General features: G+C 57.9%; 7 protein-coding genes across 28 annotated transcripts in view; 3 read left to right on the top strand and 4 right to left on the bottom strand.

Moving 5' to 3' along the window:
* LOC115484229 (protocadherin gamma-C5-like) overlaps positions 1-7,084 on the top strand; it is a 208,813-nt gene extending 201,729 nt beyond the window's left edge. For 14 of the 15 annotated variants that reach the window (XM_050979636.1, XM_050979635.1, XM_050979640.1 and 11 more), the window contains one exon: positions 4,654-7,084. In XM_050979636.1, coding sequence (XP_050835593.1) covers positions 4,654-4,880 — 227 coding nt within the window. In that variant the 3' untranslated portion in view covers positions 4,881-7,084. The remainder of the gene's footprint in view (positions 1-4,653) is intronic. The other variant, XM_050979628.1, reaches the window with a different exon arrangement.
* A 46,892-nt stretch (positions 7,085-53,976) lies between these two features.
* On the bottom strand, positions 53,977-65,956 carry HDAC3 (histone deacetylase 3). The gene is made up of 15 exons (XM_050979836.1): positions 65,830-65,956; positions 65,498-65,580; positions 63,059-63,201; positions 59,835-59,916; positions 59,611-59,667; positions 59,467-59,522; positions 58,072-58,205; positions 57,746-57,826; positions 57,582-57,655; positions 57,374-57,438; positions 56,541-56,630; positions 56,380-56,438; positions 55,858-55,937; positions 55,423-55,580; positions 53,977-55,147 (listed from the first exon to the last, which is right to left on the bottom strand). Exons 1-15 carry the CDS (start codon positions 65,882-65,884, stop codon positions 55,078-55,080), a joined length of 1,287 nt encoding a protein of 428 aa, XP_050835793.1. The 5' UTR covers positions 65,885-65,956; the 3' UTR covers positions 53,977-55,077.
* A 2,470-nt stretch (positions 65,957-68,426) lies between these two features.
* On the top strand, positions 68,427-82,362 carry RELL2 (RELT like 2). Of its 2 annotated transcripts, none has more exons than XM_030229091.2 (8): positions 68,427-68,973; positions 72,572-72,785; positions 74,439-74,501; positions 74,598-74,664; positions 74,916-75,104; positions 79,453-80,056; positions 81,586-81,619; positions 81,853-82,362. In XM_030229091.2, exons 1-7 carry the CDS (start codon positions 68,935-68,937, stop codon positions 81,616-81,618), a joined length of 1,209 nt encoding a protein of 402 aa, XP_030084951.2. In that variant the 5' UTR covers positions 68,427-68,934; the 3' UTR covers position 81,619; positions 81,853-82,362. The 2 variants fall into 2 exon arrangements, with proteins under 2 accessions (XP_030084951.2, XP_050835794.1); XM_050979837.1 differs by lacking the exon at positions 68,427-68,973 and adding an exon at positions 71,319-71,849.
* A 130-nt stretch (positions 82,363-82,492) lies between these two features.
* Positions 82,493-88,471, bottom strand: FCHSD1 (FCH and double SH3 domains 1). 4 transcript variants are annotated; one of them, XM_050979833.1, is made up of 19 exons: positions 88,345-88,471; positions 88,000-88,097; positions 87,351-87,396; positions 86,442-86,515; positions 86,051-86,195; positions 85,840-85,976; positions 85,703-85,766; positions 85,492-85,620; positions 85,191-85,313; positions 85,015-85,110; positions 84,832-84,939; positions 84,625-84,729; positions 84,197-84,427; positions 84,027-84,110; positions 83,763-83,919; positions 83,476-83,681; positions 83,276-83,372; positions 83,127-83,194; positions 82,493-82,964 (listed from the first exon to the last, which is right to left on the bottom strand). In XM_050979833.1, the coding sequence occupies exons 1-19, from the start codon at positions 88,363-88,365 to the stop codon at positions 82,899-82,901; spliced, it is 2,055 nt and encodes a 684-aa protein (XP_050835790.1). In that variant the 5' UTR covers positions 88,366-88,471; the 3' UTR covers positions 82,493-82,898. The 4 variants fall into 4 exon arrangements, with proteins under 4 accessions (XP_050835790.1, XP_050835787.1, XP_050835791.1 ...); XM_050979830.1 differs by having other exon boundaries at positions 84,832-85,110; XM_050979834.1 differs by having other exon boundaries at positions 84,832-85,110; positions 86,141-86,195.
* Positions 88,472-89,885: 1,414 nt separating this feature from the next.
* Positions 89,886-92,354, top strand: LOC103817416 (proteinase-activated receptor 3-like). Its single transcript, XM_018915291.3, has 2 exons — positions 89,886-90,180; positions 91,046-92,354. Exons 1-2 carry the CDS (start codon positions 90,084-90,086, stop codon positions 92,110-92,112), a joined length of 1,164 nt encoding a protein of 387 aa, XP_018770836.1. The 5' UTR covers positions 89,886-90,083; the 3' UTR covers positions 92,113-92,354.
* ARAP3 (ArfGAP with RhoGAP domain, ankyrin repeat and PH domain 3) lies at positions 92,328-114,604 on the bottom strand. 4 transcript variants are annotated; one of them, XM_050979820.1, is made up of 34 exons: positions 114,453-114,604; positions 111,805-112,902; positions 111,154-111,212; positions 110,816-110,889; positions 110,342-110,412; positions 105,758-106,018; positions 104,911-104,980; positions 104,370-104,490; positions 103,992-104,179; positions 102,402-102,508; positions 102,100-102,299; positions 101,862-101,947; positions 101,082-101,264; positions 100,708-100,870; positions 100,269-100,400; positions 100,040-100,196; positions 99,810-99,912; positions 99,407-99,605; positions 99,255-99,318; positions 98,293-98,456; positions 97,938-98,150; positions 97,689-97,794; positions 97,067-97,214; positions 96,841-96,909; positions 96,491-96,565; positions 96,268-96,382; positions 95,982-96,110; positions 95,679-95,812; positions 95,456-95,538; positions 95,213-95,248; positions 94,714-94,777; positions 94,483-94,620; positions 94,166-94,204; positions 92,328-93,529 (listed from the first exon to the last, which is right to left on the bottom strand). In XM_050979820.1, exons 2-34 carry the CDS (start codon positions 112,860-112,862, stop codon positions 92,963-92,965), a joined length of 5,376 nt encoding a protein of 1,791 aa, XP_050835777.1. In that variant the 5' UTR covers positions 112,863-112,902; positions 114,453-114,604; the 3' UTR covers positions 92,328-92,962. The 4 variants fall into 4 exon arrangements, with proteins under 4 accessions (XP_050835777.1, XP_050835779.1, XP_050835778.1 ...); XM_050979822.1 differs by having other exon boundaries at positions 111,811-112,902; XM_050979821.1 differs by lacking the exon at positions 114,453-114,604 and adding an exon at positions 113,053-113,188.
* Positions 114,605-120,788: 6,184 nt separating this feature from the next.
* Positions 120,789-125,450, bottom strand: LOC103817211 (START domain-containing protein 10-like). The gene is made up of 6 exons (XM_009091313.4): positions 125,286-125,450; positions 122,130-122,277; positions 121,936-122,039; positions 121,728-121,845; positions 121,481-121,533; positions 120,789-121,001 (listed from the first exon to the last, which is right to left on the bottom strand). The coding sequence occupies exons 1-6, from the start codon at positions 125,448-125,450 to the stop codon at positions 120,789-120,791; spliced, it is 801 nt and encodes a 266-aa protein (XP_009089561.2).
* Positions 125,451-135,524: the final 10,074 nt, after the last annotated feature.

Raw genomic sequence — 135,524 nt, 5'->3', positions numbered from 1 at the left:
CCTGACTCCTGCTCTGGGGGCACCTCGGGGTCATGCTGAGAGAGAAGATGCTCTGGGATTGATTTATCTGGGTTAGGGTGCAAAGGTTCTGCTGCAACAGATCCCAGAGCTGGTGGAAAAGCCCTGCTGTCCCTGCAGAGAGAGGGGTCAGGAGGGATCCAGGGGGAAAAGCCCTGCTGTCCCTGCAGGGAGAGGGGTCAGGAGGGATCCAGGGGGAAAAGCCCTGCTGTCCCTGCAGAGAGAGGGGTCAGGAGGGATCCAGGGGGAAAAGCCCTGCTGTCCCTGCAGGGAGAGGGGTCAGGAGGGATCCAGGGGGAAAAGCCCTGCTGTCCCTGCAGGGAGAGGGGTCAGGAGGGATCCAGGGGGAAAAGCCCTGCTGTCCCTGCAGAGAGAGGGGTCAGGAGGGATCCAAGCAGAGGAGATACCTGGTTCCTTTACACAGGGACACTTCTTCCACCCAAACTCTTTGCTTTGCACTGAAGCAACACCGCCTGGCTGTTCTGTGGTTGTGTTACATGGGAGAGCCAGTCTGGAGATGATGTTTTATGGACTACTTGGTTCCAGAGATTCACAGTAAATTAAACTTGCTGTGAGGTGAGGAGAAAGGAAGGCTGGAAGTTGTGTGTGGCTGGAGGCTGGACCAAGGAAAACAGGGAATGCCTGATTCAGCATTCCCAACCAACCTTGTGTGCAGAGGAGCTCCCCAAGCCCCTCTGCTGAGCCATGGGCTCACCAAGGTTTCCTCCCCTGGCTGCTGCTGCCTCCTTGCAGTTGTATTGACAGGAGGGTGGTTTGGGGTCGTTTTGGGTTGGTTTGTTCTGGTTTATAGCTGTGCAGAAGCCTTGGGCAGGGAGGGATGTTCCCACGCAGCCACAGTCTCCATGGCTTTGTGTAAAACAAGGACAATTACCATTCTGTGCAGCACTATGGATAAAGAGCCTGGTTTTCATAGAGCCTTTATTTATAAATACCTTCAAGTCTCTATTTAAAAAATAGAAACACAGCCATAAAACCCTGTGTAAAAGGCTTAGGATGTTTCCTTTGAGCTGCTGGGAGGGAAGGAATCTGAGGGAGGAGGAATGGCTTTGGTGTTGCTTTCTTGGAAAGCTGCTGCAGCTGAGTTTTGCTGCTCTGCAGACACCAGGAGACAGCTGCCGTGGCTGGGGAGGGGGACAAGGTCTGGGGCAAGGGGGTTGTTTACACTCAAGAGAAAGAAACAATGTGAAAATGTGTCTTTGCTCTGAAAAACCACGATGGAAAAACAGCCCTTGGGGTTGCATGTGGTTATCATCACCCAGTGTCTCCAGATCCGGTTTCCTCGCTGGTAAATAAAGCTGTTTTTCTGGCTGCCGCTCCAGCAATCCCCAGGATCAGAGCTAAGCGGGTCCCTTCCAGGTTAAGCACCGACTTTCGTGGAGCCCCGGGCCCTGTTGCAGCAAATCTCCCCGATCCACAGTCCCAGCCTCTCCCTCGGCTCGGGTCCGCCCCGGGGGCTGATGTAAATCAAATCCCTCCTGCAGATAATGCCTGTCCCTTCTCCATCCCGATCGGCCCTTTCTGTGCTGGATGTGTGGATGGAGACCCAGCAGCAGTTCTTCCCTCCAGCACAGCCTTTTCGTGTCACCCTTGCTCTCTGTCCCCCTTTCTGCTCTCCCTTGAAGCCAACAGTGTTGATTGGAGCAGGCTTTGATTAGGGGCAGCGCTAATTGCCCATTATTAAGCTTTGTGCTGCCCATCCCTGGGTGTGATTTCCTGGCCATTTAAATAATCCTTATGTTCACTGTCACCCACTGAGCTCAGTCTGAGCTCCGGGGTGACAGGGGGGTCAGAGCGATACCTTGGATGCATTCTTACCCTGACCCAGGGGTTTTCCTTGGCTTCAGCAGGAGGCAGCGCCGGCCATGCCAGGCCAAGCCCGCACCATCCAGTCCTTTGAGGATTAAATCCCTTCCCCAGTGGTTAAATTACCATCACAGAGTCTCTGGGGACCTGATTTTCCCCCCAGGGCTGTGACCTTGCTGTAGGGTTCTGTCTTCCTTCCCAGCCATCCTTCCTCTGGATCTTCCTGCCTTGCAGCTGAGAGCAACATGAAAAACCAGTGTTTGGAGGGATCTGGATGGGCAGAGGCAGCTGCTGGGACAGCCCAAGGAGCACAGATGCTCCAGGACCCCAGACTCTCAAGGACAGACATCCTGTCCTTAAAATACTCTGGCTCCAGGGAGAATTTAGAGAGGTGCCGTGGGATGGTGGGAGAGCAGACAGAAAGGGCAGGTCCTTGTGCCCCCAGGCAGGGACAGACACGCTATATTGGGTCTCCTGAAAGCCCCCCCAGCAGCTGCAGCAGCACCTGCTCTGGGGCTGCCCGGCCTCCTCTCTGCCCCGGGGGGATGGAGCTGGTTATTTTTGCCAGAGCCCAAATTCTTGTTTTCCTCCTCAGGACAGTTTGGGATAATGACAGGCTGCTGGTAGAGGCTGAGCATGACCTTTCTAGCAACAAGAGCTCAAGTGCTTTGCTTGGCAAGAGCACCTCGGTGCCCATTTATAACCCTCTATTGTTCCTGTTCTCTCTTCTTTTCAACCTTAATGTCAGTGTTACCTAGAAACAGCCAGTCGCCCTTACCCGGGCCCGATGGCAGGCTGGCAACTTCACCAGTGCCTTTGTGTCCCTGCTGAAAGCTGTGCTGAGACTGCAAATTAATTCATGGGGGCTTGGGTGGTGCTGGCACCCCCAGCCCTTCACTGCTCAGAGCCCTGGGGTGGCCCCGGAGGGACACGGGGCAGCAACACCCGGGGAGGAGAAGGGGCAGAGTGCATCCAGCCTCTCACTGGGCTGGCTGCAGCTGGGACAGCCCAGAAAAAACAGCTCTCCTGTGGCTGGAGGCTGTAGTCTGTCATAGCTGAGATGCAGACAATACAAAGCAACACCATTTACAGAAGGCTTCAAAACCTTTTTTTAATAGCATGCATGCTTTTTATACATTCTCACAAAACTCCTAAATTTACTCATTGGTCACAGAGACAAAGTGCTCATTGGAACAGGTAGTTGCAGGTTTCTCTTATTTCTCCTTCTTTCTTTCTTGGTTTTTGTGTCAATGACCTTAGTAGAAAATTCTTTCAGGGGTAAACATGGATCCTCTTCTCAAACTTCTCTCTGGCCCACAGAAGTCACTGTAAAACTTCTTCACAGCAGTCCACCTGTGATCCCTGCACATCTCCAGTCATCCCATCCCATGGGGGTCATTTCTAACACCTCCAGGGGTGTGGGCTGGAGTTGGTTGCTAATGAAATATTCTGCTGCTCAGGCGAGTGAGGGTTGGCAATAAATATCATTAATTACACACACATCTCCCCAGCACGAGGTCCTGCAAGCCCTGTTGGGTCTGGAACCCATCTCATGGGGACTGTGGAGGAATTCTCCTTTGGGGAATGCTTCCAGAGCAGGAAGTGAAAGGCATTTATTTCCCTGTGTGCACCCCACAGCCCTGCCCCAGTGCACAATGTCACTCCTGTTTTCAGCCTCGCTGTTGTTCCTCCCCGCCTGCTCCAACAGAGCAGCTGCAACTTCTCCAACTGCAGTTGCTTCATCCTTCCGACCCCTGCAAAGGGAATGTGTACACAGCCATATTTCAGAGGATGGTGGGATGTGCTCCAGCTTTTTGTCCAGCTTTCTGGCTGGCTTAGCCACCTCCATCTGCTTAGGGGAAAGCAGAGGCTGCACAGAGCTGGTCTGGAGTGAGGAGAAACACGAGAGGACCAGCCCACCACCTCTGCTCGTGGTTTTTCTTTGTTCCCACAGTCTCTCTGCCTCTGGAAAGAGGGAGCAGCATCCCTGGGCTCTGCCTTAGGCCCTCGGGGTGCCCTGGCTGGGTGTCCCCACCCTTCAGGAGAGCCTGGCCCCAGCCATGAGCATGAGGCACTCAAAGGCTGAGATGGGAGCCCCAGTCTCTCAGACAAAGGCTGAATTTCAGCAAACCATTTCAGGAGGATCCCACCCTGAGCCGTGCACAGGCAGCTGCACTGGAGCAGATCGTGCAGCAGCTCATGGCAACAGCATCACTCGGCCCTGCCATCCGCCCGTGCTCGTTCCCCCCCTGCCCCCGTGCATCCCCCTGTCTCCATCTGGTCTCCAGCATGCAGCAGAGCCCCAGCATCCCGGGGGGCCCTGTGCCCCTCCCCACCGCTCGCTCCGTGCTGGAGCTTTGCATAGCGACAGGAATGAATTTGCCTTCCCCTCCCCCTGCTCCCAGCTCTGGACCATCAGACACGCTCTGGCATTGATTTCCTTCGTGCTCGGCTTCCTAGAGCCATTTTGTGGTATTGCAGGGGAGGGGTTCTCTTTCTCCTCTCCCGTGTCCTGCTCCCTGAATAAACCTGGCTGCAGAAAAGTACCGCGGGCAGAGTTTTAAATGCGGCGGAAAAATAAATAAATATCGGATTTCCTTTAATGCATCACTAATGGTGTGACTGCACAATATCTTTGCGATGGGAAATTTCGGGGGGGTTCTGTGCTAGGCTGCCTCGTGGGGAGCTGAAGGGTGATGTTGGTTTGGGTTTGACACCCTGTGGGGCTGCTGGGGTTTGGGGTGGGGGCGTCTCCAGCTGGCTTTAACATCCTGCCCTTCTCTTTCCCCCCTTGCCCGGCGTTCCCCACAGAAGCTGCTGACGGTAACTCGACCCTGGGCGGCGGCAATGGCACGATGGGGCTGAGCGCCCGCTACGGCCCGCAGTTCACCCTGCAGCACGTCCCCGACTACCGGCAGAACGTGTACATCCCGGGCAGCAACGCCACCCTCACCAACGCCGCCGGCAAGCGCGACGCCAAGAACGCCGCCCCCGCCGGAGGCAACAAGAAGAAATCCGGGAAGAAGGAGAAGAAGTAGTGAAGAAGTAAAAGGAGACCTTAGAGCTACAGGGCAGCCGGCTCCAGCACTCCCCCAAAACCACAGCCCAGGCCGGAGGACGAATGTGAATTTTTTTGTGGTGCAAAAGTAGGAAATGCTGCGAATGTATCTCGTCATCATCAGAGCTGAGAGCAGGGGCTCGCTGCTCTCAGGTCTCATGATGAAAACCAATCCGGAATCTAAACCCAACACAAACAAGTGCCCTGTGAATAATGTTTTATACAGTCCCTCGGGTATTAGAATATGCAAGGGCGGAAGGTCTTTTGCCATGTCTTTGGATCCAGTTTGCTCCCAGGTAGTCCAAGAAAGGCACGAGGCTTGTGCTCGGCTTTGCCCAGTGTAAATAATTTTAATGTGGATCTTTTAATTTATAGCCCTTCAGCTATTTTTTGGAAAGGAAAAAGAAGTTCTTAGCTTAGAGCCCACGCTCCAGTTCTTTGCTGTTAAATTCTCCATTTGTAAAATTCACCCCCAGTCAATGATAGCGATGGATTTTGGAATCTGGAAGTTGGTAGGGAGTGCTTCAGTTCCTGTTTACCTGTCATCTGAAAAAAAAAAAAAAAAAAAAGTGTTTATATTGCATGAGTCAAAGGGAATATGGCAAAGCTGCATCCTAAGCATTTTTTAATTTTTTTTTTTAAGTGTAACCACTAATGGCCTGAAATATGATAAGGAAAAAGCCCTCCAGCTGTGTGAGAGTCAGGGAATTCCATGAGGAGCATGCCGAGGTGTGCGGCAGCTGCCCCGGCGGTTCTAGGGGTCTCCGAAGAGCAGACACATCTCAAACCTTCTTTGCAGTAAATATTTATATGTACAGTCGATGTTCTTATGGAATTAAGGCTAAGAGAGCCTCGCTCCCCCGCGGCCAGGCCTGGCCAGGTCCCTGCCCAGGGGACACGGGGACGACGCCTCACTGTCTGCACACGGTGTCTGCATGCACGTCCCTCTCCTCACACCTGCACTAGCGCCGTAGCTCCACGGACCCGCACAGTCCTCGCATGCCCACGTGGTGTGAACGCGCCGGCAGCCGCCCGGGCTGCCCTGGGGAAAGGGTGGGAGGGGGTGGGATGGCTCAGGCGGGGTGGGGAAACTCAATATTGCTTCTAGTTCGGGCCCCAAAGGTTCTTTGGGGTGGCTGGGCGGTTCCCGGGGTCTCGCCCGAGGGGCGGGACCCGCGGAGCTGCCGGTGCATGGCTTTGGTGCAGAGTTGGTGGCTGAGTAAGTGATGGTTGTTTTGGTGGCGTTTGGGGACCACATCCAGACAAGGGACCCAAGAGCAGGGGGTGACGCTGCAAAATGGGGGGCAGTGACTGGGGGAGTGACACACGGGACCGTGTGGGGCCAGCCCGGAGGAGGAGGAGGAGGAGGTGATGCTCCCGCTGGCTTTGGGCTTCGTACCCTGCGGGGAGAATGGAAGGATGAGCATTAGGGTTTCTCCATGTGCCCATCACCAAAGCACCAGGCCAGCTTCCCATAGCAAAGCAGCTCTGAGCCCCCGGAGAGGCAGATGGAGGCTGTGTGCAGCCAGAGCCAGGAGAGGAGCTGTGGGGTGGCCCGGAAGGGGCCACACCGAGTTTCCCAGGGGGGTTTGTGTTGTTTTTTTCCTTTTTTAATCACTAACACGTAACTCACCCCAGCAGATCCAGCCCTTTCAGCCAGGCTCTCCCCACCCCTGCCCCCTCCCCAAACCAGGGCAGCAGGAGCATCCTCCGTGTTTCATCCAGATCCAGCCACCTCCAGCGCTGGCTGCACTGGGAGCTGTTCCCACCCTGTCCCCTGCAGCTGCCACCTGCCCCCCCCCCCCCCTAGAAATGCTGTAGCTGAATCGTAGTCTTTATATTTTCTTTTTAATCTGCAATCTGAGGTAGCGTAGCGAGTGTCGTGTATTTAGTGGCGTGTTATTTTTAATTGCAGTAACTAACTTGTGGACATCAGTATTTTAAATTTTCTCTGTATCTTCTTTCCATGTGGTCTGTGCTCCGAGTGTGCGTGAAATGAAACACGTTTGCCCTTTCAATGTGTCTAATATTGAATTATACTTATATATTATATATATGCTTATATCCTTCTTATACCCATATAGACCAATGTCGATGTGTTACACGCAAGTTTTATACTCTAATATTTATATTGCTTTTTTTCTTTGGGAAAAAAAAATAATAAAATGGTTTCTTCTGAACAAATGGTGTTTATTCTGGTGGGAAAAAGGAGGCACAGGTGGGGTCTGGCCATCCCGGTGCTGCTGACAGGGGGTGGTTCAGCCCCTGCCTGCCTCCAGCTGTGGGGATGCTCTAGGGGCTCCCCAAGTCTTGTGCCCTCAGGCCTGCTCTGGTGACCATCCTGTGGTCACCACGCCTTTGAGAGGAGGGTGACCTGGCTGTGGATCATGACTGAGGACATGATGGGGTTGGAAGCTGTAGCCCCAAGAGGCCCCAGCTGCCCCTCTCCATCACTGCAGGGATCTGGCACTGTTGCCCAGTCCTGGAGGATCTGGAGAACCAGACCCAGCTGGGATTCCATCACCAGCAGGAATCCACTCTCCTTTCTCCAGCCCTGGTCTGATTTGCTTTCCTGATCTCCCCTCTCTGCACTTGGGGACAGTGGGTGGGAGGGCATTCAGATATCGTCACCAGAGCTCCCTGGCCAAGACAATCCTCCCACCCTCCCCCTGCGGGTCCAACACAGGCTCAGGAAAAACATCCCGTGGCTCAGGATGTCGCAACCCTGGAGGAAAAAATAAGCTGCTGCTGGCCAGATGTGAGGGGGAGGGTGGAGGAGGCAGGGGGCAGAGCAGTCCCAGGAGACAGACAGACAGACAGAGCCCGGGATTGTGGGTTGGAGCTGCTCCCCTCTGTTAGCAGAGCACAGGAGGCTCCAGGTGCGCAGGGCACAGTCCCCACCCCTGTATTCCCATCCGTCCCCACCCAGTGTTTCTGTGCCCTCCACACTCTGGCCCCCAAACCCCCCAATTCTGCCCTTGCACACAGCGAGCACCCCCTGAGCCCCCCTTGCAGACTGACAGACCCTCCCCAAATCCCCCAGTGCCCCATAGAGACACCAACCCCCCTCCAGCTGCACAGACCCCTGAGAATCCCCATGCACCTCACAGAGGGACATCCTTCTCCCCAAATTCCCTTGCACCCCACAGACCCAGCTCTCCTGTCTCTCCTGCCTCCCCTGTGCCCTCGGGGACAGCCCTGGTCTCACACACACACACACACGTGAGGGGTGTCCTCCTTTGGGACAGGCGGTCCCAGACCACAGGGGAGGCCACGGGGGTCAGGGCAGGGATTTGCTGCTCTGGGGCCCCTGTGACACCGTGTCCTCTGCCCCCAGCCCAAGCTGCTGTCCCTCCCGTGCTGGGTCACCTGGGCTGCATCAGGGACAGCTCCAGGATCAATCCCATCGACCCGCAGCTAATGGGGAGCAGGGCTGAGCACTTCCAGGTGCCACCCACGGGCTGTCCCCAGCCCCTGTCCTAGCTGGGTGGCTTCATCCCGGGGCACCGGGCATCACTGCCCGCTTGGCTGGTGATGCCACTGGGTGCTGCAGCTGAGTACCGAGGGCTGGCGGTGCAGGAACCAGGGATGGTCAAACGAGAGGGTCCCCAGGCGGGTGGCAGCCACCACTGCAAAGGTCCAGGGCTGGGTTTGGCTTGAGGAGCCTCCCCGGTGCCCTGAGCCCCGCGGTGTCCCCGAGTCCCAGCTGCGGGTGTCGGTGTCAGGGTGTGCACACTGAGAGGGGGCACCTCGAGTTCCATTTCACTTCTCTCGCTGAAATTACCGCAGGGCACGGCGAGAGCCAGGAAGGAGAAGCCGCGAACACAGACCTGGCCAATTAGCACTGATGAAGGAAACTCGGTCAGCCGCGCTAATTACCAGGGACAGGCGGGAGCGGGAACGTGCCCAGCGCAGCGTGGCGAGCTGGGGGAATTCCCGATCTCGGGCGGTGACACGGGAGAGGCAACAGGAACAGAGCCGGAGTCACAGCCCTGACAGAAGGGACAGAGAGAGAGGCAGGACAGAGCCCCCGGAGGCGCTCGGGACGAGGGACATGGCGGGGGTGGTGGCATTGCTCGGACATTGGGGGGGTGGCGGCGGCACTGCTCCCGGGAACGGCGACTTGGCCTGGGGAAGGAGCTCCTGGATTCAGGAGGTGTTTCACTGCAGCCATGCTGGGGACCGAGGGGCTCTGCTGGGTGGAGCTGGGGGTCCCAGCCTCTGTGCCCGCTGCTGGCTGTGGGGGACAGTGGCTGTGTCCCCTCAGACCAGGGGGGTTCACCAGCACACTGTGAGGTGCCCAGCCAGTTCCAGATGGGTCCTGTGCCTGGGTCAGGGCATCCATGCTGGGCTGCTCTGAGCATCCTTCAGCAGCCAGGAGGGGCTTGGATCTTCTTCCACCCTGGTGGAGGCACCTCACCTCCACCTTCCTTCCAGCCCTCCTGCTGCTGCTTCTCCCTCTTCTCCATCTCCTTTCCCCACCACTGGGATCAGCTCAGCACTCTCCCTCCCCTCCCTGCCATTGTCCCGGGTACAGCCTGGGTACAGGTTCCCTGGTTCCCTGTGGGGCCAGGGAGCCTCCACACCCCGCAGGCAGCAGGGCTGGAAGCTCTCCGTGGTACAGGAACAGGTCACACAGTGGTGGAGACCCCTTTGTCCCCCTCTGGGGATTGTCCCCAGCTCACTCCCTGCTGGAGCATCCAGATGCCACAGGTAGTGCTGGTCCCACGTCACCACTGGTGGAGCCCCTGTTTGCAGCAGTTTTGGTTTTTTTTTGTGGGTTTTTTTCCGACTGACCTTGAAACTGAAACACAACAGAAAATAAAAAATTAAAAAAAAAAAGAAAATAATTGAGCCAAGCCAGCTTTCCATTGGATCTGAGCTGAGCTGACCTGTCACTCGGCCCCAGGGAGGGCTGGGTGGGAAGCTGCAATCTCCATCAGGCTGTGGTCATGGGCTGAGCCCCATCAGCAGCTCCTCCAGTCATGACTTCACCCAGTAAAGCAGGGGGGTGGAAATCACCAAAAAAGCTGAGTTTTCATGCAGGTCTCCCTCACCCCTTCCTTTGGGGTCCCCAAAGGCACTGAGGAGGTCACCCTGGGTGTGACACAGACACTGGGAGCTGGAGCCTGCTCAGAGCAGAAGACACCCCTGGAGCTGGTGGCAGCAGGGGCTTCTCCTCCCATAAACACCTCAGAAGGGAGTGCAGGCAATGCCATCCAAAAGCACTTGGAAATCCGGGTATTTGGGATAAAAATATCCAGAAGGGATCTACAGGGGCAGTGGGTTCAAAAGGCCAGGTGAGGAGAGGGGATATCCATAGCAGGGATGTGGTGGGAAAGCCCCCCAGCCCCCCACAACATCCCCCGGGCTTTTATTTCCCCTGACACAGCTGGCTCCTCTCACACCTCACATCCCCCCCTGGGGGGAAGCGGGAGGTGTTTCACCATCCTGCACATCCCTTCCTGCTCCCTAAATCCACTTCCCGCCGCTGGGATTTATTATTATTTATAACAATAATAAAGCGTGCGTAAATGGAATAAAATTTTCCTTTTGCTGACTGGAGCCTTGTGACCGCGGGGAAGGAGAGGGCGGGGGGAGGGCCCTGCTGGCCCTTGGCCGCCCCCTCCGGGACTCGGGGCTGCCAAAGGCTCGTCCATCACGTGGAGGGGCAGGAGCAGCCCTCAGCCCCTCTCCGGAGAAAATAGCATGTGGTGGGATTTTGCCTTTTGCAGCCTGTGTGACATGGTGGTGGCCTCTCCATGGGCTGCTGGGAGAACACTCTGTCTGTCTGTCTGTCCTCCCTGTGGGACAGAGCCCTTGTCCCAGCCGTGCTGGTGGCCGGCTGCCCGAGGAGATCAGTCCCAGGGAAGCAGCCAGAGCCTGAGGTCATGGGGCTGGCGGAGGGGAGGGCAGGGAGGCAGTGCCAGGAGGCATGAGGGCAGACCAGACAAGGATTCTGGGCACTGCTGTTGGGACACAGAGCGGCTGGCAGGGCTCAGCTCCAAGGGGATGCCCCTGGGTGTGTCCCCTCTCCCGAGCTCCCCCCTCCACCCTGCTGGAACTCGCTGTGGCCCCTGCAGGGCTGCGGGTGGCACTTGCCAGGGTCAATGTCACCGAGCTGCTGGTGGCAGAGCCAGCCCTTGTGCCTGGTCCCAGAGTCTGCTGCTGCCCCTGCAGGCAGGAACATCCCTCTGCTCCCCCGGAGCCCAGGGCTGGCCCTGCAGACCATCCCTGGAAGCACCAGGCCGTGTGAATCCCCCCAGGCATTCCTGCAGCCCCCATTGACCACAGGGAGCTGGGGCAAAGGCAGAGCTTTGCAAAACTCCGCCCCAAAAAAGGCCAAGAAAAGCCCAAATGCTCCTCTGGCAAGGTGCAGCCTGTGCCCAGGGCTGCCTGCCTGCCCCTCTCCCTTGGGCACATGACAAAAGCAGCCAGGCCCAGTTTGGGGAGGGGGTTTTGGGCCCCTCTCCCCATGAACGGGCAGCAATGCTGAGCCAAACCACCCCAAGCTCTCCTGGGGTCTCTGGCAGCAGGAAGGGGAGCAGATCCAGCTGTGCTGGGGTGTGCTCCTCCCGCGGGGACAGGGAGGTGGGTGACACAGAGCCCAGCACCTCCTGCTGGCCGAGCTTTGGGAGGCACTGCCAGTTTTGGGCTGGGAAGCAGAGACACGTCCTGGCACCACAAAGGGCTCAGACAGTGGGGCTGGATTTGGGATTTGGGATTTGACAGGAGCCCTCCTGGTGAGCTCCAGCCTGGCTGCCACAGGGGAGGGAGAGCAGCCACTGAAGCCAAGGGCTGCAGGAGGAAAAGAGCCCCCCAAGGCACCGCAGATGCAGGGGGCTTTGGAGAGCAGTGCCCACCCTCAGTCAGTGCCCACCCTCGGTCAGTGCCACCTGCACCCCTGGCCCAGCCTGTGAGTGCTGCCAGGGCTGGGTGTGGGGACCCTGCCATCTGCCATCCTCCCCAGCACCCTGAGAGCTGCCAGGGACAATGGGGGGCTGGGACCCTCCCCCAGATAAAGGGAGGAGGAGGAGGAGGAGGAGGAGGGTACTTGTGCTGCAGGGTGAGGTGGGACGGATGCCAGGGAGGGACAGCGGCCAGGGGTAGCAGAGGGACAGGAAGAGGGAGACAAAGCTGCTTTGTGCAGAGACAGAGGGGAATGGGGAAGGGGCTCCTGGGTGCCAGGGAGGGCCCAGACAACCCCACCGTCCCCACAGAGATAATCCACAGGGTGCAAGAAGAAAATGTGTTTTGTACCATTAATAACTTCAAAAATATTTAAAACCAGTCTTTTTTCATCTCTCCCCCATCCTTTTTACCTCGTGTTTCAGCTTTAAAGTGTGCTTGTTAGCCCAGCAGTACGTGTAGGGAATTTATAAATCAAGGAATATATTGAGGGGGGTGTGGAATAAAAAGATGTGGAGCCTGGAGCTCTACTGGGTGCTGGAGGGGGCTGATGTTGTGAGAGACCAGAGTCCTCCCCCTGCTGCAGCACCCCGGGGTGATGGGCAGTGTCCCTGCTGAAGCTCTCCCAGCCCCTGCAGAGATTTGGGGTGTCCCCACGCCCTGACTGAGCAGCAGCACCCCTGTGGTCTCTCTGAGGCCACCCCAGCCTGGCTCCCCTCCATCCCCCTGGTCCCAGCAGTCAGGCCCAGTGCCAGGTTTAAGCAGCTTTTTTTTTATCCTGGCTTTTTTTCTCCCCCAGGACGCTGTGGGCCTCCCACTCCTCAATTAGCAACTTGTCATTGACAAGCTCATCAAAAGGCTGCTAAAAAAAACCCAAACTGAGATTTTATGCAAACTAGGGCAATAATCAGGTCTCTGCCCTGGATTTTAAATGATCCCAGCAGTCCCTGTGTGTCCATGCCTGTGGGGACCTGCTCCTGAAAGCCTGGTGGAGCCAGTGCTGTCAGCTGGCTCCACCCCACACCTCTGCAGCAGGGGGGTGGCAAAGGGGGCTGGGGAGCAGGCAGGGACACTTTGGGACACCCAGGAAATTCCTCAGACTGCCCTGGAGGGCTCGAGCCCCTGCCCAGGGGGTTCAGAGACCTTGGCACAGAGCCCAAGACCCCCATGCCTTTGATCTTCACCCATGGAAAAAATCACTAACCTTATATGAAGAATTACAAGTCAAGAGAGTTTAAGTAGAATAATAGTTAGTTTGTCACAGGGTGCAAAATAGATTTTTGAGGGTTTTAGAGTGGAGGCTCGGGGTCCCAGGATGGAGGAATCTGGGCATGTCCATCCTTTCTCCTTCTTCTTCTTGGCCACCATCAGGTGGCCACGCTGGTGGCAGGGAAGGGGGACAGGGCTGCTCCCCACCTCAGGCAGGGGGTAAAGGAGCCCTGCCTGGGTGGGAGGGGTTGGGGTTGTGTTGGTTTTCTTCCTTGTGATATTACACATTTCTAATCAAACTCCACTCCCACAATCCCAGTGCCGTTAATCCATTTTGGAAGCCTTCTCCACGGCCTCGGGTCAAATGCAGTGTTCTCTTGGGGCTCAGAGTCTGTCAGCACAGAAAGTCTGAAACTCTCAGCATCCAGAGCTCCAACAGGGTTGGCCACAAGGAGGGACTGGGCAGCCCTTGGAGCACCAGGAGGTGCCAGCAGGGCTTGGGCAGCAGTGCAGCTGCTGCAGGGAGCCCTGGGCCCCAGGGCAGGACACAGCCCGGGCTGGGGTGTCCCTGTGCTGCCCTGGGCTCAGTCCCAAGGACAAACCCCCCTGTGCCACCAAGCCAGGGCCACGTGGATGAGCATTTGTCCTGCCAAAGTGGCCATCTGGGAGAAGGTGTCCTTGATCCCAGCAGGGCAGCAGGGAGCTGCAGCCTGGCCTAGTTCTGGCTACTTTGACCTCTAAACTCAGCTGATGGCTGGGCTGGGGCTCCTCGTGTCACTGCAAGGGCAAGGGGGACTCTCTGTGGGAGGGACACTGCTGTCACAGAGCTGTCACACCGGTGTGCACACCCTGGGGGACAAACAGGCTCCAGTGGAGTGACCAGGGCTCTGCTGCTGCTTTGTCCCTGGGGAGATCCGTTGTGACAAGTGGCTGGACAGGGAGGGTGGCTCCTGTCCTCCCCACTTCCCACCCACCTGGCCTTCAGCCCTGGGGACATTTGGGCAGGGGGGAAACCTCCATCCCCCAGAGCCTGTGTCTGGGCTCTGAGACACCACACCTGCTGTGCCAAGGCTGGTTTTTGGGGCAGGGAAGAGGATTTCCAGCATTCTCTGGGGATGTGGTGGCACTGCCCACACCACAGCTGTGATGCTGCTCCAGCTCCTCAGCTGCCCCCTCCAGCCTGGATGAGCTCCCTGCAGTTCAGTGCCACAGGGCTCTGGCTTCAGCTCTGCACCAGCAAAGTCAGGATGTGGAGACAAAAATCACATTTTTGTACCAAAAATCATGTTTATTTCTCCATTTTTTATACAGAAAAGCTGTCATGACAACACCGTGCTCTCAGAGCATCTCTTTCCCACAGCTGCAAAGCCATGGAGAGAAGGGGGCTGGTACAGGGAAATGCCAACTCCCAGGCAGGGCTCCAGGCTGGCCCGGATTCAGCTCACATGCCCCAATTTCTCTCTCATTTTGAAGTTTTCCAGGGCATTTGGCAGCTCCTGGCTGCCCTGGCCAGCACTGGCACCCTGACAGGAGGGTGGCACAGCTCTTGGCCCCACAAGGAGCCCTCTCACAGCCCAGGTGCTGGGAAGGCAGAGGGACTGCTGAATTAAGCTCTTTTTTGATTTAGAGATGGAACAATTGAGAGGCATTTAAAAACTTTTACTCTGCTTTTAGTCTCATGTGAAGGGTGAAACAATATAGATGTTATAATTCATGCCATTGCAATCAGAAGTTATCTATTTCCTAATTACAATATATTAAATGCTTTTCTTGGTCTGTCAGCCTTAGCTATACCATATTGTAAATGCCTTACAGCTAATTTTCTAAAATTACCCCTCGTGAGTCCTAGTACAATGTATCTTTCATAGTTCTGTTACTCTAAAATATCGAGTCTTATTTGCAAGGCCACCTTTTGAAATTTGTTTCTAGCTCCATTTTTCTCTCAAGCAGCGTCTGTCCCATTCCAGGGCATTTCCAAGTCAGCATTTCTTATCTCAAGGTTTGCACACATACACCAAGGTTTGCATACAGATACACCAAGGTTTGCATACAGATACACACTGTGTGAGCCTTCTGTCAAACTTTGAGAATTTTCTACAAATTCATTTCCCACACTTCCCCCTCTCTCTTGTACAGAGAAAAACTTCTTTGGTGGCTTTGTTCATCGATTGTTGAGTGCAGTGAAGTACACAAAGCACTATCACTAGCATTGTTATTGTAACAATCCATGCACATAAACTTTCTGTCAAGCTTTGAGAATTTTCTACAAATTCATTTCCTTTACCAGTGCCTTAATTGTCCTGCCCGCCCTTCTTGACTCCCTCACCCTTTCCCGAAGGGATGGGCAGGGCTCAAACCGTGTGTCCAATGCTCCATCCCACAGCCCTGCAGCACCAGGGGAGCTGTGCTTCACCCAGCTTTGAGCAGGAACCCCCTGGGCTGTGGCCAGAGGCTGAACCAGAGCAAATCCTGCCCTCCAAACCCAGCATTTCTCTTCCTTTCCCCTTTCCAGCACAGAGCTCCTGTGCAGGAATGATCCCATCTCCTCCCGAGGGCCTATCCTCCTTCAGGCTCTGCTGGATCTGCAGCTCCTGGTGTTGATACAACATTATTATTATTATTATTATTATTATTATTATTATTATTATTATTATTATTATTATTATTATTATTATTATTATTATTATTATTATTATTATTATATTATATATATGTAGATACATGCGATTGGCTTTTTGCAAATATGAAAATGGATTTTATATGTGTGGTGTTAAAGTAACTTTGTGATAAATATATAGTTTATATTTCTGTTCATTAAGCCCAGTGCCATAGCTGGTATCAGTGTGCTTGTGTTAAATGCCTGCTGGGATGGGGTAACACCAATGCACACAGGATGAGCACACCTGTGCAGATCTCCAGCCAGCAGCACTCACTGGCTGAAGGCAGCGTGGGCCAGGGCCCAGAAATGGAGGTGATCAGAATGGACTAAAGGCACAGCCAAGGAATCTGCATGCTCTAAAAGGCAGATCCAAGGAGGAGAAATGCTAAACAATTCTTGGAGCATGTAAACTGGTTTGGGGAAAATTTTACTGTGCATGAGGGTCTATGAATATGCAGAGGGCTGATGTAAAGGAAAAAGTGTTTAAGGGATATCCCAGAGGGTAACAGGGGTGCTCTTGGCTGAGTGCCAGGATGCACCTGGCTGTGATAACCTCTGCTCTGTGCTCCTTTCTCCCACTGTCCTTTATTAAACTGTTCACATTTTCACGGAAGAGTGGCCGTGTTTCTCACACTGGGGTGCAGAGGGACCGCTGTGCCCGGCACAAAGAGCGGCCCCGAGCGCTGCCCTGCCGGGAGGGGACCGCGAGGGACCGGGAGGGGACCGGGAGGGGACGGGGAAGGGACCGCTGGCCCGGCCACGTGCCGGGAGGGGCCGCGGGGCTGAGCTGGCGCGGGGGACACGCTGTCCTCGGCTCATTCGGCTTTTTGTTAGAGCTTCCGACCAGCGGTGTGATAGTGAGCCCCAGGAATGCCCCCAGTGCTATGAAAAACAGAATTATTATTGCTGTTGAGCTCTTACTCAAGCTTGGAGCAATCTGCTCCAGTGGAAGTGTCCCTGCTCATGGTGGGGGGTTGGGACAAGGGGAGCTGTAAGGTCCCCCCCAACCCAAATCTTTCTGTGATTCTATGAAAAGTGCATTAAAATTAAAGCTTCAAAGGTTCTGTGTGACCCCAGGAGGGACCCAGCAGCGCTCTGGTGTGCAGAGGTTCCTGCAGGAAATGGTGACCCCAGCCATGTCCCCAGACCCTGCTGCCACACCTGTGCTGGCTCAGCCCCCTGGGGGGCTCTCCCAGACCAGAGGGTGCCAATGCCTTCTCCCCACGGGCATTCCAGTCACCCTCTTTCCTTCTCCACCTTCCCAAGACCCCAGCTTTTACCCGGGCTGGGATCAGCCTGCCCCCTCCTGCAGGGAAGTGAGAGCAGCCAGGCTCTGTGCCAGCCCCAGGTGATGCTGGGCTGTTATGGATCCCTCCATTACCTCAATGTTATAAATGTGTTAAATTAGAACAAGAAAGGAACTGAAAACATGGAAGGCACAAGCTGGGGCAGAGCTGTTCCCACGGATAACTCCACCAGGAGCCAGAGCCCTGCAGGACCAGACCTGGGGTCCCTGGCTGTGACCCCAGCACGGAGTGATGTGGAGGGATGGCTGTGGCTTTACTCTGTCCCTGCCTTTGTGCCCAGCCTGCTCCACCACCAGCACCTCAGATGATGTTCCTCCCCTTGGCTGAAGCCTTTGACTCTTCAGCTGTTGGCAGGGACAGACACAAATGGGACAGGAGAGCTAAAACAGCACAAACCCTGCCTCAAACAGCCCCAAGAGCCAGAGGGAGAATTAACTACCCTTCACAACCATGCCCAGGCCCCAGAGTGAAACTTTATTTTACTTACTGAAGGCTCATTTGGGTCCAAGAGCTTTCTGCCTTTTTCCAGGATCAGTGTCCAGCTGGAGCAGCTGGTGGGCTCGGGGATGGTCTGTTTCTTGTCACCTCACTGGCTTTGCTGGCTCTGAAAACAAGGTGATGGTAAAAACAGGAGGAGAGCTCAGCCAGGCCAGCTCTGGCACAGACCTTCCCCAGGGGCCACTGGGCCTGGGGACAGGGCAGAGTCCAGACATTGCCCCTGGGGTGGGTCAGTGCCCCAGGTGCCCCACGTTCAGGGCTCAGGCATCCCCTGTCTCACCTGTCCTGGGCTGAATTTATGATGCTCACACCCCCATTGGTCTGTTTAGCCCAGAAATACGTTTTGCACCTTTAAGGCTGGTCTGAGAGCAAAGCAGGGAGAGAAGAAGCTCAGTTTGTTATCAGACACTGCACTCCCTCCTCCACATTCCTGCTCCTGGTCTGTGCTGTCTGTGGATGGACAGACAGCAGGACAGAGCTCTCCTTTGCTTTCAGTTAGTTTTAGCTGGGGCAGAGGATTTCCCTGAACTGTGTTTTTTATTTTTCTTGAAACTGTTTAAACCTGCTCTGGACTGAACACCTGTGGAAACCCAGGGCACTGGGAATATTCCTCTGTCTGCTTTGGGGTGTCCTGACCGCCAGGGGAGCGCTGACTTTGCCCCTCATTCATGGAGAAAGTTTCCCAGACTTTAAGACAGACTGGAATCCACAAAAGTGTGAAATAGATTATAGAGAGCAGTGTGGGTGTGTCACTGGGTGAGAAATTGAGGGTTTGGGATTTTTAGTCTGTTGTGGATGGACCAAGATGGAGGGCACAGGGTGTCATCCTGGGCTTCTTCTTCACCTTCTTCTTCCTCCTTCTCCATGGGTTTGGGTGGCATTTTGTAATTGGGCAGAAAAGTCCCCATTGCAGCTCTGTGGGATCAATTATTGGGTTAAAAGGGAAAATAATCCAGGTGTCAGTTCTTAATGGGATGGTTTAGTCTTAAAAGCCCTTGGAACAAGAGACTGTTGCCATTTTGTGCCTTCTAATGAAAAGCTGCAGAACTCACAGTAGTGAGACTGTTTTACTGATAAAAATAATAAACACTGAGTCTGAACATGAACTGCTGTCTCAAGTGCCTTCAATCCAGACCCAGAAAAACTGATAAACATCCAGAAGGACACTGACAGCTCCACCTGTGGCCCACCAGGCCAGGCCTGGCCCAGAGGAACTGATAAGAGACTGATAAGAGACTGGTAAGAGACTGAGTGAGCCGAGCTGCAACGCACAAAAATAAACTTTCTGAGTTTGTCATCCCTTTTGGAATGGCAAGAGGTTTTATTGTTTATTTTGTTCATTTTTTTTGTGCTGATGAATGCTTTGCCTGTTAAATAAACAGGGTTTTTTTCCACTTTTCTCCAAGGAAGTATTTTTCTGAACCGGTTTGGGGGGAGGCCACTTGAATCTGCTTTCCAGAGGAACCCCTTTGGAGGTTCTCTCCCAAATTCGCCCTAAACCAGGACACACCTCAATGCCAGAGAACCCCAGAGCTCTTGATGGGCAGCACTGTGACCCAAATGGGACTGCAGAGCTCCAGACACAACCTCCTCAGCAGGCCGTGCCTCCCGTGCATCCCCTGCATCTCCTGTGCATCCCCTGTGCATCCCTCACATCTCCTGTGCATCCCATGCATTCCCTGTGCACCCTATTAATTTCCTGTGCCTCTCGTGCATCCCTTGTGCATCCCATGAATTTTCTGTGCCTCCCGTGCATTTCCTGTGCACCCCCTGTGCATCCTGTGTTCCCTGTGCACCCTGTACATTCCCTGTGCATCCCATGCATTTTCTGTGCACCCCATGCATCCCCTGTGCATCCTGCGTTCCCTGTGCATCCTGTGCATCCTGTGTTCCCTGTGCACCCTGTACATTCCCTGTGCATCCCATGCATTTTCTGTGCACCCCATGCATCCCCTGTGCCTCCTGTGCATCCCCTGTGCATCCTGTGTTCCCTGTGCACCCCACGCATCCCCTGTGCATCCCCTGTGCACCCTATTAATTCCCTGTGCCTCCCACGCATTCCTCATGCATCCCCTGTGCATCCCATGCATTTTCTGTGACTCCTGTGCATTCTCCGTGCCTCCCATTCATTCCCTGTGCACCCCGAGCATCCCCCGTGCATCCCATGCATGTTCTGTGCCCCCCTGTTCATCCTGTGCATTCCCCATGCATCCCCTGCCCATCCCCCGTGCCTCCCCGGTTCAGGCGGGCGCTGTGATGGAGATTTTTGTCCCAGGCTCTCCCGGGCCGTGCCAGCAGAGGATCAGAGCCCCCGGCCCCCCCGCTCCACTCCGCGGCCTTATCCCGCTAAGCCCAGCCCCGGTGCCCCAATAACCGGAGCCAGACAGGGGTTTCTCCCCTTAAGAAGCCTTTACAGCTTAAAGCCTGAGCTCATCCAGCTCATGACGCCACGCCCGCGGCAGGAACCCCGAATTAGAGCAGCTGCCGGTGCCAGCCGGGTGGCCGAGGGCACGGGGTGAGAGTGGCACCGGCCCGGCCGCGGAGCTGGCACCGGCACCGCCGCTCCTGCCCGCGGTGCCCCGGGAGAGGCGTTTTTACCATCGGGAGGAGGCGGCAGAAGGGAGGGGACCTGCTCAGGGATAGCAGCGGCTGAGTTACTGCCCAGGCGTTGCAGGCGGGAGGATTTAACTCTTCCAGGGGTGAAAATCTTCCCGTGCTGTCCCCCCCAGCTCCTGAGGGATCTCGTCCTCCACAGGCAGGCACGTGAGACTGGGCAGGAGGAAGCTGTAGGATTTTAAATCCTTTTAAGAGACTGCTAAATAACAGCCACAAACTGAGCACCCCTCTCTCACCATCTCCATGCCCTGGGGATGCCTCAGGTTTAGCTTTTATATTTTTCAGGTTCTGTGCTGCTTTAGTGTGGGGTCTGGGCTTCACATTATGGGATGGTGAGCTCTGTGCACAGAGCAGGGAGACAAAACAATTCCTTCTTTAGCTGGGCACCAAGGACAAATGATCCAAATCTAAGCCCAAGAGCACAAACAACGTGGGTTGGAGAGAGGAAAAAGAAGAAAGATGGGACTGGATGGGCTGGAGCTGGAATTGGACAATGAACTCCAAGATGAAAATGGAGCAGAGCTGATCCCAGGGAGAGACTCCGTGCCCGGCCATGCATTTTGTGCCCATTTTGGTTCACCTTGGGTGCAGCCCTGGCTGGGCTCTTGTGCTGCCCAAGGTGGATCCATTGAGGCCTCCTAATAAATCCCTGCTTTATTCTTCAGCTCTGCCTGGTCTCTGTTCTAGGCTAGCCTGCACAAGGCAGCACTGGAGCATCCCTAACAATCCCCCCCATCCCTCCTTGGTGCATTTCCCTCCTCTGCAAACAGAGGAAGATGGAACTGTGACACAGTGGGCAGGAGATGCCACCTCTGGGTCTGTGCTCAGCCCTAAAACACGAACCCGTGGGGTATGCACGGCGGGGCTCAGGCAGGACTGAGCTGTGCAGGGCGGGGCTGTCACACACAGAGCCCGCCTGGGAGGGGACCCCCAGCCCCCCCCTTCCAAGCTGTCCCCCCTAGCCGTGGGTATTATCTGGGCTCTGTGTGGGTGCTGCTGCTGGGTCACAGCCCCTGGGCTCCGGCAGCAGCCGGGCTGGAGCATTCGGTGAGCGCAGACAACACAGGGAGCATTCAGAGCTGCCAGGCTTTGTGCCTGAGCCCCTGGGGCTGCAGGAAGGGGGGTGCGGGTGTCCCCCCAGCAGCCAGATGGGCTGGCAGAGCTGGACGGGGCTGAAAGGAAGCCGGAGCCGGCTCTCAATGCGCCGCTTGTGCTCCTGCCCTGCAAACCCCGCTCTGAGCCGGCAGCCCCTGCTCCCCCCGGGCCCTGCTCTCCCACGCTCCCAGTCCCTCTCCTGAGCCCGACATTTCAGCGACAGCTTCTTGCTCCTCCGGGCAGAGCCATCCTCCTCCCACAGCCCGTCTCTCCCCCAGGCTAACCTCCTTCCCACCACAGCATGAACCCGGCAGACTGCTCCTTCCCTCCTTCCCTCCTTCCCTCCTCCCCTCCTCCCTTCCCTCCGCTCCCTGCAGCTCCCTGCAGCTCCCTCACGCCCCCACCGACGCTCTCATCTTTCTCAAACAGTGAATTTTCTCACATCCTCCCACCTTTTTATTCCATAAATGTATCCCATTGCTTTTTTTAACCCGGACAAACCGTAAGGATCTGCGACATCCTGTGCAGGGGAGGGCTGGGAAGTGACAGCTTGGCATTTAAAGCTGCCCCTCCCAGCTTCATTCAGCTCTTCCTTACAATCGGGACACAAACACCTCCGGTTTATCATTTCATATGCCTCCTCCATGCCCCTTTCCTGAATTAAGCAGCTCCAGGGCTATCCCACTCCCTTTGCTGCCTCCCTCTGTGCCTGATCTGGCTCATGAGGTCCCTCCTCAGGCAGCAGAGCCAGAGCTGCAGGCAGCACAGCTAAATTAAAACAAAGGAGGGGGGAAAAAGCCACTGCTGTCGTTGCTTTTCATCCCTCTCCTTCCTTTCCCAGGGATTTCTTGATCTCAGAGGGGGCTTTGAGGTTTTAACTACTGCAGACATGATATGGACACCCCACTCGTCCATGTTTTGCTCCAACTGGAAATTGTTGGCTTGGAGCATCCCTCTGTTCATGGAGTTAGATGGGAAAAGCAGCCAGGGCAGGAAAATCCTTCTGAGATCATAAAATCACAGAATGTTGAAAGGGACCTTAACAATCTCTGTTTGTATGAAAAGTCACACAGAGTCACGGAGTAGTTTGGGCTGGAAGGGGCCTTAAAGCCCATCCCATCCCACCCCTGCCATGGCAGGGACACCTTCCACCATCCCAGGCTGCTCCAAGCCCTGTCCAGCCTGGCCTTGGGCACTGCCAGGGATCCAGGGGCAGCCCCAGCTGCTCTGGGCACCCTGTGCCAGGGCCTGCCCACCCTCACAGGGAACAATTCCTAATTCCCAGTATCCCATCCACCCCTGCCCCCTGGCAGTGGGAGCCATTCCCTGTGTCCTGTCACTCCATGCCTTGTCCCCAGTTCCTGTCCAGCTCCCCTGGAGCCCCTTTAGGCACTGTCAGAATCTCTAAAATCTCCCTGGACCCCTCCCTTCCCCAGCACTCCCAGCCCCCACAGCATTGTTGTGGCCCTCTGAGCCACCAAACATCCAGGTGAGGTCCCTGTGCATCCCTTCACAGTCAGTCTTTTGTTTGTTCCCTACTGGAACATTGTCAGAAATATTCCTGCTACTGCCAGCCTGCCTGCTGTGATTTGTTTCCTGCCTTTTAGCCAGCTCAATACCTGGCTGAAGCCATGTAGGAACCTCACCTCTCCTCCCACAGGAGCTCAGCTTCAAGAGACCCCTTTGGAAATTCAGGTGGGCTTTATCAGCCTGCCATCAGCAGCAGGACAGGAAAACCCCAGAGTTTTGAGCATTATTAGCATTTTGGGCAATGAGTATTTATGGCTTGGCCAAAGGATTGCTGGGCTGGAGCCCCTGCCCAAAGCTGCTGGGTTTTATCCCCAGCAGATCTGCTCTGAGGCTGCAGTGGCTTTGGACAGGACTGACAAAACATTTCAGGAAGACTCAGAAATTTCTGCCTCTACCTGCAACACGCAGATTTTTGTGCCAGCGTGGTATTGTCACTGGCAAAGCTGCAACCTGCCCTGCTGCCCTGGCTCCATCTGGGGTGAGAGAGGAACATCACCACCCACAGAGCAGGGAAGGGGCTGGACACTGGGATTAAGGCTAACGTGTCTGATCTCTGCACCAGTGCCTGGTCTGAGAAATCAGAATCCCCCCACATCCAGCCTGGCTCAGCCCCTGCTCCCCCTGGGCTGGCAGTGATGGATTTGGGATTGATTTTCTGCCTTCACTTCCCCGTGTGCTGGGAGCAGATGGCAGAGCTGTGACATCGAGGTGACAGAGAAGGACACTGGTTGAGTCACTGAAACCTTAGAGCAGAACTGTGCAGGTGCAGCTCTGGGGGCAGCACAAGCACTGAGCCAGCCCAGCCCACTGAGCCCTCGTGGGAGGGCCCTGCTGTGGGAAATTCAGGACTCCTGGACCACTGACCTGTAGGATTGATCAGAAGCTGTTTATTGTTTATATTATGCACTTATTTGTACATTCTAACTCTCTGCACATGCTGATCACACATTTCTTACTGGCGCTTTTGTCTTGTCCCCCTGTTCTGCATGCACCTCTCAGAATATGGGATTGGTCACTGTTGGGAAGGATGAAAGTTTGACAAGAAAGTTTCACAGCTATGTGTGCTTGGCAGAAAGCTCTCTGAATGCAGAACCTGAGGGCTGAATAGAGGTGGAAGCAAGTTTTGATATAGAAGAACAACAGATGTGTAAATTGACAATTGCTGAGCCAGTCTTACTGGACAACTAAGAAAGTAAAGGTTGAGTTGGAAGGAGGTTTTATGACTTAGAGCAAAGGATATGTTAACCACAGACAAAAAGATGTTCTTACCAAGCAGAAATAGATCTTAGGAAAAGCAGAAAGATACCACAGGCAAACAGACTTGCCATGTGGCAAGTGAAAAAAAAGGCCTAAGAATTTTCCACTGCAAGAAAACTGAAAGACAACTTTAATCTTAAACTGTAACATACTAACTCATGTGATTGGATAGTAAGGACCATAATGTGGTAATGATGGTAGTTGTGATAGGCTGTAGGTAACAGTAAAGGTGTTGATTGGTTGTTATGTATTAAGATGCTCAGAAAAAAAAAAAGTATATATATATGTATATATATATATATATCTATATATAATATATATATATATATCTATATCTATATCTATATCTATATATAATATATATATATCTCCTTTGTAACCAGAACTAAAGGGGCTTCAGGCTTGCCCATAGCTGGAGCTGACAGCTGTAGGCCTGGCTGTCACCCACGACCTGAGGCTGCTGTAACATCTTCTATACAATAAACAGCACTTGTATACAATAAACATATTTTTGAGAGCTGCCTGCAGTCCCACATCTCATTTCAGGCTCTTACTGGTCACAGTCCAGGTGCTTCACTGCTCCCCATTATCCAGTTCTTGTAGTCTTGGAATTCAGTTTCTCAGCTTATTTTAGCCCAGTTTATGTCTTAGTAACCTTGATGGATTCCAGAGTGCCCTGAGGAGACTCTGATAAGAGCAGTTACAAGGGACATGGCTGGTGCTCACTGCAGCCTGAGCTGTTCAGGTACATTGCACACCTGCCCTGGTCCTCACGCCTCCCTCAAAGGTGCTGCAGCTTCTCCCTCTCCCTGACCTCACTCCCCCACAAGAGCTCCTTCAAGCAGCAGCCCCACAGCTTTTCCCCTTCCTGCCCAGTCTGGGGATGGAGCTGCAGGTGGCTGAATGGGCTCAGCCTCCTGGGCAGGGTGGGAATGGGGATCAGAGCTGCCACGGCTCCCGCGCTGAGCTCCTCCTGCCTCCCTGGGCACCGTGACGGCATGGAGGAATGCCCTGACAGCTGAAGGAGAACCCCACTGGGAGAGCTGCACAGAGCATCAGACAGGGGGCTCATGGGGAGGAGGGCTCAGGGAAGCACCAGCTCCAGCAGGGATCCCATCCAGAGTGATGCCAGACCCAGCACAGGCCCGGCAGCTCTGCCCCACACAGCTCTCCCTCAGTCCCCACAGTGGGATTGGGGCAGGACTGGAAGGGTGAGGGTTGAGATAAAGGTGATTTAATAGATAAGGCAGGAGCTGAGCCTGCAAACAAAGCGAAATAAGGAATTCATTCATCACTTCCCCTTGGCAGGTGTTCGGTCACTGAGCAGCTGCTGGTGTTTAGCAGCTCACCAGGGCTCAGGCACGACAGGACCACACAGATGCCACCCTGCCCTGAAATCACCTTCTGAAAAGAGCAGAAAAAGGGAAAACCCAAGGGTCAGGAGAAGAAAATCCCATGGGGACAGGCAGGGTTCAGGCTCATGGGCCTGGGACTCCCTGCCCTGGCTCCTACCCCCATGAGTGGAGCCCTCGTGTCCCCTGCACCCTGCAGACAGTGGGGCAGGGCCCCTTGTTGTTGCAGCTGTGGAAGGGGAAATCCTCCCCCCCAAGGGAAGCTGGGTCTGCAATGGCTGTGACAGTGATCAGTGTCCCCTCAGGGTTTTGATTGCAGTGGGAGAGATTCCTGTGGTCTGAGCACACAGTGATCCTCTGGGAAAGAGCTGCAGGGGTGAAAGAGCTCAGGGAGGCATCAGTGTGACACACTGTCACACTATCACCACCAGCTGAGGTGGCATTTGGGCACACACATGGTGCTGTGCCTATGGCTGATGCTGTCAGGGAGGGGGTACAGGGACACCCCGTGTGTCACAGCACCAGGGCATGGCCGGGGCCAAGCTGCTGCTGGCTGCTGGCTCAGCAAGGCTGGGCTGAGAACAGATTAACCCTGGACCCACTGAGGCCAAAAGGCAGAAGAGTCCATTACAATCCCAGAATTGTTTAGGTTGGAAAAGCCCCTGAGGTCATCGAGTCCAACCCCTGCTGTGGTCACCACTGAGCCATGTCCCCAGTGCCACATCTGTGTGGCCTTTGGACACTTCCAGGCATGGTGACTCCGCCACTGCCCTGGGCAGACTGTTCCAGGGCTTGACAACCGTTTCAGTGAAGAAATTTTCCCAAAATCCACCCTGAGCCTGCCCTTGCCCAACCTGAGGCCGTTCCCTCTCCTCCTGTCCCTGTTCCCTGGAGCACAGCCCGACCCCCCCGGCTGTCCCCTCCTGTCAGGAGCTGTGCAGAGCCACAAGGTCCCCCCTGAGCCTCCTTTTCTCCAGGCTGAGCCCCTTCCCAGCTCCCTCAGCCTCTCCTGGGGCTCCAGCCTCTTCCCAGCTCTGTTCCCTTCTCTGGACATGCCCCAGCCCCTCAATGTTACTTTAAAGCCCTGCTCTTTTCTGCATGTAAAAGATGAGGAAAAATCTCACTGCCAGCCTAGGCTGTGGAAACTTTGGAGATTTCTTTCATGCTTCTCCTGACCTTTCTCCTCCTCCTGTGTGAGAAATAGAAAACTTGTAGTATCCCCACTTCTACCTCTCTGCTCTGGTTTTCTTTTTCAAAATACCTGGTTGAGAGATCTTCCTCCCCACTCTTCTACCCTGGTGGAAGGTGGTTGGGGCTGGAACCAGATGACCTTTAAATGTCCCTTTCAATCCAAACTATTCAGTGATTTTATGATTCTAAGAAACACTTTGGCATTCTGGGCCTCACTCCCGGGCAGGAGAACAGACGATGGCACGGAGGAAGGTGCTCTGTCAGCCAGCACAAATGGAGGGGTGGAGAAGCTATTTTGGATCTGGATTAAAAGGCCAGAACACGTCAGCAACCACAGCAACCCCAGCTGAGTATGTGGCCCTTGCCATGGTTTCCTTGACAGCTGAGAGGAAGGAACAAACATGACAAATAAGAGCAGGTACTGCTTTTTTCCATCCCTGCCAGCCCTGGAGCTCCCTGTGGAAGGAGCACAGCAGAGACACAGCTCGGTGAGCACCTCCTGCCCTGCCACACTCCCCTGCCCCGGCAGTGTCCTGGTAGAGATGGGGACAACACAGAGCAACACTCTCCATTTTCAGAAGGCTTCAAACCCTGTTTTTATTATAGCCTGCATGCTTTTTATACATTCTTACAAACCTCATAAATTTGTACTTTACTCATTGGTCACAAGAGACAAAGTGCTCATTGGAACAGGCAGTTGCAGATTTGTCTTATTTATCCTTCTTTTTTTCTTAGTTTCTGTGTCAGCGACCTTGGTAGGAAATTCTTTCATGGGTAAACATGGATCCTCTTATCAAACTCCTCTCTGGCTCACAGAAGTCACTGTATAACTTCTTCCACATGGCAGGAGTGCAGAACTCCCCATGGAACATCCATCACTGTGCCCCAATAGCCACGAGCAAGGAGAAACCAGACCTGTGAGAGCAGCATGGCAAGAACAGGGAATTCCAGCCCCTGGAATCCTTCACAGAGCCTGCTCTGCTCCAGAAAATGGCATTCTGTTCCTACCCTAGGAAAGGACAGCAAATATCCCATGTCCTTCAGGGAGAGGGTAAATTCCAGAGGGTTTCTATTCTGAATATGCTTTAGGGAATGTTTTCATGCCCCTGAGTGTGATGGGAGGCTGGAGATGCATCCAGCTCCCCCCTTTGGAATGGAGGGAATGGACTGGGGCCCAGACTGCCTGGCAACACCTTCCTCCTTGGGAGAAGGAGGTGGGTGATGCTCCACAAGGATTTTTGGGCATGTTCCTAAAGCCTTTCCCTTCCTCTGAGCCCCCAGCTGTTCTTTGCTGCCCACTGAGGCCTCTCTGGCTGCTCCTCTCATCTCCTCCGGGTTCTTCTCCCTCTGTGCCTGCTCCAGTTGCCTCCCCGTGCCTCTCCAATGAGCATCCCGGGCTGCCCGAGCCCCCCTGCGCTCTAATCTCCCTTTCACTCCCGTGCTGCCGCTCAGTTTAAGCAGATTAGCCCCGGCCGCAGCTGCTCGTCCTCCCCACCGCAGGGCTGGGCTGTCCCCCCGGGGGGACACGTGCGGGGGTGACACATGCAAGGCCACCACCCCAGTGGCAGCGCAGCTCGGGTGCCCTCTCCCGTCCAGCCCCAGCCCCTGAGTGGGGTGGGATGTGCTGGGAGCAGGCATTAGTAGGATATTTCCCCCCCAAGACGGGAGATGGGCACCCAACCTCACCTACTGCTCCAGTTTTTTGTGTGGGAACCTCCCAAACCTGAAGAGGTGAGGAGCAGGACACCCAGGCAGGAGACGGGACATCCCTCCTGAGGCACCGGGGCTGCAGCAGCACCGAGGCAGGTTTAAAAGGCAATTGGAACCCTAATCCTAAAGAAAACAGCTGACCCTACAGAGCCAGGCGGGGTTTGGGAGCCCCGGGCACGGAGCGCTCCCCTCCGGCGCATCCTCCCCGGCAGCGAGGGGGTTAAGGCCGAGCGCCCGGGCTCTCGCAGATCGGCGTTTCCGTGACAACAGCTCCCGGTGGATCCCGGAGCTCTGAAATCCCATTAAACATCTGCGAGAGGCTGCCCGTGCCGCCTGCCCAGGCTGCCACCTGCCGGCACCCCGAATCCGCAGCGCGGGCACGGGGCCGTGAGGGCCGGAACCGGAGAGCCTCTGGGGCCATGAGGCCTGGTAGCAGAGCCGGCTCTGGGGCTGTGAGGGCCGGGACCGGAGAGCCTCGCCTCTGGGGCCGTGAGGGCCGGTACCGGAACCGGCTCTGGGGCTGTTAGAGCCGGTACCGGAACCGCCTCTGGGGCCGTGAGGGCCGCGACCGGAGAGCCTCTGGGGCCATGAGGGCTGGTTGCAGAGCCGGCTCTGGGGCCATGAGGGCCGGAACCGGTACCGCCTCTGGGGCCGTGAGGGCCGGTACTGGAACCGCCTTTGGAGCCGTGAGAGCCGGTTCGGGAACCGCCTCTGGGGCCACTGAGAGCCGGTACCGGAGAGCCCCTGAGGCCGTGAGGGCCGGTACCGGAACCGCCTCTGGGGCTACTGAGGGCTGGCACCGGAACCACCTCCGAGGCCGTCAGGGCCGGTACCGGAACCGCCTCTGGGGCTACTGAGGGCTGGCACCGGAACCACCTCCGAGGCCGTCAGGGCCAGTACTGGAGAGCTTCTGGGGCTACTGAGGGCCGGTACCAGAACCGCCTCTGGGGCTCGTGAGGAGAGGCCGGGAGTGCTGAGGGTGCCCGTTCACAGCCCCTATCCCTCTGAAGCTTTGGGGTGCCACTTTACACCGCTGAAGCTTTGGGGTGTCCTGGGAAGGAGCGGCCCCAGCGCTGGGATTTGGGCTGGCAGGGACAAACCTGCCCAATGTCACCCTCGAAGTTCTGGGGCAGGTTTGAGTGATTGGCACCTACTGGGGCTTTTGGGGGTCTAACAGTGCTTGGGGTGGGTCTGGGGAGCTGTGAAGGGTCTCTGAGGGTGGCAGGGTGGTGGCCCTGTGGCAACTTCAGATTGAGCTCATCCAAACCACTCAAGGGGTGTGGAGGGATGCTGTGACCTGGATCCTCAGCTCTGTGCTCCATCCACTCCCCTCCAGCTTTTGTGCTCTCCAGGATTCCTAAAAGTGCTTTGTATTTGATTTCAGAAATTTGGACTTTCCCTTCTCTGTGCTTCTACTGCTGCTTGCAACAGGAAGAGGCACCAGGAGATGGTGAGGAGGAATTTAGGGAGGTGTCACACATTTCAGGGGATCACAGAATCGTTAAGGTTGGAGAAGACAACTTTAATATCATCAAATTCACAGCACCACTGTGTTCACCTCTAAACCACATCCACACTTTTTGAACACTTCCAGAGATGGTGACTCCGTCAGTGATGCTCCTGCTGGCATTGCTCAACCAGAAAATCAGAAACCAGTGTCCAGGCTAATTATAATACAGTTTAAAACTATTTACAATATTTATATATTGTAAAAATATAATATAATATAATATAATATATAATATAATATAATATAATATAATATAATATAATATAAATATTTATATATTGAAAAATATTATTTACATATTGTAAAAATACTGAGTTTACAATATTTAATATAGATTAAATTCATATATATAGAATGTATAAACCTTATGCAAGGGGGCTGCTGCAGCTGAACGTGGCTGTGGCTGCTCAGCTGTAGGTGTTGTTATCCCCCACTGCATCCCAAACTGCTCCCCTGCACTGCTGCACTCAGAGGTGCAGCTCTCAGCTTTTCCTGCCTTTCCCAAATGCTGCTGAGCTGTTTTTATCCTGGGAAAAAGCCTCTCCCACGCTCAGGGAAGGATGGGACAGGAAGAGGAAGGAAACACGGGGCCAGCAGTGCCTTCTTCACCCCCTCCCCATCACACAGCTCCATGGCTGGATGAGAGGGAAGAGTCCCAGGGGCTTGGAGCAGCAGGAGCCCTGGAAACTCTGGCATCTGCAGGCACCAGGGGAATGCAGAGGGGCCACGGATGAAAGCTGACACAGAAAGAAAATGCTCTTTTGGAGCTACATTGCTGGCACAGCTGCTGGCCAGACCCCCTTCCAAAGCCTGAAACGTGCCAGCGAGGGGCTGGGAATCATTAACTGGCTCGTTTGTGGGATTGAACCATTCCCACCTCCCCCTGAGCCCTGAATAAGCTCAGATTGCTCAGGGTTTGCAGGGCCTGGGGCTCCCCCCAGCAGCAGGAAGGGGCTGAAGAGCTGTTGGATTAAGCCTTTTTCTGACCCAGAGATGGGGCAACTGAGAGGTGTTTTAAAAACCTTTAATCCATTTTCAGTCTCAGGAGAAGGGTGGGACAAGACAGATGTTATAATTTACTCAATCACAATCAGAAGGCAATTATTCCCTAATTTCAATACACTAGAAGCATTTCTTGGCCTATCAGCTTTTGTCACACCATGCTGTAAATGCCTTAAAGCCAATTATCTAAAATTACCCCTCGTGGGTCCCACTACAATGCATCTTTCACAGTTCTATTTCTCCAAAGTATCCAGTCATTTTTACAAGGCCATCCTTTGAAACTTATTTCTAGTTCCATTTCTCTCTCAGCAATGTCTGTCCTATTCCATGGCATTTCTAAGTCACCATTTCTCTCTCAAGGTTTGCATACAGATACACACTGTGTGAGCCTTCTGTCAAGTTTTGAGGGTTTTCTACAAATCCATTTCCCACAAAGAGCCACTGACAGAGCTCTCTCCCCTCCTCCAAAGCTTTGAGAGGCGGAAGCCATGGGCACATGGCTTTTCTGCAGGGGTAAGTGCCCAGGAATGAGGCCAAGCTGTGCCCAGGGGAAACCCAGAGTGGTTTGATGCTCCTTTCAAAGGGCAGAGGCTGGGAAAGCCCCCATCCTCAGGAAGAGATGGAAATAAAAAGAAGCCTGAGCCTTGCAAATCAAGTTTATAAAAACCCTGGAAACTTCAAGGGGGTGTGGGATGGGTGCTGAGACGGGGGAACTCTGGACAAAGCCCTGCAGGACACTGGGCTGGGCAGTTTGGCTGTGACCAGGCAGGCCCTTGGGGCTTCTGGGCTCAGTGACAGCACCTGGGGGGGTCTGAGCCTGCTCTGTGCCTGCTCTGCATCAGCACCCCCTGGTTAGAGGCAGCAGGGAGGCAGGGAGGAATGTGAGAGCTTGCAAAGCATCTCACTGCAGGAGCTGAAGCTGCCAGGAGGAGGGGATGAGTTTCAGGAAAGCCAGAGAGGCAGGAAATCAAGGGAGAGGACAGTAATTGAGGCCATATGTTGGAAGCAAAGAATGCATCTGGTAGCAGGGAGCAGGCCCACGCTGTGGGGACAGCAGGGGACATGCAGAGCCACATGAACCTCCAGGGCCAAGCAGAAGGTTGAATTCAGACCAGCCACAACTGCTGAGAGGGGTCAGTGTTGCAGGTCTGTGCCTGGAGTGGCTGCAGGCTCAGGAGATTTCCAGAATTACACTCAATAACATCCAAAATTCGTGGGTAATGTAGGAAAAGTGTGAAGGAAGTGGCTGCTTCATCACAAAATGACAGGGTTTGTTCTACGCCTCTGAGCATGCACAGAGCCAGGGAGGAAAGTGGAAATGTGAAAATATGGGCAGTGCCAGGAGCGAGGCCAGGTGCTCTCTGCTCCCCAGAACTTTGCCTGCCAGGGGGGGTTATTCAGCCAGGGGTACAGACACACTTGGGGTGATGAAAGAGCCACCTGGGCTGCCCAGGTCTGTCCCACAGAGCCAACCCCACAGGGGCCATTCCACTCCTTTGGGTATTCCCAGGCTCAGGCAGCAGCCTGAAAGAATATTTATGGCCTCTCCCCTCCTCCCTTTTCAGCCACATTTGAAATAAATGTCAAATGTGTGTGGTTGGAATGGAGGATTCTGGCACAGCATCACAGCTTGGGAAGAGGGAAAAGAGTTCTGATGCTGACACCCACCGAGCTTCCCAGGAAATCCAGGAGGAGATGGAGTGCAGCACTGCAGGGGTGCACAGCCTTGGGGCTGGTGTGCAAGTTGCTGCATTTTGTAGGGCCCAAAGAACCCATTTTGTGGGTTCTTCCTGGAACTCCCCTGGAGCATCCAGCCCTGGGGGGCCACAGCACAGGTGATGCCTCAGCTGTGGTTTCAGCTTTTCTATTTTTCAGGTTCTGTGCTGCTTTAGTGTGTGGGTCTGGGCTTCATATGAGGGGATGGTGAGGTCTCTTCACAGAGCAGGGAGACAAAACAATTCCTTCTCTAGCTGGGCACCAAGGACAAATGAGCCAAATCTCAGCCCAAGAGCACAAACAATATGGGCATGGAGAAGGTCCTCTGGAGCTCAGCAGGCTTTGCACAGCCATGGGGCTGCTGTGGGGTGTCCCTCAGATGAAGGTGGAGCTCTGCAGACAAACCTGAAATTGCTGCTTTCAAGGCTTCTCCTCCCAGTGAAATGCCCCTTGTGCTGCCCCAAGTCTCCATCCTTGGGGATCCAGCTCCAGAGCATCCCTCTCTTCATCTGTAGCTCACTTTGCATCCAGCCCACAGCTCCTGCTGCCCCAAACACCCAGCTGCATCCCATCCTTGTCCAGCAGCTGCTCCCTGCTGCTCTCACTGCTGCTTCTCCTCTGCCTCCCCCCTCCCCATCTCGGCAGATTGAGTTTCCTGCCTGTCCATGGCAGCTCCTGCAGGACAGGAGGAACAGCTGCTGTGATGGGTGGGAGGGGGAAAACCACACAAAAAGGGTTAAATCCTCTTTAAAGGGGAGTGAGGATCATGGCAGAGCTGAGCAGTAGGGCTCTGAGTAATCTGCTCCAGTTAAGGGTGTCCCTGCTGATGGCAGAGCAGCTGGAAGGGGATATATAGGAGAAATTCTTCCTTGGGAGGGTGGTGAGGCCCTGGCACAGCTGCCCAGAGAAGCTCAAGGGCACTCAAAGAGGAGCCCAGCCTAATCTGCTCAGTGCTGGGGTGACATTCTCACCTCCTGTGGGAAGGGTGGACAAGGGGAAATGGCCTCCTTTTGTCATAGCCCACATCCTCTTTGAAACATTTTTTACCCTAAAAGCAAGAGGATATTGTCAGTTTTCCCCCACAGATTTGTCACTCTTATCTTATCTGTGTCAGCTGGGAAGTTCAGAATATTCCACTGCACATTCAAAATCCATCCCCTTGTCCTGTTCAAGCTTTTCTTCAAGTTCTCAGGAGACACTAAAAAAAAAAAAAAAAAAAAAAAAGACATAAAAATGGAGAAGGACATTCCTAAAATATTTGCTCTAAGCAGGAGCAGTTCCTGTCCTGGAGTCATCAGGACTCCAACTGTACCCTGAGAACCCTCTGACCTCCCTGCCCGGAGTGGGGCTCATCCCCCCTCATTAGATCCAGGCAAACAACCCCCCAAAAGAGAATTAACTGCTTCAGGCAATTTCTGGCCAGCAGAACTCCTGGGAAATGTGATCCTTCATCCTTCCTGCCCCTGGATGGGGGGGGTGTGCTCAGAGCACGGGCAAAGCTCATCACCCTGATGCTCCTGGGCATTTCCCAGGCAGATTTGAGCTCTCTGCAGCATAAATGCTCCCCAGGGCAGCACCGAGGCTCTCCCCAGCTGCTTTTACAGTGTTTTGGTCTGGGACACACTCACCAGAGGAGATCTGAATGTTTTGCCAGTCTGCAAGGTGAGAAAAAATAAAGGGGATTCCTTTAGATTAACTTGAAGCTGTTTCAGGACTGAAAGAAGAGCTTGAGCAGTAAAAAGGTTCTGAGGAGTGCCCAGCTCCAGTGCACCCTGGGACAGGGGAGGGGCTGGGATTTCCTGGGGCTTAGGAGAAGATTTGGAGCTGAATGCCAACACTGGAGCAGGTAAAGCAGAGCAGAGCACTGGGGGCACAGCCAGGGGTTCAGCAGAGCTTTCAGCCCTCAGGGACGGATGCATCTGCTCTCCACATCCTGCTCCTGCTTTCCTTCCTCCCACCACTGACTCAGCAGCAGCAGCCTTTCATCCCAGACAGAACAATAGGTATCCTTCCTCCCAGGCATCACATCCCCTTATTCCATCAATAATTCCCTCCCTGTGCAGCCAGCACAGCCACAGCTTTCAGAATAAAAAGCTTTCCACTACAGCCACTCAAATAAAGCATCTTTGGGATGCAGCCCTGGGCTTTGCAGACTCAGCAAGGAGCTAAAATTGTCTTTGCTCGGAGCTGCCAAGATCCAGCTCCCTGTTCCCACCCCCAGCAATCACCTCACCTGCCCTGGCATCACTCTGATCCCAGGACTGTTTTTTTTGGAGATGGATGTGAGGAAATCTGGTCAGGAAAACATCTGAGCAGGAAAATGGGACCGTGCAGGAGGGACTGGGAGCCTGGCCAGCAGCAGGGGCTTGCAGGAGCTGGGCATCCTCTTGTGTGGAGGGACTGGGAGCCTGGCCAGCAGCAGGGGCTTGCAGGAGCTGGGCATCCTCTTCTTGCAGGAAGAACACATCCAGGTGTTCTTCCTGGAACCTGCCTGGAGCATCCAGCCCTGGGGGCCACAGCACAGGTGATGCCTCAGGTTTTAGTTTTTCTGTTTTTCAGATTGTGTGCTGCTTTAGTGTGTGGGTCTGGGGGATGGTGAGCTCTGTGCACAGAGCAGGGAGACAAAACAATTCCTTCTCCAGTTGGGCACCAAGGAGAAATGATCCAAATCTCAGGCCCAAGAGCACAAACACTGTGTGCTGGAGAGAGAAAAGCAATAGGAATGGGATTGGATGGGCTGGAGCTGGAATTGGACAATGAACTGCAAAGTGCAAATGGAGCAGAACTGATCAAAGTGAGAGACCCTGTGAGTGCTCGTGCATTTTGTGCCCATTTTGGTTCATCTTGGGTGCAGCCCTGGCTGGGCTCTTGTGCTGCCCAAGGATCCATGGAGGCCTCCTAATCAATCCCTGCCTTATTCTTTAGCTCTGTCTGGTCTCTGTTCTAGGCCAGCCTGCACAAGGCAGCACAGGAAGGACCTGGACCTGCTGGAGTGATTCCAGAGGAGGCCACAGAGCTGCTCCCAGGGCTGGAGTCCCTCTGCCCTGGAGCCAGGCTGGGAGAGCTGGGGGTGCTCACCTGGACAAAGAAGGATCCAGAGAGAGCTGAGAGCCCCTTGCAGGGCCTAACGGGGCTCCAGGAGAGCTGGAGAGGGATTGGAGACCAGGGATGGAGGGACAGGACCCAGGGAATGGCTTCCAGTGCCAGAGGGCAGGATGGATGGGATATTGGGAATTAGGAATTGTTCCCTGGCAGGGTGGGCAGGCCCTGACACAGGTGTGTGTAACCCATCTGAAGATGGCACCCTGAGATTCTCCTTCCTCCTCCTCAACTTCTGGACATCTCTGTACATCCATTTCTGGCCCTGATCATGGACACTCAGGCTGAGCTCTTCTGAAGAGGGCAGGGTTAGATTCGATTTCAGAAAGGTTAGCTTAGACTTTAGGGAGCTTAGATTCGATTTTAGGAAGAAATTCCTCCCTGTGAGGGTGGGCAGGCCCTGGCACAGGGTGCCCAGAGCAGCTGGGGCTGCCCCTGGATCCCTGGCAGTGCCCAAGGCCGGGCTGGACAGGGCTGGGAGCAGCCTGGGACAGTGGGAGGTGTCCCTGCCATGGCAGGGGGGGACCAGAGGCCTTTAAAGGTCCCCCCTCCTGAGCCCTTCTGTGCCCCCTGGCAGGTGCAGGGCTGTGCAGGCACAGCCCTGGCTGGGATGGAGCTTTCCCTTGCCATGCTCAGCTCCTGCCTGCAGGATCAGAAGCAGAGAGCATTAAAGGACTCCTGCAGCCCCACAGGCCTCAGCCCAATCAGACATTTGTATCCTGCTGGCCTGAGGCAGAGCCCAGCACGGGGACAAGCCCAGAAACCAGCAGGAGGATGAGGCAAAGATGTGTTTCAGCAGAGATCAAGAGATGCTTCCTGAGCTGAGTCTCCCTGAGCATGGCTGTGCCCCAGGTACTGCAGCAGCTCATGGAGAGACCTGCTGCTTTTTGGAGCTCCACAGGACTGGAAACAGGCACTTAATGAGAAACAGCTGCTCTTGTGCTGCTTCCCAACTTGTTACAGCAACTGGAACATTTTCTGCACAGGCACATTCTGTCTTCAGAGCAGTTCTGCACTCAGACCCCATCCTTGGGCCAGCTTTTGGGTTGGAAGGACCTTAAAGTTCATCCCATCCCACCCCTGTCATGGCAGGGACACCTTCCACCGTCCCAGGCTGCTCCAAGCCCTGTCAAGCCTGGCCTTGGGCACTGCCAGGGATCCAGGGGCAGCCCCAGCTGCTCTGGGCACCCTGTGCCAGGGCCTGCCCACCCTCACAGGGAGGAATTTCTTCCTAAAATAGAATCTAACCTTCCTAAAGTCTAACCTAACCTTCTTAAAATCTAATCTAACCTTCCTAAAGTCTAACCTAACCTTTCTAGAATCAAATCTAACCCTGCCCTCTTCAGAAGAGCTCAGCCTGAGTGTCCAAGATTAGGGCCAGAAATGGATTTACAGAGATAAGCAGGAGCTGAGGAGGAGGAAGGAGAATCTCAGTGTGCCAGCTCCAGATGGGTTGCACACACCTGGGTGTGGAAGAGGTTTTACAACAACTTCTGTGAGCCAGAGAGAAGTTTGAGAAGAAGATCCATATTTACCCCTGAAAGAATTTCATGGCTGACACACAAACCAAGAAAGAAAGAAGGAGAAATAAGAGAAACCTGCAGCTGCCTGTTCCAATGAGCACTTTGTTTGTCTCCTGACCTATGAGTAAAGTGTAAACTGATGAGGTTTGTAAGAAACTATAAAAAGCATGCATGGTATAATAAAAACAGTTTGAAGCCTTCAGAAGATGGAGTGTGTCCCTTTGCATTGTCTCCATCTGAACTCTGACTCCTGGGCACAGGAAGATCAAAGAGATCCTGAGCCAGGCCTGAATGAATCAGCAAGGAGAGAATCCTCCTCCTCCCCAGAGAGCAGCCTCTAAGCCCTGAGTGCCTCTGAACTGGGTAAAAATAGTGCTCTGATCAATTAAAAGAAAAAATTACAGGAAAAGCCATTTCCAAGGTGTTCCACCCCCACTGAGCTTCTCAAACCTTGTGCTGGGGACAGCACTGGGTTCATTTCCCACTGCCCTGTTTCTCCTTTGAGGTCTGGTTTATGGAGCCCCATCCCCGGGTCAGGACCCTGCTCTCCCCATTGCCACCCCCTCCCTTCCCCCCATTATCCCCCAGCAGGGCTAAGCAGAACTGGGAACACTTAAATTCTTCTGCAGGAGACTTCTTTTAGTTCTGACAATTTAGATTTGACTTCTTGCGCTGCAGAAAGGGAAAAAACCACAATGAGATTTTCCTACTGACATTGCACAGCCAAAATGTTTTATTTCTGTTTGGAATTAAATGTGTCCAGAGAAAATGACTTTTTCCACTGAAGTCTTCCCATTTCTCCAATGTGGACAACCCAGGATTTCTGTGAAAAATCCAGGACAACTGAGACCCTCTCAGGATATTTTGGGAAGATAAATAGGGAGCTCTTAACTCTCCTTTTTTCCTGCCTTTAAAAAAAGCAGGATGGGGGTGTGGAGCTAAGCAACCACATTTCTGAATGGGAACAAGGGCAGGGAACATAGATTTTCTAGAACATATATATATATATATATATAAAATATTGCTTGGATCTTCAAAATCCATCCAGTCCAAAATTCCCTCATCTAGATACTCCCCACATGGAAATGTGATGCTAAAGCTGCTTCCCTACAGGGATAGGGTCAGTTTATCAGGAAATTTAGGGAACAAAGCTGGAATTCAGCAGTCCAAGGGGAATCGTTGATGTCAATGGAGGTGAAAGCCCCGGTAGCCTCTTTCTTTCTTTCGTTTCCTTATTTTTCGTTGCGTTCTTTCTTTCTTTCTTTCTTTGTCTTTCGTTCTGGCGTTGTGAGTTTGCGGTGCAGTTCTGCTTCTTTCGTTCTTTCTTTCTTTCTTCTTTCTTTCTTCTTTCTTTCTTTCTTTATCTCTTTCGTCTTTCTTCTCTTTCTTTCTCTCTTCTTCTTTTCTTTCTTTTCTCTTCACCAGGATTTAAATTCATCTCTAACTGGTCAAAACTAAAAACCATTCCCAGGCAGCAGGATGGGGAAGAAAATTAGACTATGGAAATAAAGGCCCTGCTGCCAGACAGGGTGTGGGGCAGGCAGAAGAGATTTTCCAGTGTCTTTTTCCTTGGGAAAGCTGCCAAATCCAGACCTAGGACTAACCCTGAGGCCACACACTGCCCTAAGCTGCAGATCTCTAACCCTTATCTGAAAATCAGCCCAGCCCGGTGCTTTGTGTGGCAGCGGGAAGCGATTAGAAGAGTTAATTACCAGGGCTGGGAATGCTCCTCTCCCTTTTCCTGCCCTTTCTTGGCGCTCTGACCTCAGCCCGGGACCCTCAGACGACGACAAGAGGGGACAAGGGTCATTAAACCAGCGCTAATCATCACCCGGGGCTCAGCAGGCTGGGCTTAACGGGTAATTAGCGCCTGCTCCTAATCAAAGCCTGCTCCCACCAGCACTTCCAGCCTCGGGATTGACCATGGGGAGGCTCAAAGAGTGGGAGAAGAACCTGGAGAACGCTGGAGAAAGGGATTAGTGAGGGACTCCTGCTGCTTCTCATCCCAGGTGGCCACCGGGGAGGTTTCCCTTCTCCTTTTTTCTCTTTTTCCCTATTTATTCCTCCTCCCAGCGCCCGAAAAGGGAATTTTCCTGCTGTAGCTGGTGTTTAGCACAAGCAGCAGACGCTGAGGATGAATTTGTGTGGGAGGCTGGCTGGGCACCTTTAGCCTAACCCCAGGGGGAAAGCAGGGATGCTGCAAGGAGCGCAGAGGGGGAGGTGGAGTGGGGGAAAAGCAGGAATAAATGCAATTGTTCTCTTGGGAGAAGGTGCTGAGAGCATCTCTGCTTGTATGAGAAGTCACAGAAAAGTTTGGGATGGAAGGACCTTAAATCCCATCCAGTGCCACCCCTGCCATGGCAGGGACACCTCCCACTGTCCCAGGCTGCTCCAAGGATGTCCAGCCTGGCCTTGGGCAGGGATCCAGGGGCAGCCCCAGCTGCTCTGTGCCAGGGCCTGCCCACCCTCCCAGAAGGATTTCTTCCCTATATCCAGTCTGAATCCCCTCAGTTTTAGTTAAAACCATGAGCCCTTGTCCTGTCCCTCCATCCCTTGTCCCCAGTCCCTCTCCAGCTTTCCTGGAGCCCCTTTAGGTGCTGGAGGGGCTCTGAGGTGTCCCCAAACCCTTCTCTGCCCCAGGCTGAACAGTCCCAATTGTCTCAGCCTGCCCTCACAGGAGAAGAATGCATCCAGGATCCCCATGGGAGGATGTGGCATCAGCCTCACTGCATGGCTGAGACAGTGGGAAGGTGGCAAAGCTCTTGTAGAGCCAGCAGCAGCCAAAGATTGCTTTGTTACAGAGCATTTAGAAAACTTTCTAGCCAATAGCACATTGCTAAAGCTAATAATTTAAAAATAAAGAAATGAATAATAAAGATTTTTAGCCAACCACTAAAAGCACACACCACCTGCTTCACACAAAGCTTGCTTATCTGATTTCTATTAACAATGCACAATACTCTATTATTGAGCTTAAAACCTTCAAACCGACAGCATATTTTTCTGCAGTCTTAAGGTCGATCTTAGCCAAGCCCAAAACTCAAACTATTGTTCAATGTCCTTGCTTGCTGTACCATTGTAACTTTTCTACTTTCAGACTTGCAGCTGCAGCTAGCTCTGTTTTCTGGGGTTTGTTTGTTTGTTTGTTTGTTTGTTTTTCTGTTTCTGAGGCCTGCTTTCACAATTCCTCAAAATCTTCTTACCTGTGCTGTGTTTCCCACAGGGCACCCCCTGCTCAGTGCCTCACCCGGGGCTGGAGCAAGCAGGAACGGGGGCTGTGGCCACCCTGGGTACCCACAAACCCCAAAATCTGCCCCCTGAGCAGGTATGTGCCTCAGGATTTCAGCTTTTGTGTTTTTCATCTATTTGTAGCCCTGCAGTTCTTTAGTGTAGAACCCTAAACTCCACACAGAGTGTGAGCTGCTGCTTTCCCATTTTGGGCAGACACAATTCCCCTCTAGGCCTGGAATCAAGGACACCTCACTGCCTCAGGCCCTGAGAAATGTGAAACAAAAGTGAGTTGGGGGGGAGCAAACTTGGGGTCAATGACTTCATTAGCTAAAGCTGTAATTGGAACATTGACCCCAATATGCAAATGGCCCAAACTTATAAAAACGTGAAAACCTGTGACCATTTTTGGGTATAGCCCCTGTCTCATCATCTGTGCTATCAATCCATTTTGGAAGCCGTTTTTGGAAGCTCCTGTCTCATAATCTGCTATCAATCAATTCTGGGAGCCCTCTCCACAGCCTCAGGCCAAATGCAGTGTTCCCTTGTGGGTCTGAGCCTTTCAGCACAGAAAGTTTAAAATTCTCAGCATCCCGGGCTCCAACAGCCCTGGATGGATTAATCTGCCCGAAATGTACCTGAAAGCCCTTCAATAAATAAACTGCTTTTTATTCCCTTCATTTGCTGCCCTCAAAAAGACATCACGGAGAGGTGGAAAAGCATCCTGAAAACCCAACTGTGCCCGGCGAGAGGGGTGGGCACGGGGATGCTGCTCCCCCGGCAGCCGCGGGAGCGGCTCCTGCCCGGCAACAGCGCGGGGAGGGAGAGAATCCCTTCCCCGGAGCTGGCCAATGGCTGAGCCACCTCTGCGAGCATCCCGAGCATCCTTCCCCGAGCTGGCCAATGGCTGAGCCACCTCTGCGAGCATCCCGAGCATCCCTCCCCCGGAGCCGGCCTGTTGTGGTGGTGTTTGTGGGTTTTTGGGACCAGGGAAGAGATGAGAATTTTGACTCTATGTTTCAGAAGGCTGATTTGTTATTTTATGATATTATGTTAAAAGAAAATGATTTATTAGAACTATGCTAAAGAAAGAGAAAAAAGACATCAGAAGGCTAGCAAAGAAGAGAATAGAATGAATAATAAAATCCTGTGACTGACCACAGTCCCGACCTGTGACTGGTCATCAAGCAGAAACAATTCACACGAGACCAAAGATCCACTTGTTAGTAAACGATCCTCAAACTGCATTCCGCAGCCATCAGACAGTTCTTGTTTACATTTCCTATCTGAAGCCTCTCAGCTTCTCAGGAGAAAAATCCTATTTTTCTCTTGAAAAACAGAAAGGATTTTCCAGAAAATGGTGACAGCCCGTGGCAGGGCCACCTCTGCGAGCACTCCGAGCACCCCGAGCATCCCTCCCCCGGAGCTGGCCCATGGCCGGGCCACCTCCGCCAGCCTCCCGAGCCCGCCCGCCGCCTGGGGCAGCGCTGCTCCGCCAGCCCGGCACGGAATCGCTGACCTATTTTCGTCCAGGCAGGCGCGAGATGACAGACAAAGGGAGCTTCAGCTCGGGGGATTTAAAGGAAAAGTCGCTCGGAGTGAGCAGAGTGTCCCCAGAAATCACAGAGGCTCTTGTGGGGTTTTCTGGCCCAGGAGCATCCTCGTGTGTGGCTGTGGGAAGGGGAGGGAGCAGCTGGGGGAAAACTGAGCAGAACTGACAAAAACACAGCAAAACAGGCCAAAACTGACCAAAACACACCAAAACAGGCCAAAACTGACCAAAACACACTGAAACAGACCAAAACACACCAAAACTGACCAAAACTGACCAAAACAGACCAAAACTGACCAAAACTGACCAAAACCAGGCCAAATCTGACCAAAACAGGCCAAAACTGACCAAAATGGACCAAAAGTGAGCAAAACTGACTCCACTGAGCTGCAAAAGCAGGTTTTTAGGAAAGGAATAAAAGAGTTTGGAATAAACTGGGTGCAGGATATGCACAAGGACAGGCAGGATGTGGAAGGAGATTTGTGGGAATGGTCCCACGGGGATTTGGGAATGGTCCCACGGGGATTTGGGAATGGTCCCACAGGATTCCTCCCCTCCCTGGCTCTGAGGGATGAGCTGCCTGGGCAGACCCAGTTGAACGCTCAGGAGACAAGTCAGCTGTCTCGGGGTTTTTGTTCCAGTTTGCTGATGGACGTGGCCCGGATTTGGGAGTGTTTAATCCCCACCTCGGGCAGGTTTGGGAGCTGGCAGCTCGGGCTGGTTGAAGTTTGCTGGAGGCAGCGACACCAGTGATTGTCTGTGAAGGGGAGGGCACATCACTTCTCAGCTATGAGGTGCCACAAAAACCCCTCCCCAAACCCCAAACTGCACTCCTTAGCCTGGAAACTACTCAGACAATCCCAGGAAAACTTTGGAAGCTCACAGAGCCCTCCTGGAAGGGAGGGATGTGCTGTGCCCACCGCAGGGCATGACAGGCGGTGGGCATGACAGGGGCAGGGGGGGACCACAGCCCATCCCTGAGCATCCTTGGCTAGCTGGGTGGAACTGGAGCAGTTTGGACCCCAGCGCTGCTTCACATCCTGGATTTGGGGTGCCTGCTCACCCCTCAGCCCTGCTCAGCACGGAGCAGGCAGGGATGAGTAACAAAAGGAGGCTCCCACAACTCGGGATGATGACAACGATTGCTCCATAAATACTGGCAGCTCTCCTGGGACTCTCCACACAGCTGGGGAAGGTGCTGCTGCCAGGGTTTGTTGGTCACGGAGATGGGGCAACCCCCTCCCCCTCCCGAACGTGTGCAGGCAGGAAGGAAAGAAAGAACAAGGACAGATCTCGGTGTCCCGAACAATGAAAACAGGAAAATCCCTCCGGGCTGGGGAGCCTGGCAAGGGCGGAAAGCTGAGCTCTATCCTGAACTCCATCCTGAGTTCCATCCTGAACTCCATCCTGAGCCCCATCCTGAGCTCCATCCTGAGCCTCATCCTGAGCTCCATCCTGAGCCCCATCCTGAGCTCCATCCTGAGCCCCATCCTGAGCCCCATCCTGAGCCCCATCCTGAGCTCCATCCTGAGCTCTATCCTGAACCCCATCCTGAGCTCCAGCCTGAACCCCATCCTGAGCTCATCCTGAGCCCCATCCTGAGCCCCATCCTGAGTTCATCCTGAGCCCCATCCTGAGCCCCATCCTGAGCCCCATCCTGAGCCCCATCCTGAGCCTCATCCTGAGCTCCATCCTGAGCCCCATCCTGAGCCCCATCCTGAGCCCCATCCTGAGCCCCATCCTGAGCTCCATCCTGAGCTCATCCAGAGCCCCATCCTGAGTTCATCCTGAGCTCATCCTGAGCTCATCCTGAGCCCCATCCTGAGCCCCATCCTGAGCCCCATCCTGAGCCCCATCCTGAGCTCCATCCTGAACTCCATCCTGAGCCCCAACCTGAGCCCCATCCTGAGCTCCATCCTGAGCTCCATCCTTTGCCCCATCCTGAACTCCATCCTGAGCTCCATCCTGAGCCCCATCCTGAACTCCATCCTGAGCTCCATCCTGAGCTCCATCCTGAACTCCATCCTGAGCTCCATCCTGAGCCCCATCCTGAACTCCATCCTGAGCTCCATCCTGAGCCCCATCCTGGGCTCCATCCTGTGCTCATCCTGAACTCCATCCTGAGCTCATCCTGCTTCCAGGCAGGCTGGGCGATCTGCTCAGCCTCCTGTGGAGACAGGGGTTAAAAGAAGCATCCAGCTGCAGCATCCTGCGGGGAGGGATGCAGGGATGCAGGCATGCAGGGATGCAGGGAGGGAGGGAGGGAGGGAGGGAGGGGGCACCGCCCGCCCTGGGGGCTGCCGGGGGGCTCCACGCAGCATTCCAGCTGGAATTCCACCTCCCCCCTCGCCAACCGTGCCCTCCCTCCCCTGCAGCCCCTCTGCCTGCACCCCCCTGGGTACCAGACCCTCAGTGCCCCCCATCGCTCTCTGGCACCCCAAACCCACCGCCAGGCTCTGCCTCAGCACATCCCGCACCCCCCCGGCCCATCCTCCCTCCCATCCTCCCTCCCCCCCGCGCTGACCTTTTTATTTTCTGCGTCAGGAACATAAAATGGAGACGGCAGGGGAGGGAAAGCTTTCCCTAAGATGGCTGAGGGAGAAGGAGGAATCGCACGGCGGTGCATGAGCACCCTCTGCTGCTGGAGGGGTCTGGGATGGGGCGAGGAGCTCGCCGGCCCTGCTCCAGCCCCGCAGGCTCCAGGCAACAAAAAAAACCCCCAAATTCCTACTCGGGTGATTAAAATTCTTGTGATAGTCAAAATATTTGATTAAAAAGCTTCAGCATCCTTGTGACCCACGGAGGTCTCCAGGTTCTCTCTCCCTGCCACGTATTTTACATTTATATTTTCGTTGCTGTTTTGCATTCAAAAACCCCCCAAAAGAACAATATTTTGCATTAAAACCAAAATATTTCGCACACACAGGTCCTAAAAATTATTGCCAGTGCCACACAAAATTATGGAATTTTCCAGGTTTGAAAAAAACCATTAAATTTAATTTATTTGAAATTCCACATTGGGACAAAGACCCAAAACTTGTTTTTTTTTCTCATGGAACGGCAAAAAGGGTTAAAGATGGATGTGAGGGGAGGACCAGCACTCATCTGAAATGGGGTGACCAGCTGTGGTCCCCAGGAAGGGTTTAGGGGTGAAAAGGGTACATGGAAAACCCTGCAAGCTGCTCCCTGAATATCCAGCTATTAATCCAGGACTGTGTCAGTGTAGGGCCAAATCCTGCTGGATCTGAGGCTGAAATTCTTTTTGCTTAAAAGTTTTCAGCAGTTCTGTCACCCCCTGAGCTCCCCTGGTTGCCTCTCCATCCCCTTTTATACTTCTGTTTTTCCTGCTGTGTAACATTTAAAATCCTCAGGAAAAGGAGAGTATTTTGTATAAAATCCAGCATTTGTCACACCCACAGCTCCTAAAAATTATTGCCAGTGCCCCACACAATTATATAATTTTCCAGCTTTGAAAGGAACTTTAAATTTCATTTAAGTTCCATCCAGTTAGGATGAGCACCCAAAACTTTGTGTTTCCTCTTGTGGGATGGGAAGAAGGGCTGAAGGTGGATATGAGGGGAGAATCAGCCCCAACCTGGAGTGGGGTGACCCCATTTAAGGCCAAATCCTGCTGGATCTGAGGCTGAAATTCTTTTTGCTTAAAAGTTTTCAGCAGCTTTGTCACCCCCTGAGCTCCCTTGGCTGCCTCTCCTTTCCCTTTTACACTTTTATTTTTCTTGCTGTGTTACATTCAAAATATCCAGGAAAAGAAGAGTATTTTGTATTAAAATAAACACATTTCACACACACAGCTCCTAAAAACTATTGCCAGTGCCCCACACAATTATTTAATTTTCCAAGTTTGAAAAAACCCATTAAATCTCATTTCTTTGAGGTTCCACATTAGGATGAGCACCCAAATCTTTGTGTTTTCTCTTGTGGGATGGGAGAAAGGGCTGAAGGTGGATATGAGGGGAGAATCAGCTCCCACCTGAAATGGGGTGACCCCATTTAAGGCCAAATCCTGTGAGGCTGAAATTCTATTTGCTTAAAAATCTTCTGGAGTGCTGTCACTTCCCCTTTTACCCTTCGATTTTCCTTGCTGTGTTACATTTAAAATCCTCAGCAAAATGACAGCAATTTGTAATAAAACCAAATTATTTCACACACACAACTCCTAAAAATGAATGGCACTGCCCTGCACGGTGATACAATTTTCCATGTGTGAGAAATTTCATTAAATTTCATTTCTGTGAAGTTCCACATCAGGATGAGCACCCAAATTTTCTCCTGTGGAGTGGGAAGGGGGGTTGAAGATGGATATAAAGGGAGAACCAGCCCCACCTGAAATGGGGTGAGCAGGGAAAGCCCCAGGAAAGCTTTGGGGATGAAAGGGTCCCTGGAAACCCTGCAAGCTGCTGCTCCCTGAGGGTTTCAAGGCAGGAGTGTGCCAGGGTAGGGCCAAATCCTGCTGGATCTGAGGCTGAAATTCCCCAGGAAATCTTGCAAAAAATTTCTAAAGATCAGTTCAAAAAGGGCTGAAAGGCATCGCTCAGGAAGGAGGTGAAAAAACGTGAAAAAATCCAAGATCCTTTTTTTTAAATTTATTTTTTTTTCCCCTGGTAATAATTTAAACACTGAAGGGATGAGGAAGAAAAGCAAGGAGGTTTTAAAAAATTGAAGAGACAGATGGAGGTGATGGGAGGAAAAATGGCAGCACTGAGGGGTGGGACTCAGAACTCAGGCAGGAATGGGATGCCCAGCACCAACCTGAGCCCTGAGCCCTGCAGAGTCCTTATGTAACTCCTACAATTTATATAACTGCAAGAATTCCTCCAGGGGCCTTTCCTGGGAGAGAGCAGAGCTTTCTGTGGGATCAGGGCGAGCTGACCCAGAGCTGGAGCTCTGGGGGATGCCTGGGGGTGAATGGAGTGGAGGACAGCCAGGATGGGACACCCAGGGAGCCTTGGTTTTATTCCTGCCATTAAAATGTGTATAAAATATGTATTTAAATATATAAATAGATAATATATATAATATATATGATATTTAATTTATATATATATATATATAAAAAACAGGGACATGTTCCTGTGCATGGCAGGGGACACTGAGGGTGGCACTGGGACAGCAGGAGCTCGGCAGGGAAGTGGCACTTGAGGAGAGGGAGTTTTTGTAATGTTGTTGCATAAAAAGGGGCATCGGGGGGGGGGGGGCAGGACAGCTCATCCCATGAACAATGGGGGACTGAAAAAATTGCAAAACCTGGCTCTGGGGCTCCAGGGGCAGCTGAATTCCCAGCACACCCCGGTGACTCAGGCTGGCAGGGCTGGGAAAACACAAGTGACACATCAGGGTGGCCCCGGGCTGGGCAGGGCACGGGGAGAGCTGTGGGAAGGCAGGATCTGGGATAGGGACAGGATTTGGGATAAGATTTGGGATTTTAGCACTGCTGGGCCCAGAGCCCTGGGTGTGGGGGGCACTGCAGAGATGGGGGAGCCCCACAACAGAGGCAATGCACAATCCCTGATCCATTTCAGGGCACAAACCCCTGCAGATCCCCGCTCCTGCTCCCAAAATGCCCCATCCCAAGCGCCCTAAAGTCTGGGGATGCTCCTGGCTGGGATCTCTGCCCGGGACCCCCCCTTTCCCCCCGCGGCAGATGGAGACCCACTCCCAATTATGTTCCCGTCACAGTCAGAAGAAAGAAAGACAAATGTCCCCAAGAAAGCTCTTGGAGAGGACAAAAGCTCCTTGAAATAGGAGCTGAGCTGTTTTTTCCAGGTTCAGAGCGGGGGCCGGAGGGAGGGGAAGGAGAAGGGGGGGATGGAGGGGCGGGATGCGCACGCAGGCGGCACTTCCCGTCTTTGTCTGCTAAAGGAGGTCACGGGGGGGCCGGGGGTGCGGGAGGGGGGGATTTGGGGGGATTTAGGGGAGGGTTCAGGGCAGGATGCGGGGCCGCGTCAGCAGCACGTCAGGGCAGCAGCTGATCCCGGCTCCCAATCCCGGCGCGCTGAGCTCATCCCGGGAGCGGCGCCAGCGCGGCTCAACTGCGCTCACCTGGCGGGTGAGAGCGACACTGCAGGGACAGCGCGACAGCACGGGGGGCACCGGGAAAACCCCCGCTGCCACGGCCGGGACAGCCCCGGTACCCCCACAAAGGCAGGAACCCTTTGGAGAACTCCTTGGTCTAGCTCAGGGCTCAGGCAGGGGCTCCTCAAATTTTAAATTGCCCAAAAAAATCGCTCCTCAGTGGTGAGGCCCCAATGGGAGCACTGTGGGGGTGTGGTGGGCACTGCTGGCCCTCCAGTGCCTCCCAGTGCCTCCCAGTGAGCTCCTGGCAGCGGCTCTCAGCCTCACCAGTGACAGCCCCAGCGCTGCTCGCAGGGGCAGCACCCTGGGACAGCAGGAGCTGCACCCCAGGGCTGGGGGCAGGTGGCACCTGCTGCTCCCCAGAAAGTGAGGGGTGGCAGGGGACTGGCACCAGGTGAAGCCACCGCAGTGGCAGCAGGGATGGGGACAGTGGCAGGGATGGGGACAGCAGCAGGGATGGGGACAGCAGCAGCTCCTCACTCCCAAAGTTCAGCCCCGGGACACAGCCTGGCCTGGCTCCCGCTGGCTTTTCTTCCTGCCCTCTGTTAAAAGCAGAACTTCCAGCCAGGAGAACACCTGGGCCAGGCTGGCTGCAGGGGCTGCACCAGGCCAGGTGCCCCAGGGATGGGGCTGGAATGGCAGGGAAAGAGCTGCTGCACTAAAACATCAGGAAAAGTCAGTCCAAGACCAGGCAACACCTGGTGTGGGGTGTAAACACCTGCTGAACATCCCAGCTGTGCTACAGAAAGTTTGTGAGGAGGGGAGTGCCACTGCTGAGATGGACACACACACACACTTGTGCAGTGACAACAGCTTCCTTTTTATTATATGTTGTTCCTAAGTTTTACACCCTTAACAAAGTGTGATTCTAAGTCATTACAGCAAAACAGCTCATTCTCTTCATTGAACAAAGCAATAGTTTATTGTATTTTATTGGTATAAAGCAATTAATGGCAATCATTAATTGGGAAGAGTTTGTAACAAATGATTAAGGCACAAATAGTGCTCACTAAGGCAGGTGTCCCCTAACTGCAAATGTCCCTTTGGTATCTGTTTTATCAGTTTCCATGCTAGTGGCCTTGCTTTCTTCCTTGCTATGGGTAAACTCATATTTTATCAATTTCTTCCTCTGCTAACTCAGTCCTTTGGCCTGCAGAGCACTGCTGAGCCAGCCACAGGCAGCTCCCTCCAGGCTCTGATAAGCAGAGCTGGGAATCAGGGAAGGTACAAACACTTCTCAGAGCAGCCCACCTGCACTTACAGTGTGTGTGAGATTGGGAATGACTGCAGCTTCCAGGAATTGCAGGAACACTCAAACCCCTGTCCCACGGCTCACAGGGAGCAGGCACCCCACACGTCCTGCAGAAATCACTCTCACCACAAAGTCCAGGGAGAAGGTTCTCCAAACAGGCTCCAGAAAGCAAAGGAACCTTCATTCCCTGGTGCAGCTGAGATGGAGACAATGCAAAGGGACACACTCCATTTTCAGAAGGCTTCAAACTGTTTTTATTATAGCGTGCATGCTTTTCATTCTTACAAACCTCATCAGTTCACACTTTACTCATTGGTCAGGAGACAAACAAAGTGCTCATTGGTTGCAGGTTTCTCTCATTTCTCCTTCTTTCTTCCTTGGTTTCTGTGTCAGTGACCTTGGTAGGAAATTCTTTCAGGGTGAACATGGATCCTCTTCTCAAACTCCTCTCTGGCTCACAGAAGTTGCTGTAAAACCTCTCCCACAACTTCCCAGCAGTGCTGCCCCCCCAGAGCCCTGCCAGAGCACCCTGGTGCTGGCAGGGTGTGTTCCCCAGCACCACTGCGGGGGAAATGAGGAGGCAAGAGCAGGGAGAAGGTGAAGGGATGAGAGCCACCAGCTCCCATCAGCTAAAGCCTGATTTATTAAAGAGAATATATTCACAAGGGTGTTAAACAGCAGAGAAGGGAGCTCAGTTGTGCTGAGAGAGGAGCTGGGACATTGTCTGGCCTTGCAGGGACTCCAACTTGACTGCAAAATGCCCTGAACAATCCCTAACTTTGGATTGGCCTTACCTGGGGCAGGAGGAATGGGCCTGAGCCCTCCAGAGGAGCCTTTGAACCCAAATCATCCTGTGAAGAAGGACCTGCTGAGCTCCCCCTGCTCCTTCTCCTCAGCAGAAACTTTTGGATTTACCAGCTCCTAGTTTTGGACAGATTTCTCCCTTTTTCCTGAGGATATTTCAGAGGCAGAGAGAAGTTTCTGTCCCTGTTTGCTGCCACTGCTGGCACATCAGGAACAGATGGAGGGAGAGAGGAGCCACAGCTGCAGAATCCCAAAGGGCTCTGAGGGGACAGAGCTGGGGACACTGGGATGGACAAGGAAGGGGAGGGAGGTTTTGGCTAGAGAAGACCCTGATGCCGGCTGATATCTGTGAGCAAGGGGAAGGGATGCCAGAGAATCCTGGGGATCTGAGGGCATGGGAAGAGTGCACAGGGATGCTGGAACAGGAACAGGAATTTTGGGTCTGGTCCCCAGCACTGCCAGGAAACCCCAAAGCTTCAGTCCCAAGAGAAATTTAATTTTGGTCCACACAGGGAGCTCAGGGCCCTGAGCCCCAGCTTGGGGGAGTGAAGTCCCACTGCCCTTTGAGGGAATCTCCAAATCCACCCTGGATGTGACCTCATGGGCCTAAGGGGTCACTGACTTCCAGGATTGCTCTGCATTATGTGAGATGGGTAAGGAATTCCTGGGGGGCTGCACCCAAGAGTTACAGACAACATCCCCAGGTCCAAATGGAAACCAGCAACTCACAACTTGAAATAGAAATAAAAAATGATAAACATCTAAGTCTAAACACAAAATACCAAACACCTTCCATACAACAAAATAACAACACCCTAAATTATTCCACAAACAATACCTACATGCTTGCACCAACACCACGTTAAAACCAAAAAAAAATTCATGTTAAATTCAACAGAACACCTGCAACACCACCTCTAATCACTCCTGTTATTACACCTTCCAGTTCTAATAATATACAACAACAAAAACAACTACCAGTTCCTTATACAAAAAAAAACAAACCACCAAACCTCAAAACCTAAAATAAAATCTTTATAAAATACAAACCCACAAAATACAAACAAAAAATTAATCCCATTTCCTCATACTCCAAAAATCTTCTCAAATAATAATAATAGTACAAAAAATTCTTCAAAAAACACATCAAATTCTACCAACTAAACAAAAAAATTAAAGAAAAATGTTTTTGTTATGCTGAGAAAGGAGCTGGGACAATGTATGGCCTTGCAGGGACTCCAACTTGACTGCAAATTCCCTGAACAATCCCTAATTTTGGATTGGCCTGGCCTGACTTATGGCCTGGTCCATCCTGGGACTGCAGTGTTTAATGTGACATCAGACTGGGGGGACTGTGTGGGGACACCTTATCTGGGGCTTCCCACATTGGAAGGGGCTGGTAAGAGAAGTGCAGAGACCTTTTATCAGGGCCTGCCATGGCAGAAGGAGGAGGAAGGGTTTGCACTGGAAGAAGGAGGCTGAGACAGGACAGAGGAAATGCTCAGTGAGGGTGGTGGGGTAATGCTGAGAGGAATTAATTAATTCATGCTCTGCTTGGAAGGCAGATTTGAGCAGCCCCTGGCACTGATGGAGCTCAGAGAGAAGGTGGAGAGAGACTCTGAACCAGAGCCTGTGGTGACAGGACAAGGGGTGGGGGATTTAAACTGAAACGGGAGCCCTGGGGAGGGGTGGCAGAGGATTTGTTGGGCCAGAAGTTCACACAGGGAAGCCACAGGAGCAAACTCTGCTCCTGGTGACAGCCAGGCCACAGAGGTGCCCCTGATGGGCTCTGCAGTGCCCTGGCAGCCCCAGCCCAGCCCCCTGGCTCTGCTGCAGCACCTGAACTGTCACTGACCTGTCCACACAGGCAGGGCTGAGCCCTGCAGGAAACACCTCTGCTTTTCCTTCCTGCAGGTAATTCTGCCCCAGGAGGAATCAAATCCACACTCCCCAGTCACACGGACTTCTCCACCTAGGAAATTTGGTTAACACAAAATAACCAGGACACTCAGGTGGGTCAGGGCCTGCCAAGGTCTCCCTTTGCTCAGCACAGAGGGAGGGAGAAGATTTAAAGCACTTTTCTATCCCCAACTCTCAGCCCCTAAAAGATCAGAGAAGGGGAAGAGGTGACACCCCCGTGGCTGTGCTGCACCTTACCCTGGGAATGGGAAACCAGCCTGGGCTGTGGCAGTGCCTGGAGGGGCAGCAGGGAATGCTCCTGATTCCCTGGGCCTGCTGGCATGAGGGGAGGGAGGAACAGGGTTTGCGGGGTGAGAGCCACACCTGGCTGGGCAGCACACCCCAAAATCAGCTCCTGGCAGTGCCAGTGTGTGCTACAGGGCAAGCAGGCACTGGTGTGAGGTACAAACAGCAGCTAAACATCTCAGCTGTGCTACAGAAAGTTTGGGAGGTGGGAAGCTCCCTCCAGGCTCTGATAAACACAGGTGGGGATCAGGGAAGGTACCAACACCTCCCAGAGCCAAACATGCCAAACATGAAGGTACCTCCCAGAGCCAAACATGAAGGTACCAACACCACCCAAAACAACAAGGATGTGATCCCAATTTCCTACCCAGGCACAGGGGTGCACAAACTCCCAGCCATGCCACATTTGTGGAACAGCCTGAGCTCCAGGAGATGGTGCAGTGAGCTTATTAACTTAGGGTTGTTCTGTTTTGGGGCTCACAGGTAAAGCAGGAGGAAAAAAAAAGTATTTTATGTGATTCTTTATGGGAAATTAAGACAGAATATTAATTTCTCCCCAGGAGGGAATCTTTGGGAGATTCTGTGCAGGAAGGGCAGTGCCAGCCTGGTCACATCCCTGCTGCCAAGGGGTTTGCAGGGCATGGTGTGGAAGCTCACACAGGGAAGTCACAGAGGTGCAGCAGGAGCACACCCTGCCCCTGTGCCCTGGTAACAGCCAGGCCTGACAGTGCCCAGAACCCCCAGACCTCCCTGAGAACACAGCCAGGACTCTGCTCCCACCCCAAACCCCACTGTGGGGCTGCAGCAGGGCCGGGGAGCCTCCATGGGATCCCAGCGATCCAGCTGCCCCCTGGTGTCCGAGCACAGCTCTGCAAGGAGCCTCAGTGCACCCAACAGAGAACTCAGCCAGTTCCAGGTGTAAATATCCTCCCATCAGGGGCATTGCCAGGGTTGGGGCAGCCCCAGCTGCTCTGGGCACCCTGTGCCAGGGCCTGCCCACCCTGCCAGGGAACAATTCCTGCCCCATATCGCATCCAGCCCTGTCCTCTGGCAGTGGGAAGCCACGCCCTGTGTCCTGGCACTCCAGGCCCTGGTGAAGCCCCTGCTGTTGCAGTCTGAACTCAGAGAAACCCTCTCTGACACTCCTGGTTATGACATTACCTTCCCCCATGACATTCCCTTTCCCTGCTCTGTTCTCCCTCCTCAGCTGAAGGATCCTGATCCAGCAGATCCCTCCTCACACAGGAGCTGTGCTGGAACTCTGATCACCCCTCTCCATCCCCAGACTAATTCTATCACAATTTATTTCTGAGGGATTTCTCTGGAAACCCATGGACACCCTGACTTATTGCCTGCTTCACGTTTTTGTGACCAGAACCACAAATCAGTCCCCAAAAGGGCCTTGGGACAGTGGGAGTGCAACGTGCACAGGCTGTTATGGACACCCCAACTCTCAGAAATCATGGCATTTTAAATAACTGCAGGAAAAATCTCCTGAATTAGCTCTGAAGCTTCCTGCAAAGCTTTTGCTGGACTGAGAGGCATAGCAGGAGTGTCCACCCCACTTGGCCTCTTGAAAAGGAGTTCAGGGTGCTCCCCTCATGTGCAGTGATGCCAAAAACTCACCAACATTTACTCTGAGGAGCAGAATTCCCTCCATTCCTTCAGACAGTGGATGACACTGCCCTGCCAGGGACATGCTTGACCTTGGGGGAACAGGAGCCAAAAAGGTGTGGGGATGAAACAGACAAACAACAGGTCAGGTAAGAAAAATACTGCCTCTTCTTTAATGTTCAAAGACATCAGTAAACAAACAGAACCGTACACAGAGGCTGAACCCCCCACCTCCCCAAACAGCACGTTCCAAACCACCACAGGTACCAGCTGAGGACTCAGGAGAAGGAGCAGCAAAATCTGGGATTGGAGGGATGGCCAAGGGAATTCTCTGCTGGGTGAGGGCAGGAACAGAGCACTTGCAGGAAGCAGCTTCCCTCACCCAGCAGCAGAGCAACATCTGCTGGGTACAGCCCAGGAACTGTTTGTCTCAGAGCAAACAGCCCAGATCTCTTGCTGACACACAGCAGGACCATGTGTGACCTTGGGGAACACAGCTGGAAGCTACACTAGAGGTGCAGGACATGCTAAGTACTGACCTGGGCAGCCAAACCTCTGTTCCACAGGGATTTAAGCCTCCCAAGGAATAAACACAACAGAGAGGTTGTGTCCAACTCAGCAAGGTGCTGCAGAACTCGTTTGTGAATGCAGATCTGGCTGTGGGGGGAAGGAATGAGCCTATGCTCTGCACACATCCTTCCATCCCACTCCACTGAGCTGCTCCAAGGCCATCCTGACCCCTACCCCACAACTGGTCTTATCCAGTAATTCCTGGAGCTGTGGAGCATCAGCTGCTTAGAAGGGACACCAGGAGCAGCTCTCAGTGCAGGCTGCAGGGACAGCAGGGTGGTACCTGAGTGCAGGTCAGGGACAGCAGGATGGATCCCGAGTGCTGCAGAGAGGCAGAGATCATAGGCACAGCTGCTCCAGCTCCCAGCTGGCTGGCAGGAGCCTGCATGGGACCCATGGAGGTGGCTCAGGCTCTGTGGCAGTCCCACAGCTGCCAGCCAGGACTCAGCATGGCTCCATTCCCACAGCGGTGACAGCCGGAACCGTGACATGGTGACAAGTAAGGAGCACACGTCACCTCTGTGCCTCTCCAGGAGGCAGGAGCCTGCAGTGAGGCTGGCTCTGCTGCACCACATGCAGTCTAAGACAAAGAGAGGGCTGAACTGGCTCCTGCAGGGCCCAGTTACGTGCTCCAAGCATCCGTGTCCAAGGCGGGAGGCCCCGCAGCCCAGAGCCCTCAGATCTCCACGTCGCTCTCCTTGTCATTGTCGTGGTCACCATCATAGAACTCGTTGGGAGCTTCAGGCCTGGGGGAAGAGAAATCCCTGTCAGGGAAGGGACAGAGATAGGAACCCCTGGGGCCTGAGGGAATATCATGGTAGGAGACCACAGAAGCTCCCTGGGCAGAAATAAGAGACTCAGAAGTGACTTCCCCGCCTATGAGAATGAGATGGGCTTTAAGGTCCCTTCCAACCCCAAATTCTGGGATTCTATGACTTGTTCTAGGACTCAGACGGATTCCTCTGCACCCCCTCCCAGGGGCTGAAAGGGAAGCCCATTGCTCCAGAAGAGGCTCTGGTACCTGCTGTAGTTTTCCTCAGAGCCCCTCTCCTCGGGATCGGGCTCATCCGTGCGGTCGTAGCTGAGCAGGTCCGAGGGCACGTCGTGGATCTGCACGCTGGGAGCGTGGTTCAGCATCTTCAGGTTCTCAAATATGGTCTGCCTGATCTGATCCAGGTACTACAGGGACACAACACACAGGCATCACCACAGTGCCATGTGTCACAGCTCTGTCACCTGCCTGCATCACCTCTGTGCTGGCCAAGAGCAACACATTTCTGCAAGAAGTCACTTATCAGAGCAGAGTGAATTCAATTATTGCCACCCAAGAAGGAAACACTGACACAAGCCATTTGTTGTTTCTCATTGGTTTTTTTGCCCTGGGCTCTAGCTGGTTTCACAGGACAGGGTTTTGGAATTTCCAAGGTGATATTGCAGCACAGCTGCAAGCACTCACCTGCCTAGAGTTCTGATTCTCAATCCTCGTGCTGACATCGGGGTGAAGGGTGAAGTCTGGAGCGAAGTACTCGAAGTACTCTGGGATGGAAGGAGGCAGAGTTAGAGCACAGAGGGCCAGAAGCTGTGCAGAGAGCAGAGCTTAGCCTCCCACCTGCCTGGCAGAGAGCAGAGCTTAAAAAGCACAGTGATATTCAACCCTGAGTGCAAGGGATTTGACAGAACATCAGGAAATGGTGCAAACCAAATCACCCTGGACACACACAGCTGTACCTGCCCAGAAAAGTGGGTAGTGGGAGATCACAGAATGGTTTGGGTTGGGAAGGGACCTTAAATCTCATCTCATTCCAACCCCCTCCCACTAGAGCAAACCCCATCCAACCTGGCCTTGGACACTTCCAGGCATGGCTAAGGCCATCTCCAAGGTCAGGAAGTGCTGACACTTTGGCTCTGGTCAATGCAGAACAGAACATCCCAAGAATTCCAGCTGAGCTCATGAGGAAAACAGGCAACTCCAACTCACCACTGTAGGGGAGCTCATCACTAATTGGTTCATCCACGAGCAAGGAGGTTTCATAAGTCCTGAAAAGATGGGAAAAGAGGAGCTCAGTTCCCTGAAAGGGACATGGGAAATGCAGGGACAGCTCCCACAGCAGTGCCCCTCAGCAGGCAGAGGGGACTCACCAGCAGCGAGCCACGTTCCGGACCGTGTAACCTCCTCCTCCTAGCACCAGCAAGGGGATGTTGAAGCTCTTCACGTACTCCACACACTCCCTACAAACCCCAAACAGGAAAATGCCAGAGCTGGAGACTGCAGCACAGGTTCATGTGCCAGAAATGCCCCCCTGAACTCCCAACAGCACCATTGCAGGTGTGATACACCTGGAGCTTCCACCCAGGAATCTCCAGCACAGGGGCTGGGTTGGGAAGGACCTTAAGGCTCATCTCATTGCAACCCCTGCCATGGCAGGGACACCTCCCACCATCCCAGGCTGCTCCCAGCCCCGGTGTCCAGCCTGGCCTTGGGCACTGCCAGGGATCCAGGGGCAGCCCCAGCTGCTCTGGGCACCCTGTGCCAGGGCCTGCCCACCCTGCCAGGGTACAATTTCTCATTCCCAATATCCCATTCATCCCTGCCCTCTGGCACTGGGAGCCATCCCCTGTATCCTGTCCCTCCATCCCTTGTCCCCAATCCCTCTCCAGCTCTCCTGGAGCCCCTTTAGGCCCTGCAAGGGACTCTCAGCTCTCCCTGGAGCCTTCTCCTCTCCAGGAGAGCACCCCCAGCTCTCCCAGGCTGGCTCCAGTCCTCAGGACCATCTCTATGGCCTTCTCCTCCTTCACCACACCCCTGCAGCACCTCCTACAAACCCTCAGTCTCAGATCCCCTCCAGTCACATCAATGTTAAAAAACCCCCTCAAAAACTGCTGGCAGGCCAAAGCCAAAGCTCCAACCTGACAGCAGAGACTCCTCAGAGCCCTTCAGGTGGTTTTTCTGAGCCCAGCCCTGCTGTACTTACCCATGGCCTCTTATACTGAGGTTAAAACATCCCAGCCGGTCACAACCCAGAGAATCAGCACCACACTGAGGAACAGAAAAACAGGAAAAACAGAAAAACAATTTGGCATTGCTCTGCAGATCCCCACCAGGGGACAGAAGGTAACACAGACACAGTCCTCTGAGCCCTCTGCAGGCATGGATGTGTGCACAGAGGTTTGCTTCCTTACCTGCAGGACTATGCAAGTAGGCTGATAGTAATCTACCACCTGGTTAATGACTGGCTGGAAGAGGTGCTTGTAACCTTAGGAGAGAGAGGTGGATTTGTCATGGCTCTGGAGCAGGAGGACCAGGAAACCCCTGGGGCCAAGGGGAAAGGGAAGGGAGCACCTACTTTGGTCATCGATGCCATCTCGGAGGGGCACGTTGAGACAATAGTAACGGCCACTCTCTGCACCAACCTCATACATGTCACCTGCAAAACAGGACAGGACAACTGCCCTGAGGCTTCAGAGCTGTGCAAAGCCAGGTCTGAGCTGGGCTGAGTCTTTCTGCCTAATCAGGACCCCTTTCTTACAATGAGCTACAGCTCTATTCCTCTCTAACCACTTTCTCCCACCATTTCCCTCGCAGCTCGAATTTTGTGATTTACTCTTTTCTACTCCAGCAGAGCTTCCAAGGGATTCTGAAGCAGGTTCCCACTAGAAATTCAAAACTTACCTGTGCCAGGAAAGAAATAGTTGCCATATTTGTGAAATGACACTGTCATGACCCGATCTGTCAGGTAGAAAGCCTCCTGCACGCCATCCCCGTGATGGATATCGATGTCAATGTACAGCACCCGCGGGTGGTACCTGTGGAACACATCAAAGCTGGCATTCCAGACATCCCAAACATCTTCCTCTGATGTGCTTGGGAATTGGTATCTAAAATATTTTCTTCTGAGATGGTTGGAAATGGATATTAGAACAAAAAGGTTTTAGACAGGGCCAGAAATGTCTTGGAAAATAACTTGTTTAAGCAGCTGGGTGTTCACAAGTTGCAGATTCTTGTTTCCAATGTGCTCACAGTTAACCTTTAAGAGCTCCAGTGATTTTAATCATATCAGGAAATGAAAGGCAAGCTGGCATGGAGGAGGTGGGAAATGGAGCACTGTGTCCCAGCTGGTGAACACCAAAAATTCCAGATTGGGCTAAATTTACTGGAGAAGTAGCCAGAGACACAGAGACAGAAGCAAACTCAAAATGCAGTCACCTCTGCAGAAATGGCTCCTGGAAACAGGCAACAGAAGAACAGGGACATAAATAACATCCCATGAGGGGTAACTGGGCTGTATCTGAGGCCTCTGGTGGATGGGATTTGGAAATGGGAGTGCAGGGATTGCCAGGGAAATCCTGGGGTTCCAAACACAGCAGGGAAAGGGGGAACAAGAAACCCCAGTACATCCCATAAATCTGACTGAGAGCAAGTAAACTTGCCAACAGTCATGTAAATATTGTTTGATCAACTCCAAATCCTTTTTAATTCCATGACAGCTTGTCTGAGGTTCAGTGACAAGGAGGGCACTTTGAAGTACCAAAAAAAAAATTTAAAAAATATCTCATATAAATTCAAGAAACTCAATCTATTTCTGTAACTTTTCCTCTAATTCTGAACTAGTTTTTCATTTCCTAAAGTGAAAAATAACCTGACACATTTCTATGGAGACCAAGTGTTCTTTGACCATCCATGTGCAGCCCAAATCCTGTTCTTAAGGTGCCCAACAAAGATTTGAGTCATTTTTGTGTCTCCAGTGAACCAAAACTTGCATTTACCTACAAAAGACTTACTGTGGCAAAAAGGCTGAGACTCAGGAGTCTCTGAAATGGGACTGAAGAACTCTTCTGTATCCCTCAAGCTCCCTGAGGGATAACAAAACATCTGACTCCAACAAAACTGGAGCCAGATGTTCCAGTGCTCAAACCCCTTCCTGCATCTTAGAGGTAAGACCAGGACAAAAATGAAGTTTTTGGGCTTCCTGGATTCCAGAAAGGCAAATGAGGCAGGGAAAGAGAGGGAAAGGAGAGGGAAAGCACAAAGCAGCCAGCAGAGTTCAGCCCTTGGCCCTGTCCTTACTTGAGCAGCTCCAGGATGCCAATGACGATGTCGTTGACGTAACAGAAGCCTGAAGCCTGGGAGAGAGAGAAACCCCAAGAGCTTTAGGATGAGATCAACAGAGCCCAGGCCCCAAAGACAAGAGGAATCCACAGATCTCATTACCTCAAACTTTTTGGCATGATGGAGGCCCCCTGCCCAGTTTATGGCAATGTCACAGATCTAACAGGTGAAAGAGAAGTGAGTTTCAAGTGACAATATGGTGACAACAACCCTGTACCCTCCTTCCCACTGCCCATCCCAGGGATCCACAACACCCTCCTGGCTTTTCCTCCTCCTCCTCCAAAGCTCCAGCTGGGTTCCACAAGATCAGCTCCTCAGCCCCTTACCTTGTTGTTCAGCTGTGTTGCTCCCTGCAGGGAGGCCCCAGTGTAACGAGAGCAAAATTCAAAGAGGCCTGGAAACACTGGGCTGAAAAAGAAAGCACATTCCAACTCAGAACTCCTCATTCCTCCCCTTTTCTGCAGAGAAAAGGGAATCAAACTGGCATGGGGTAACACCTGAGCAAGAATAAAGCTCAGTTCTCTGTGAAAGGGTTAATTTGGGATCAGGATCACTCTGACCCTGCCTGTAACTCACCGATCCCCAGTAGGAGAGTGAACTGGCACTGAGAATGATTCCCAAAGCTTCCAAAGCAGCCTTGAGAAGGCTCCACTGTTCCCAAAACCTGTCAGAGTCTCCTGCCCACAGCTGGGACATGATGAGACACTGCCTCAGGAGATGGGAGGGGACTGTCATAGCTCCCAATCACAGAATGATTTGGGTTGGAAGGGAACTTAAAAGTTCATCCTGCTCCACCCCCTGCCATGGCAGGGACATTTTCCACTGTCCCAAGCCCCATCCAGCCTGGCCTTGGGCACTGCCAGGGATCCTAGGGCAGCCCCAGCTGCTCTGGGCACCCTGTGCCAGGGCCTGCCCACCCTGCCAGGGAACAATTCCTCATTCCCAATATCCCATCCCTGCCCTCTAGCAGTGGGAAGCCATGCCCTGTGTCCTGCCCCTCCTTCCCTTGTCCCAAGTCCCTCTCCAGCTCTTTTGTCAGCTCTTTCAGGTACTGTAAGGCCACAGTGAGGTCACCCTTTCCCTTCTCCAGGCTAAACAATCCCAGCTCTCCCAGCAGAGCTGTTCCATCCCTCTGCTCATCCTGGTGCCTCCTCTGGAGTTGCTCCACCAGGTTGATGTTCCTTGTTCCCCAGAGCTGGATGCAGCACTCAAATTCTTACCAAAGTCAGCTGCCACATTCCAGAAGAACTGGAAGCTCTTCCAGAACAAGCAGAGTCTGGAACCCAACAAGCCCAAATCTAGAGCCAGAAAAGGAGCACTGCAACCCCTCCAGTGAAGGGAAAGGAATCAAGGAGGCTCCACATCTTTATCCACACTTGTCTTAGGCTGGAAATGGGGGTGTGCATTCCATTTCCCATCTGCCAGAGCTGGGACAGTTCTCTCTGTTCCTGGAGCAGGTTTCTTTCTCTCTCCCACACCCAGCCCTCCCTCCAGGAGATCTCTGCTGTCCATGGCCACTGAGTGTCCCTGCAGGCTGATCAAATTCCACCATCCCATGGGGAGATGCTGCGCCCAGGGGAGGAGCCAAGCATTCCTCCCTGGATCCAATCTGCCCTGGGAACAGCCCTGCAGCCTTTGCCCACTGCATTCCCAGAGGAGCAGCTTTCTGCTGCCCTGCATTCCCAGAGGGAGAGCAGGCCCATCTCCAGCAGCCCTGGAGCTGCAGAGGAAAACTCCCCCCTTGTGCAGGATCCCTGCTCCAGCAGAACCACAGCTGGCACTGCAGGAGGGCTGAGCCCCCCTGGGATGGGACTGTGCCACCACCCTGAGCCCCCCTGGGATGGGACTGTGCCACCACCCTGAGCCCCCCTGGGATGGGACTGTGCCACCACCCTGGGATGGGACTGTGCCACCACCCTGAGCCCCCCTGGGATGGGACTGTGCCACCACCCTGGGATGGGACTGTGCCACCACCCTGAGCCCCCTGGGATGGGACTGTGCCACCACCCTGAGCCCCCCTGGGATGGGACTGTGCCACCACCCTGAGCCCCCTGGGATGGGACTGTGCCAGCACCCTGAGCCCCCCTGGGATGGGACTGTGCCACCACCCTGAGCCCCCCTGGGATGGGACTGTGCCACCACCATGAGCCCCCCTGGGATGGGACTGTGCCAGCACCCTGACCCACAGGCTCTGACTCTGGCAGGGGTTTGGTTTTGTTTGCACTGTTGTATTTGTATTTTTAGTGTTCCTAGTAAAGAACTGTTATTCCTATTCCCATCTCTTTGCCTGAGAGCTCCTTAATTTCAAAATTGTAACAATTCAGAGGGAGGGTGTCACTGTCATATTTTCTGAACATCCCTTCACCAGGATTTCTTTCCTGAGAAGCTGAGAGGCCTCAGAGAAAAATGAAAACAATAATTATCTGATTGCTTCTCCTGTGTTTTGCTGCCTTGGAATGTGGTTTGGACATTGTTTACCAACTGGTCAGTGTTTCATTGGTTTCATGTGAATTGTTTTATCTTAATGACCAATCAAGGTCAGGCTGTGCCAGGACTCTGGAAGGAGTCACAAGTTTTTCATTAGTATCTTGTTAAGCCTTCTGTAAGTACCTTTCTCTATTCTTTAGTTTAGCTTGAGTATAGCATTCTTTTATATAATACAATATAATATCCTAAAATAATAAATTAGCCTTCTAAGAACATGGAGTCAGATTCATCATTTCCTGTTGGGAAGGATGAAAGTTTGACAAGAAAGTCTCACAGATGTGTGTTCTTAGCAGAAAGATTTTTAAATGCAGAATCTGAAGAAGGAATGGAGTTGGAAGCAAGTTGTGATATAGAAGAAAAGAATTGCTGAGCCAGTCTGACTGGATAACCAAGGAGCAAAGGGTGTGTTAGTTAGAAGGGGTTTGTATGGCTTAGAGCAAAGGATAAACCCACCCCAAACCAGAAGATGTTTTTACCAAGCACAAAGAGAGCACAGGCAAACAAGGCAGCAAATGTGGCAAGTAGAAAAAAGGGCTCAGAATTTTCCACTGCAAGAAAACTGAAAAACAACTTCTGGCTTAAATTGTAGTGTACTGACTTTAGTGATTGGATAATGGTAACATGAATATGGTAATTGGAGCAGTTATGATAGGCTGTAGACAATAGTTCAGGTATAGATTGGTTCTACTGTATGAAGATGCCCAGCAAAGAAAAGTATATATTGCATTGTAACCAAAACCAAAGGGTCTCCAGGGCTGCCTGCAGCTGGAGCAAACAGCTGTTGGCACAGCTCTGTCACCCACGACCCTGGGCTGCTGTGACATCTTGGATACAATAAAAATTTCTCATTTAGGCTCTTACAGTTTCCCTCCTGCCACAGGGGACCCTGAAAATACCACAGGAGGGGTTTGCATTTTCCATTTCAGAGGAGGCTCCTGCCTTCCTTAGCAGACACCTGTCTGTTCAAACCCAGCCAGCACATGCTCGTGCTGCCTAAGGCAGGGCAGGAATGGCCCATTCCAGCAGGGCCCTGGGCAGGGCAGGGCAGGGCCCGGGCACTCACCAGTCGTCGCCCACGTTGAAGGCATTGAGGCTCTTGGTGAAGCCCTGCATGTTGTTGGGGCTCACCCTCTGCAGGAAGTCGATGTAATCCTCCGAGTGGAAGCGGCACATGTCGTGCTGGGAGGCCTGGTAGGGCTTGAACACCTTCCAGAGACAAAAGCAGGAGTTATTTCCCATCCAAGCTCTGTTTCCTTGGGCTGGAAGGAATCTCAAGCTAACTGACAAGTGGCCTGCACGAGGTACATAAAAACGTGCAAACACTGGTAATTGTGTTCATTTAAATTCAACAGCTGCTCCAGGGAACCTGCTCTCCTCTCACTTTTCCCTTTATAAACCCAAATCCTGCCTCTCCTGACTGCAGCTCTTGCCATAAAATTTCTTCCTAGCCCATGGCACATTCTCCTGCTTGGACAGCAAAATAAACCACAGCTTTTCCTTCCCTGGGGGAACACTCTTTCTTCACTCACCGTTTAAGACCTTGATCTAGGAGTGGTTCTGATCCCTCTGTAAGATTTAATGACAGGTTCCAAATCATTTGGGGAAACCTCCCAGACAGATGGAAGAGTTGCATAAATTTTGTTTCCTTTGGAAAGGACAATGGAGGGAATGCCCAGGGAGGTGGATGGACTCAAATCCAGGATCTTGTGACATCACAGGTTTGGCACTTGAGGCACATCCCTCAGTAGAGGGGAAGTTAAAAATTAACCCCACTGGGAGAGGGAATTCAGTTGATAAGAGACCTTTTCTGTGATTTCTCTTATTTTAATTTCTCTTATTAAAAGCAACCACTTTATAGAAAAAGTGGAACATGAACATAACAGAAGATGCACAAGCTGGTCTCCAAAGGGAAATTCCTCGGGACAACTGCAGTATGTTCCTGTTTTCTATGCTGAGCAGGAAACCTGGGCATTTTCAGAGCCACCATCAACCAGAACAAGCCCATCTCCTCCTCTCCTGGTGTTTCCCATGTGGAATTTGGCATTTCTCAGAGGCTGCTGCCTCTGACAACTCAAACAGGGCTTGAGGCAACTCCTTATTCCCAGGGATCCCCCAGGAATTGTTCATTGCACCAAAGCAGCCCAAAACTGCTGGCAAAGAGAGGAGAAATGACTCTCACTGGACAGCCAGAGGCTCTCAGAGCAGGGCTGTGGGAATCCAACAGAAAGGGAGGGAAGAGCAGGCTGAAATGTTCACTCAGCTGCTGGCAGAGCAAAGCTGGCTCCTTGCAGCCTTTCCAGCAATCCCACCCAGGTCCTGAGCTGGGCAAGGTGGGAAGAGGCAGAGCCAGCCCAGCAGCATCACAGCCTTGGACTGCAAGGAGGCAGAGACAATGCAGCCACAACACCAAATCAGCAGGAATTTTACAGCCCCAGCTGCTCCAAACCCCTGGTTTCCTTTCTCCTGACTTGGCCAGTCCCTGACTGTTTGGGGATGAAGTTGTCCCTGAGTTTTTCAGCTTCCCAGTGGCAGCTTGTGGAAAACATAACCCCCCCAAAAGAGAATTTCAAGGCTAAAAATGTACAGCTCTGCCCACTGCCTCCTTCAGGCAGGGATTTGCCATTTACAAGTGTTAGGTCAGAACAGGTTTTTTGGTTGTTCCTGCAGGGAAAAGCCTGACTCTGGGGAAGTTACTTGTGCAAATAATAATAAAAAAAAAACTCTGGGGAAGTTTCTTGTGGAAGATACTTGTGAAAATTTAAATTAAAAATACTCTGGGGAAGTTTCTTGTGAAAAAAACCCCAAAACTCTAGGGAAATTTCTCCTGGAAATAAATAAAGCCAAAAACAAACTCTGGGGAGGTTACTTGTGGAAATCCACACAGTGACAGTAAAAATGTGGAAAAGAAACTTTGCAAAGGCTTCCCACAATCCCCCCAAGCGTTGCATTTCCACACACTCACTGCACTGGATGTGTTTTTATTTGGGAATTTTATTATTTAAGAAAACTTTTCTCACATCTAAGCACCTAAAATTCTTTTCATAAATTGCATCTTTAACGTTGCCTGACCTCAGCAGCTCCTTGGAATCCTCTACAACCACACCAACACCACAGGACTGAGCTCTACAACAATCACTGAGCACTGTCACCCACCCCTGGGGTCCCCAAAGCTCTGCAGCCATCACTGAGCACTGTCACCCACCCCTGGGGTCCCCAAAGCTCTGCAGCCATCACTGAGCACTGTCACCCACCCGTGAGGCCCCCAAAGCTCTGCAGCCATCACTGAGCACTGTCACCCACCCCTGGGGTCCCCAAAGCTCTGCAGCCATCGCTAAGCACTGTCACCCACCCGTGAGGCCCCCAGAGCTCTACAACCATCACTGAACATGTCCCCACCCGTGGGGTCCCCAGAGCAGCCCTGGGGGATCAGGTTAGAGCCCGGCTGAGCCCTCGGGGTGCCCTGCTGTCCCACCCCGCCCGGCCGGGGTCACGCGTGGCTTACGATCATTTTCTTGTAGAGGCCGTAGTGCAGCACCAGGCTGTGCGTGAGCGCCAGGCGGTGCGGCTTCATGGGGTGCCCCGCGCCTGGAACGGAACCGCGCGGGGATTAACGGGGCCGACAGCGGGGACAGAACGGCCGCTGCCGCCGCCCGCCGCGCTCCGCAGCAGGTCCGGGCTGAGGGGACGGGCGGGGACGGGGGAGCGGGGACGGGAGAGCGGGGACAAGGAAGGCGGGCAGGGCCGCACCCCCGCCTTCAGCGGGCCCCGCCCGGCCCCAGCCCCACAGCAGCCCCTCGCCGCCCAGCCAAGGTGCTGCCCCGGCCCCGCTCGCACCGTAGTGGAAGTTCCCCACGTCCGGGTCGTAGAAATAGGCCACGGTCTTCGCCATGGCGGACAGGCCGCGCCGGGCGCCGCGCTCCCGCTTACGTCATCACCCCGCGACACCCACCGGGGCCGGGACAGAGGTGGGGCGGGGCCACACAAAGACACACCCAAAAAGGGCGTGGCCACGCAGCGGGGCGTGGCTACCCCGTGGTCCCAGTGTCCCTCCCGCCAGATCCCAGTCACCCCCAGCTGCTCCCAGTTACCCCCAGCAGATCCCAGTCACCCCCAGCTGCTCCCAGTTACCCCCAGCTGCTCCCAGTCACCCCCAGCTGCTCCCAGTTACCCCCAGCTGCTCCCAGTTACCCCCAGCTGCTCCCAGTTACCCCCAGCAGATCCCAGTTACCCCCAGCTGCTCCCAGTTACCCCCAGCAGATCCCAGTTACCCCCAGCTGCTCCCAGTTACACCCAGATGCTCCCAGTTACCCCCAGCTGCTCCCAGTTACACCCAGCAGATCCCAGTTGCCCACTGGATTCCCTTCTGCCGGCCTGCAGCTGCCTCCCAGTCATTCCCAGTTACTTCCAGCTGCCTACTGGTTCTCTCCTATAATTCTCCCCTGTTCCCTCAGCTGTCACCATCCCTCCTCCCTCCTCCTCACCTGCTCCCAGTCACTCCCAGCTGCTCCAGTTACTCCCAGTGAGCCCAGCTGGCCACTGGATTCTCTTCTCCAGGCCCCCAGTTGCCCCCAGTTGTCTCCCAGTCCCTCCCAGCTCCCCTGTCACCCCCACAGCCCCCACCCCAGGGCTCAGGGGATGGGGCAGTGGGGGAATGGGGCACCCACATCCTGATGGAGCTCATTCCATCCCAATCCCTGAGGGATGGGGACCTGCCACCTCCAGCTGTCACCTCCAGCTGTCACCAGGTGCCACCCTGGGGGGTGCAGGCTGTCCAGAGCTTTGGGAAGGACCCTCTGGAGGCGCTGCCAGGCAGGAGGAGGACAAAGGCTGGGTGGGAAATAGCTGGGGGTGAGGAGGCAGAGGGATGGGGAAAGCTGGAGCTGACAGGAGATGGAAACAGGAGCATGGTGTGGGAATGGCAGCACGAACCTGCTCCCTGGGGCTGGGGGGAAGGACAGATGGACAGAGCAGGAAGCCTTGTCCAAAGGCTTGGAAAAGCAAACCAGAATCAATGCTTGGTCCTGCCAGCCTCCTGCTTGATGCTCCCTGCAGTTTGGGGTGAGGGAAGCTGTGCTGGAGTCAGGCTCCTCAGAGAGGGCACACCCCCAGAGCTGCCTGAGGATGGGCACCAGGACAGGCGGGCACTGGGACATTCCCTGGCAGCTCAGAGATGCCAGGCTGGCATTCCCAGGGCATGGAAACCCCTTGGGAGCAGCAAGGGGAGCTTCCTGCCTGTATGGGTGGGGCAGGGCGGGATGGCTGTGAGCTCTGGGTGCTGTGCTGGCTGCAGGCGTCAAGGTGGGATGAAATTGTGGGGTTATTAAAGGATATTTCTGCCTGTCTCTGTCCCCCCAGCAGGGACAGCTGCCCCCTCCACACCCCTCCTTGTGTGGGTTTCCTTTTAGGATCCCAGCTCCAGCAAGGATCATAGGAGGGTTTAGGGGATAGGACTGGAAGGGACCTTAAAGGTAATTTCATTCCAATCTTCCAGAGGAGATCCAGGACACTCTCACTGTGACCCTGCAGGGCCCAGCTGGGGCTGGGGACACTGAGAGGGCACCTGGCACTGAGCCCAGCACCCAGCCTGGGAAATTGGGGGGAATTCAGGACTCCTGGGCCACTGACCAATATGATTAAGCAGAAGCCATCTCTTGTTTACATGATACAGTTATTTATGCATTCTAACTCTCTGCACACATTTCTTATTGGTGTCTTTGTCTGGTCCTTGTGTTCTGAGTGCACCTCTCAGAATATGGGACTGGCCACAGTCCAGGTGCTTTGCTGCTGTTATTTGCTTCTTGTGGTCTTGGAATTCTGTTCTCAGCTTCTTGTTTAGCCCAGTTTATGTCTTAGAAACCGTGATGGATTCCAGAGGGTTCTGAGAAAACTCTGATAAGAGCAGTTACAAGTGGCACGGCTGGTGCTCACTGAGGCCCCAGTTCAGGTACATCGCTGCAGGAAATCTCTGGGATCTGAACGTGCTGAGCTGCACGGCTGTGCTGGGAGCCCCCGGAGCTGTGACGGTGCTCCCTCATGACGCCTGTCCTGTCCCTGCTCTGGTGCTCCCTCATGACGCCTGTCCTGTCCTGTCCCTGCTCCGCCAGCTGCTGCCACCAGATAACGCCAGCCTGGGGACATGGAGCCACCCAGGACATGGAGCCAGCCAGGACACGTCCCAGTGCCCGCCTGGGGATTGGGGAGGAGAGCAGAGACACATCCCTGCTTGAGGAGAGGAGAGGAGAGCAGAGACACATCCCTGCTTGAGGAGAGGAGAGAAGAGGAGAGCAGAGACACATCCCTGCTTGAGGAGAGGAGAGGAGAGCAGAGACACATCCCTGCTTGAGGAGAGGAGAGGAGAGCAGAGACACATCCCTGCTTGAGGAGAGGAGAGGAGAGGAGAGGAGAGGAGAGGAGAGGAGAGCAGAGACACAGCCCTGCTTGAGGAGAGGAGAGCAGAGACACAGCCCTGCTTGAGGAGAGGAGAGCAGAGACACAGCTCTGCTTGAGGAGAGCCACAGCCCTGCTTCCAGCTGGGATCTCTCTGCTGCCTGAGCTGTCCTTCTGGAAGCCGGGTGCTGCTCCGGGCATCTTCACGGGTGTTGGAGCAGAGCAGGGAAGTGTCAGAGAGGGATATTTTTAGATGCTCTTTGTGCTCAGAGAGCAAAAGCAGGCTGTGGTTTAATGGCCATTAGCTGCTGGGCATGTTTGGAAAGCTGGAGCCGGGCTGAGGATCCAGGGGCACGTTTGACACCATGGTATGGAGCAGCTTTGCTGACGTGAGGACAATTTTTGGGCTGAGCATCGAAGTGAAGACCCCAAGAGGAGCCTGGATCTGGGCAGCCCAGCCTGTTTAGCTGCCACGTGGACAGGCAGCGGGGCCAGGTGGCTGATCCCCCAAAAGGACGTGGTCCCATTGCTTGTGGGGCGACATTTGCTCCAATGGCTGGGGAAGAGAAGCAGGAAAAGAGCGGACAAGAGGTAACGTGGAATTTCACTGGGAGCCCAGCCAGCCAAGGGACAGGGAGACAGGTGACAGCACTGTCCCACCAGCCTTTCCTTGGCCACTCTGTCCCCTTCCTCCCAAGCCCCCAAAGGCTGAAATTTCAGTGTTTCCAAGCAATGCCTGGAGAGGGAGTGAAGCCTCCAAGGACCTCCAGGAGTCAGGGAAGGCCTGAGGGGGGGCCTGGGAAGGAAGGGCAGGGGATGGTTTGGGTTGGGAAGGACCTTAAATCTCATCTCATTCCAACTCCCTCCCACTAGAGCAAACCCCATCCAACCTGGCCTTGGACACTTCCAGGCATGGCTAAGGCCATCTCCAAGGTCAGGAAGTGCTGACACTTTGGCTCTGGTCAATGCAGAACAGAACATCCCAAGAATTCCAGCTGAGCTCATGAGGAAAACAGGCAACTCCAACTCACCACTGTAGGGGAGCTCATCACTAATTGGTTCATCCACGAGCAAGGAGGTTTCATAAGTCCTGAAAAGATGGGAAAAGAGGAGCTCAGTTCCCTGAAAGGGACATGGGAAATGCAGGGACAGCTCCCACAGCAGTGCCCCTCAGCAGGCAGAGAGGAATCTCTGGACCAGCACTGTGCTGGACTGTGTAACCTCCTCCTCCTCCTCCTCCTCCAGCTGGTGGTGCTGGATGAGGTGGGCAGGCAGAAAGAAGGCAGCTGCCTAGCCCAGAGCTCCAGCTGGATTGTCCTGTGTCTCAGATCCCACTGCCTCAGCTGGTGGGGTCACACAGGGTGGGAGAGGAGCTGGGATGGGCTCAGCAGGCACAGAGGAAGCCCAGACTGTGGATGTGCCATGAGCAGGCAGCCCACAGCCATGGCTGCACCTCCCCAGCTTGGTGTGGGGCTGTCCCCATGTGGGCTCTGTCCCCACACGGCCAGGATGAGCATGGCCAGCCTGCTAGGAAGGGGAGCTCTGTGGTGTGGCTCCATGCCTCAAATGCTGGCTGCTTTTGGGGCACAGAGGTGCCAGGGTGTTTTTTCTGGGTCACCTGTGAGGTGCTGTGTGGGACCATTAAAATGCTGACGGGGTCCCACAGTGGGCCAAGGACTGAGGCCCTGGAGGGACACTGAAGCTGAGGTGCTGGAAGCAGGATGGAGACCAGGAGCAGGCAATGCCTGGTTGGGAGAATTAGGAAGAAAAACAATCAGCTGGAATAATCCAGCTGCAGATCCAGGAGAGAGCATCTTGACAGCCCCAGAACCCCCTCCTCATGCTGGCTCACCCCACCAAGGCCAGGATTTGTCCTCAGGCGGGGCCGGGCTGCTGTGCCACACTTGTGGAAATGCCACCACACTCCAGAGGCTGTGGGAAAATGGGAATGTCCCCTCGAATGAGGAGAACTGATCAGCCTGGCACGGCTGGAGTCAGGAAAGGGGGTGGGATGCTGGAAGGGGGTGGGGAGCTGGAAGGGGGCAGGGTGCAGCAATGCTCTGGGTGGGCGGGAACGCCCAGGAGGAGAAAGAGCGATTTACTGTCCAGGGCAGCGTGCGTGGGCACGGGGAGAACAGGAATATGCTGGCCATGACTGTGTCCCCTCAGGCCCCTGCAGAAACCCAGAGCTGCCAGCTGTGCTCAGAAACAGGGGCAAGGAGCAAACTGACTCTGAGCTTTACTTTGTGAGCTCTTCCTCCGCGGAAACTTGCATGATGCAGCAGCTTGTTGGTCCAGGGTTTGGAGAGCTCTCCTCTCCTCTCCTGTGGCTCAGCAATCCGTGGCAGGAGGAGAAGTCTTGTTCTTGCACAGATGTTCCATTCCTGTCTCCCTGTCAGGACAGCGGGCAGGTGGGTGTCACCTGTGATGTGGTGGCATCCTGAAGTCACGCTGATGGAGGAGGCTCCTGAGAGCCGACTTGGTCACCTGTGCAGAGGGACAGGAGCCCTCAGCGAGGCAGAGCTGAGAGCCTGGAGGAGTCGCAGGCTGTGTGACAGACTGTAGTGGGATAATTCCCATTAGGGATTCCCATGGGATAGCTTCCATGGAGGAATGTGTGCATGGATCAGAGCTCAGTTCAGTGGAGATGGGCTGGGAGGGGTCTCAAGGGTTGCATTCCTCGGGGTTTGGGTGGAGAACTGGCAGGTGGCTGAAGGATGGAAGGATGGAGGAGTCTGATTTCCAGTAGCAAAGGAGTGGTGGGTGAAGCCTCCCAGAGTGAGGATAATGTGGTGGAGATGGAGAAAGAGGTCATGGGACCACCACAGCGTGAGATTTCCAATGGCTTAGCCACTCCCTTTTTAGGAAGGAGGGAGGGAGACACAGGAGTCTCCCGGGGCTCTTTTTCCACCCTCTGCTCAGTGCTGGGATCTCTGTGTGGGGGTCTGCACCCCTCTTCCCCCCACCCCACGCTGCTGTGTGATCAGCCCTGCTCTCACTGAGCCCCACTTCCACCCTTCTCCCTCCCATCGCCAGGGCTCAGTGCCCTAAAATTCAAGGAAAGGAAGGTGCCAGGGGAGCTCGGGGCTGGCACGCGTGCGGGTGAGGTTATTCACCCCGGGGCGGGCGGCAGCCTGGCAGCTTCCCCGAGCAGCGCTCCTGCGTGTCCTGCTGCAGCCTCCGGCATCTCCCCGAGCTCCGCTCCGCACCTTCCTCCGCCGAAACAGCTCCGGAGAGATTTTTTTCTGGGATCGGGACAGGCGGGTGCTCTTGTGGCAGAGAGCGGCAGAGAGCGGCAGGCAGAGGCAGCTGGCTCCTTCCCGGGGAAGGCAGGCACGGAGCCGGGGCCCGGGGGCCGGAGGATGCTCGCCGCGGTCCCCAGCCGCGGGGATGCGGGGTTGCTAGGAGGCAGGTGAAGGTGAAGGTGAAGGTGAAGAGGAGAGCGCTGCGGAGGACCGCAGGCCCAGGTACCGCCGCAGCGGGGCCGGGGGACAGGCGGGGGGGACCTTCTCCGTGCCGGGGAGCGGAGCCGGCGAGCGGGAACGCGGGCGCCGAGCCCTTGGGCAGGGAGCCGGGAGCGCCCGGGGGAGCCGGGGCGGAGGGAGCCGGCTCGGTTCTGCGGGAGGACGATGCGGGAGCGGCCGGCGGCTCGGCCCTCCGCCAGCCCGGCTGCCGCGGCTCCCTGCCTGCCGCTGCCGGGACCGGTGCCGGTGCCGGTGGAGGGTCTCGGCCGTGAGTACCGAGGACTGCGGGAGAGCGGCGCTGCGCGGGAGGATGTTCAGCCATCCTCCGGCAAGGGCGGGCCGGGGCATGCCGCCCGCCGCAGAGCCCCGGGCAGGCCGGGGCACCGGTGCCCTTGGGGAAGCCGCCTGCGAGGGACGGGGGAGCGCCGCAGCCCGGGGCCGGCGGGCCTGCGGGGACGCTGCCGCCGCCGCTGCCCTTGGGATGCCTCTTGCCGGGGCCGTGCGGGGCAGCAGTGTCCTTGGGAGACCGCGAGGAGCCGCCTCCGGCCGGTCCTGCCCTCCGGGCGGCCCCGCACCGCGCCGGGCGCTGCGGAGCTCGGGCTGAGGCACCTCCGGGCAGCCGCCCCCGGCTGGGAGCTGCCTCTTGACCCGCAGGAGGAACGGGAGGATGGGCACAGCGTGGGGGGGAGCGCCGCGGCTCTGACCTGCCCTCCCCCTCCTCCTAGATCCGCATGTCAGACCATCACGAGCCCCACGATGGGGAGACAGATCCCCAGCACGGCATTACTGTGGTCTTCCTCCTTGTCCTTGTCTTCTTCATCATGGGGCTGGTGGGGTTCCTGATCTGCCATGTCCTGAAGAAGAAGGGTTACCGGTGCCGCACCTTCCGCGACGAGCTTGACCCAGATGACAAAGACGAGGTGGAGGAGCTCCAGGATGGTGAGTGCTGGGGCAGTGGGGGCTTGCTGGGGGCTCGGCCTTGTGCCTGCTGTGGGCTGGTGCTCCTCATGCACCCTTCTGGGATGTGGGATGGGGCTGGGAGGGTTACCTGTCACGTGTGGCCGGGTTGGGATAGAGGGCTGGGGCGGTGAGAGCAGTGTGGTGTTCCCTGGGGATCGGGAGTGTGAGGGCCAGGGATCCCTCTGATCCACGAGCTGACAATGGCTGGAGGTGACAGGGAGGTGGGGGCCAGTGCCTGGCCCTTCCCAAAGGAGCATTATCACCAAAAGGTAATTCTGGTGAACACCCAGGACTTAGTGAATCCCCAGCATCTCAATCATGACCCCTGTTCCCTCAAGGAAAACCTCTCCCAGCTGGAGCACAAGGGCCTCTGCCCCTCAGGCATTAGGATGTCTGGCAGGGAGCCAGCTGGTGTTTGTTATTGGTCATGTCTTCTTCTGCTCCCTGCTGTGTTCATGCTGACCAGAGAAGAAGAGCTGGTGCTGGAAGGGGAAGGGACCTGTAGGGAATTTTTTCCATGGCTTGGGGCCACTGCAAGTTGCTCTGGGCTGGCTGGATTGGGAAGTCACTGCCGCATCGAGCGTGGGTGCCCGGCCCAAGCGCGCTCTGTCAGCCGGTGCTTGCCTGAGTCTCTGCTGAAGTGGGGAACACACATTCCTCCGGCTGCTTCCCAGGCTGGGAACAGCCACATGGTGCCACAGAACTCCTCCAGCTCCGCGTGCCGCCGGCAGTGCTGGGGAGGATCAGCACCTCCTGCTGCCGCTGCCTGCGCTCAGGAGGGAAACACGGCTCATCCTGGGTGCAGCCAGAGCCTCCAGGTGCCCATGGACCTGCTCCTCTGGCTTTGATGTCTTGGCTGTACATGACATGGAGACAGCCTCTGAACCTTCCAGGATGGGCTTTGCCCTCTGGACATGCCACAGCCCAGGGAAACATCTCCACGGGATGATGGAGATCTTCTGAGATCATGGCTCTTGAGCCTTTGAGGCAGCTGCCTGCCAGACCACAGCTCCAACCTGTTCACAGGAACATCTCACACTGCTGACCAGGCTGGAAGTCCGTCCATCCATCCATCCATCCAGGTTTCCTCCCTCCACCAGTGGCTGGAAGCAGGTTGAGTTGAAAGCTGTGGGTGAACTCCACAGCAGAGCAGGCACCAGCCAAAATTCCTCAGAACAGACTTTTAAGCTTTCAATAGTGTGCAGCTCTGGGGCTCTCTCTGTCATTGTGTGCTCCCCATTTCTGTGTTTAGGGGGGTCCCAGTGGGTTCATTTTCTGTGGACGTGTCCTGTCTACCCTTGGAGCCTTGAGCACTTTCAGCATCCTGCAGCCAGGGGCTCCAGGGCTGGACAAGGACCCTCCTATTCCAACTTTTTAGAACCTGCTTCCCTCTCATTTCTCTCTTCAGATGCTCTGAAGGAGCAACATGCCCCCCCTCTCCCTGCACACGCAGCTGCTGGCTCAGCTGTTTCTTTTCCAGGATGAGGGATCTGGTGTTCCCCAGTGGCTTCCCAGTGTGACAGGGGACTCGAGGCTTCTCCAACAACTCTGCTGATGCAGCTGCTCCTAGGAAGGGATGAGTGAGCAGAGCCCTGGAATCCCAGCCCTCAGTGCCACGTTGTCTCTTTTCAGATGAGGCTGAGAAGAACGATGACACTGTGGAGAAGATCGTGAGATGCATCATCCAAAATGAAGGTGAGTACCTCCTTGGGCTGGCCTGGAGCTGTGTCGACCACTTTGGCTCGTTTTTCCCTCTCTCTTCAGCATTCCCATTTTTCCCTCTCTCTTCAGCAAACGTGGAGGCCCTCAAGGAGATGTTGGGGGAAAATGAAGTGGACATGCCAGTGCCAGTGCCCAGGTGAGGGAAGCTCACAGCAGCTTGTGAGTGAGGGACAAGCAGCCCCTTTCCAGCTGCTACAGAGCATCTTCCCAACAGGGAGTCCTGCTCTCCTGAGGGCTTTGAGGAGTGCTTCACCCCACTGTCAAGTGGAACAGCTCTTCCTCATTCATGGCCCCCAGAGCTGCTGCCCCCAGGCCTTGCTGCAGTGGGGCTGCACCAGGGTTGGGACGTCTCCCTGAGGTGACAGAGCCTGTCATCTTCTGTTGCAGCCTTTGTCACCACAGCAGCAGCCAGGACGGGGGCCCACCACATCACCACACGGTGCACCTGGGCTCCACGCAGGCCCCCTGCATCCACTGCAGCAGGAGGAAGAGGCACCCCCTGCAGCGCCAGGGGCGGTCCAAGGAGGGCAAAAGCAGGATGCACCCCGGAGAGACCACTGTCTTCTCAGTGGGCAGGTACCCAAAGGAGCTTTGCCAGACATTTCCCTGCTGGAATGAGCACCACGGGCTCTCCTCAGTCGTGCTGTTCCTTCCCCACGTGCCCAAGGTTTTCTCTTGCTGTTGCACACTGAGATGCCCCAGCAGCAGCTCTGCAGCTGGAGCTCCTGAGCAGCCAGGTGGCTCCTGCACCTGGAAATGCCTGTGGTGTGTGGCAGGCTGTGATGCACTGGTGGCTTCCCTCCTTCTCTGGGAAGGTGACTCAAGCTGGGTTTTCCTGCTGAGTCAGTGCTGGGCACAGCCCCAGCTCCGTGTCCTTTCAGAGCCCGCCGTCCCAGCCTGGTGCAAGCAGGGCCTTGCTGCCCAACTGGGGGCTTTAGGGACCTCACTGTGGGGGACAGAGAGGACAGCATGTCCCAGGTGCAAGCCACCACCTGCTCAGAATGAAAGAGGGGCTGTGCTGCTCCAGGTCGCTGCCTCCAACGATGTCTGTAATTAGATGACACAGCAGCAATGTAAGAGCAGGGGAGTGTTCCTGATACTTCCCACAAATGCTTTCCATCCCCACCTGGTTTCACCTCAAGGGACTTCCTGAGCTTCCTGTGGTCTCACTGTGTCGTCACTAACCTGTAGAACAGTCGGAAGGCTCGCCCAGGCTGCCCCATTCCCCAGCAGAAAGGGTTAGGAAAGTTCCTGGGCTTGGCTCCCTCCGGCTGTGGTGACTGGGGCAGGGTGACAAGCAGCTGCTGGTCCCTGGATGGCCACTGTGGTGAGACACAAAGCCCTGCCATGTTCAGATGGTGCACAAGGTCCTCACTCAGGGCCTGAGCCTTGATGAAACTTTGTGTTGTGGTCCAGAGAGACAGTCCTTTAATGGGAATGCTGAGCCAGAGTGGGCGTGGAATCATGGAATGGTTTGGGTTGGAAGGGACCTTAAAGTTCATCTCACTCCACCCCCTGCCATGGCAGGGACACCTTCCACCATCCCAGGCTGCTCCCAGCCCCAGTGTCCAGCCTGGCCTTGGGCACTGCCAGGGATCCAGGGGCAGCCCCAGCTGCTCTGGGCACCCTGTGCCAGGGCCTGCCCACCCTGCCAGGGAACAATTCCTAATTCCCAATATCCCATCCAGCCCTGCCCTCTGGCAGTGGAAGCCATTCCCTGTGTCCTATCATGTGGATTTTCCCACCACCACGGGCAGGAGCCTCAGCAGGGAGGTGAACTGGGGCTTTCTGGGCAGCTGGAGAAGCAGGGAGAGCTGCTGGACTGCCCAGGCCCAATTGCAGCTCGGATCACATCTCATGGGCACTGCCAGCTCCCCGCTCCGTGCCCGTGGCTGTCCTTGGAGGTGCTGCCCGGCAGGCCGGGTCTCTGCACAGCTCCTGCTCACCACTAATTCATTCCCTGGCTGGTGCCCAGCTCCATCCCCTCTCCATGTCCTCTGTCTGTGCTCTCCCAGCCTCCTCTCAGCACTCGGAGTGCTGGAGAAGATGCTCTCTTTTCCCAAAGGCACCTTCCCTCAAGTCCTGCTTTTCCTCTTTAACCCTGTTGGTGTCACACCCCACACCAGCCTTCTCCACAGGGCAGTCATCCCATTTCTCCAAGGCTTTACTTTCAATCCTGAATCTCCTTGGTACAAGGTCCAGCTGCTAAAGGTCCTATGTGCCCATGAGTTGCGATCCCACCCCCAGATTCTGCTTCTTATTTCCAGGCTGGCCCCTTCTCCCTTCCAGATCCTGGATGACTTTTCCAGGATTTGTCATAAACAAGACACACTCCCTGTGTCTTGTTTATGACAAATATTTTGAAGTACTTTGACCCAGCACTGACCCTACAAAACAAGGCTTCTTTAACCCACCCCTAGAGTTAAAGACACCCTCAGGTCTTCTTCTCCTTTGTTTTTGGTATTGTTCTTGCCTTGGATGCAGGGGTTGAGGGTCCAACCTGGTCCTAACTGGAATGAGTCCTGGTCCTGGTAGGCACAGGTTCATCCCTGAGGAGTAGAAAGGATGGGAGCTTTGGAGGTCCACCAAGATCATCCAGGGCTGGAGTATGGCCTGGAGAATTAGAAAGGGATGATCTAATTGTCCTCTAACACTTCCCAAAGGGTGGGTGGAATTTAAATGAAGATGGAAGAAGACTCTCCTCAGAGACCTGCACTGGGAAGGGCAAGAGGCAATGGCCATGAGTTACAAGAGGAGAAATCCAGAAAAGATGCAAGGAAAAACTGTTCTGCCAGGAGGATGGTGCAGCCCTCGATGGGGCCCTGAGGAGTGGAGGAATATCCATCCCTGAAGATTTCTGAAACCCGACTGGACAGGGCTCTGGGCAAAGAGCTTGAGGGTAGGAGAGGGCCCAGATATGAGCAGGGGTCTGGACTGGAGACCTCCTGAGGGCTTTTTGCACCTAAATTGTTCTAAACCTGTGTTATGTAACCAGGGTTATGTATGGTATAGGATGATTTACCACTTAGCTCAGCGGTTTCCCTCAGCCAGGTGTAGTCAGTGGCAGAGCTTGTCCATAAAACATCTGTGTCTGACCCTCTGTCCTCAGCCCCATCAGACAGAGTGTGTCACATCCCACTGAATCCCCGGGATGCTGATGAGGCAGCCAGCCAGGGCTCCTCTGCTTTCCCTCACCAGCCAGAGGTTGGCTACATTACCTCTTGTGCCCTCTCTGGTCCAAACTCTTTCTCTCTCCTGACTCTTCCAGGCTGACATTGCTCAGTGGCATTACCAAGTAGGGATCCTGTCACTTGTGTCTCCTTCCTGTCCCTCTTCAGGCCCAGAACATTCTTTGGTCTCCCCAAATCGCAGTGCTGGTGTCTTATCTCCAAATATCTGGACAGACCTGAAAGGTCACATTTTCTGCTGCTGGGCCTGGGAACCTTCTCTGGAGCTGGAGCATTTCTCTCCTCCACCCTCCCAGTCCTGAGCAGCTTTCTGGCCCTGCTGAGGGGTTGGTGCTGCCCACAGGCTGGGCTCCAGCCTGGAAGTGGTCTCCTCCATCTCTGCCAACTCTCCTGGCATCTGTTCTTATCCTTTGGACCTCTCTGCTTTTTCCTTTGGAACAGCAGTGCTGCCATGTGCTTGACTTTTGTGTCTTGCTGTTCTTTCCACACCAGCAGCACTTGAACTTTCTGAAATTGTGCTTTGCCCTGACACTGCCTCGCAGCTGAACCCCAGCCAGGTCCGTTGGCTTTTCCAAGTGGGATCCAAGTGCAGTGAGCGTGGCTGTGGGTGAGCCATGGGCTGCACGAGCTCTCTGTGCTCAGCCTGGTGGACACCAGCTCCCCGTGGAGGAGATTTCCTCTCTGCTGGTCCAGCAGCAGCTGGCAGTGCTGGTGAGGAGGACTCACAATCAGCACAATCACAGTTCAGACTGTTGGGCTCTGCTGACACCTTGCCCCTCCCAGGCTGAGGGAATTGGGAAAAGATAAAGCTCCAAGGAGACTTTAGAGCCCCTTCCAGTGCCTAGAGGGCTTCCAAGAGAGCTGGAGAGAGACTTGGGACAAAGGCACAGAGTGACAGCACAAGGGGGAATGACTCCCTGCTGCCAGTGGGCAGGGTTAGAGGGGATATTGGGAAGGAATTGGTGGGCAGGCCCTGGCACAGGGTGCCCAGAGCAGCTGCGGCTGCTCCTGGATCCCTGGCAGTGCCCAAGGCCAGGCTGGATGGGGCTTGGAACAGCCAAGAAGAGAAGTTGTCCTTACCCATGAAGAGAAGTTGTCCCTACCCATGGCACGGGGTGGGATTGGATGATCTTCCAACTCGAGCCATTCCATGAGTGTATGATCCCTAAACCCTCTCTTCTCCCCACATGCAATGATGCATCACCTCTGATCATGAACCCACTCTTTGAGGGTGTCAGACCCATTTCTGCAGCTTTTCTCCTGCCCACCCAGAGCTCTGAGCTGTTACCTGCTCATGGTGGAACCTTGATGAGCACTCAGGTACCATCCAGGGGATGGTGCAAAATGTGCTCTGGCAAATTTTAGCCAAACAGCTCTCCAGCCTTTGATCCCTGTATCCAAATGACTGCCAAACTCCTGTCCTGCTCTCACTGAGGGCACAGTGTCATCCAGGCTGTCTGGGAGCACTTCCAAGAGCGGTGATCCATCATGCTGCTGGAAGGAAAAGCTCTGCCCCAGCCAAGGCCTGGACTGAGCTTCCCATCCTTCCCTTTCTGTTTGTTTTGCTCAAAATGAAGGGGAAAATCAGTCTGGGAGCTATGGCTTGTGTAGGTGTGAATGGGTCAGACAGGTTGGGGATCAAGGAAAAGAGAGGAGATCCGGGGCTGGAGGTACAGAAAAGCTGGGAATCCAGCGGTGGGACAAGAAAAGACTGCTCTGTCCTGCCTCCATTGCAGGTTCCGTGTCACACACATCGGGAAGAAACCGTGCTTGCCGGAGCAGCAGGACGGGCCCCTGCCCGCGGGCAGCCGGCCGCCGAGCACGGAGGAGCTGGAGCGCAGCAGCGAGCTGCTCCAGCGGGAGCGGGCGCTCAACGGGACTGTCCCCACGGGCGGCCTGCAGAACGGAGCCATCCACACGGGCACCCAGAGTGCCAGAAGCGCCGAGCAAAGCCTGTCCGCCAGCCCAGCCGCGAACACACCGGCCAGCTCCGGCAGCCGTGACAGCCGGCGGGCGGGCACGGCGGGGTCCGGCACGGCGGGGTCCGGCCCGGCGGGGTCCGGCCCGGTGGGGTCCCTGCCGGATGCTGTCTCCGCTCCCGGGAGCTCGAGCCGGCAGCGCAGGCTGGCGAGCCTGCCGGTGCTGGCAGCGTCGAGCCCCAACATCCCGGGAGAGCTGGCGAGGGAAGGAGCCGGCATCTGCCTGGAGGAGATCGGACTGGCGTCGGCAGATGAAGTGTCGGATATTCACGGGAGCCTGAGTCTGCAGGAACAGGCCGAGGAGCTGGGGAGAGAGGAGAGCAGCAGGAAACAGTCCGGAGGAGAGGATGGGAAGCAGCAGGTATGTTCCTCCTCTTCCTGGTCCCCATGTGGTCCCCTGGGCTGGAGGGGGATTGCTTTTTCCCACCTATTTTCCGATGTCTGAGGCAGTGGAGTGACTGTGACAGGTCCCACCAGGGGCAGTGGGAGGTACTGCAGACCTGCTGCCCATTCCCCTTGGCAAGGGACTCCTTTTCCTTTGGGGTCCTCCATTGGGATTTTGATCTGGCAGAGCTCCGCTGCTGCACGGGGTGCCCCCAATGCTGTAGTCTCAGTGGGGTCCAGTGTGGCCAGTAAGGATCAGGCAGGGGCAGATTTCTCCAGGAGACTTCCTTACCTCCAAGGCCAGGAAATGGCAAAGCCAAGTGGTCATTTCTTGGCTCTTTTCCCTGCTCCTGAGGAGCTGTGCTCAGAGAGGAGGAAAGCCCACCCTCCCTGGAGCACCCAGTACCCTGGTACCTCCCAATATGCCCAATATCCCACCCAACCACCTTGCTGGAGGGGTTAGAAAGCTCCAGGGGATTTTCTCTCTGGAATTGCCTCTGTGCTGCTACCAGTGAGCAAATGAGGCTGGTGGTGGTGGTTTAGACACCCAGAATTTTGTTACACATTTATTTGTGGTCTGCAGCTGGGAAAATGTGATTTTCATGGAAGGGGGCTGGGAAACACCCCCTGTGTAGTGTCAGCAGCTCCAAGGGCTGGGCCTTGACTTGCCTCACAAAACCAGCACCAGGGCACGTGTGGCAAAGCCCTTGGAAGAAAAAGGAAGCCAAATGCCTGGGTAAAATTCCTGGCATGCTTTAAAGCCATGGAGATCCCCTGGGGCTGGTTCTGCATGGGCTGGGCACTGCCCATGCACATGCCAGCAGCCCTTGGCAGGGGGTGGGATGGGGCAGGACTGGGTCAGCATGAGAGAGGCCTGGGAAAGGTGCCTGGCTGGATGCTGGATAAGGACAAAGCAGGATCCTACTGTTTCCCTTTTTGCTTTCTGGTGACCAGGCTGGAAGGCTTGAGCTGTTTCATGGAGAAGGGCAAGGCAGGAAAGAGCTGATGGGCTGCAGCCCTTCCCCAGAGTCCTGGGGAGGTGGTGACAGGTCCTCCTGTGGCCCATTGAGCCTTGGGAATCCCTCTGATCCCCGGGGAAGCAGTTAGGTGCAGGGCAAGCCCAGGCACATGGTGATGTCTGTCCCCTCTGTAGTGCCAGGCTGTTACCCTGGATGCTGCCCGTGGTGCTGGGCTGCTCCAGCACATGGGGTCCCAGGAGAACAGTGACAGGACCTCCCTGGGATGTTTGTCACCAAGCCCTGGTGTCACTTGCACCCTCCTCTGTCCCCCATGCACTCAGTGGCAGTCAGAGCCAGCACCAGGGTTGTTGGCTGCTGCTCATCACGTCCTGCAGGTGGTGGGGAAGGGCAGAGAAGGTGCCTGGGCTGTACTGGCTCCTGGAGGCTCAGTGGGGCTCTTCCCCACGGGTCACTGCTGTGGCCACGGGAGAGCCCCAGCCCAGCCCCTGCTCCATGGGAGCGCTGACCCCCCTCCTCCATCCCACAGGAGCCCAGCACCGCGGAGCAGGACCGTGTGTGACGTGAGTGCCTGCCCCTGCCCCTGGGACAATGTTTGGGGGGTGGGAGGGCACTGCCAGTGTCCCTGCCATGGTGGGTCTCAGCTTGCTGCAGGAGATGGAGAGAGGCTGACCCCTTTCTCCAGGGGTCGGGACGTGCCCAGCCACAGGCAGCGACCCCGGGGAGTCCCATTTGCGGCTGGTGGGGAGGTGCCATGGCTGCGGGCACCGGCCCCATCCTGCCTCTCTCCCCACAGCTCCTCTCCGCTCCCGGCGGGAGCGTGCACGGGAGGCGCGCAGTCCCGGGCCCCTCGGGACTGGGGGCTCTGCCGTGGGGCAGCCGCGGGGCAGCCGTGCCCGGCCCCGGGTGGGCAGCTACGCGCTTGGCATGGCCGGAGCGACGCGCCGGCGACACCGACAACCGCGCTCGGCGCCAGCCTTCATCCCATTGGCAATAGGTACCCGAGTCCCACCCACCGCACCTTCCCCGGAGACCCCCCCGAGGGACCCTCGGGCCTGGCAGGGGCAGGACAGCACCCAGAGCCCGCTGGCCCCGCGGGCCCCCAGCTCGGGGGAAGGAGCAGAGGGGGCCGCGGCGAGGGGCAGGGATGGAGGCAGCGGCTTGAGCCCCCCCCGGGGCGGTAGGGAGCACCCCCCGCCCACCGGGCACGTTCACCACAGAGCACAGCCCCCCCGGGCACCCCTGCCACGCAGAGCGGGCACAGGCACAAACCCTGCACCGGCAGGTCCCTGGGAGATGCTGGCGGAGAGAGGAGCTCCCGGCCCCGTCCCGGCACAGGCGGGGCTGGAGCCCGGTCCCGGGCCAGGCCAGCGGGCAGCCCCGGGGCCGCGCCAGCTTCGGTGTGTAACGCCCTGTACATAGACGAGCTACAACCATTAAAGCTGCTGAACCCCTCGCCAGGGCCAGCGGGATTTATTGATTTATTTGGAACAGCCCCCCACGCCCGCTCCTGCCCCTGGGGAGGTACTGTGGGGGCTGGCAGAGGCCAGAGATGAGCCCCCCAGGAACCAGGGCTGGGAGTGCACGGGTGATGCCAGGCAGGAAGGGTGGAGGCAGGAGGGGGGTGAGATGGGGCCTGGCTGTGGCACTGGGCACCCCAAAAAGGGGGTGCTATACTGGGATGCAGTACCACTCTGCAAGCAGCACTGGGCAGGATGCAGCCCCTGGAGAGACCAGCTCGGGGCATGGGGCAGCAGCAGCTCCTGCTGCTGGGACAGCAGCCTGTGGTGGTTTGCTCGGAAAAAGCTTTTTAGGGGAGGGGGCCTGGGGGCACCCACAAGGTCAGCTGAAGTGAAGCTCGGGGTCAGGCTCCGTGGCTCTGCCAGGCGGCGGGGGCGGCGCACGGAGCTGCAGAGAGGGAGAGGAGGGGGACAGGGAGAGGGAGAGAAGTGGTGCCAACATGCTGAGGCCACTCATCCCCCTTCAGACCCCCCAAAACACATGGGTGGCTCTATTAGAGAAAGGCTGGGGCAGGTTTTGGGGTCACAGCATCCCTGTGAAGCGTCTTACCGGCCGCAGGCGTGTGGCTGCCAGGTCTGGAGAGCTCTGCCCGCTGCCCGTGCCATCCTGCCGGCAACCTGGGAGTGCCCAGCAGCTCAGCCAGGCTTTCCAGGCTCTCCCAGCCCCTTCCCAGTTTCCCCAGTTTCCCCAGCACTCACCTCCCAGCGCTGTCTCAGGAGCAGAGCTGGGGACCAGACTGGCCCCAGGCACGAGGCCAGGAGGGGAGAAGGGCGGAGGGGATGGTGATGGCAGCTCCTGGGAAGACACAGCCAGGAGGGATGGGCGTGGTGGGAAGGGGGTCTTCACCTCAGCACTCATGGAAGTGCCAGGGTGACACAACGACCCTCCTGGCACCAACCTGCCCAGCCGCCTCCCGGGCCCCGGTGAGCTCCTCCACCACCAGGGAGGGGAAGACGCCGATGCGGCCGTCGAAGTCGCCGGTCCAGAAGCCATCGTCCACCTCGCCGGCGGCGCGGGGCAGCACCCGGATGATGGCCCCCTCAGGGAAACTCAGCTCCTCGGGGCTCTGCCCCTCGTAGTCATACAGGGCCCGCACCAGCCAGGCTGTGGGGAGGGCGGGGAGGGGCTCAGCACCCTCTGGATCCCACCCCCCTCTCTGGGATGGGGGTGATGCCCAGCACTCACCTCCAGGCTCCAGCACCAGTTCTGCAGCCATGATGCTGGAGAGCTGGCGGTGCAAGGCAGAGGGGCCTGGGGGGCCCAGCCCAGCCCCCGAGTCACACCCCAAGGACAGCAGGTACTTTTCGGGGACGTAGCCAACCTGCCCAGCCTTGTTCCGAGCCTGAGGAGGCAGAAACCATGTGAACATCCCAGGCTCCAGAGTGGGGCCAGCCTGGGCACCTCCAAAAGGTGTCCCCCACTATGGAGGGGGGCTCAGCCTGCTCCCACCTTCACCCACTCCTCTGCGTCCCCATCCTCGATGATCTCCAGCTCCTCGCCCTGGCTGATGGACAGCTCGTCCGCCTGGCAGCCCTGCAGGAGGTGAAGACAAAGTGGCAGAGAGGCTGAGGTGCCATCCCTAGGCAGGCAGGGCGAGGGGCAGGCAGGCAGGGCCATACCTGGTAGCCAAAGATCACCCGGCAGGTGTAGGGGTAGGTGCGAGCAGCAGGCCCAGGCTCATCGTCCTCATCTGGCTCATCACTGTCCTCGTAGTCATCGAACTCGGCTGGGTCCAGCCCTGTGGGGGTCTCCTCACCTGTCCCCACCATGGCCCCAGCCAGCCAGGTATCCACGTCCAGCCCTGCTGCCCGCAGCAGTGCCAGCCGTGCCTCGGCCTTCACTCGGCTCACCTGGGGACACCACACATTGTCCCAGTGCCCAGGATACCTCTGGCAGCATCCCAGCCCCATCGCCCCCATCCCCGGGCATGGTGGCATCCCCAGCACCACACCCCAAGTGCCCCACCACCCCTCCCTGTCCCTACCTCCCCCACCCTGGGGGTGACAGACCTCGATGTCACCCCAAGCTCCCTGATGGGGGGTCCCACCTCTGCCTTGCGGATGTTTTCCCTCACTTCCTCCATCTGCCGCTCCACAGCCGCCGCCTCCGCCTCCAGCCCCTGCTGCCGCCTGGCCTCCAGCCGCTGCAGCACCTGGGTGGGCACCCACAGATCAGAGGGTGGTGGCAGCCGGTGAGGGGCTGCAAAAGCCCCTCCCTGAGCCCCCGGTGCTCCGTGGGACAGGACTACACCCACCTCCTCGCTGTGTGCCCTGTTCTTGTGCTCGCGGGCCACCCGTGTGGCCCAGCGCCGTGCCTCCTTCTCCAGGCTGGCCCCATCGTCTGCTGGTGGCAGCAGGCACACCTGGGCAAGGACACGGCGGTGGCAAGGGGGTGTCTGTGCAGACCCCACCTTGCTGTAACGACCCCCTCCACTTACCTCCTCCACCCCGGTGAGCTGGAAGCGCTGCTCGGGCGCCAGGGAGAAGGCGGGGTGGTCCTGCAGGAAGAGGAGCAGGTCCTGCTCCCGGCACACCTGCAGCAGGGGAGCAGCGTGGGGCTGGGGGCTCACCTGTGCCCTCGTGTCCCACCCAGCTCGGAGGACAGTGCTGTTACCCGTGCAGATGCCTCCACAACACCCTGGAACCAGTCCCGGGTGGCCCGGCAGGTCTCCACCTCTGTCCGGCTGGCAGCTGACAAGTGCTCCCGGAGCCGCTCGTAGAGGTCCCCATCCAGAGCCTGGGGAAAGCAGAGGGAACCCCCCCAGCACTGCCACATGCCCCCACTGGAGTGTCCTTGACCCCCCAGGGCAGCCAGCCCTGACCCTGTGCCAGTGGGAACCTCCCTGCTGGCAGTGGGGAGATGCTCCTTGTGGGACTCTGGGGAAGGGGCATGGGGGGGTCCGGGCATCTCCTACCTGCATGGCTGCGGGCAGCTCCACACGCTGGTAATGCTCCAGGTGGGCAGAGGCAGACACCAGGGCGAAGCTGTACTCGTTCTGCACCCCCGCCAGCTGCCTCGAGTGCTCGGCCAGTCGCGCTGAGAACTGTGGGGACGTGGGCAGCGAGGCTGGTGATGGTGCCCCATGTCCCCCACGTGGGTACCCTGCCAACCCCCGCACCACTGACCTTGGCACTGAGCTTTTGCAGGCTGGCCTTGGTGTGAAATATCCGCCGGTCGCTCTTGCGGAGGCTGGGGAGGATGGAGGGGGGAGTGAGACCACCTTCAGCCACAGCAGCCCCCCGGCCCCGTGTGCCCCACTCACCGCGCCTCCACATCGGCCGCCTTGTCCTTGGCCACCTCGCTGCTGCGCCGCAGGTGGCTGAACTGCTTCTTGGCCTTGTCCAGCTCCTTCACCGTCTCCAGCAGCTCCACCTGTGCCTTCTGCAGCCGCTCGATGCCCTGCAGGGAGCGTCAGCTGCGGGGGACAGCTGTCCCCACCGCCCAGGCACAGGGACATGTCCTTGCCCCGGTACCTTCTTGAGCGTCCTCTCCTTGGAGAGGCGGGCGCTGCGGGCGGCCTCGGCGGCCAGGGCGCGGTAGCTCTCGGAGGCGGTGACACGGACCTGCCCGGCGTGTGCTGTCCCCTCGATGACGCCTTTCCAGACAGCTGCCACGCTCCTGTGGGCACAGGGTTAACACAGGGCCGGGCACTCCCTGCCCTGTGACACCTTTTGGGTATGCCCAGCAGGACTGCCAGCACCCCCAGTCACAGCAGACTGGAACTGGGGACATCCCACCCACGGCTGCGTCCTGGTGACACTCAAATCCTGGCTGGCAATAAGCATCTCCAAGTTGGGAGAGTCACAAGCAGGTATGGCAAGCCCCAGCTGTTTGTCCCCAGCCCTGTCCCTGTCCCCAGCCCACCTGGAGTCGCCGGCCTCGCCACGGCCCCTCTGCCAGTCTCTCTTCACAAACTGGCTGGCCAGTCTCTGCAGCGCCTGCAGACAGACCAGGCATCACCAGCACTGCCTGACCCTGCCGAGCAGCCCAGAACCCAACACCCCCCTCATGGCCCAAAACAGGGCTCCCCCACCCCAGGTGTTCACCCCATGGACCTGGGGACACACACGTGCTACCCCCAGAACACAGACACATCCCTGTGGCTTGGTGACACCAGGAATCCCACTGTGCTCTCCATCACAAAACCTTTCTGGGGGGCTGCCACCACAATGAAAGGACCCCCCCGCTGTGGCTTTTGGGACAGAGCACCTGCAAAGGGACATCAGCGAGGGACACTGGCTACAGAGTAAAGTAGCCCCAGCAAAGCCAAGCACTGTAAGACCCCAGCCCTGGGGGGATGGATGGTCACCCCGAGCCTGGGGGTGTGAGGGAGGGCAGTGACACGGTGACCAGTGGCAGAAAGGGGGGACACGATTCTGCTGCAGTAGGTCCCCAGGGGATGATGCAGGGACATCTCACATCAAAACCAAACTGACATTTCAGAGCAGCGCCCTGCCATGACCCAGCAGACAGCAGAGCCCAGCGGTTTCCTCCCCCACAAGGTTTTCCCTCCAGACTCCCAAAACACCCAAGGTTTGGGCCATGCCGTGCTCAGCAGAGCCCCCAGCGGGTGCTGGACGTGGTCAGCGTCCTCCCGGCAGGATGTGCCATCTGCCACCACCCTGCGGGGCCAGCACGGAGCAGCCACGCTTGGATAATTTCCAAGGCTGCCCTCTGCCTGCGTGGGGCCGTGCCCAGCTCCTGCCCCACGCTGGCAGGATGGGCCTGGGTCCCCCCAGGACATTGATCCCAAATCCCGTGGCACCTCCTTACCTGCCCGTACTCCCTGTCAATGGTGGCCCTCTGCTTGCTGTAGGACCTGGCGGGAGAGGGGACACAGAGAGGACACACAGAGAGGGGCAGGCATGGGCCATCCCTCCCATCACCCGCTGCCACCATCCCCCTGCCATCACCGCCTTACCATCTCCCCCTGCCACCATCCTGTCCCCACCAGGCCACCCCAGTGGGTGATGGAGCCCATGACCTCGAGGTGACAGGCTCAAGGTGAGCCGTGCCTGGTTCCTGGCCCACCCGTGCCGGGTCTCAGCATGGGGACATACACAAACACAGACACAGACAGACACAGACACACAGACAAACAGACACACACACAGACATGTGGGACGAGCTGTTTGATCTCAGCCTGGGGACACACACACACAGGATGAGCTGCCCGGTGTCAGCCTGGAGACACAGACACACAGACACAGACAGACAGACACAGACACACACACTAGGGATGAGCTGCGCGGTGTCAGCCTGGAGACACAGACACACAGACACAGACACACACACAAGGGATGAACTGCCTGGTGTCAACCTGGAGACACAGACAGACACAGACACACAGACACAGACACACACACAAGGGATGAGCTGCCCGGTGTCAGCTCGACCCGCGTGTCACCTGTGCGGGCCCTACCTGATGTCCTCCAGCAGCTCGGCGTCCCGCTGCTGTTTGCTCTGCAGGCCCGACAGCTGCTCCAGGAGATGGACCCGCAGCTCCTGGGTGAGCTTCACCTGCGGGAAGGTCCCGCTCAGCCCCGCGGCCGCGGCGGGCACGGCGTGCGGGAATGCGCTGTCCGCCCTGCCCGGGTACCGGTGCCCACCGGCCCCCCCTCCTGAGCCCGCCCAACCGCGGCCTCGCTTCCCCAGCCCCGGGAGGCTCCGCCGGGGGCGAGTCTCGGTCACGGCTGCAGGACGCGGCAGCGAGGGAGGACCCGGTCCCGGTGACCCGCCCCGTGGCCCGGCCCAGCCCGACGCTCACCTTGCGCGGCGGCGGCTGCATGGCTGCGCTGCCCCGGTGCCGGTGCCGATCCCAGTCCCAGGGCCGGTCCCCGATCGCCGCCGCCCCGATCCGCGTGTGCCGAGCCCGGAACTGCCGGGCCGGCCTCGCCCCGCCCACAGACCACGCCCCTCACAGACCCCGCCCCACAGATCACGCCCCAATGGGAGCCCTGCCCCCAACAGGCCCCGCCCACCACTCACTGACGGACACGCCCCCAGAACCGCCTCCAACCAGCCCCGCCCCTTTACCCGCACTGCCGGGAGCCCCGCCCATCGCGCTCAGCAAGCCCCGCCCTTCGGGGCGGCAGCGCCGCCTGGTGGTTCGTACTGCACATGTGGGCGGGGCGATGGGACACGGGGACAGGGGACGGGGGACACGGGGACATGGGAACACAGGGATATGAGAGGGAGGGACATGCGGACACGGGGATGTGGGAAGACCGGGACATGTGACAGAGATTTGTGACACAGGGACAGGGAGACATGTGGACACATGGAGACAGGAGGACAGGGACATGCATGGGGACACAGGGCTGTGAGAGATGGGGATGTGTGGGCACAGCATCACAGGGACATGGGGTGATGGGGAGCACTGTCCTTGGGCAGGGGGACATGGGGACATGGGGACATGGGGGTGCTGGGGCACAAAATACTAGGATCACTGGGGACCGAGTGCTTGTGCATGAGGATGCACAGGACACTGGTCCCAGGATGTGGTGACACTGGGGCACTGGCCCTGGGATGTGGGGACATGTGGGACACTGAGGGGACAGCCCCCAGCACATCACATGGAGGACACAGAGCCCCTGGCTTGGCAGGACCCTGCCGTGGGAGAGGGGCACACAGCTGAGCAGTGGGATTCAGTGGGGGCCCCCTGGAATCATGAGGGACCCCAACCAGTCCCTGTCTGTCCCCCTGTCCCCCTCCCAACCCTCTCCCACCCCATTCATCTCTCACTTCTCTTTCTGTCTGGATTTCTCTCTGTGCTTCCTGCACAGCTTGTGGCTCTCCCCATTCGTCCCTGTCTTTCTCCTCCCATGACATTTCTGGGGTTGGCTGCACATGTCCTGGTCCTCTGGTGTGTGACGATGCACAAGACTGGCCTGGGGATGTGTCACTGGCTCTGGTATTCCCCTTCTTAGCCGGAAAAATGGACCGGAGGTCACCCAGCCGCCCCCTTTGGTGACAGGAAGGGGACAATGCAGGGTGGCCCCATCTACACCAAGCTGTGACACCAGCATGCCACCCTGACCCCACTGATGGATCCTGGGGCTGTGTGGCCCTGGCAGGGCTGGGCAGGCAGGATTCCCAGAGCCCTGGAGTGCTGCAGTGGGGCAGGGCCACATGTCACCAGCCTGGGAACCCGCTGCCACCTTCCTGTCCCACGCATGGGGCACAAACAGCTCCATCATCCTGCTGTGCTTCTCCTGGCTGCCTCCAGCTGCCTCTTGCTGCTTCCTCCTCCCCACGGTCGTGTGACGCAGCTGGAAATTTCCCCCCTCGATGGCGTGCCCCAGTGCTCGCCGAGGGGACAACTGGCAGTCACGCAGCGCCTCAGTCTGGCTGTCACACCGCAGGGATGTGGGCAGGACGCCGCTGTGACGTGGTGGAGACACAGTGGGGGTGTCAGCAGAGAAAGGGACGGGTGACAGCCCCGCCGTGTCACCAGCCCTGTGCCATTTGTGCAGACCTGGCTGGCACAGCGGCCACTCCGCAGAGATGTCCTGGCGGGTGCTGTCACCTGCCTCTGCTGCTGCCTGTGTCACCCTCCTGCTCAGCTGTGCCTGGCTTGGATCTGCTGCCCAACCCTCCTCAGGTAAGTGCCTTGGTGGGTCTGGGGGTGATGGGGTAGGGCAGGGACACCTCACTGGGACACCCCAACATCACGTCTCATGACACTTGGAGGTGATGGCTAGGTGACATGGGGATAGTTTGGGACCCCAAACTGCTGCATTCCCTCTGTGTCCATATTGAGAATCTGAGTGAAGACCTGAAACCCAGCCAGCATTTCCCCTTTTGGCAGCAAAGTTCAGATTACTGCTCTCGTAATCTGGATTTTCCATCCCCTTGATGTGGAGAGGGGGCAGAGGTTGTGAGAGATGTGTTGGATGTAACCAAAGCCCCCCCGGGGCAGGGTGTTCTGGGGACCATCAGGATAGAAATTCTGCAGCTGGGGGTGACGTGCAGAGCCTGTCTGGTTTTTTTTTTAGCAAGCCAGAAAAGGGATTTGGTCCTGGACTGTTTCTCTGGTGTCCTGGGACCTTCCTGTTCTTCACTTTTGTTTTTTGCACGCAGCGAAAAACCCCTGACCACAGGGAGATGAGAAGATGTCTCTGTCTGTGGGGGGAAGCTGAGCTGGGGACACGGCTGGGACTATCCCAGCCCCGTGCTGCCCTCCTGACCCCTTTGTGCTGGGCTGGGTAGGACAAGGGACACCGGCAGCACCAGGGCTGTGGGAGCAGAGCCTGTCCGGGCTCAGAGCAGGGCACCCAGATGGGCTGGCACCGGTAATGGCTGGCACAGAACGGGGCAAAGGGTGAGGGCAGCAGGGTGTTGGGGGCTCCCCTACCATGGGACAGGGAGATGCCACCTCCTGTGTTCAGTGGTGGCTCTTCAGGGAGGGGTGACAGCTCCTGCCCTCGGCTGAGCCCGATGCCTTGTGTCCCCTTGTGTCCCCGCAGTGCCCAACAAGAAAGGGCGAGCCCTGGTCCCCCTCACTCCCCAGGAGAAGGACGTGTGCTCCCAGGCCTCTGAGGAAGATTTTCTCAACAGCACCCTCAGCACCCGCCTCCTGCCTGCCCTCTACTCCGTGGTCCTGCTGGTGGGACTGCCAGCCAACGCTCTGGCCTGCTGGGTCCTGGCCACCAACTTCAGGAGATGCTCCAGCACCATCTTCCTGCTCAACCTGGCCGGGGCCGACCTGCTCTTTGTCCTCCTGCTGCCCTTCAAGATCTCCTACCACCTCCTGGGCAACCACTGGCCCTTTGGGGACTACCTGTGCCGTGCCATGGTGGCCTTCTTCTACGGGAACATGTACAGCTCCATCTTCTTCCTCACCTGCATCGGCCTGGAGCGCTACATCTCCGTGGCACACCCCTTCCTGTGGAAGGGCTCCAGCTGGATGAGAGGCAAAGTTGGCATCTCTGTGGGTATCTGGCTGCTAGTGGGGCTGGGCATGAGCCCTCTGCTTTTGCGCTCCCACACACACCATATCTCCAGCCTGAACATCACCACGTGCCACGATGTGCTAGAAAAGGAAACCCAAAGGTTCTTTGGCTACTATTTCCTGTCCCTGGTGGGGCTGGGCTTTGGCCTGCCCTTTGTGCTCATGATCATCTCCTACAGCTGCATCCTGGCACGGCTGCTGGCCAAGGGAGGGAGCCACGGGCAGGTGGTGCGTGTCCTGGCCCTGGTCCTGCTGGTCTTCATCCTCTGCTTCACGCCCAGCAATGTGATGCTCTTCATCCACTACCTGCTGGAGCCCACGGGCTGCAACAATGGCACCTACATCTCCTACGCCCTGACCCTGGTGCTCAGCGCCTGCAACAACTGCTTTGATCCCTTCATCTACTTCTACGTCTCCCGGGATTTTCGGGGCTGGCTCCGGGATGCAGGAGGCCGCTGCCTGCGGGGGCTCGACGCCTCATCTGTGAGGTCCACGGAGAAGACAGCCCTGCCCCTGAGGTCCAGTGAGCAGAGCCAGGGCTGCCAGGCTGTGTCCCCCTGCCCCGGGGATGGGGGAGCCTGAAGCGTGTCCACCATGAAGGGCTGGCAATAGACCTGGGCAAAAAAATCCCACCTGGATCCGAGGCTCACAAGGATTTTGCCTTGGTTTTGCCCCCCGATGATTCCAGCACTGCCCAATCCCATGGGACACCCTCAGCTGGGTGTCTGGTACCCCGACCTCCCCCCCTGCCAGACCCTGGCGTCCCTCACCGCTCCTCCTGCAGTGACCAAACCCTCCAGAGTACAAATAAACCTTTATTTCTCCCTGCTGGTGGCAGGAATAGGTACAAACACCCTCGCAGAGGAGGGGCTGCCCTCCATCGCCAGGACTAACGCCAGGCACACACGGCCAGCCCTGCTCCTGCTGCTCCTCTTTTCCCCCCAAACTACACTGCAGTGGATGCAAGAAGGGAAAGGGGGATGGTTGAGTGTCCTGGCCCTGCCCCGCAGGCCCAGTTCTGGAGGGGACACGCTGTGTTCCCCCGTGCTGGCAGGCACCCCATGGCCCCTGCCTGGCACGGTGCTGTGCCACCAAAACACGTGGGCACCACGTTCCTGCTTTTGTTTTCCCCTTTACTTGCATCCCTCGTGCTGGGTTCCATGACAGATGTGCCACCCCCAAGCAAGAGCACGGGTGGCAGCAGTCCCAGCCCTCCCACGAGGGGGTACCACGGCCCAACATCCTGGTCACCACTTGTCCCTTCGGTTCCCGATCCCAGCCTGGCTCTGGGATGAGGAGGAGGAGCAGGGTGGGGCTTCCACGATGTGGGAGTGTGGGCACCCATCCTCTCTGGCTCTGGGGTACCCATCAGTGCTGCCACCGGGCATGACTTGACCCCCAGGTCGGTGGCCACCCCTTTTGGCACAGCGGGTCATGTCACCGGCTGGCCAGGCCCTGGGGGTTGGCCATCGCTCTTCCTGAGGATGACACTGCTGAGCTCCTGCATCAGTTTGTCACTGATGGGTGAGGGAGGCTGCAAGCTCCTCTTCCTGGGCAGCTCCAGGGAGGTCTCTGCTGTGGGGCTGCTCCCCGGGGTAGCTGCCTGCTCCCAGTCCCTGCCCAGTGCCAGGGAAGGCTCCATGTTCCTCTCCAGAGAGGACGTTTTGGTGGGTCTGAGCACCGGGCTTGGGGCTTTGCTGCTCTCCAGGTTCAAGCCCCTTTCAAGGGACACGGCTTTGGTGACAGAGGGACCTGTCACCCTCTGGGCTGGGCTGGCGGGCAGCGAGGAGCGCAGGGCAGTGCCTGGGGGCTCCTCAGGGAATGGGGATGGCTTCTTGGACCTGTCCACGGGGGGCACGGCCGCCAGCTCTGCCAGCAGCCCCTGCCCCAGGTCCAGTGCCGCCAGCTCAGGGAAGTTCCCCACTTCCTCATAGACAGGATCAGTGTCTGCCTCCTTCTCCTGCTGCTCCTCCAGGGAGTCCTGGTGGATCTTCATGGGCTGGGGAGGGCAGGGGGCACAGTGAGGGGTATTGCCCACACAGCTCAGTTGTACCCCTCTGTCCCCCCCTCACCCTGCCCTCTCTGCACTGCCTGGGGATCCTTGTCCCTCACCATGGGGCTGATACCTGCAGGGCACCCTCCCTCCACCAGGTCCCTCGGCTCAGGCACTGCTGCCCTTTCTTCCCTATGGCTGAGGAAGGGAAGTTTTGGTCCCTGCCTGGGCATGGTCCATGCCACCAGCCCAGCACCCCTTGGCAGAGCGTTCCGGGGTGGGGCGGGCAGGTGGATCCTGTGCAGAGCATAAAGGAGAGATGAGGTTCAGCCCAGTGGCTTTTTTGGAAATAACCTGATGGCAAGGCACACCTAAACCTCCTTCCTCACATTTCTTCCACTGATACCCTATGGGCAATGTGTGCCCAATGGGAGAGGCTCTGTGAACTGGGCTGGACTGGTGTGCTCTTGCCTGCCCAGACGGGGACCATGCAGGGACCCACATCCCCAGGCAGGGAACAAGCAGAGCAGTGGGCACCCCCTCATCTGCCACACAAGGTGGGTACATCTCTGAGTGCCCGTGGGATGCTGCAGGTGAGCCCTGGCACAGTGCAAAGCCAGCAGCAGGTGTGCAGGTACTTACAAAGAACATGGACAAAGTCCTTCGCGTGTGCAGACGGCGCTAGAAACAGAGGAGACGGACAGGGGTGAGCACGAGAGCACAGAGCAGGGCCACGGCTGCCTGGGCAGGCAGGGGAGGGCAGAGGCTGCAGGAGCCTGCAGGCATGGAGAGCTGCCACAGACACGGGCACGGACACGAGCATGGCACACAGCACACACAGCCCCCATCGGTGCGCCAGCCTCTCCAGCCCTAGGGTGGGCACGGGGTCCTGGGGTGGGCACAAGGACCAGGATGGGTGCAGGAGCACCTGTGGGCAGGGGGGACTGCAGGGGCTTTACCAGGGTCTGGTTGGCAGAGAGCATGGTGGCATCAGTGCTGTCCCCGTGCAGGGGCACCAGTGGCATGGTCCCGAATTTCTGCTTGGCGAGGTCGGGGGAGGAGCGCCGGCGCAGGACCACGGGGCGCAGGTCGTCGTGCTGTGCACAGGGACAGGGTGGGCATGGGGGTCAGGCCCTGCCAGCTCCCTGCCAGCACTGCCCAGCTGGGGGGCACCGCCAGCCTGCACCCACCTGAGCCTTGAGGATGCTGGTGGTCCAGTCCCACAGCTCGGCCTGCCCTGAGCACACCAGGTACCTGCAGAGCAAATAGTGGAGAAGCTGCCAGGGAGTGGGGGCAGTGGGGCCCATGTCCCCTTGTCACCTTGTCTGTGAACCTGGGGCTCTCAGGTTCATCTACACCCCAAGGGGCTAAATGACTGAAAAATCTCTGTGTGCCCAAATAGCTGCTTGAGGGCAAGGTGGGAACTTTTAGAGCACTCTGCACCAGGCAGGGGTGCTGTGGTGGGTAGGGAGGCAGGAAGGATGTGTGGCAGGGACGTGGGTGGCCCCTGGAGCCTGGCTCCCATCCTGTGCAAGGACAATGTGGCCCCACCACTCTGCCTCTCAATAGCCCCAGCTCTGCCCCGACCCCAGGGCCTTGTACCACTGCCCCTGGCTGTCCCACTCCCACTAAAACTGAGGACAGATCTCGACCTCCCCCAGCCGCAGGATGGCAGGGGAAGGTACTCACAGCTGCTGCTTGTCCAGAATCAGCGTGAAACCCCACCTGGAAAGGAACACAAGGCTGTAGGGCAGCACTGCCAAGCTCAGACACAGCCTGGGGTGTGTGGGCAGTGCGGCAGGGGGCTGATCTCGCCCTGTGGGCACAGGCTTTGAGTCCAGGTGTACTCCAGCAGCTGGGATTGGGTGCCAGGAGCTGGGACTGAGGGGTGGATATCTGCCCCAGTGCCACACATGGGAAGGTCCCACTTACTGAGCTGGTGGCTTCAGCTTCTTCCTAATGCCCATGTAAACCTTGGCTGCATCCAGGGGCCACTCACGCTCTGGCTTGGCGCTCTGGGAAAGGACATCCAGTGGGTCAGCCCGGCTTGGTGCCAGCCTCCCTGCCAGGAGAACAGCCACCACTGTGCCGCTGCTGTCCCCAGGCTCCTCCTGCCACCCCTGGGGCTGAGGTCCCTGCCACAGCATCCCCCTACCCTCTTCTCCTTGAGCAGCAGCAGCCTCCTGTCCCGGATGACGAAGTAACGCTCCTGGAACTTGTTCCCCAGCAGCTTGGGGGGCTCCTCCCGGCACCTCAGCAGCCCACACTTGGGGGTCTCACGCTTGGCACCTGCCCAGTGTGGGGACATAAGGGTCAGGGGGCTGGCAAGGTGGCATTGCAGGGGGACCCCACTGTGGGATTGCTGATGTGCCCCTGATGGCTACAAGGGGAAGCTCAGGCAGAGCTGTCACCCACTGGAGACACTCCGAAGGGCTGGGTCCCTTTGTGCTCGCCTTACCTGTGAAGAGACAGCTGCCCTCGCCGATGGGCACCTTCCTCACCAGGAGGTACGCGGCGCTGGGCTCTGGGAGCTTGCACCACTGCAAGGCCTGCTCCAGCACCTTCTCCTTGGGGTGCAGGGGCCGCTCTGGGGACACATGGACACTCTCACCACAGTGCCCCCTTCCCTGTGCCAGTTCCTGTCCCCTCTGCCACCACCAGAAAGCCACCCCCTGTCCCCCACACCTGCCCCTCACCAGCCTGGCCATGGCAGGAGCACCCCCTGGGCATCCCCTTGTGCTCACCCAGCTCCCCGTTCTCCAGCGCCTCGAAGGTCAGCCAGATGTCCAGGCTGGCGGGCACGTTGCGCATCTCCAGCACCTGGTTGGTCAGTTCCTCTGCTGTCATTGTGGGGGACACCTGGGGCCGGACACACGGGGAGCTGCAGCGGGTGGCGCAGGATGGGTCCCAGGGGCACCGGGAGCTCCCTCCTCGCGAGCTCTGGCACAGCCCTGCTTTGGGACTCACCTTCAGGGTGACACAGCAGTCGGGCACCTTCTGCTCCAGGTACACCTCGATGATGAGGTCTCCTGCCTGGGAGAGCTGGGGGCAGAGCGGGTGGCATTGGTGGGGTGTTGGTGTGGGTGCTGAGCACATCCCACCTTCCCGGGGCTGGAGATGGTGTCCTGGGAAACTGGGGCAGGAGCCTCAGGGTGGTGGGCACAGGGGAGATAAGAGGGGGAACATCCTTTCCCAAGTGAGGATATGGGACAGTGGGGACCCATGGGGGGCAGCTGGGAGTGTCCCCATCCTCCAGCCAGTCTCCCCAGCCCAGGGGTCCCTGATGTGGTGGGGGCCAACAAGCACATTTCCAGTACCTGAGTGTCCTTCCAGGTGGTGATCAGGCTGTTCTCCAGATCCATCTGGGATACTTGATCCTCATCAATCTGCCAGAGGAAGGGTGCACAGGGTCAGCATGGAATGGGACTGGCTTGAGGACACAGGGCCAGGGTGGAGGGATGCAGGGGGAGGCAGAGGCGGGCACTCTGGGGGGATCCAAGGAGGTCAGACCCAGCACGGAGGGGGCTGCAGGCCCCTGCTTACATTGAAGATGCTGACGTAGTTGTCGATGAGATCTTCCATCACCTTGACCTCGTGCTCCCCTTTGCCGTCGGTCTGGAAGAGGCTGGGTGCGAAGAGCAGTGACAGGTTCTTGGTGCTCATCTGGTTGAGGTCTGCACATTTCTGCACCCTGGCACAAGGAGCACTGAGGTGAGGGGCTGGTCCTGCTCAGGGTGGGGTTTCAGCCCCAGCCACCGTCCTCTGCCTCATACAAACAGCCTGGATGTCCCCAGCCCCTCAGCAGTGGGAACTCCAAACTGGGCAGTTCCTGTTTAGAGAACTTCCCTCTGACATCAAACCAGACAACGGCGCTACCTCAAATGGTGACTCACGATGGGAATTGAGTGTTTTCTGTCTTTTTGGGGCACTGGATGACATTTACATTCTACAGGGTGCTGTCCCCTAGCCCCAAACCTCCTGTTGCTCCCCCTTGCTGCAGCATGACTTTGGGAATGTTCAAGGTGTCCCAGGACCAGCTGAGCAAGTGGAGCAGGGCATGGGCCCTCCCTGTCTCTTAGGGATAGGAGCCAGCACTCTCTGGGCAGCAGGGAGACCCCACAGGGCTGGCTGGACCAGGGGACCCTGACTGGGGGGCCCCACTGACCGGTAGAGGTGCCCGATGAGCGCAGCCAGGGTCTTGTGGTTGAGGCGAGGCAGGCGATGGATGAGCTCCTTGTACCGCTCCAAGCGCTGCGGCTTCGAGGAGATCTCTGGAGAGGGGAAAACCAGATCCTGGCTGAACCCAGTGGATCCAGAGGTGACAGGGCACCCAGGCTGGCACCAGGACCCATCCAGAGGAATGCTGGGTTCCCCAGGGAACCCAGTGCAGAGCAGGGCTGGGTGAAGGAGGTACCTGCAGCCTCCTTCCACTGCGGGTGCAGCTCCAGGGTGAAGATGGGATCTTCCAGCTCCCGGAAGAACCTCTTCAGCACGTCAGTGACATCCTCGATGAAGTTGTCGCTGATGCGCAGCTTGACATTGCGGGCGTCCCGCCGGAACTCCTCCATCAGTACCTTGATCCGGGACTTGGCTCCGTTCTTGCGGTAAATCCCCTCGTGCCGCAGCCCTGGGACAGGGACACGGGGTCACAGGGGCCGGGTCCTGCTCAGAGAATCCCTCATGGAGCTGGTGGCCCCGGAGCGGTGCCCCCTGCCTGGATCTGCTGGCCAGCCCGAGCTGTTGGAGGGAGCTGGGGGGGCTGGGCTCACCGTACTGGGTGATAAAGGCGATGCAGGAGTCCACGATGATGGGGATGTCCCCCCGGCTCAGCTGCTGGTCCCTCAGGGCGTTGCCCCGGCCCCCTGCCGATGCCTGGATGTCACCGTACCACGCTGCCGAGTCTGCCCGCGACAAGCCCTGCAGGTAAAATGTCCTGAGAACAACAAGGGCAGAAAAGAGGGAATGAGGGTAGTCACAGGGGCAGGTTATCCCTCCTGCCTGTGACAGGGAGCGAGGGCCAGCCAGGCTGAGCTGAGGGACACCCTACCCCACCTAAACACCCCTGCAAGGCCCTTGGTCACAGCCCTGCTGTCCCTGTAACTTCCCCACCAGGGATTTGGGATCGGCATTGGCCCATCCCTGTGGGAACCCTGGTTACTGATAATTTCAGACTTTCTGTGCTAACAGGCACTGACCCCCAGGAGAACACTGCGTTTGACCTGAGGCTGTGGAGAAGCTTCCAAAATGGAATGATAGCACTGGAATGGTGGGTTTGGAGTTTGAATAGAAGTGTGTAATATCACATGGTGGAAAACTTAGAGTTTAAGGTTTCAGAATATAGTAATATATATAAATCAAGATGGAGGTTTTAGGGCAGAGGCTGCTCTTTCTTCATCTTCTTCTCCATTGTTTTGGGTGGTTTTGTGTAATTGGATATAGAAGTCTGCACTGTGGGCCACAGGTGGTTGGTTATTGGGTTAAAAGTAAAAATAATTTAGGTGTCATTTCTTAATTGGACAGTTTACCCTTAAAAGGCCTTGTAGAGAGAGAGATAGGGCTCCAGTTTTAGTTTGTTAGAGTGAAGAGCTGCAGAACTCAGGGTTTGTGACACTGTAACAGAGACTAGAGCTAATAAACATCTGAGTCCCAACACATTCCAAAGTGCTTTGCCCTGGCCAGCAAGCTGAGCTTGCTTGGCTCACTCCTCATCATCCCCACGGCCAGGACTCACCTCCCCATCTCCACCAGGACCAGCAGCTCCTTCTTCTCAGGGGTGTCCGTGGGGGGAACCAGACCTGCATGGGGCGAGAAGCCGAGCAGTGAGGGCCAGGCGGGGCCGCCCCGCGGTGCCCGTCCCGGGCCCTCTGAGCTCCCGGCACTCACTGAGCTCCTGCAGCCGCCGCAGGTTGATGCTGTCCTCAGCCCCGTCCTCCTCGGCGGGGCAGATGAAGAGGTGGCTCTTCTGCAGGATGAAGAAGGCCCTCTGCCAGCGCTCGGGGTTCAGCATGCACTTGTAGCGCAGCTGGCCCGCGCGCTGGAACTCGTAGCCCAGCAGGCAGTGGCAGCTCACGGGGGTGAACCACTGTGGGACGGAACAGGAGAGGAGCGGGGTGAAGACATTCCGAGGGCTGACCCCCATGAGGATGGGGGCAGCTCACCAGGGACGACAGGAGCCCTGGAAAGGGAGGAGAGTGCTTCCCACGGTGGATGAAGGGCATGGGGAGCTGTGAGGAATCACAGTAGGTGAGCAGGGGCAGAGCCTGGGGACACGCTGGGGCTGGCTCACCTTGCCGATGGCACTGGCCCAGGCTTGCAGCGTTTCGGGCCCATCAGCTCCCAGCTGCTGCACTTTTTCCCCGGTGAGGAAGAGCTCAAGGGTGAAACGAAACCTTCAGGGGACGAAGAAGCCATGAGGGAAACCCTGTCCCTGCCCCCAGAGCCAGAGCAGGGAGCCCAGCCCCGCTGTCTGTGTGTCCCACGCTCTCTGGGCATGACTGGGGGCAGGGCTGGGGGTACCTCTCAGTGGGGCCGGGGCTGGTGAGTGCCTGGTGGGCTCTGTTGACCCCCAGGGAGATGAGATCCCCGCTGTCAATGTGGCCCAGGGGCTCAGTGCATTTCTCAGTCTCGAAGAAGAGCAGGGCTCTCTCCAGGGAGCACCATGTGCGCTGGAAGTCTGCAGGAACAGGGGCTCAGTGGCACTGGGGTGGGCACCCTCTGCCTGCCCTCCCACGCTGCCCACGCTCACCCTCTTTGCTCTTCCTGGCCCCTGGGAGCTTCGGGGGGGCCGTGGCCCGGTACAGGTACCCGCTGTGTGTCACTGGCTGGGTGATCTCGTTGTAGACACCCTCGGGACCCGGGTCCTGTGTGCGGGGGCTCCCTGTGGGACACGGTACGGAGGGTGGGGGGGAGCAGGCACCCACCAGATTGTGGGTACAGAGGGAGACCCCCCTCACACAGGTGTAGGCAACGGGGTGTGCAGGCATGGGGTTCCCTGAAAAGGGACTCCGGAGGAACCCACTAATCAGAGATTCCAGAGGAATCCTTCAACAGGGCGGGCCCCCCAGGGAGCCACCACACGGGACACCTGAGTGTCCGGGCCTTGGGCCATGCCAGGAGGGGCAGGGCCAGCAGCAAAGAGGAATTTCCTCCATCACAGCCAGGTGGGGCTCGAGGCTCCTCTTTACCTGAAAGGTTCCTGGGCCTTTTGCTCTCTGGTCCCCACCAAAGGTCGGCTCCCGGGGCCGTCTCTCTGGCAGAAGGGTCAGAGGCCAGAGCAGCCTCCGAGGATGAGAAGAACTGCAGGATGGTCTTGAGCAGGGCTGGTCCTGCCACCGCAGAGCACAGCGCCTGGGGTGAAACAGGCACGTTTAGGGACCCTGCCCTGGCTCATGGAGACGCCAGCTCCCTCCCAGGGCTGCTCCAAGGCAGCCAAACCAGGGCACAACCTCCCAAAATCTGCCTGGAATGAGGGAGTGAGCACACGCAGCCAGGCGGGAGGTGCTAGCACCTCAGACCAGGAGCTCTGGGGTGGCTCCCAGCACCTGGAGGTGTCCCCTACCTGCAGCACCTCCTCCTGAGTGGCGTAGTGGGGGTGGGGCAGGCGGTACCGTCCCTCCCGGTACTTGCGGGCGATGAATTCCCGTCTCTGCTCGGCGCTGCTGTCCGGGGTGATGGCCTCGGTGGCGGGGAGCCGAGCGGCCCAGAACCGGTTGGCTCGGTCATTTCCCAGCACGATGAAGAGCTGTGGGAGAGTCCCATGGTCATGGAGAGCCCCAGGATCAGCAGGAGGAGCAGGATTCCCAGTGTTCCTGCATCCTGAGGGAAGCTGTGGGAATGCTGCACCACCAGGAGCAACCTGGCCCCAGAGCACAGCATGCCCTGGCCTGGGTGCCTCACCTTCATGATTCCATTGCACCCCCAAGTGCCTCACCTGTATGATTTCATTGCACCCCCGAATGCCTCACCTTCATGATTCCATTGCACCCGCAAGTGCCTCACCTGCACAATTTCATTGCACACCCGAGTGCCTTACCTGCATGATTTCATTGCACCCCCAAGCTTATCACCTGCAGAATTTAATTGCACCCCCAAGTGTCTCACCTTCATTATTTCATTGTACCCCTGAGTGCCTCACCTGCATGATTTCATTGCACCCCTGAGTGCCTCACCTGCACGATTTCATTGCACCCCTGAGTGCCTCACCTGTGTGATTTCATTGCACCCCTGAGTGCCTCACCTGAATGATTTCATTGCACCCCTGAGTGCCTCACCTGTGTGATTTCATTGCACCCCCGAGTGCCTCACCTGTGTGATTTCATTGCACCCATGAGCGTCTCACCTGTACAATTTCATTGGACCAGACGCTGGTGTCCAGCTTCAGGCTTTGCACCTTGGAAATGTTGGAACCCAGGCTGCGGTGCTGCCCTGCAGGGAGCAGGAGAGTCAGCACCCCTTGATCCTGCCAGGGAACTGGGCCCCAAAATATGCCCACATCCCAGGCAGCACCATGGCTGCCCAGGCCAGCCCAGCCCACACCCACCCGAGGATGCCCCTGTGCCCCCCAGGAGTGGTCCCACCTGCACACTGCTTGCAGATGACCACGCACAGGTTGATGGATGCCCAGTCAGGACTCTGAGCCCAGCAGTCAGCACAGTGTTTGTTGGCTTTGTTGGACCAGATCTTCTCTGCCACCTCGTAGTCGTAGAGCATCTCAGCGATGGCCTCCTGCAGCGCCTCCATCCACTCCCGCTTCTCCCGCTCCGACTCGGCCACGAAGCTGGGAGCACCAGCACAGCCAGAGCTCAGGGGCTGCAGCCATCAGTGCCCAGGGCTGCTCCTCCCTGCTCCTCCCTGCTCAGCCCCCCAGATCCCCACACACCTGAACGTTTTGGAGGGGGTGATGAGCTCGAAGCTGCGGCTCTTGGCCTCGCGGATGGTGGAGCCGCGCATCTCAATGAAGCACACGGCAATGCCCATTTTGAAGAACTGCAATTCAGGGTGGCAGCACTGTTGGTTCTGCTGGGCACCACCCTGGGCACACCTGTGGGGTTGGGGCTGCAGCCAGGGCACCCCCAGCATCCTGTCCCTGCTTTGCCTGGACAAGCCCCGCTGGTCCCTCAGCCACTTCTCATCTGACATAAAGCACCCTGGAAATACCTTCAAATGGAAGGCAGCTTCTGCCCACAGACCCTGAAATGTGGATACCCAGGTGTCCTGGGTTTCAAGATGTGGCTGGGGGTGTGCATTCTATTTCATCTGTCAGAGTTGGGGCAGTTCTCTCTGTTCTTTGGGCAGTTTTCTTTCTCTCTCCCACAGCCAACCCTCCCTCCAGGAGATCTCTGCTGTCCATGGCCACTGAGTGTCCCTGCAGGGCTGATCAAATTCCACCATCCCATGGGGAGATGCTCCGCCCAGGGGAGGAGCCAAGCATTCCTACCTGGATCCAATCTGCCCTGGGAACAGCCCAGCAGCCTTTGCCCACTGCATTCCCAGAGGAGCAGCTTTCTTCTGCCCTGCATTCCCAGAGGGAGAGCAGGCCCATCTCCAGCAGCCCTGGAGCTGCAGAGGAAAACTCCCCCCTTGTGCAGGATCCCTGCTCCAGCAGAACCACAGCTGGCACTGCAGGAGGGCTGAGCCCCCCTGGGATGGGACTGTGCCACCACCCTGAGCCCCCTGGGATGGGACTGTGCCACCACCCTGACACACAGGGGCTCAGGGCCTGCTCTGACTCTGGCAGTGGGGTTTTGTATTACTGCATTTTTAATTTCTTTTTTATTTTCTTCCTTAGTAAAGAACTGTTATTCCTCCTCCCATATCTTTGCCTGAGAGCCCCTTAATTTCAAAATTATAATAATTCAGAGGGAGGGGTTTTACATTTTCCATTTCAGGGGATGTTCCTGCCTTCCTTAGCAAACACCTGTCTGTTCAAACCAAGGCACCAGGTCCCTTTCTTTTGGGGATTCAAGTCAGGGACCCTCATAAAACAAATATCAACCTGAGCCGACTCCTCAGAGCTGATGCTGCTTAGTGCACAGCAGGCACCTGGAAGTGAAGCAATGGAAATAAAACCAGAGGTGCTAAGAAAATTCAGCAGGAAGGAAGTGAGGTGTTTTGTGGGCAGCAGCAGCAGCGTGGGAGGTGACAGGGACCAGCTGTCCCTGTGAGTGCCCCCTGCAGCAGGTGTGTTTGCTGCCATTGGTCCAGCTGCCCTGGGATGGGCTGGGATGCTTGGTGTGACCGAGACCAAAATGCCTGGTGGAAATGATGATGATTTGGTGACAGTGACAAGACTGGGAGGGGGTCCACTCCTCGTACCCATCACTGCTGCCCTGGGCAGGATCTCCAGCTTCTTGCTCTGCCATTCCCTTTTTCCTGCCCACCCTTTTCCTCTCTGCTCTCTCCCTTTGGCACCAGCCCTGGCTCAGCTCCCTCCATCCCTCTCATCCCACGTGGGGGTCTGGGCACAAACCTGCTCGCTCTTGTACAGCCACATCTCAGGCAGGCTCAGGGCTGCGAAAACCTTGGACTTCTGGCCCTTCAGCTCCAGGGTTCCTGACTTCTGGCAGTGGGCAGTGTTGGCAGGCCGGGGCCGGGACCCCACCAGGCGCTGCTCCATCACCTTCTTCTGCAGCGTGGAGCACCACTCATTCCTCTGGGCTGGGGACCAGGCAGGAGGCAGCGGGGCTGAGCCCTTCCCAACAGCCCTGGCACAGAGCAGAGCACCCAAAGGCAGGCAGGGGGTGTTTTGGGGATGGGGAGAGAGCTGCCTGCAGGGTGCTCTGCCTGGAGAGGGGAGGCAGGGATGGGTCCTTAGGGCTGGTGGGCCCTGGCCCAGGTTTTCACTCACCCTCGTTCTCAGCACGGAAGACAAAGATCCGATGGCTGGTGATGACCTGGAACTTGTTGTCCTTGGTGGAACGAGCCATTTCAATCACAGACAGTGGGATCACTCCTTTGGGATAGGGTTCCTGGAACAAGCCCCAGGTGGGGTTACCCCCTTTGCCCTTCCCACAGGGCACCTCCATGACCTGGCCCACCCTCCACATCCCCTGGGTGCTCTGCTGGTGCTGCCTCACAGCACAGCCTGCGGGCACCAGCAGCCAGGTGAGTGCTGGGGATTCAGAAAGGGATGGATCCATGGCTGTCCCTGTTTCCAGCAGGACCTCCCCTTTCCTGCTCCCTGTTGGCAGAGGAACCCTTGCTATCCTGGGCTCCCTACGGCTGAGGCTGTGCTGGGAGCCTGCCAGGCATTGGCTGCTCCACCCTGGTGATGGCAGAGCACTGCTGGCTCCTTCCAGAAGGACAAGGGGAGGCCAAGGGGATGTGGCAGCTCCCCAGGTGGTGTTGAGGTTCAGCCTCCCCACCCTGCCACACTGTGCCCTTGGTACCTTCTCACTGCTGAAGTACATCAGGTTCTTCCCATCAAAACGGACATAGCGCCTCTGGAAGACATAGTTCCTGTTGGGATGGCAGAAAAACTGTTGGGAAGGGGATGATGGCTCCTCACAGACCCTTCCTCCTCCCAGGCACGGCTGCACAGAGGGCCTTGCAGCACAGCTGGGGCACCCAAGAGGTTCCTCTTCCAAGGGGAGCACAGTGTCTGGTGCAGCCACCTCACCTTGCCCAAGGGGGCTTTACCTACGGGGGCTGCCCCATCCCTGGAGGTGTTCCAGGTCAGTTGGGTGGGGCTGGGAGCAACCTGGGGTAGTTCAAGGTGTCCCTGTCCATGGCAGGGTGTGGAATGAGGTGATCTTAACGTCACAGACAAGTGTTACGAAAAATTCTTTCCTTAGGATTTTTTCCCCTGAGAAGCTGAGAGGCCTCAGGAACAAAATGTAAACAATGATTATCTGCTGCTGTGGAATGCAACAGGTACATCTTTGATTGGTCCATGTTGATTGTTTTTAATTAATGGCCAATCACAGTCAGCTGGCTTGGACTCTTTGAGAGTCAGGAGCTTTTGTTATCATTCCATTCTCTGCCTTCCTTTTCCTTTCAAGCCTTCTGATGAAATCCTTCCTTTTATTCTTTTAGTATGGTTTTAATATAATATATATCATAAAATAATAAATCGAGCCTCTGAAACATGGAGTCAGATCCTCATCTCTCCCCTCTTCCTAGGACCCCTGCAAACACCACCACCACGACTGGTGACCCCGAGTGACGAAAAATTCGCACAGTCTTGAGGTCTCTCCCAGCCCAAGCCCGCTGTGGCTCCGGGCCAGCCCCACGTACCCCTGTGGGGACAGCTTGTCCAGCCAGCCGCCGAGCATGGTGGGCCGGGGCTCGCACAGCGATGTGAAGCTGGCGTACGGGGAGATGGTCAGGTCGTCCAGGAGCTCGTCGGGGTACAGGTGGGCGGGCAGGCTGAACGGGGCACCCGGCGCCTCCACAGTGGAGTAGCCCTCGGTGTCGCTGTGCGCGATGCGCTCGATCAGCCGGCTCCGGCCCTCCTCGTCCTCGCTGCGGCCCTCGCTGCTGCACTCGCTGCTCGTCCTGCGGCAAAGGGCTGGGAGGGAGCTGGGCACCACAGCACGGTCCTGGGCAATGGCTGCGACACCTGGCACTGCTCCTGGGCAATGGCTGGGGACAGCTGGCACTGCTCCTGGGCGATGCCACCCTGTCTGGGGACACCTGGCACTGCTCCTGGGTAATGCCACCCCACCTGGGACACCTGGCACTGCTCCTGGGTAATGGCTGGGGACAGCTGGCACTGCTCCTGGGCGATACCACCCTGTCTGGAGACACCTGGTACTGCTCCTGGGCAATGGCTGGGACACCTGCCACTGCTCCTGGGCAGTATGTGGGGACAGCTGGCACTGCTCCTGGGTAGTGCCACCCCATCTGGGGACACCTGGCACTGCTCCTGGCTGGGCACCACAGCACGGTCCTGGGCAATGGCTGGGGACACTTGGCACTGCTCCTGGCTGATGCCACCCCATCTGGGGACACTTGGCACTGCTCCTGGGCAATGCCACCCCATCTGGGACACCTGGCAGTGCTCCTGGCTGGGCACCACAGCACGGTCCTGGGCAATGCCACCTCTTCTGGGGACACTGGGCACTGCTCGTGGGTTATGCCACCCTGTCTGGGGCACCTGGCATTGCTCCTGGGCAATGCCACCTCTTCTGGGGACACCTGGCACTGCTCCTGGGTGATGCCACCCTGTCTGGGGCACCTGGCACTGCTCCTGGGTGATGCCACCCTATCTGGAGACACCTGGCAGTGCTCCTGGGTGATGCCACTCTGTCTGGGGACACCTGGCACTGCTCCTGGCTGGGCAGCACAGCATGGTCCTGAGCAATGTCTGGGGACACCTGGCACTGCTCCTGGCCTCAGCCTGACCCGCCTGGCGCCCTCAGGGATGTTGGGGTCTGCATCTCTGGGAGTGCTCTGGAGCCCTGTGGCCACCAGCAGCCCGAGGCTCAGCCAGTCCTGTGTGATGGCACAAAGGCTGGGGCTTCCCTGCTCTGGGGAATGTCACACCACCACACGTCTCCAAACCCCTGGCATCACCTCCTGCCCCTCTTGACGGGCAGCAAAAGGAAGCCAGGCAGATCCCCAATCCTAAATCCTGCTCCCTGCTGCACACCCACCCCAGCTGCTCCCTCCCTCTGCCCTCCAACATTCCCAGCACTGTGGAACTCCTGCCACGACACCTTTGTGCCTGCTGGGCTGGTGGAACTCCTGCATCCATCCCCGTTCCTTGGGAAGCCATGCTAACCCCCAGCCAGCCCTGCTGGGGCTCCCCAGCCATAACAATGAAAGGAAATTATAAAAATAAACTGCAAAGCCTGCCCCTTCCCATCAGCCCCCTCAGCCAGGCATTTTTCTTTCCTTGGAAAGGAAATGTGCTGGAAAATGTCTGACAGGCCCAGGAGCTCCCAGAGGGCCTGCCCAGGTGCAATGGTGATGGGCAGGAAGACAGTTCCTGGGACACCCCAGCACCCACAGGAGATCATCCATGCCAAATTCCCCTGAGGAATCCAATGCCAGGGCAAAGAGAAAGCTCCTAAAAAGGCAACAAGGATGATCCAAGACTTGTCCCAGCTTCTATCTGAGGAGTACCTGAGCAAACTGGGCATCTCCAGGGGGCAGGGTGGGTGATGGGGCAAGGTTGTGAGAACTGGAAGAACTCTCTTGGCCATCACTGCTTCGGCCACAGGAGCTGGGTGACATCAGACAAAGCAAGGAGCCAAGTGCAGAACCACGTGGGAGAGGAGCAGGAGAGCTGTGGGAATCCTCCTTGGAGATGGAGACATTTTTGGAGAAGAAGCTCACAGAATGTGAGAAAGTGTCTGCAGTGTAAGATCATGAGAAGCTTTGGGTCCAGGAGAAGGATCCCAAACACTCCTAAACTCTCCCAACACTTGGATTTGGGCACTGCCTCATCCTAGGACAGGCCCTGGACAGGCACCTTCTGAGGACCAGTTGTCCCTGATCCGCGTGGGACAGGAGCAAGCCCAAAATCTGCCTGGGAAGATGCTGGAGCCATCCCAGCTGGGGTCTGGTCAGAGAAGTGGGGCAGTGCTGGGGCCGAGGAGGGGATGGAGAGGGAAAAAGGCCTGTGTGGCTCCAGGAGAGACAAGAAATGGCCCCGGCTGGCCTCGAGGCTCGGAGCACAAGGAAAATCGCTGTTTAATTAGCACAACAGAGCCTTGGCAGGGTGACTCATCTGGCTGGAATCCCAGCCTTGTCTGCAGATGCTTCAGGAAGGACTGGACAGGGAACGGTGTGGCTGGAGGACTCTGAGTCACAGGCAGACAGCAGCCTTGAGTGCCAGGGCTGAGTGGGAGGCAGAACCCACGGAACGGGTCGGGGCAAGAGGAAAACGGGAAAAAAATTCACGGCAGCCCCTTCCTGAGTTGGGCCTTACAGTCAGTGAAGCTGCAAAGAGACAGAGGGCACTGAGCATCTGGCAGGGACAAGCAAAGCCCACCCACTGTGCCTGGTGAGTGTGACCCAGTCCCCTGAGCTCCGTGGGGTGACAGACACTGCTGTGCCACCTCTCTGGCGCTTAGGCTGCAGCAGGGCACCAGCATTTCGGGGGGCTGACCTCACCAGCTGACATCACTGCAGGTGCTCAGACTCAGAGCAGGTAAATCCCTCCTGCTGCACCCTCAGAGACCCAGCTCCCAGTTTGCAGGGATTTTGCAGGGATTCCTCTTCTCTTTCTGAGGATATTTTCTTGCAGGTGAGGTGGCTCTGCTCACCCCTGACACTGCCACTGCCACACCCCAAGACAGGGACCAGTGTGGGCCAGACAAAGCTCCCCCAGAAGAGGGCAGGAGGAGTTGCCACAGGTAGGAAAAGGGGCAGAATGGCCTCTGTGAGGTTTGGGACTGGGAAATATTTCCCATGACAAGTGGATGGGTGGGCTGCAGAGGACGGCTGGTGGTTCTCAGTGACACAAGGATGAGGACTGGAGAAACACCAGTGCTGCAGGGGAGGACCAGGAGGTCCCACAGAGGCAGCAGAGCTGGGGCCAGGGCTGGCCAGCAGCCCCCAGCAGCTGAGCAGGATCCAGGGAATGTGCTGGGACCAGTGGGGCTGGGCTGGGAGGAAAGCTCTGGGGCAGCTGGATGATGGAGTCTGGGAGCACAGTGCAAAAGGGTCTCAGAGCTTTTCTGTCTCCTGATCCTGCTTGGGCTGGGAGAAAAAACCTGAACTGCTGCCCCTGACACTGCTGATGGTCACGTCCTGTCTCTTCTCAGCAAGGCCAGCTGCAAAATCCCTGCACAGCTGCCAGTGCCTGGCCAGCTGGGATGTTCTGGATCCCAAGTCCCTGGAAGCCACTGGATGCACACAGGTCAGTGCCCAGCTCCTCTCTGAGCTGATTCAGAGGCTCCACAGGAGATTTCAGTATTTCTGTGTACAAAACTCCAGTTCCTGGGTGCTGGAGTTCTGGATGCTGAGAATTTCAGACTTTCTGTGCAGACAGACTGTGACCCCCAGGAGAGCACTGCACTTCACCTGAGGCCATGGAAAAGGCTCCCACAACTGATTGCTAGCACTGGGATTGCGGGGGTGTAGTTGATGAGAGGTGTGTAATATCACAGGCTGGAAAACTTTGCAGTTCCCCATGTGTGGCTGTGATCTGTGCCACCAGATCAGGTGCCACCGTCGTGCCACACACCCAGAGCATGCCAAACCCAGGCACCGGGAGGGTCTGTCCCCACACCAGGCAGAAAGGCAGGGCCATGGACGTGCACTGGCCAGCAAGGCCACAGCAGGGCTGAAGGCCACAGAGCTGCAGCTCTCCTCCTTTCTAAGCAACACAGGAAAAGGAACCCTCCCCATCTGAAATGGGAAGAGCAGCTTTCCTTCCTCTTTCTGAGATGCTATCAGGAGTGATGGAAAGTACATTTCAAAAGCGTTTTAAAGGTGCCCCTCACAATTTCACTGTCCTCCACCAGAGAGTGACTGAGCAGCAGATGCTGATCTAATGCTGCTGGAGCCTTCAGGGGTTGTACAGCCCCTCATCTGGAGCTTGGAGCCAGCTAATTTCTGAGTAATCCCTGTCCCCCATGGTGTTTCCCTGTTCCCAGAGGCCAAACCCAGGTTCCTCTGGGTGTGCAGGTGTGCAGTGCCCCTGGTGCTGCCCCAGCTGTGCCCTCAGAAATCTCCCACCAGCACAGCTCCTTCTCATCTCCAAACCCATCAGCTCTTCTAGAGGCTGCTGACACCATCCCTGAGGCTCCTGATCAGCTCTGCCGTGCGGTAAGACCCCCCCCATCGCTTCTCAGGCTGTCCCCAGGGCTGTGCCCTGTCCCCTGAGGCCCAGCCCAGCCCCTGTGGCCCTGAGGAGCTGATCCCTACCTGCAGCCTTCCCGCTCCAGCTCCAGCTCGGACACGGCCTCGTAGCTCTGCTCAGAGGAGATGCCAACACCCTGGGAAGAGAGAATGGTCACATCTCCTGTCACCTGTGCCCTGTCCCATCCCAGACCCCCTGAGCCTGCCTGGCTCACAGTGCAGGGGCTCAGCCTGTGACCCTAACCCAACATCACAGAATCTCCTGAGCTGGAAGGGACACATCCAGCCCAGCCCCTGGCCCTGCCCAGACCCCCCAGCAATCCCCCCTGGGCATCCCTGCTGTCCAAAGGCTCCTGGAGCTCTGGCACCCTCGGGGCCGTGCCCATTCCCTGGGCAGCCTGGGCAGTGCCCAGCACCCTCTGGGGGATGAACCTTTCCCAGGTACTGTGGCCTCACAGCTGCAGCTCCCGACTCTGCAGCAGCTGGTGGGATGCAGAGTGACAGCAGGGGACAGCCACCACCCCCACAGTGTCCCCTCACCTTTGACTCCCGGGGCAGGGCCACATGGCCGAAGATGGTCTCGCTGTAGGGGGTGATGGGCAGATCATTCCCCTCTGTGGGCAGAGAGGGGAGGGAAAGCATCAGTGGTGAGGCAGAGAGCAGCCAGGACTCCCAGCCCTTGGGAGGGACCCCCGAGCCCACCACAGTGCCCCCCCGACACCCAGGGCGTGTGACACAGTGTCAGGCTGGGGCTGGGCTCTGCCCGGTCCTGAGCAAGGCAGGGGCAGGGGCAGGGGCAGGGTTGGGGGGCAGGCAGGGGTTGGGGGTGACCCCCCTCCCCCTCCCCGAGGTCCCGGCTGTGCCCCGGGGGCTCTCACCTGGCTTGCCGGTGGGTCTCTGTGGGATGGGGGGCAGGGCCCCGCTGGGCCAGCCAGGGCTGTGGGAAACAGGATAGGGGTTATGTGGCTGGAATGGGGTCCGTGCTGTCCGGTCTGGCTGGGCAGGAGCCGCTGGACGCTGCTCCCGAGCCCGGCTTTGTCCCCTGCAGTGTGCAGCGTCCCCTCCCCGCTCCCGGTGCCCTCCTTGCTCCCTTCTCTCCCCACCCTGGCACTGCTGGGAGGTTTTCTGGGGCTGTGGGGCATTTCCCACCGCAGCGTCTCCCCCCTCTGGCATCTCCCACCTCATTCCCCGCAGGAACAGCCCCAGAACCTCACTCAGCCGCCCCCTCAGCATGCCGGGGACCCCCGGCCCTGCTGCCAGAGGGGCAGAGGAAGGGCAGCAGCCCCTCCCTGCATCCAGAAGGAGCCATCGGGGGGCCCAGGGCCGTCCTGTCATCCCAGAGGGATCCCAGCTGCCGCACCACAGCTCGGGGGAGGCACGGGGAGGGTGCTGAGAGGGGCTCGTCAGCACCTGGGGGCAGGCAGGGCCAGCTCCGGGGTGGGTCCCGGGGCTGGGGGGTCTCTGCGCCCTCATCTCTGCCTGCTCTGCCCCCTCCCCCGCTGCCAGGGCTGAGGGAAGAACCGGCTTACTCAGACCTGTCCTCCAGCCGGGTGTGCTCCTGCGGGCACGGAGCGGGGGGCTGGGGGACCCCCTCCCCCCGGGCCCCGTCCTCCCCTCCCGGCTCCTCCGCGGCTGCTGCCGGGCGCTCGAGTCCTTCGTAGATGACGTTGGACACCATCTCCAGCCGGGGCTGCCCCGAGCCCGGCTCAGAGGCTGCCCTGGGGCAGGGCGAGGGCTCTCTCCTGGCCGGGGCGGGCAGGGCAGCGCTGGGGCCGGGGGGAGCCTCCTGGGCGCTGCCAGGGCTGGGCTCGGCTGCCGGGCCCCTGTGTCTGTGCCGTGGGGGCACGCTCGGGACGGACGGGGGGCATTTCTCCGCTGTCTCCAGCGTCTGTCCGTGGCTCGGGAGCGGCCGTGTGTCCTCCCGAGCGCTGTCCCGCCCTCGCAGCCGGGACGCGATGGCACCCATGGCCGCGGCTGCTCCTGGAGCAGCGCCGGGCTCCGGGTTTTCCAAATCCGTGGAGCTCTCCCCTGGCACAAACCCCTCCAGTACCACGAAGGCTGCTGGTGCCCTCTCGCTGCCCGGGCCGTGCGTTGGCACCGTGGAGCGTGCCGGGGGCACGGGCACCAATCCCTGCTCCGGTCTTGAGCGAGGGAAAACCGTCCTCGGCTTGGGAACCGGCTTCAGGGTGGGAGGAGCGGCGTCCTTATCTCCAGGCGGTGCCTGGCTGGGCACGGTGACACGCGGCTGCGTCCCAAAGGCGTCACTGGTCCCTCCCGGCTCTGCTCTCATGGCATCCTTGCCCTCCTGGGGGGCATGCAGCACCTCCGTGCCTCGGGAATGGGTGTTTCCTGCCGCAGCTCTGCCCCGGGACTGGCTCAGCAGCCGAGTCTGCTGCGCCAGGGTGAGGATCCGCTTGCGGTGCCCGGTGGCGGTGATGCCGATCTGCTGCAGGTGGTGGCTGTCCAGCGAGGTGGCATCTCTGGCCACGTGGTATCCGTGCTGCTTGAAGACATCCCGGTACCTCTCCAAGTGGATGGTGGCCAGCCAGTCTGCAATATCCGAGTCAGGGCCGCACGGGGAGCTCATGGCCCTGGGGTGCCTCCGGAACGGATGCTCAGCCCATCATCTGTGCGAGAGGGGAGAGAGGGGCTGAGGAGGCGGCAGGAAGGGAAAGGGGGTGGGTTCAGCTGCCGTGAAGGGCGCGGAGCCCGCGGGTGGGAGCGCGGGACGCTCCCGGAGGCGCCCACACCTCGCTGCCGTCCCCGCAGCCGCTCACCTCCCAGCTCCGGGAGCCGACATCCTGCTGTTCCCCAGCCTCTGCAGCACTCTCCGGGGCAGCCAGAGCCGGATCCTGGCCCCGCTCTGTCGGCGAGGCCGTGATCCTAACCCGGGCAGGAGCTGAGGCTGGGGGGCTCACGGGGGAGCGGGCGTGGGGCAGATGCCGCGCTCCGCGGGGCCGGCGGGCGGGCCAGAGCCGCGCAGCCGCCGGGGGGTCCCGGGCAGATAATGGGGGGAGCAGCGGGCCCCTCCCAGGGGATGATGAGCTCCTGTGCCGGCCGGCTCGGGGAGGGCTCTGCGGCCGGAAGGGCCAGACCATAATCTCTCTCTCTCACTGCTGGCGAGGGCATGGGAGAGGTCAGCATGACTCACGGGCAAACAGAGGGGGGACAGACTCCCACCCACCCACCCACCCCCGGCCGGACAGAACCCCCGCCCGCACATCGCTGCAGAGGCACGGCCAGGCTCGGGTGCCGCCAGGGACGCTCAGCCCGAGATGACTCTGCAGCTCAGCCAGGGACAGAGCCTGCTGAGGGCCTTTTCCCATGAATCACGCAGCTCCGCACTAAACCATCTGTGCTGACTGTGCTGCCACTGGATCTTTTTCCAGTTCCTCCATTTCCCTCTATTGTTCGGCGCAGGCTTCCTTCCTGCTGCCTGCACGCTCCCACGCATCCCCTGCCCCCTCCCGCGGAGCCGCGTCCCGAAGCCGGCCCGGGAGACCCCGGCTGAGCCCCCGTGCCCAGCACGGGCACGGCCCCGCTGCCCGGCCCCGCCTGCCCGGGCTGCGTGGGTGCCGTGGGGAAGCGCCCTGCGAGGCTGCGGTGTCCCCGTCAGCACGTGGGGGACACTGTCAGCGAGGAGGAGGGACAGTCACGACAGGGGCTGGGACACGGGGAGCAGGACAGGGGACAGGGCAGCTGTCAGGCTGTGTAGGACCGACAGAAAAGGCAGGGCAGGGCAGCGATGTCCCACGCAGAAAAGGCAGGGCAGGGCAGTGATGTTCTCCAGCGATGTGGGCTGAGTGTCTGTGCCCCAGGGTTAAAGGGCTGTACCCACTTCTGCCCAGCAGCTGGGGCTGAAATGGGGCAATTTCCCCCTCTTTCATGCCTGTATCGCCCTGAGGGATCTGCGGCCGGCTCTGCCTGGGGCTTCTCCAGTGAGGAGATGGCTCCTGAGACCTCCCCGTGCCTGGCGCTTTGGGGCCGTGCCGGTCACCACGTTGTGGTGTGGCCCTTTGGGGCAGTGACACTTCACGGGCAGGTGGGCACGATCCCTGTGCCTACAAACCCCTGCCCAGCTGGCACAGTGAGCACGGACTGTCCCAGTCCTAGCCCTTCCCCACCATCCCCAAATCTGTCCCATCCACCTCCTGCCACCCTCGCGGTTGTCCCTCACCTCTGGCGGCCCGCAGCCCCCCGGGCCGGCTCCGACGGGTCAGCACGGTGGTGGCAGTGTCCTCTGGGCTCCGGGGCCACCCTCTCCGGGCTCCAGGGGGATGCCAGGGCAGTCCCGTGCAGGAACTGCCGCGGGCCCCGCAGCACCCAGCCTGCGCCTCCCACTGCCGGTCCCTCCTCCAGGCCAGCCCTCTGGTCCCCATCCCTGTCCCACCCTCTGTCCTGTCCCTTCCAGGCATGACGCTGCCCCGGCTGTGCTGGGTCCTGTCCCTCAGCCAGACTTTGCCTTCCTTGGGACTAAACTGAGGAAAACAGGCTAAAATATCCGTGCTGATTATGGGAGTGGGAGGGCTGGCACTTGGGGGGCTGGGTGGGTGAAGTTTTGGGAAGATCAAAACCTTTGTGCTGTGGGGATGCCGGGAATGCAGCACCTCATCCCACTTCTGGTGCCCCGTGGGCAGGGGGATGTGGGGAGAGCTGAGGGGCAGGATGGCAGCAGGGGCTGGCGTGGAACAGGGACATCCAACGGGATTCCCTCCTGCAAGGAGCCTGAGCTTTCAGCACGGCCTGGCCCAGCTGCTTTTAACACAACACCTCTTGCAAGAGCCCAGCAGGGCTGGCTGTTTGTCCAGCTGAGCTCTTACCCAACCCTGAGGGTGTCAAGGCTGGTATCTCTCTCCTGATGCCATGCTGATAACCTCTGCCCATTCTGTCAGGGCCCAGAGCTGAGCACTGCTTTGCTCCAGCTCCAGCAGGTCCTTCCCCACCCCAGCAGTGCCCCCAGAGCCACTGTAGGGTGGTGTGTGAGGGCCACCCTACAAAACCCCTGTGTGCAGCTCAGGGGAAAGGCACTCCCCACAGGCTGCTGCTGCAAAGCAGAAGCAGAATTCAGCACGAACCTGGCAAGGCTTCTGCCTTCCTTCCCTTTCCCCACAGCTGCTCCAGGGAAAGTGACACATCCCCTGGGCACGGGTGACCCCATGGACCCCCTTGTGCGTGGGGTGTGGAGACCCTCGGGGTGCCAGGGGACCCCCAGGATGTTCAGGGACCCTGTGGCTCTGCAGGGAAGACTGTGCCATCCCCCTGCCTCACAGAGGAAGCTGTTGGGCCCTGCTGTTCTTGGGAAGGCTGCTGAGGTCTGTGGTGTGGCTGGGAGGGACAGAGCACAGATCTGTCACCATCTCCGTCCTGCTGTGCCGCAGGCGTGGCAGCAGTGAGCACAGACTGGCACCTGCAGCACCTCCACAGACAGAACCCCGGGCAGGGTCAGCCTGGCAGGACCCACAGTGGCTCCAGCAGGGCCAAACTCACAGCTCAGACAGAGCACAGGGCACAGGATTGTGTCCAGAGGCTTCTGCAATGTCCCCAGGCAGGGACACTCCACAGCCTCTGCACCATCTGCTCAGGGCTGGCACTGCCCAGGGCAGCAGTTCTGCCTCCTGGGCAGGGGCAGCTCCTGGGCTCAGGCCCTGCCCGTGGCTCTGGGGCCATGGCTGGGCCTGGAGCAGAGCCTGGGGCTGCCCTGACCTCTGCACACAGGGACAGACAGACAGGGACACTGGGACAGACTGGGGGACACAGGGACAGACTGGGACAGACTCGGGGACACAGGACACACAGGGACACCCAGGGACTCCCAGGGACAGCCAGGGCTGAGGCCCCTCTCCCTGGGGCTCCTCTCCAGGCTGAGCAGCCCCAGCTCCCTCAGCCTTTCCTGGGCACAGAGCTGCTCCAGGCCCTTGCTCAGCTCCAGGAGCTCCTGGCCCTGCTGTGCTGAGGAGCCAGAGCTGGACACAACACCCAGAGGTGCCCCAGGGCTGGGCACAGGGACAGGATCCCTCCCTGTCCTGCTGGCAGTGCTTTTGGGACCCTCAGAACCTTCTGTTGGGAGCAGTGCTCCTCCCTGCTGCCAGGAGGGCAGGGATGGGCAGCAGGGGAGGGAAATGTTATCTCTGGGATGTCCTCACAATGGCAGGTCACTGTCCTGGCAGGGTTGGTGTGCCCAAGGACAGGGCTCCCAGACCCTGCTGGCTGCTGACAGGGCAGTTTGGTACAGAAAATCTTCTCCACTGCTCCCTTCTCCCTCCCTGGTTTGGGGCTCTGTTGCCGGGGCAGGAGGAGCCCCTGCTCAAGGACCTGGTTCCCAGGGGGAAGTGCTCCTTCCCAGAACCCCCCCAGGACATCCTCCAGCCATGGGACCTCCTCTGGGAGCCTCAGAGCTGGCACAGGGAGGGGAGCAGGGCACAGCAGGGCACAGGGATGGGAGGCTTCCCAAGGGCTTCCTATCAGCCCAGGTTTTGCAGAGCAAGTTTCAAAGCCTCTGCTAGCTCCTAGTGTTTGCTAGCCTGCTGATGGGATCTATTTACATTTACATTTGTGTTTATGATTATATTTTGATTTAGTTTTATGATTATATTTATAGTTAAATCACAGAATCACAGAATTTCTAGGTTGGAAGGGACCTTTAAGATCATCGAGTCCAACCCATGTTCTAACAGTTCAACTAGGTCATGGCACTAAGTGCCACATCCAGTCTTTTTTTGAACACATCCAGGGATGGTGACTCCACCACCTCCCTGGGCAGATGATTCCAGTATTTGATCACTCTTTTTGTGAAAAACTTCCTCCTTAATTCTAGCCAGTATCTCCCTTGGCACAGCTTGAGACTGTGTCCTCTTGTTCTCTCTGTTGCTGCCCGGAGAAAGAGACTGATCCCCAGCTCACCACAGCCACCCTTCAGGAAGGTGAAGAGAGTGATAAGGTCACCTCTGAGTCTCCTTTTCTCCAGGCTAAACAATCCCAGCTCCCTCAGTCGTTCTGCATACGGCTTGTGTTCCAAGCCCCTCACCAGCCTCGTTGCTCTCCTTTGGACACGCTCAAGCATCTCAATGTCCCTCCTAAACTGAGGGGCCCAGAACTGGACACAGAACTCAAGGTGTGGCCTTACCAGTGCCGAGTACAGGGGAAGAATGACCTCCCTGCTCCTGCTGGCCACACTATTCCTGATACTGGCCAGGATGCCATTGGCCTTCTTGTTATATAGTTACAGTTCTATATTTCTATATTTAGACAGCAGCATGCTTGGGCAGAGGCACAGAGCCCTGTCCTGCCATGGTCACAGAGCAGAAAGGTCGTGCCTGCTCCCAGGAGGAGGCAGATGGGCAGGATTAGAAAACCCCCCTGGGGCTGGATTGGGCTTTGAGAAGATGCTGGCAGGGGCTGCAGGAAGCAAACATCAAAGTGAAGGTTGGATCCTTCCGGCATGAAGGCCTGTTTGATCCTTCCCTTTTCTGGGCAGTACCCTGGATGACACTGCCCCTCAAGATTCCTGTGTCCAGGTGCCCATCCATGCATGCAGGCATCCATCCATCATCCATCCATCATCCATCCATCCATCCATCCATCCATCCATCCATCCATCCATCCATCCATCCATCCATCCATCCATCCATTCATCATCCATCCATCCATCCATCATCCATCCATCCATCCATCCATCCATCCATCCATCCATCCATCCATCCATCCATCCCCAGCCTTCACCTTTTGCTGCACCCTGTGGCAGATTTTGCTTTACCTTCAGCCCCGCTCACGCAGTTCATGTGTGGGGTGGTGGTGGGAGCATCTCTGAGGAGCAGGACAGGGTGAGGGACACTCAAGGCTGATCCCTAGAGAGGAAATATCACAGGGGACAGCTGGAGATGTGGGGTTGGGACTGACCCTGAGGGTCTGCAGGACATGGCAGAGAGCTGAGCCCCTGGAAGGGATTGGGGAGGAGGAAACTGGAGTCCTGGAAATCTGCTGGACCTCTCCAAGCAAAAGCCCTGCTCAAGGCCAGTTCATGAGGCTGCTGTGGGGGGCTCCTCACTGTCCTGGTCTGGGTGATGGGGCTGACAGCTGCCCAAAACCTGTCCAGGAGCTCAGGAGTCACAAATCACGGGATCCAGGGATGGAGTCACATCCTGCCCCAGCACGTTTGATGCGGTGTGTGGCCAGATGGGGCCCGTGGCTGGCTGCCGCTGCCCCCGATCCATCAGGGGCGGCTGACATCACTGCCTCGGGCTAATCTCCCGTCCAGCAGCAGCTTCCCGTTTCCTTTCCAACCTCTGCGCGCGGGCGGCTCCTCTGCGCTCGGAGCCGGGCAGGAAAAGTTCCCAGCTGGGCTCTCGTGCGGGGCAGCAGCCCCCGCGTGTCTGGTCCTCGTCCCACCGGGCCCTGGGCCGCCCGCTTCCCCAAAACCCCAGCGAGGGCCCCCCGGGGGGCTCCGAGCCCCCGCACCCTGCCTGCGCCATCGGCGTGCCCGTGGCCGGTCCCTTTCCTGTTTGTGCCGCAGGAAACCCACATCGTTACGAGAGAAATCACCGCGCCGGGGCTGCCCGCGCCCCACCGTGACCCCCGGTTCCACCCTGGCTCGGTCTGGCGGCCAGGAGCTCTCCTAGAGCCCGGTGCTGGATGCGGACGGTGACAGGGACATTCCCTGTGCCACCGCCATCCCAGTTTCGGGACACATCCCGGGCTGAGGTGTCACCCAGCCCGGCACAGCTTTCCCTGGGGCTCCCTGCCGGGCTCTCGCTGCTCAGGCAGCAGCTCCTGACTCCCACTCAGGGCTGGCTAAAAATAACCCCCGGCAGAGCTGCAGCCTGGATCCTGCAGGGAAACATCCGGGAATGCGAAGGGATGAGGCTCCTTCCCGGGGGAAAGGGTCTTCACCCCAGCACCCACCGGGCTCGGGGTGCCAGAGGGCTCTGCCCCATCAGGGCAGCACCCAGGGGTGATTTTCACATTTCTCAGCTCTGCCAGAATGGTTTTGGGGCAAATTTGGGGTTGGGTTGTGTCTTTTTAGAGGTAAAATAATCGTTGTCTGCTGCCAGAGGTGGGAGCAGCGTGGGGAGAGGGAGTACCCCCGGGTCGCCGTGTGCTGCGAGGTGCGAGCTGCACATCCCCTGCCCCTGTTTTCCACGTTTTCCTTGCAGAGGTGGCTTCCGTGCAGCCAGCCCAGCTGCAAACCCCCAGACCCTGCTGTCCCCCTGCCAGCACTCTGTGTGTGTGCAATGTCCCCCGAGGCAGCAGGGGACATTTGTGACCTAACAGGGTGGCCGAAGTGGGACAGCAAGCATCCATGCCTGAGATGTCGGGGTGGAGAAAAGCTCCAGGTGTGGGGGAAGAACACACAGGGCAGCTCTGGAGGGGGACCGGGGTGTCAGGGGGCCCAGGGGGGTGAAGCTGGCTCAGAGGGACCCCAAAAGCTGCAGTGACATCCCCATTTGCACTGACCTTGCACAGCTCAGGCTCAAACCCAGCTGGGGATGGAGCCCAGCAGCAGCCTCGGGGGTGGGGGCGAGGAGTAGGTGGAAAATCCCTCATTTGTCAGCGAATTCCCACGGCAGTGCCTGTCTAGACCAACTTCCCGTTGTCCGGTGGAAGCTGCCCCCAGCCCACGCACGCTCCCGTGGGGTGCAGAGCCTGGCATCCCTCTCTCCTGTCCTGCTGGGACCACTTCTGCCCCTGCCGAGGGTCACCCCAGGGTGCTGGGGCTGTGTGGATAGGCCCTCCTGTCCCACTCAGCTGGATGCCTCTCGGTGGGCTCCATGCCAGCCCCTCCCCATGCTGTGCCACCCCCGAGAGCTCTCGCACACACACCAACCCCTTTATTGTGCCAGGAACCACAGCAGCGGCGAACACTGGGAGAGTGGGGACACAGGGGGCCCAGGACCCCCGTGCCAGGACAAACCCCACAAACCAGCAGGGAAAGGGGTCCCCAGAGCCAGCTGGGCTAGAGCCAGCCTGCAGAGGTGAGCCTGGTGCTCAGGAGAGGGCCTGGGATGGCTCTCTGAGATGGGGGGGGTCACACTAACTTTGGAGGGGCATGGAGGGCTGGAGTGGGTCCTGCCTGACCTCGGACTTGGCAGAGCTGGACCTCAGGCCAGACGGGGTCAATCCAAACTTTGTGCTGCTGCAAAGCCTGGGCAGGACCCTCACAGACCCCCCTCCTCTGGGCCTTTGAGGGTCTTACAGAGGCAGAGGCATATCCTGGTGCCAGGAAAGCTCCTGCTCACCTCAGCCTGCCCAGCCTCTCTTGAACACTCACTGCCAGCTCTGCCTCCTGCAGGGACATCTCTATGGGCACAGGGGCCACCAGGGTGCCCACCCTGCCTCTTCCCAGCACCTGTGGCACAGATCCCACAGGACAGTTCCCACTGCCTGAGTAGGGAGGGGGTCAGCGATGAAGGAGTTGGAGAGCAGATGTGACTATGGGGAAGCAGGGACAGCCCAAATTCCCAGCTGTGCCCCCTGGGTGCCAAGCCTCGGTGTTGAGGGGGTTCCCCGTGCTCAGGTCTCAGGCCTCGTGGTCGCTGGTGCTCAGGTGCTCCTCGGGCAGGCCGGTCTCGTCGATGTTCTCCAGGGACTCGGCGTGCTGCACGGACAGCTCGGCCAGGCTCACGCTGGGCAGGGTGTTCTGCTCGGGGTACACCCAGGGCTTGTACTCGGGGTCGTGCCGGCGCTTCCACTCCGGGTACTTCAGCCCAGCCTTGTAGATCTTCTTCATGGCCTGAGAGCACAGCGGGGCTGGGGCTGGGGCTGCCCTGGGCTCTGGGCACAGCTCCCCCATTGCTTGGGGTTTGGGGTGCTGCCAGGGGATAGGGGCCTGGCTGCCCCAGCAACGTGCCCAGTGCATGCCCTGTGTCACCCAGAACTCATCCTGGGAGCTCTGCACCACCGAGGATCTGTCCTGTGAGCCCTGGATAGCTCAGCACCCATTCTGCAAGCTCTGGGTCATCCAGCACCCATCCTGAGAGCCTTGGATTACCCAGCACCCATCCTGAGAGCCTTGGATTACCCAGGACCTGCTCTGTGAGCTCTGGGTCTCCCAGCAGCATTCCATGAGTTCTGGGTCTTCCAGCATCCCTCCTGAGAGCCCTGGGTCATCCAGCACCCACCCTGTGGGCCCTGGGTCACCCACCCTGCCCCCACCCGGGGTAATTTGGGCAGCTCATCCCTGCTGCCCGTGACTCCCATCCCCCTCCTTACCTTCGGTGCCACAAACTGGGACACGCGGTTCACCACCCACTTCGGCAGCGACCCTGCAAGAGCCCAAATCTCCATCACCCAGGGAAGCAGGGCCAGCCCCGGGGGAGGCACCACGAGCCTGCAGCACCCCCAGGGCTGTGGTGGGCACCCCTGCATCCTCGGGCTGTCCCCATTCCCGGATGCCTGGGCAGTGGAAAGCCGGGGGGGGAGGTCTGGGTGAGCCCCCTCCCCTCGGGTGGGCACTCACCTCGAGGGTCCACCTGGGTGAGGTAATAGAGGATGCAGGCACCATCCCCGTTCGCCTTGATCAGGTACCCGGTCTGCAGGGACACGGCCCTCACGAAATCCTTGCGGGGCGGGTATTTCTGCAGGGAGATTCCGGGCACCTCAGAGCCTGTCCAGCCCTGCCAGTGCCCGCGGGCAGCCCTGCCAGGGCTGGGGCAGCCGGGGCTCACCGGGTGCTTGACGCTGTAGTTGATGATCATGTAGTCATTGCCCAGGGGCAGCCAGGAGCGCAGCGTGACGAAATCCCGGTTCTTCAGGGGGCTGGGGCACTTCCCTGCGGGCAGATCCCGTTACCCCCGGCCCCCATGGCCCCACACACTCACGGGGGCTGGGGAGGGGGCCCGGGGGTCTCAGGGGTGCTCACAGGAGTAGTATCCCACATCAGCATTGACGGTGAGGCGGCCGATGTCGTAAGTCTCGATCATGTTGGAGTCCCATTTCCGGCGGTAGCTGGTGTCATGCAGCACGTCATAGAGTGTCTCGGCAGGGACATCCTTGCAGGAGATGCGGGTCTGTGGGGAGAGGGGCAGCACCCAGCCCGGGGCTGTGCCCGCCTGGGCACCGAGACTTTGAGCTGTCCCGTGTCCCCGTGCCATGGAGGATGGCACCAGGACTTCGGGCTGTCCCATGTCCCCGTGCCATGGAGGATGGCACCAGGACTTCGGGCTGTCCCATGTCCCTGTGACATGGAGGATGGCACCAGGACTTCGGGCTGTCCCATGTCCCTGTGACATGGAGGATGGCACCAGGACTTCGGGCTGTCCCATGTCCCTGTGCCATGGAGGATGGCACCAGGACTTCGGGCTGTCCCGTGTCCCTGTGCCATGGAGGATGCAGGACACGTCCCTGCTGCAGGACACCCCCAGAGCCACGGCAAGGCTAGAGTGACCCTCACACCGGTGGTCCAGCTGGTCCAGCCTTTGATGCCTGTCCCCTGCCCCATGTCCTTGCAGGGCAAGCAAAGGGGTGCCCGTGTGCCTTCATGATAGTCTTGGGTGTGGGGGCCGCTCCCGGGGGGGGGTTCAGACCCACGCCGGGGGGGTTTGGGCTCACTCCCGGGGGAGTTTCAGGCTCTCTCCCAGGCGTTTTTCAGGCTCTCTCCCGGGGTGGTTTCAGGCCCGCTCCCGGGGGGTGTCGGGCGCACTCCAGGGGGATTTTTGGGGCCGCTCTCGGGGAGTTTCAGGCCCGCTCCCGGGGCTGTCGGGCCCGGCTGTAACCGGAGCCGCGGAGCTGCCCGGCCGCGCCAGCCGTGCATTATTGATGAAGGCGGCCGCCCTGCTCCTCTGAGCGCCGGCAGGAGGGAGATGTCATCTGCTCCTCGTTAGAGCCCTTGCATCTTTGATGAGGCGCCGTGTAAGCGGAGACGGCCCTCTGAGCGTGGCAGGTGCCATCAATCTCGGGCAAGCTTTCCCTGGTGGCCCGGGGGTGGATGGACTCGTGCCCGGGCCGGGCTCGGAGATGTGCTGCAGTCCCCAGGGCACCGGGGGAGGGTGGCAGCTCCCAGCCCCTCCTCCTGCTCTCCCTCCCTGGCTGCAGCCTCGCAGCAGGCTCTGGAGGTGCTGCTGCTGCAGGGCAAGGGATTTTCCAGCTGCAGGCGGAGCTTGTGGGCCTCCAGGGCACTCCGGCTGTCACAGAGGGACCATCGCAGCTCCAAATTCCACACTAAAGCCTGTCCACCACCCCCTGCAGGCTCGGATGAACGGCCCTGCCAGGCACAGCACGTGGGATGGGGAAAGCACAGAGCCCAGACCCATCCACAGGGAATTTGGGTGGAAAAAATCCAGAGCTGCAGCTGCTCAGGGAATCTGAGGTAATTAACTCCCTCAGTGAATGGACAGACTGAGGCTTTCCTGACCCCAAGAGAGCTGTGCAACTCGGGCTGCATCCCACGTTTTGGGAAGGGGCTCTGGGCAGTGCCAACCCCTGCACCATGCCCTCTCCAGGGCAGGGAGAATCCCCACGATTGCACTGAACCAGGCTGGGTGATGCTCCCTGACTGCCCCAGACCCGCCTGGGGTCCCCTCCCTGTGGGGCTCAGTGGTGGCAGGGGGCACAGAACTGCAGCCCCTCTGCCGGGCTGGGGGCTGGACTCCAGGGGCTCCTGCCAGCCTTTCCTGGTCCCTCTGAGCAGTCCAGATCTCCAGTCCAGATCTCACCACGGGAAGCCCTGTCCAAGGCTGGACCTGCCCACAGCCACAGAGCCAGACCTCTCCCTGCAGAGGCAAGCAGGCTGCTCAGGCTGGATTTACCCTTGTCAGGCCCTTGCTGCTGTCACCACTGCCCTCCTCCTTCAGGACATGGCTTCCAGGAGCACGTTCTCTGTGTCCTTCCCAGGGATTGGGGTGACCCAGCAGCACACAGTGCCACCCTGGAGCTTCCTTTTGGGAGAGGAATGTGATTTTTGCCTCTTCCCAGGTGTCAGGGACCTGCTGCAGTCACCAGGACTTTTCAAAGAGGTGCTGGCCTGACCCCTCAGCACCCCTTAATCCTGTGCACGCCCAGCTGGTTTAAATGCTCCCTGAGCCAGGTGCAGAAGCTGGTCCCTGGCTCTGCCGAGAGTGCTGCTCCTGCTCCTCCCCCTGGCCCCCAAGGGTCTCTGTCCACGGCAGCAGTGAGTGCCCAGCTCCTCCTTGTGCCCCGGCTGCAGGAGAGCTGCTGCTGGCTGTCCTGTGCTCAGGACAGCGGTGGAAGAGCCTTGTTCCCTCCTCGTCACCTCCCCGGGGCTGTGGCGACCCTCCCCCGGCACTGCTGGGTGAACTCTAACACTAACCCTGACGCTCTCCAGCAGCTGGGCTGCCCTGCAGGTCGGGTGTTCTGAAGGCTCTCCAGCAGCTGGGCTGCCCTGCAGGTCGGGTGTTCTGCCTCTCCTCGCTCTGGCAGGTCCCATCCCTGCCCGGGGCTCGGGATTCTTGGTGCCAGAAAAGCCAAAGCCTGGGATGCCCACCCTGGGCTCACCCTGGGCCCCCTGCAGCCACTCCTGATGTGCCCAGGGCCACTGGCAGTGCCCCTGGGGCTGTGTAGACCAACCAAAAGGTACCTGAGGGATGGCTGAACCTCCTTGTCCCCTCTGCAGCACCCCAGGTCCAGCCTCTGGCAAGCAACAAACCTCCCAAAAGAGCACCTGGGGCTCCCACAGGATCCCATCCCGTTGGGATGTGAGGGGACAGCAGAGCCGGGATAGGGACACCAGGGACTCGTCCCATCAGCCTGTCCGGGGGCTCCCGGCAGGGCCATCTCCACAGTGTAACTGATCCCGGGGCCTTCCCGCTGGTGTGGGGACCGGGGATAGCCCCCAGGAGAGCAGCAGGCTGCGGGGATCCTGGCGGGTGCAGCCCCGGGGCGGGCAGCAGCAGCCGGAGGAGCAGCTGGGAAGCACTTTCGGGTTCTAACCCCGCCAGCCCTGGAATTCGGGGCAGAAACACCCCCAGGCAGGCCGGACTGACATCCCCAGCACGGGGCAGTCCCCAGGGACCCTCGGGAGCCGCCGGGCACACGGCTGGGTCAGGGAAGCTCCGCTTACCTTGATTTTCTGCACAGTGCAGCTCTCCTCCTGGCCCTGACTCCACACGGTCACGCCAGCCTTGTTGTAGCGGCAGTGCCAGCCCTCCAGGCTCTCGCACTGATCCCTGAAGGAGCTGAAGTCGGAGTCATCCGGGATATAAACCATCTCCCCTCCTCTGGACATGGGGCTGAGCTGCTACCACCCGGGCGGGCGCGGGCACCGCCTCTGCCTCTGCCTCACCTCCCGGGAAACCCAGCCCTGCCCTTGAGCCGTGCCTCGCTGGGTGCCCGCTGCAGCTCACATCCTCCTGCCAGCCCCAGCCCGTGCCCCTGGAGCGGGCCCGGCACCCCGGCCCGGGCAGAGCCCTGCAGGCAGCCCCGGGGCTGGAAGGCTCCTCGGCTGCAGTTGCTATCGCAGCTGCCGGCAGCTCGGATGTCTTCCCGGGCCGCCTCAGCAGCATCACATTTCTCTCTGCTGGCTGGCAGCTCCTCTATTATTCAGCAGGTAGCAGCGCGCAGGTGGCTCCACTTTCAGGGCACAGCTGCCCCCGGCTCCCCGAGCCCCCCGGGCTGCCACCCCTGCTGTCCCCTCGCCGGTTCCCTGGCAATCTCTGAGCCTGACTTTGCGGCGGCGGCTGCCTGGAGGGATCAGCTGATGCCAGGAGCAGCAGAGGCCTCGGCCCCGTGGCTGCAGCAGCGGCGGGATGTGGGCCAGGGAGGGGGCACGGCCCAGCGCACAGGACTCGGCTCTCAGCCTGCCCTGGGGCTTGGGGGGAAGGGATTTGTGAGGGGAGGGGGCCCTTGCTGGGCTCACCCGGGGGTGTCCAGCCCCCCTCCCACCGGGAGCAGGACAGTGCCAGCACAGGAAAGGGCACCCAGGGCTCGGCCCAGCCTGCAAGGATGGACTTGCCCACCTCAGTGCCACAGCTGTGCCACCTCCCCAGGAGAAAATACCAACTCTGCTGCCCAGCCTGGAGCTGCAATGAACGCCCCTTGTCCCTGGGTACCAGTCATGCCCTACCAAGAGGGACTGGCTCTGTCCCTAGGGCACCTGCAGGATGCTGGCAGATCCCAACCCAGCTCTCCCCCAGCTCCAGCCCTGCCAGCAGCATCTGCTGGTCCCTTTCCAGTCCCTCCATCTCTCCCTGGACTGGGAACCACTCTGAGCACAGAGCTTGGAGTTCCTTGGTGCTGCACAGAGGACCCGGGCTGGGGTTACATCCTCCTCATGCTGTCCATTTGTCCATCCTCCTGTCCAGAACCTTATCCAGGACCTTTCACTGGGATCCTGCTCAGCCCCTGGGCCCTGGCCTGCCTGACACCTGCGGTTATCTTGCACATCCTGTTGATGTCCACAAGGTTTCTCTTGACTGGAATTTTGGGGTTCTTAAAGTCCAGCTGGAATGAGGCTCCACCACTCTCACACCCCTTCCCCCTGGATCAGCCTCACCTGCAAGGCCAGGGTGCAACTCCCTCCTCATCCAACCCTGGGATGAGGTCTGGGGACAGCCCCGGTGCTGACCCTGGGACAGCAGCCCCTGGGCACTGAGAAATGGGGACAAACACCTGGGAAGGAGAGCAGGGAGGATGGGGGAGAGCAGCAGAGGGCAGAGCCTGTCCGAGGCTGCCCGAGGCTTCCCTGCTGCTCCCCAGGCACCCAGGCTGTCCCTGGGACAGTGCCACCCATCTGGGGCTGCTCTGGGGCACAGCTGGCAATGCCACCCATCTGGGGCTGCTCCAGGGCAGGGCTGGCAGTGCCACCCAGCTGGGGCTGCTCTGGGGCACGGCTGGCAGTGCCACCCAGCTGGGGCTGCTCTGGGGCACGGCTGGCAGGGCCATGCTTGGTTGAGGAGCTGCTGCAGTGGAGGGGAGGGGCAGATCCGGCCTGGAAAGACCTTGGGGTGGCCTTGGGGCCGTGGAGCAGCTCTGGCCACACAGATTAATGACCCAGAGCTGTCCAGCCCTGTGCTGCAGTGTGCTGTGAGTGTGTCCCTGTGCAGGGGGAGACTGTCCCCAGGTACAGCCTGGGGGGGCCTCGAGTGGGTGAGGGGGGGGTGGGACCCAAGGCTGGGGGCTCTGGAGCTCGAAAGGTGTCCATAGAGTGAGAGAAGGGAGGGCACTGCAGCCCTGGGATGGAGGAGCCCCCCAGGCTTGGTTGGAAGGAGCAGCAGAGCACCACTGAGGTGGAACCAGCCCTGCTCTGCACCTGACACGTGGCAGCATTTCTGTCCCTGGCTCTTCCAGCTGGAAGCTTGAATGGAAAGTTCTTTCTCCCTTCTGCAGCAGTCCCTGGGTCAGTGCTCAAGCTGGAAATCTGCACAGTCCCCCAGGAGCTGCTGCTCACCATCACATCCCCCTGCAAGCCACTAGAGCTGGCCTGAGCTGGGCTCCCATGTCCCACCTGGGAGCGCTCAAGGCTCCAACCTGCCCCTCCACCACCACCTCTGGATCTTCTGGAGCCGAGGTTTGGGTCTGGGGGGTGCTCTGGGAGCTGCCCAAGGGAGGAGGAAGGTCAGTGCAGCCTCATGTTAATGCTGCCTCAGTCACATCTTGTTTAACTTCTCATGGAGCTGCTGGGGGAGTCCAGAGAGGCCAAGGAGCTGCTCCAGGGCTGGAGCCCCTCTGGAGCCAGGCTGGGAGAGCTGGGGGTGCTCACCTGGACAAAAGAAGGCTCCAGAGAGAGCTCAGAGCCCCTGCCAGGGCCTAAAGGGGCTCCAGGAGAGCTGGAGAGGGATTGGAGACAAGGGATGGAGGGACAGGACACAGGGAATGGCTCCCACTGCCAGAGGGCAGGGATGGATGGGATATTGGGAATTAGGAATTGTTCCCTGGCAGGGTGGGCAGGCCCTGGCACAGGGTGCCCAGAGCAGCTGGGGCTGCCCCTGGATCCCTGGCAGTGCCCAAGGCCAGGTTGGACATGGGCTGGGAGCAGCCTGGGACAGTGGGAGGTGTCCCTGCCATGGCAGGGGTGGGATGAAATCAGCTTTAAAATCCCTTCCCACCCAAACCATTCTGGGATTATGATGATTCTTTGATTTCAGAGACAATTTTGTGATGTGCCCTTGAGGTCCAGCAGTCCCATCCTTGCCACCCTGGGCTGGAGCTGCACTCCCTGGGCTGACCAGGGCTGCTGGGAGCAGCAGGGTGCTGCTCTTGGCCACGCTGTCCCTGTCACACCAGCAGCTCCAGGGGTCCCTCCATGCCCTGAGTGGGGTCAGGGCCTGTGGGGCCCTGCTTAGGGCACAATGAGCAGCACCCAGCTCTGTCCTGTCTGTGTCTCACTGCTCCTCCCTCTTCCTGCTCCCCTTTTCATCCTCCAGGTCCGTTTGAAACTCTCCAAGTGTCTTTACAGACTCCAGAGCTGGGCTGTGGGATTTCTGTGCTGGGAGTGGGGTTTTGCAGGGCATTGCATGGGGGTGTTCACAGCTCCATTAATGACTTGGATGCCTCAGCAGGATGAGCTCCCAGCCTCTCCAGAGCTGGAGAAGAACATCCAATCCCCTCTGCAGAGGCTGCTCCTCTGAGAATCTCCTTGGAAAGCCTTTGCAAATTGGAATGAAAATGTTTTTCCTGCAGAAAACAGTTCTGCTTTGGCTTGATGTGAACCACAGCCCTGACTCCCCTCAGATCCTTGTTCCTTCAGGGTTTATCCCCCGGGGAATCAACAAGAGAGTCAGGAGGAAAAGGAAGATATGGGTTGAGAGTTTCTTGTCCCAGAGAAACCCAGCTGGAGAGGCCAGGAAGGGTCAGAGCTGCACCAGGAGATGTGGCTGGGAGGTGAGGATGGTCCCAGGGTGGGAGCAGGAAGGTGCTGAATACCTGAGAGACATCTCAGGGTCCTTGAGGGACACAGACAGGCAGGGGAGGCAGGGAAAAGTGAGATCCTGAGCCAGGAGTGGTGCAAGGCAGCAAACACTGGGGCTGCAGGGGGAGATCCCCCAGGCCCAGGCCTGCAGGTACCCCTGGAGCTGAGAGTGGTCTCAGAGCCCCAGGGCTGCAGGAACCACCCTGGGCTCCCAGAGCTGCAGGGGCCCACAGGGGCTCTGGGGAAATCCCAAAGCCTGGGGGCTGCAGAGGCCCCGGGGGTCCCTGGAGACTCCAGAACCCCATTGCCACCAGAGCCTTGGGACTGCAGTGAGCCCAGGGACAAAAATGGGACCCCAAAGTGACAAAGACAAGATCCTAGAGAGACCCCAGAGCCCCAGTGGGACCCCAGAGCCCCAAATCTGCAGGGTGCAGAGAGACCCCAGAGCCTCAGGGCTGCGGGGACCCCCGAGTGCTTTGGGGACACTCAGGGCCCCAGGGCACCAGGGACCTCCAGATGCCTGAAGACACCCCCAGACATCTGGAGAGACCCCAGAGCTGTGGGCTGCAGGATCCCCTGAGTGCCTGGAGAGGCCCCAGAGCCCCAGTGAGACCCCAGAACCCCAAGGTTACAGGACCCACTAGGTCCTGGGGACACCCCAATGAGACCCCAGAGCCTTGGGGGTCCCCAGTCCGCCCCCATCCAGGTTAACACCCCCCCCCCCATAAACCCATCGGGCAGTGCCAGACTGTCCCCCCCGGGAGAAGCCTGTGTCCCATACGGTGCCATCCCCAGTGCCACCGCGCCCGGGGACCCGCTGGTGCAGTCTCCTGCTCGCCCACCGGGTGTCACGCGTGCTCCACGGACGGCAGCGACACGGCCAGCACCGGGGAGCGGCCAGGAAAGGGACACCGAGGAGCAGGGGCTGCTCTGCGGCCACCAGCAGCGTCCCTCCGCCCCACTCTGATGTCACCCCTCGGCTGAGGGGGGACGCTCTCTGCAAAAGTCACCCTTAAACAGAGGGTGGGTGGAAATCGCCTGGAAATATTTCTCCTCCTCCTCCTCGTGCTGCCATTGCATCCCTGCTGCTCCTGGCAGCTCACGACAGCCCAACCCCTCAACCCCGGGCACCCCGAGCCCCCCAGACCGGGGACAGAGTGGAGACAGCACGGACATCCTGCGCCTGGGACCCCCAGCTCTAACACGGGGCTCTTGTTGGCACTCCGGGAGTTTCTGGGGTCAGGGAAAATCTCCGTGTGTGTGTGGGGTCGCCCCCCACAGTCCTTGGAGCTGGGACCCTGCACAGCCGCGGTGCCCAGCCCTGCCGGCGTGCCCAGCCCTGCCGGGGTGCATAGCAGGCAGGGCCGGGTGGCACCGCTGGCACAGCACAGGGGTGTGGCAGGAGGCTGCCAGGCACATTGCCGGGGCTGGCACTGCCCACAGGGGCATGGAAGGGTGGGCTGGGGTTCTCCTGCTCATCCATGGGATGAGGTTTGGCCTCAGCTCTGCCCTCAAAGCCCCGGTGGAGGGCAGGGCACAGGGACGCTCCCGGGGGTCCCACAGCAGCTCTGTCCCTCTGCAGGTGCCTCAGAAGGATGATGAGACTCCATCCATGGGAGGGCTGGGGTGAGATGGGCTTTAAGGTCTCCCCCAACCCCAGCCATGCTATGATCCATCTCCTGAGTCTGCCACTCCTTCATGTCCTCCAACAGCTGTCACTTCCCCCTGTCCCTGTCCTGTGACCCTGTGTCCTTCCATTCCTGTCCCTCCCACCCCCCTGCTCCTTGTTTCAGCAGAATCCTCCTCCTCAAGGCTGCTCAGGGGACAGCCAGGCTCATGCCTCCCCTTTTCTTTGCCCTGGAGCATCGCTCCCTGCCCAGCCTGGGTCCCTGCAGCATTCCTGGCTCCTCAAACATCCTCCCTGCTCCCCACTGTTGTCATTCCCGTGCTGGCAGGCAGGGATTTGGCACCCACAGCCCCACGGCTGCCAGGCCAAGGCTTATTTGCACAGAGCCCAGCCGGGCCTCAGGATGATTTAAAAGGACTGTGAAAAATGTAGTTATTTTTTCCCCTTTCAGCTGCAAGTCAATACTCAGGGAAGGATGTTTAATTATCTTTGTCACCCTCCTAAATCTCTTTATGAGAAGGTTTGGCTGCAAATCTCCACATCATTTCAAAGTTATTGGCTCGGGCGGCGCGCAGCCACACAGTAAATTAGCCGGCGCAGCAGGCGTGGGTGCTCCCGCCACTGCCAGGCCTGCCTGTGCCTGCTCCCCTCCTCCCAGGGCTGCGTGGCAGCAGGGAAGCCCCTGCTAGCTCAGGAGTCACGCTGGTGTCCCCACAGCTGGTTGTCGTGCCCTGGTACCCGCCCTGTCCCTGGGGATGTGGCATCTCCCGCGGGGTGCAGGATCCAGGGGACACATGGCACAGCCAGGACCACCCAGAGTGCCATCCTGCACCCTGAGCTCTTCATTCTGGGGGGATAACCCCAGCAGGCCCTTCCAGACACTCCTCCCAGCCTGGGAATGCTATCCCCAGAGCTGGCTGTGCTCACCCGGTGCAGGATCGCTCTGAGCTGCCGGATGGAGCAGGATGAAGCTGAGGCACCCTAAAGATGCCGGGTCCCCCCGGCTGCTCTGAGCCCCCCGAGCTCCCCACGCCCCTGTGAAGGCAGATGGGTGGGCTGAGACCCGGTGCTGGGTGCTGCTGCTGCCATCCCCAGGGCAGGAGCCACGCTGGATGCAGGGCTGGTGGCCACGGGCCAGAGAAAATGCAGGATGGAGAGCAGGCATGGAAAGGGTGGGAACTCCCCTCCCACCAGCATACCTGGAGGCAGCACCCAGCACCCACCGTTCCCAACCTCCCCCCGCCCCGTTCTCATGCAAATCAGCCGAGCCGGGGCTGGGCTGGAGGCCCGAGATACGGCAGAACAAAATCCCACCTTCCCGATAATGCCTTTTATTGGACTAGGTGACACGCAGGCTTTAGGGGGATAGCGGGAGAATCCTCTCGGCTCATCCGCAGAAAGGATTTCCACAGCCCTCCCGGCGGCTTGTCAGCCCCTGAGGAGTTATTAACGGGGAGCAGGCTCGGTGTGCCGGGGCTCAGCGCCGGCCCTGCCCCTCTGCGCTGCTTACCGAGATTACGCCGCCTCGGAATAAGCTCCGCGGAGCGCTGCTGCCGCATCAGACAGCGGCTAATCAGAAAATTAGCAGCGAAAGAAACTTTGTGGCAGGAATTTATCTCTGGCGCTGCTCCCGCTGCTCCCACACCCAGCCCTCAGGGTGAAATTTACTCGGATTGCAGCGCTGAAACCTGGAAAAACCTCATCCCATCCCACCCCTGCCATGGCAGGGACACCTCCCACTGTCCCAGGTGCTCTTAGCCCCAGTGTCCAGCCTGGCCTTGGGCACTGCCAGGGATCCAGGGGCAGCCCCAGCTGCTCTGGGCACCCTGTGCCAGGGCCTGCCCACCCTGCCAGGGAACAATTCCTCATTCCCAATACCCCATCCATCCCTGCCCTCTGGCAGTGGGAGCCATTCCCTGTGTCCTGTCCCTCCATCCCTTGGCAATTGTCTCTCTCCAGGTTTCCTGGGGCTCCTTCAGGCCCTGCAAGGCCACCCTGAGCTCAGCCCAAAGCTTCTCCTCTCCAGCTGAACATTGCCAGCTGTGCCAGCCTTTCCTCCCAGCAGAGCTGCTCCATCCCTCTGCTCATCCTGGAGCCTCCTCTGGCCTGGCTGCAGCAGCTCCAGCTCCTGCCTGTGCTGGGCCAGGGCTGGGGCAGCTCTGCAGGTGGGCTCTCACCTGAGCACAGGGACAGAATCCCCCCTGCCCTGCTGCCCACACTGGGGCTCAGCTCCAGGCTGGGGGTTCTGGATAGGGGCAGGTCCAGCTCCCACCCCCAGCACCCCCAGATCTTTCTCCCAGCTGCTCATCCCAGCCTGGACTGACCCCAGGGGTTGTCCCCACCCCGGGGCAGCACCAGCACCTGGGGTTGTTAAACCTCCTGGGCCACTCCTCGGGCTTGTCAGGTCCCCGTGGCCACTCCCGGGCACCTCGGGACCTCTCCCACCCCCGGCTGAGGGATGTGTCCCGTGTGACGTCCCCGGTGCCAAGCCCACTCGGGACAGAGGGGGTGTCACTCCCGCGCTGGTGTGACATCAGTCCCCGCAGCGCGGTGGCACCTCGGGAGCAGTGCTGGACACCCAGTGCCACCCATCCTGTGCCAGGGGGCAGGGCCAGGGGCCGTGATGGGGGCAGGGAGCTCTCAGGGTGATTAAAATGCGCTGTTTGTGGTGCTCGAGCCCCGGCGTCGGGGAGAGTTACAGGGCACTGAGCTAGAAAATGGCATTTACAGCCCCCTCCCCCTGCCACCGCCAGCCTAGGTCTGTGCAGACTTTATCAATGCCACGTGTGTGTCCAGCCAGGGGACAGCAGAGGGACACCCCTCCCCCCTGCCCCAACCCTACAGACCCGCTGGGGACTGTCCCACACAGCCAGAAGGTGAGGGCTGGGACCCTTCCCACCACCCCCAGCCCCACAGCTCCTCTGTGGGACCTAAAACACAGAGAAAAAGGAAGGCAGGGACCCCTCCCCACTGCCCCAGACCTACAGACCCTCTGTGGGACCCAAAACACAGCCAGGGGGTAGGACAGGGACCCCACTGTCCCTACAGTCCCTCTGTGGCACCCCAAACACAGCCAGGGGGGTAGGGCAGGGACCCCTCCCCACTGCCCCCAGCCCCCCTGTGGCACCCCACGTGTAGTCACATCCCAGCTGGGGCTCTCGGGGGATGCCCGAGCCCCGTGTGGCACAGAGGGTTGGCGGCACTGAGGGCGGGGCCCAGGGGCTGTGGTGACATCCCCGTGCCCCCGCCCGGTGCTGGGCAATGCCAGCGGCCCCGCGCGGGCCCTGCCACAGCCCCACTTTGGGAACGGCCGCTCCAGCCGTAGCAACAGTTACTACGATTTCCTCTTCCCATTCTCTTTCCCCGGCTCCATCGTCCTCCCAAGGCAGCCCTGGCGCTGCCGGGGATGTGTTTTCAGGCAATTAAAGCTCATTAATGGCACGCAGAAGCAACAGAAGCCCCGCGGCAATATGGGAGGGGTGAGTCCCGCCGGGGACAGAGCCAGCCCCGGCCGTCCCCGGCGGATCCGGAGGGATGCAGGGGGCGAGCGGGGTCTGCATGCCCTGCGGTGAGGCTGGGCCGAGCCTGGCCTGGGGCCATGGGTGGCTGCTGTGCTGGGTGTCACCTCCTCAGCAGCCCTGTGGGGACATTCACCCGGGCACCGAGTGCTGCCAGCACCAAACTGAGGGGCAGAGGGGTGAAGCCCGCAGCCACCTCCTCCTCCTCCGCGGGTACCAGCCCCGTATTCGCCACTCCAGCCCCGCGCTGTGCCCTGGGGATGGATTCACCCCCATCCCGGCAGGAGGGGGAGGAGCAGGATCCTGCTCGAGGCTCTCTCCGCACGTGTGTGAGCAGAGCTGGCACCGGCTGGGGCCGAGCCGCTGCTCCCGGGCTCGGGAAAACATCGGGAAGACAATAGCGTTCGTTAGCAGGAGGAGAAAAACCTTCTGAGGGCTGAAATGAAGCTTTGATTGGGAACAGATGCGGGAGAGAAGGTACCGGCATGGATGGGCACAGGGCCAGCCCCCAGGGAAGGGAAGGGAAGGGAAGGGAAGGGAAGGGAAGGGAAGGGAAGGGAAGGGAAGGGAAGGGAAGGGAAGGGAAGGGAAGGGAAGGGAAGGGAAGGGAAGGGAAGGGAAGGGAAGGGAAGGGAAGGGAAGGGTCCCTTCACGCTGTCTTGCCTGTCCCAGGGCTGCCGGGTGCCCTGAACAGGAGCAGATGAAGGATGGAGCAGCACCTGGGATGCACCTGGCTGCCGGACACCGGCTGTGGATCCAGCCCTGGGTGCCAGGGGGCGGCCGGGGATCCCGCGGCATTCCCGGAGGGATGAGCCGGCCCCGGCTGGGTGGGGTCATGCCAAGGGTGCTCTGCTGTACCGGGAGGAGCTGCGAGCCCAGGATTTATCCTGCCAGGAGAGATGTGGGACTGCGTATGAGGCTGAGCCCTGTGCCCCACACGCTGCTGCAGGACCAGCGCAAAAAATGCAGGGAAAATCCTGGTGTGGCTTCCAGCTCATCTTCCTCCTCTTCCTCCTCCAGCGTTGGGCCCAGCAGGACAGCTCACAGCTCTGCCAGGCTGAGGCCAAGAGCACAGCTCAAAATAAAGGCTGATCATGCTGCTGCTGAAATCCCCTGCCCTGCTGCCCACGGAGAGCCTGGCGTGCGTGGATCTGGGCCCTGGGGTGCCAGCAGAGGTGCCTGGGGCACGGTGCTGTCAGCAGGAGATGGAGAAAAGCTCAGCAGGGCCTGACCCTCTGCCAGCTCTCCCTCCTTCCCTCCCTCTGGCTCTCTTTCCCTGCAGGACCGTGATGGAGGCTTGTGGGGAGG

The sequence above is a fragment of the Serinus canaria genome, chromosome 13 (assembly GCF_022539315.1).
Source record: "Serinus canaria isolate serCan28SL12 chromosome 13, serCan2020, whole genome shotgun sequence".
NCBI classification, from domain to species: Eukaryota; Metazoa; Chordata; class Aves; order Passeriformes; family Fringillidae; genus Serinus; species Serinus canaria.
This window is presented reverse-complemented; position numbering and strand designations above follow the sequence as displayed.

Bases quoted from the DNA above. Each gene is read 5' to 3' on its own strand.
- LOC103817211 (XM_009091313.4), bottom strand. From the start codon at position 125,450: ATGTCCAGAGGAGGGGAGATGGTTTATATCCCGGATGACTCCGACTTC. The intron at 122,040-122,129 runs GTGAGCACCCCT...ATCTGCCCGCAG, and splicing joins TGATGTGGGATACTACTCCT to GGAAGTGCCCCAGCCCCCTG. The intron at 121,534-121,727 runs GTGAGTGCCCAC...GGGCTCTTGCAG, and splicing joins CACCCAGGTGGACCCTCGAG to GGTCGCTGCCGAAGTGGGTG.
- HDAC3 (XM_050979836.1), bottom strand. From the start codon at position 65,884: ATGGCGAAGACCGTGGCCTATTTCTACGACCCGGACGTGGGGAACTTC. The intron at 65,581-65,829 runs GTGCGAGCGGGG...GTTCCGTTCCAG, and splicing joins CGTGGGGAACTTCCACTACG to GCGCGGGGCACCCCATGAAG. The intron at 58,206-59,466 runs GTAAGGACAGGG...TGTGTTCCACAG, and splicing joins GGCATCCTGGAGCTGCTCAA to GTACCACCCGCGGGTGCTGT.
- ARAP3 (XM_050979820.1), bottom strand. From the start codon at position 112,862: ATGAGCTCCCCGTGCGGCCCTGACTCGGATATTGCAGACTGGCTGGCC. The intron at 102,300-102,401 runs GTGTGTGGGGAT...TGGTGCTCCCAG, and splicing joins ACCCCCTCCAAAACGTTCAG to CTTCGTGGCCGAGTCGGAGC. The intron at 97,215-97,688 runs GTCAGTGGGGCC...TCCTTGTGCCAG, and splicing joins CTCATCGGGCACCTCTACCG to GGTGCAGAAATGTGCAGACC.
- RELL2 (XM_030229091.2), top strand. From the start codon at position 68,935: ATGGCTGGGGAAGAGAAGCAGGAAAAGAGCGGACAAGAG. The intron at 75,105-79,452 runs GTACCCAAAGGA...CCTCCATTGCAG, and splicing joins ACTGTCTTCTCAGTGGGCAG to GTTCCGTGTCACACACATCG. The intron at 80,057-81,585 runs GTATGTTCCTCC...TCCATCCCACAG, and splicing joins GAGAGGATGGGAAGCAGCAG to GAGCCCAGCACCGCGGAGCA.
- FCHSD1 (XM_050979830.1), bottom strand. From the start codon at position 88,365: ATGCAGCCGCCGCCGCGCAAG. The intron at 86,196-86,441 runs GTGGGCTGGGGA...CTGTGCCCACAG, and splicing joins GGCGAGGCCGGCGACTCCAG to GAGCGTGGCAGCTGTCTGGA. The intron at 85,111-85,190 runs GTAACAGCACTG...CCCCTGCTGCAG, and splicing joins TTGTGGAGGCATCTGCACGG to GTGTGCCGGGAGCAGGACCT.
- LOC103817416 (XM_018915291.3), top strand. From the start codon at position 90,084: ATGTCCTGGCGGGTGCTGTCACCTGCCTCTGCTGCTGCCTGTGTCACC. The intron at 90,181-91,045 runs GTAAGTGCCTTG...GTGTCCCCGCAG, and splicing joins TGCTGCCCAACCCTCCTCAG to TGCCCAACAAGAAAGGGCGA.